The 144179-nt window shown below is 38.3% G+C and overlaps 1 protein-coding gene and 1 long non-coding RNA gene across 3 annotated transcripts; one reads left to right on the top strand and one right to left on the bottom strand.

Annotated features, from left to right (window-relative positions):
- Positions 1–30912: 30912 nt before the first annotated feature.
- On the bottom strand, positions 30913–59294 carry LOC107308961 (uncharacterized). Of its 2 annotated transcripts, none has more exons than XR_004307037.2 (3): positions 59227–59294; positions 32225–32377; positions 30913–31111 (listed from the first exon to the last, which is right to left on the bottom strand). It is a non-coding gene; the product is annotated as an uncharacterized LOC107308961 (long non-coding RNA). The 2 variants fall into 2 exon arrangements; XR_014939709.1 differs by having other exon boundaries at positions 32225–32371; positions 59227–59258.
- Positions 59295–75947: 16653 nt separating this feature from the next.
- Positions 75948–101507, top strand: TES (testin LIM domain protein). Its single transcript, XM_015853719.2, has 7 exons — positions 75948–76148; positions 88014–88099; positions 95886–96138; positions 97295–97630; positions 98970–99185; positions 99732–99890; positions 100021–101507. Exons 1-7 carry the CDS (start codon positions 76122–76124, stop codon positions 100210–100212), a joined length of 1269 nt encoding a protein of 422 aa, XP_015709205.1. The 5' UTR covers positions 75948–76121; the 3' UTR covers positions 100213–101507.
- The last annotated feature ends 42672 nt before the right edge of the window (positions 101508–144179 follow it).

Raw genomic sequence — 144179 nt, 5'->3', positions numbered from 1 at the left:
CTGCTCAAAATTCAAGGCACAAGTCAAAAGCACTGATTTGTTACGCTGCTTTAACAACCTACAGAAAAAAATAATACCAACAGAAAATCAACCTCAAAACAAGTCTGCTTTGAATGAATACAGAATATAGCAGTCATTCCTTATTTCATGACAGTGTTACACAAACTCAGTCTAATTTGAATGTTACATTAATATGTAAGCAACACAGTACTGCTTCCTGTGGATTCTTGTTATATTTCCCTTGAAGCTGTGTTTCCAAGATCCCCCATTCTGGATTGTTTCTCACAGACTCCATCCAGCATCTTCCAAGGGGTGTTCCCATGTGCTGCCTGGCAAGGGAGATGGCGGTACATGGGCTTCCAAGCTCCAGCCCTACAAGCCCACTTAGGCCTGCTTCTCTCACTCACTTCTCTGCACACTTGGTGGACTCATTAAGGGCTTTCTCTAAAGTACAATTCATGCTTTTTTCCCCTGCCCACCTGCAGATTTTCATAACACCTCAAGGTACTTCTTTTGAAATTGGCCTGCATGTTTAAGAGATATTGAGATGGCAGGAAAAGAAAGCTTGATGATGAGCAAACTGATGGCAACTGCTGTCATAAAATACCACATTTCTTTGCAAAGCTGTGCTAAAAAATGATCAAATATTGCTGCCCTGGAAAAAAATGGTGGATGCCACTTTAACATGCAACCTCCTGGAACACTCCTTAACTATGAATATTATTCAATATATTCTCATTTATTTAATAAAACACAATCTGAAGAAGCAGCACTGACATTTTCCCTGTGAGTGGCAGAAAAACTTGAGTTCCATAGTATTTTTCCTTGAAAAACAAAATGAAAATTTTAGAGAAAACTACGAGTTGAAGAAAAATACAATGCTCCAACTAATTTCAGAGGAGTTAAGAAGTCACTATGATGTCCTTTGACTCCCAGAAAAGATAAGAGGTACAAGGCCATATATTTTCAATTGTATGAAGATGAGCAACTACAGAATAACACTTTTTAAGCAAATCATTGCATTTGCAAGAAATGTTTCTCACAATTTGCAGCATTATTGTATAATAACTCTCTAATGTTAAAATTAACTGAAAAGAATATAAATTCAGTCATCTATATATGTAGAAAACAGCAGTCAGGAAGGTTAGAGGAGGTTTTAGGAGTGTGTGTACTGGAGATGCAGTAAAACCCTGTTGTTATGATTAATGAAGAAAAAAAAAAAAAACAAAAATCAAATATGATTGGAAAATCAAATCAAGGCTAAATTGGATTCTCAAGATCATTTTTTAACCATTACATTTCTGAAATATTAGGAACTATTCAAGCATGTAGTCAATGGCTTGTGTGATGTAAATGCTGAATATCATCTAATAATAGGAATTTTAGTGTCTTACTTAATGAAACACATTACATAAAAGACTTATATTTGTTTTAGTCTTGAGGAGTACTATTAAGAATTCACCTGGGAACATTCTCTTTTCTGCAAGCAGATATTTCTGAAAGAACTTACATGCATGATGAACTTGAGGGCTGTAAAGAAAGTCAATGAACAGAATGGCTGCATACAGCCAACAGTGGTAGCAGGGAAACTGCATAACTGGCTAAGAATATGCTTATATTCAGAGGAACTTAAAACTGTAAAAGAAATCCACTTTCATCTTCCAACTGTGAAAAAAAGAACTGCAGAAAGCAATAATTGGAATTCTAGGTTAACTACAATAATGTTGTTGACGTCAGAAAGATTTAGGTAGTACCACTGAATGAAAAATATAGATTTTTCTGTTTGCTGCATAATTTGGGAGTCATTAATTATCTGAGGTAATGGAGACTGTACTTTTAAGTCATCTAAACACTTATCTCAGCTTTAGTGTCTGAGGGCCTGATCTAGGATTTCAGTTCTAAAATTTTATCTTCTGCAACAATGGATAATGGGTCAAATATAGCCACTTGCTTACCATTTCTTAAGTGAAAGTGCAAATGTAGTAAAATATTATAATAAATACAGTACTGCAATGATCATAATAGCAACCATGTGTTACTTGTTTGTCTGCCTACCATGCACTATGTGTGGGGGAATCTTTACATCTCTAATGAAATTGTTGATGACCCATTAGGAACAGACGGAGATTAGACTCTTTGATCACAGACCTGAAGTAGCTCTAACTGACTGCTCATATGCATATTTATAGCGTCTTATACAGTGGGCCACTCCTTACAGATTTGATTCTACAAATTTATGCATACATATGTTATACATATGTTATTTTACTGCAGAAACACATACTACAGACAAAATGACTGGCAAGAGCTTATCCTTTCTAACAGAGATTTTCTTATTGTTATTTTTTTTCATTTTTGAGAATAAAGTCCGGTTAAGACTCATTTCTTCCATGTCTATAATTCATGGAGGAATGTTTTAGTGTTGCTTGAGTTAGGTTGGCTTTTTTGTTGTTGTTTTGGTTTTTTTTTTCTAACCAGTATTTATGATGCCAGATAGTTTTCTATCTGTAGATGATCATCACATTTTTAGAGAGACAAGAGATCTTAGAGTCATAGAATCAGCAAGGTTGGAAAAAACCCACAGGATCACCCAGTCCAACCATCCACCGATCACCAATAGTTCTCACTAAACCATGTCCCTCAACACAACATTCAAACATTCCTCGAACACCTCCTGGGCCGGTGACTCCACCACCTCCCTGGGCAGCCATTTCCACTGCCTGATCACTCATTCAGAGAAACAGCATTTCCTAACATCCAGCCTGAACCTCCTCTGGCACAGCTTGAAGCCATTCCCTCTAGTCCTATCACCAGTTACACAAGAGAAGAGTCCAACTCCCAGCTCAATACAACCTCCCTTCAGGTAGTTATAGAGCAATATATAGAATAGTCCATTAACTGCAGCGCAGCAGTGAAGGAATCACCTGTGAAATGTATCAGCACTTTTTTTGGTAGAAAGAGTGCTTAAACTAGCCCTGTACACATGGAGACCTGAGTTGGTATGAAGATTAGAAAAAGGCGTACAGAAAAGATTTGCGTGTGTGCTTTTTTTTCCTATTATGGTCAATTTTATTCACAAAGACATGAGGTTTTAAAGAACTGGTTTCACTTGAAGTTTTACTATCTATCATCCAAAATAAGAACTCACATAGCATGTTGGGTTGCTTTTTAATAATGATTTAAATACAAATCAGCATAGTATGTTGATCATTCAGAATCTCTGGGAAGTATCACTGGATGGGATGCTTTCAAAATGTTTTCAGAGTTATTTTTCTTTTCAAACATAGAATTATTCTTGTAGCTCTAAAACTGCTTCTTTGTTGGCCCAAACTAAACTGCAGCAAAGTCGAAGTGTTTTTGGTGGTCTTTGGGATTGTTTACATGTCTGTTTGTGCATGTCAGTCCTTATGCAGCCTGAGGAAAATTACATTTGTTTTATTGTTAAACTACCACAAAAAGCATTTTTACATTGAGAATACTGCAGATAATTAACATGCAGCATCTGACATGAAATACTTTCCTTTAGAAATGGAAAGTCATCACATATGTGTTCAAGAAATGTTTGGGTGTTGTGTTGAGGGATATGATTTAACTGGGAAGTATTGGTGATGGTTGGACTGGATGATCTTCTAGGTCTTTTCCAACCTTGATAATTCTGTGATTCTGTGATTTATCTGTTCATTGTGCCCTAATTTTAAAAGAGGTCAACATCAGAGAAGCAGAAAGCTGAAGGATGAGCTTACCACCATGCAAATCACTAACTTGCTCATACTACTATCCTGAAGCAAGATTTTTAGAATCCTACAATAATCTGTGGAGCAGTATTTGTTGTAGTGTGTGCTGAGCCTTCTGTGAAAGAATGAAGTATTACTGATTTGAAAAGTAGAAGAATCTCGGTGCTTCACTGGGTGTAAAAGAAGTGGACTGATTCTTTGGAGGGAGACCATCCAGGCTGCAAGAAGGCTCAGTGTTTACCTGCTACACAAAGACTTCAAAGAGCTAGGTTCAATTTCCTCCATGAACATGAGTCCCTGGGTAATTTTGAGTGTACATATGCAAGTGACATTCAGCTTTCAGGGAAACTTATTTAGCCTAGGTTAATAAAAACTCTTTCTTCTGGACAATGGTCAGAGAAAAGACCTCCAGAAACTGATTCACTTTTTGACACTTATGAGATGTTTTACAGAGGCAGGAAATATATTGTCTTTCTACTGGAAGCGGTTATCCGTTGTCTTTCTCCATTCCCCCGAGGGTGATTTGGGCAACTAACTTTAATTAGATATAAATTATTTACAGGATACACTCAGATATTAGTGGAGGCTCTGAGAATCAGAATCTGTTTCTTTGTCTCAAATTTTCACCTGTAAAATATAAAACATTCTTCACTGTGAGATGGTGAGAGGTGAAACTTTAAAATGTATGCGATGTTATCAGAATGCCTGTGGGTGCCAGACAATTACTTAAGATAACTAGCTATGAAAGGATGCTGGAGGCAATGAGTCAAAACCCCAAAAGGTATGAGTTGAATGTTTGTATTCTAATATTGTTGGCTTTTGCTAACTAAAGAAAAAAGTTTAAAGTTTGATTTTGAATGAATTGGATCATACTTCAAGTGCTCTGTGTGAAATGTCTTGAAACTATTAATCTTATCATTTAAATCACAGAATCTACAATTTCAGTAATTTGAATGGCGTTGTTTATTTACAATCAGGCCCACATTTTACTTGTTTGTTTGTTTTTGAATGGGGGGGAGGGCAGAGTTGAGGCTAAACTATCTCTAAGTCCATTGGAAATTGTTGTCGTTAAGCTCAATTTTTTCATTCTTTATGTATATAAGATCTATGTTGCCTAAAGACATAACACTACCTATTTGAAATTATTCACATCTTTTGGACTGTAACTGCAATCTACCTCTTTCAACTTCTTATTTCAAGGGGGAAAAAAAAAGGACACTGTTCAATTTTTTGCAGTTCAGACATGAGCAAAATGGGAAATTTGTTCTTTAGAAACATTGTCATAATATGTAAAGCACTAATGAAACATATAATCTTATATATATTGTGTGGTTCCAATTTAATTTTAATTTCAGATTCTTTTCTAAAAAAAAAAAAAAAAGAGAGAGAGAGAGAGAGAGAGAGCGTAATGAACAAAATCATCAAATACACAAGAAAATAAATGATTTGCTCTAGTAAGCCTTTAAGATCTGTTCAGGACATCAGTTCTGAATGGATCAGTGTTTTGTTCTTTGCAAGGCTTTCCAATGCAACAAAGTTTGCAGTAAGATGTCATAAAATATTAATGGAAAATTAGCATATAAATGATAATTTCATTTAAAAAAGGACATCGATTATCTGTACTTTGGTCCAAAATCACACTGCAAAGAGCAAGCATTTAGTCAAATATCTCACTCTGTAGTGAGCTTTGCTGCCATTGATACTTATGTCTTTTGGACAAATTATTTACTTGGACTATCTGCAGTGTGCATGTGATTTTCAGCAGAGAAAAATAAGCAATAATTATCACATTTATCCCATCTAATATGAAGTGGATGATGAAGGTACAATACTTCCAGCTGTGTCTTTTTTGCTCCAGTGTTTTTAGTTTTTCTTCTCTGCCTAATTTTTCATCTCTCCTTTTTGCTCCCTTTCTATGTTTTGATCTCACGCTTGTTTACTGTGAATTCCAACATTGCTTCTTATCATTTTTCTTTCTCTTAGGCACTGTGTCTTTTACCTGTCTTAATAATATTTCAGGAAGATGTATCTCTGAGAATATAGTCACTGCTACCATGCTGCTGGTTCCTCTGCAGTGTTTTCTGTCCAGTTTGATTTCAAATCATTGATTACAGAAAACCAAAAAATATAATAGCAAATATACACAGTGGGTATGATAAAAGCAAGAGCCAATATTAAAAAAAAAAAAACAACAAACAACAAAAACAAAACAAACAAAACAAAACAAAACAAAAAACAGACACAATAATTAAATTTACTTACAGAAGACCTTAGTTAACTAATTTTCTAAATATTCCTTTAATCAAGGCGAAAATTATTTTCAAAGCTTCCAAGCCAATGGTCATTTTTCTTTAAATTTCTATAATCTCTGAAAAAAATATATATATAATTTGTGTCTTTGAACAGCTTTTAGTCAAACAAATGATCTTTTTTAGGGACCTGAAATCAAAGGGGTGGTCTTTCTTCTGGGTGGTCTTTGTCCTTATTTTCAGTCATAAGCAATTAGTCCATCATTGTATGCATATCTTATCAGAAGTTCTGCTTTAGAATCACAGTCATTTAGGAAATACTCAAATCCAAAATGTCACCCAAAACTGGCACAATTTTCAGTTATCTGCTAAGGTCTAAATAGAAGATATGAAACAAAATAGCTCCTGGGTTAGGATCTTGTATGCTGTATTTGCCTCAAGCAAATTTCTACAGTGCAGCTATTTAACCTACAGGCAAAATTTCATAATGGGAATACTGAGAGACCTGTAGCTGTAACCAGTACTTCTGGGCACTGGTACAATATTTCATTTACACTTCTTACAAAGCAATTTTTGTTAATCTTGCTGCATGAATGAAAAATCTCATCCCATAGTCTCCAATTCACTACCCTCATGAACTCATAAAAAGGTCTTTTAACCACTGCTGTGATTTTCAAGTGGAAATAATAAAATGGCAAGAGTTAAATATTAATATTCAGTTCTTGCATTGTGCCTTTCTTTGATACCAATTACAACTTGAACTTCACCTAACTAAAAAAAATAAAAAAATAAAAATGCAGACTTCACTCAATTAGCAGTAATAGGATTAAAACATAGCTTTGGAACTGAAGATTTAAATAGGAAAAAAAAAAACAAAACCGCACAACAAAAAAAAATCCCTTGGCAAATGTACACTACATGTACCAAATTAATCTCAAAATAAATATGCAGACCAGGATGAAATAAGTAGATGTGGAATGCTGGAGGTGTGGGGGGTTATTGCAGAAGGTTGTGGGTTTTTTGTATTTTGTTGTGTTTTTTTTTTGTTGTGGTTTTTTTGTGGTTTTTTTTCCTTCTTGAGCACTTCTGCCAGTTGCGTTGCTTTGAAAATGTTCATGGCTGGAGAATAACAGCATCTTTTTCTTCCTTTTGGTTTTATTAATACTATAAAAACTGCCATAATTCACAATAGATATTCTCTTTTGAAGAGCACCAGAGTGATTTCTGTCTGTTATACTTTAGTCCATTGCTAATTTGGTATGATTCTCAGCCCTCTGAAATTTAAGCAGTCCCACAGATCCATATTATTGAGTTAAAGTAGCTGTCTCCTGAGAAGGGATAAATATGACCATTTACAGGTGGAAAGTGCCATGGAGACCAAAGCTGTGTTTCAAGACTACAGTTTTGAACAGCAGACTGAATTTGTGGAAGAGAATTCTTGTATTCATTTATCTATGATGAGTATGATGAGTTGTTAGCTGATCATCTTGTATCTGCATTTTATAGTCAGTTAATTATTTTCACTGCATTTGGGTATCTGCCTCTATAGTTTGCAATGCATTTCCCCAAACTAAAGAGGTTTTCAGAGATCCAGAACCAGCTGTGAGCTGTCAATCAGGACAGAAAGATATACACATAAATATGCTTTTTATTTCCTCCTAACTAATGAAGATATGGAGCTAAATAGCCGACACCATTTTTTTTATGGACAATGACTATGTTCTTCATTTCTGGAAAAATGCACCTCAGGAAATAATAGAGTACAACTAAGTGATCTTCTTCAAAATAATGCAGACACTAGAAGATTTGTAAATGGCCATTGATGACAGCATATTTCTAAAATGCAAAATTAATATTATGACTGATAAAAACTCCTCAGAAGTAAAACTATGGTACTTCCAATGGTAAAACTTATCATCCAGGAGGATTATTGTTCTTTTTTATGTACGTTCACCATTGAAAAACATCATACAGGTAGATAATAATAACACTGCATATATGGAAAGACTGTTTAATCGAGGTCACAACATCCCAGAGATCAAGTGTTTAGAAGTACCAGGGCTGGCAATAACAAGAAGCAGAACTGAGAGAACTATTTCTCTCGAAGAAATAACTCATATTACAGGATATGCATGTCAGCACTTCAGAGTACAAAGAAAATGGTCCGTTCAGCCCCAGACCTTCAAAATTAACCAAAAGTGCGCAATCTCTTGAATCTGTTCATGTTCAGCCTCTGCTGTTTTGCTGGACTGCAGGTCAGAGACATCTTTATGTCTTCATAATATTTCAATCTTATTTCAGTTTGATTTCAAATACCTGTAGGGATTATCTGGACTTTAAACTCATCTTTATCTTTGCTTCTCACTCCAACAAAAGAAAGTAATTTAAGATTAATTGATCCACAAATTGTCAGAATCATATCTGTAGTGGGTATTTTTAATGTCCTGCTTCTGGAACAGCATTCTTTATCCAAAAAATGCTGGCCTCCAATGTTCAAAGATCTTTGCTCAGGAAATAATATACAAAAGTTAGTTCGGTGTTAATATCTGTATGGACTTACTCCTGTCTGGCACTACTCTGAAAGGACACAGGAGATTTAGTTAGACAGAATCATCTCTCATGATACTGAGGTTTTAGGGAGGACTGGAAGTAGTTTTGAATGCAGGCACATAGTAAATGGTAACTGAGATAGCAAAGCTCTTCCTCTTTGTGTCTGAATCACAACATAGCCCAGAGGTCCTCAGCATATCCAAAATAATCACAATTTTCTTCCTAGAGTTTCCTTTAAAATTCCCCATTATAAAGCAAAAGAAAAAACAAATTTCAATTTTCAATCTCAGATTTGTCCAGATGCAGAATTTTCAGACACAGAAAAAAAGTCAGGCTGTAAGATTTCATCTGGATGAATCTGAAATGAACCAATCCCACTTTAGTGGGGAGAGGAGGAGGATGGAGCACACAACACTGAGACTCCAGCCCTTTAGAGATGGTTGTCATTCTTTATGAAGATTAAGGGACTTGTAGCCCCACATTCCTATATTAATCCAAAAGCCTGCCATTGTACAAACTGCCAGTTTACAGGCTTCCAGACGTTGCACTTCTGATCTGAGTCTTGACCTAAACAGACACTAATTTCCATGATGGAGCTTTTCTGGTTCTACTGTGGTAACTTTATATGGCATATAAGTCAAGTTTGATTACAAAGACCTTCAGAAACCTTTAGACGGGAAAAAGAACAATATATGAATGCAACTGAAGAGCCCTCTTCTCTTACAAATTGATGAGTCTGCTTGTATACTGAAAGAGTATAACCATATGTGTATTTTTCAAAATAAGGCTCCTATAGTAAGAGATAAGAGTTTAACTGTTGGACAGCTTGCACATCTGATTTGCTTAAGGAGATCTACACAAACTGCAGAACTGAGCTAAGGGTCACAGAATAATGCATGAGAACACAAGGGTTTTTATTTTTAATATATTAATGCAGTTGAAAAGAAAATAAATACTCCTGATTTTTCTAAGGGAACCATAAACACTACAGGGATTTTGCCCCTCGCATCGAGTAATTTCCATATTTTTTATAAAAGTCTGGATTGGTTTGAAGTCATAAAAAGAAGACCAACCACTGTTAAAGTGATTACTTTTTCCTCTGCTATGCCTGGGTCCAGTCTATGCCATCAGATTCCCACTTTTATGAGTAACATAAAATTCAGACACAATTTCCAGTTAAAAATGAAACTATTTCTGCTGTGTCTTCGTAACAACCAATCTCTTTTCTTTTTTTCTTTAACTCAGTGGCAATTCTGATATCCAAAGTGGCAACTAATTGCCCTGACAATTAAATGGTATTGCCACAGCACAGCCTTTATGCATTTGTCCTAATAAATGTCAGAGGAAGCTCAACTGCTCAGTTCAGCAGATGCTAATTTAGACTGAATACCACCAGCTATTCAGGGAGAGAATTTTTGCTTTAAATAAGATTAATCTCTCAAATGAAGTGTGGTTTCCTTCTCTTTACAACAAAGACCGGTGGTTATTCATTAAATCTGAATTACAGGTTTAACAAACACTTGCATAAGAATCATTAATGTCATCTGTTATATAATTATTTGTGTAGTGAATAATATTTAATATCTCAACAGTTAAGAGTCTTCAAAATTTGGTTACTATATTCCTTGTCGTAGAGACTAGCATTACTGTTCCAAAGCACATTTTTCCCTGGTGACCAAAGCAGAACTTGACTACTTCTTGCTTGGCTGCCATTTCTCAGTTCAAGACTAGTAGAACTGTCAAGTAAAAATTCATATTGGAGACCTAACTACCACTGTGGTTTCTGCCTTTCCACTGAAGTCAACAGCAAGCATGGATTCCTGTTAACCTTAGGCCAACATTTTATAAAATGCTGGTCCACTTTGTAAGCCATAGAAGCTAACTCATTTTCTGTTTTGCAAGTGACAAGAAATAACATCTCCTCTCGTTAACTCTAGAAAAACTGGCACACCCCCAGTGTAAATTCAACAGCATTTGCACTATGACTTTTGACTACAGAATTGCAAAACTTTTTTTAACTCCAGTTGCAGACTGTTAATCCCTAAAATTTATGTGGTTGGGGAATGGCGGTGCTCACTAACCCCAGAAGTAATGGAAAATCTTGTATTTATGTCAGCAAATAGCTTACCCTCTACATGAACACCACTATTTGCAAAGTGCCTATTATGAATCGTCACAGAACCTTATCAATTGGAAACCTTCTTAATAGAGAATAGTAGTTGGCACAGGGCAAAGCTGTGCCAAGAATTCTTTGAAGAGTTGCTGAGTGGATGATTGCTATGCCTGGAAATGTCCTGGACATATGAGCATTGTGGCTCAAAGCTCTGCACCAAAAATATGTGGGAAGGAATCAAGAGATCCTGTGATTAAAGTATAACTATTTTGCTTCTCAGACCTGTCTTTGACAGTCCTTGGCCTCTTTCATACAAACAATCACAATACTCTATAGATGGAACCATCCTAACAGCAGACAGTTTCTAGTCCTTAGAGAATTGTAACCTGCGATTCTAATTTTGAGCCAAAGTGATCCGGTATTAACGCTTCCTTCAGCTGATGAAGGTGATGGACCCGCTGAACTTACTGTCTCAGTAGCAGAGACATCAGTGATTTCCATGTTACGAGAATTATCACACAGAAGTAGGTCAACAGCTGTGTTCAGATGTGAAGAGGTGTGTGCAAGAATAGACACAGCGAAAATAAAAAGGTCTAAAAAAATGACAAAAATGATGAGGTACATGGGAGGAAGAATGGTGACTGTGTACTTTCACACTGTAAGGTTAAAAAGATGAAGTCTGTGAAGTTTGAAAAGGAAAAGAAAAGAGATATTATAAAAGTCTACAAAATAATGAGTGAGCCTGAGAATTCTACACAGATCTATTTATTTCCCACTTACCCCTACCTTTTGCTCTCTGTTCTACTCCTTCTCTTTCCAGATCTTCCAAAATGTGTTTTGCTCTCCTTCCCATTTCCATTTCCCTCTTATCAATATCAACATCAATATCAAATAAGCAATAAGTAACAAAAGGACTGAATATCAATACTAAATGTATTGTATTAAAAAAATAGTAAAACTATAGTTCACAAAACGAAAAAGTAACAAATTTCAAATGACTACTGTGAATAAATCTATGTGGATTCATTGAAAATACAGACAGCTGTGATGCTAAATACTTCCAGCAAGTAGTTCAGGAAGACTTAAAAATCATAACATCCTCAATTACATTACTTGCAGTAATTTGACATAAAATTATATTTTAACTCTCAAACATTGGTTCCTAAGATAATTTTAAAGTGGAATCAAGAAATTCAAAACTTTTGTCCTTTCTCTGAAGCAGAAAAGTTGGAGGTGGAATTAATTTGACATTTTTTTGCATATGAGAAAATAAAGATGCATGTATCCAAGTTAATTACCTATATATATTTCTGTTAACAAGGGTTAACAAAAAAGTACTTTGATGGTGCAATCCATTTACTTGAAAGCCTAAGATAAATAGATAAATCGGGTCTTAAAAGATCTGCTTACACTACTGCCAACAAAAAGTTACAAAAAGGCATCTAGTTCAGATGTGCAAGTGGTCACTTCTAGCTTTAGTATACTTATGTTCCTGTGCGCAGCCAATATTTCATTTAAACATGAGTTGTGGCCTATAGCAAAGATCTAGCATGATATTTCAAAGCCTAGAAAGACAGATGAGATATATATCTCCATCTGAAAATGATGTTCTTGGATGTACAGCTTATCTTCATGCTTTCAAATGTTCTTCTGATGCAAGAGTAGTAAACTGCTGCCATTCTCTTCTCTCTTTCAGACAGTCTACTAAAATTTATCAAATCATTTAGCTATTCACTAAAAGCAAATAACAACACCAAAAAAATCAGCTTTAGGAAGTGTTTGAATTGTTATGTAAAATCTGAGCAGTCAATGCAACCAACCAAGAACTTCAGAAGAGGAGCAGGAAATATGTCAGTGAAACAGATACTGGGTAAATGAGACTCTCTACACAGCATATTTAATGTAAGCAGCACAAGTTTTTTAAGCATAACAGATGACTGAGATTTTTAGAACACTGTAAAAAAGCCAGAAAATATTTTCACTCCTATAAATATGTGAACCAGACTTGTTGTGTTTCTAAATACAAAATGTTACCTACAAAAACTGTCTAAGAGTATTAAGATTAAGCCCCAGCAGCTTCAAAAGAACTATTTAAGACAGAAATTTAATCATTTATGGGTCAGCTTGAGAGAAGCTTACCTCCCAGCCTTCTCAGTGTCCTAGGCCACTGAAATGGTATTATTTTTTCTAGTAATTCATAAGTGGTAGGGTGGGTATTTCAAACTTCTTTGACACAGCATCTTGTAATGATCTGATCAACATCTAATGCAGGGAAAACAGCAACCCTGGTCCTATTTGATTTATTAATATAAATTGATACACTTTTTTCTAAATTTAATTAATTACTTAATAACTCGTTTAGCTGCAGTGCTGCGCTGGCAACTCATTTCCAGCTGATCAAGCTCACTCTCAGGTCCTTGACAAAGTTAGAGGTTTTCAGGACCAAGTCCTGCTCCTTTATATGGACTGACAAAGCTTTTCATGCGTTTTCTGGTGATGCAGTTGTTTGAACTATTATTATAATATGCACTATTTAGCTGTGCTTACAGTCTGAAAAGACACTTGTTACTCTACCTCAGAAATGTATATATGCATTTCCAGTCCTCCAGCAATGAAGTTACCTACAGGTGTAAACATATTTAGGTAGTTCTCAGTGAAAACTTCATTATTTTGCTATTCCAAAGGGCTACATCCAAACCAGAAATGTTTCTCAGTTTCCAAATTCTTTTTCACATCTACTGGTTATTTAGTTTATTAATCCAGTTATTGCATGGTAAGTTAATTTTAGAAACTAGTTAAACACTTTGAAGAACCCTGACTATATATTAACACCTCACACCAGTTAATATTGTGTTTTGGGTGTAAATACCTTAACAGTGACTGCTGGTTTTAACTATGGTAATTATTCTAGTATAATATTGCTTTCTTTTACTTAAAAGAAGTCAATGGTCCTTACAAAGGACATGCGTAATCTTCCTCCCACAAAGTATATCTCTGACGACAAAGAGGCAGGCCACTGAGAAGGGAGAGGCTGGAGAGGGATATATGCCTGTTAAAATTTACATATCTTTAACTTCCACTCAAAAATATCTGTTGATAAGTATGGGAGGGGTCAATTTAAGTGATCATCTGAAATACCAAAAAATTTGTTTACTTTGATTGATTGCTTGAAGAAAGGACATTACATTTTCCGCCAAAACTAATAGTTGATAAAAGCCATTCCTAAAGAAAATACATTTTCCCTAAAAAAGATGTTGCTGGTCAGTATCTAAGGGGAACTTTACTATGATAAAGGAGCAATGTTCAGAAAAGGGCATCAGAGTGTAATCATGGAGAGTAACAACTGTGCCCTTGCTCAGAGCTTGAAAATCAGAAATCATCATTTTTTGGGTTACAAATTGGCATCCAGCATTACTCTGGATTTTCTTCCAAAATCGTCAGTACTGATGTTTGCTAGGCCAAGGTTGCTTAGTTTATATTGCTTACAAGAACTGCAGGAGAAAATAAGACATCATTTCCATGATTCTGTGATCTCTTTTACTACTCCTGGTACTTCTTTAAGTTGACCCACCCTCCTGCAAAGTATAGATGCTTCTCCTTCATCAAGTGAGAGATTAATCTGGATCCAGGTTTTGTGTCACATATCACAACCACAAAATGAATAAGCTTCTGAATTCTCTTACACACTATTGTTCTAAAATACCAAGCTAACTTTTATTGCTACCTTTCTGAACCCTTGGTCTCAGTGTACTCAATGGCACCTCTTCACTCAATATGAATTCCTCATTAGTGTTGGCTCTGAGGTGTGTAAAACAGCATTAATATTTTTTTATCATTTTACTGCCATGCCAGCATGCTACACTTATCAACACCAGAACTTCTGTACATGCAAAGAAAATGTGTGACTTTCAGAAAGGCAAAATGGTCTTCCCTTACATGTTGTTAACACTGGGTTCCCACCTTGAGCTTTTTAACCTCTCAGAGGTCTATAATTCCTCTGTTCTTCCCAACAAATCTTTCTTCACCTTTCAGACAGCCAAAAGAAGATAGATTGGCTTTGCACTAAAGCCTCTGGTGGAAAATTTACTCAATTGTGACTCTTGACACAGAAAAATAATAGTCAGTCCTTAATTACATGTTGGCTGCTCACAAATGGATGAGAAGAAACTATGTCTAGAAGTCACCCTGTCTGGAGGAATATAACTTAAAGACTGCTACTTAATTATGAATGAGGTATCATTTCATGTCTAAATCCTGAAACCTGTCTTTTTTTTATTCTTGGTCTTCCTCAGGATGCTTTGGAGATATTGCACACACTGGTGTGAAAAGGAATATTTCTGGCTTCCTCTATTTTTACATATTTCTGGTATTTCTCACCAGCAATAGATGAAATTCTACATCTTTTTATTATTACTTCTTTCCACTTTTCCACTCCTCTTGTTTTTTGTTGGGTTTTTTTTGTTGTTGTTGTTTTGTTTTGTTTTGTTTTTTCCCTATTTCTCCTTAATCTTTCCTGTTTCTCCCTCTCCTGATTCTTTCAGTTTCCCTCTTCATATTTTCTCTTTCCTGTTCTCCCTTGCTTCCCTTTCCCCACATTTCCCCCCTTTCTTTTTCTTCACCTTTTCCCATATCTCTCTTCCTTTTGATTTCCAGCCAGCAAAATGCAGTTCCAATGGGCTCTTCAGCACCTTTTGATCACTGCTAACCTCTGCAAGGTTGTATGGTCCTCTTGCTGCTGTTCAGCATTCCTCAGTTTAGAAAATGAAAACCAAGCTGGTATTAGCCTTTATCAACAGCTGCCACCATGTGGTATCTGAAATACCACATTTACTTCCCATTTGAATATGTTTTTCAATGTTACAAACACCTACCAGGCACAGACCTACCAGGAGGTAGCATCTCCTCTCTCCTGGCATCACATGTAGCTGCCTGCCTCCTCACAGGATGAAGGAGCAAGAATTCAGCCCCAGCTCTGTTCCCTGGTTGCTCCCTGGAAATGCAGTGTGACATGGAAGGATATCTCCAGGGCCATTCTATTGTCCAAAAGGAGGATGGAATATGTTGTCAGCCCTAGATCATTAGAGAGTCAGTCCCAAGATTAACAATTCAAGGAACAAGTTTTTAGGCAGAATAGGTACGAGACCTCGTTGATAGTCTAGCATCTGCTTGTCCTATATATTTTTTAGAAAATATTAACCCCAACAGCTTTATCCTTCTCCTCCCTTCTGAATTTCATGTAGATGGTCTTCAAAAAAGAGCTAATTATGTTACAATTAAGAATAACTTCCTGCAGATAAAACAGCATTCAGAAACAGTCTGTAAATGTCTTCTGTTAATATATGTACCTCTGAGATTGCTGGAGCTTTGTCTGATGAAAAGTGTTCTCCCACTGGCAAAAATCCATTGAACCCAGGGTTTTGCGAAACTGGCATGTGGCACTGTGGATAACGTGCACGGGTTTCTTGAGAGTACTTCTCTGTCCACTCTTGATCCCGTAGCTTTCCTCTGAGCTGAAACTGCAGTCCAGTCAGTGCCTGCAGCATTGCTTTAATTCTTTCCTTTCCACAATTAGCAAAGCCGAAAAAATCACTGTAAAACATACACGCAAAATAGAAGAAGCAATTTAATTTCTTGCACAGTGTAAGTTTACTATTGCAAGAGAAAAAAATCCTTAAATATAAAATCAAATGAATGTTATGGTTATAGGGCATCTATAAGGACACGATCCCTAACACACTACTAAAAAAAAAAAAAAAAAAAAAAAAGATGAGAAGAAACCGTTGGCATTCAGTTAACAATCATGTTTGGAGGTTTGTGACTGACTTTGTTATTCCAAGGGAAGCCAGATACCAGTCTCTTGGGATTAGGTACAAAGGCAAGAAAAAAGTGGACATGTATGAATCTCAAAAGTGACTGCTGGGTTAATAAAACAGCCTGTTTTCTGTTCACCCACTCTTCCTCTCAGTGTGCAAGTACATTAAAATATGTCAAAAGGAAAGCCATTTGCTGGGGAAAAATAATTCAACTAAAAGTCAAAATTTCCAGCTGGTGTATTGCCTTGGTGTGTTCAAGTGTGCTAACAAAGTGACCCACACATCTCACTGGATGAAAGTTGGTATCCTCATTAAAGTAGAAACAAACACTTGAAAATAGGAAAACTGCCAGTCAAAAAAAAAAAAAAAAAAAAGAAAGAAATAAAAAAAGAATGAAAAAGAAAAAAAAAAAAAAAAGGATCACAGCTGATACAAGAAGCCTTCATTTTTCCACATTTTTTTCCTACTCATTCTATAGCAAATATATTTAAGTACTATCTTGAAAAGTAATGACGGTAAAACTTATTCTATATGCAGTATCCACTCCTATTTGCTGGAGGAATTGCATTGCTAACAACCATTCACATTATCATTCAGTGTTTAGAAAAAGAAATATTTCCACAGTCCAGTATCTAAACAGTCACATATAACGCAAGGATTGGTTCCTGCAAAGGGTAATCCTTTCAAAAGTGGGTAGCTCTGGGGAAGAAAACTTCATATCAGATTTACTCATGCTGGAGAAGGTTTGTAGGATCAGCATCAAACCCTTTAAAATAGTAGTACATTTACACTTGTGTGTACTGTTGCCTTCAGGAATCACATTAAGATTTGAGCCATATCACTAATTCACTGCAATGTGGCCATCTTTGCAATATGAACATGAGAAATCGACTAATTCATTTGTGCTGACTGAGGAATAAAGAACATAAACTTCTGAGATATTCTAACTGCTACTGTCACTTCTTTGCCTCGAAGAGTAAATGGTTAGGCCTCTTACACACTGCTCAGCCCTGCAGAGAAGAACTGTGGCCCCTATCTCAGGGAATACATGGACCTGTTGGAGTGGACTCCATAGAAAGGTCATGAAGGTGTTCAGGGGGCTGAAGCATCTCTCCCAAGAAGAAAGATTCAAGGAGTTGGGCTTATTCAGTCTGGGAAAGAGAAGACTTCAGGGAGAGCGCATTACAGATATCCTATACTTAAATGGTGCCTACTGAAAAGATGGAATGGAACACTTTATTGGGGAGTACAGAGGCAGGACAGGGAGGGAGTAATGATTTTATACTAAAAATGGGTATATTTAGACTAAAAATTAGGAAGTCTTTTTTTATTATGATGATGGTAGTGAGGCACTGGAACAGGTTTCCCAGGGAATTTATGGATGCTTTATCCCTGGAAGTGTCCAAGTGAAGATGACTCAGAGCTCTGTAAGCCTGAATGAATAAATTGCTTTGCAGGAAGGTTTCATAGTCAGCTTCATACTAAAGCTCAGCAAAAGCCCAAGTCTTCCCATTTTCAAGGAAGGTCACCTTGATCTTGCATCTGAGTACAAGACTACTCAACTATGTGATTAGCCAGTTGTGCTCCCGAACTGCAGCAAGAACAGTTTCTCCTCCAGTCCTCACTGGCCTTCTCTATGTGCTTAGTCCAAAATGCTCTGGTGTGAATACCTGGAAATTTCTGAAGTATGAAAACCAAGAAGTTGGCTGTGATCAGTTCTTTCTGGTAACTGTAGTCTTTTCTCGGCTGTTTAGTTGTCACACTTGCATACTAAGAACTTAACCTTGCATTCCTTTTGCAAGCAAAACTCCCCATTGACTGGTATGTCTTTGTTTTTAAAAAAAATTACTGGATATGCAGAGCAGTAGTTCTGAACAAAGGAATTCAGCCATTTTTCTCTTAGTTTTTCTCTTCAGAAATGCCCTAAGGCAGTCATCTATTTCAGTCAATGGAAGGCTGAAAACGTTCAATAAAAATAATAAAATTTAAAAAGTATTTTTTAGCAATAGAAACATAAAAGACACTTAAACCCACTGATATTATTTTTGTCTACATTGAGGTCCATATTTCTTCACAAACCATTGACCTTATTTTTAACTCTTTGTTTGCCATCTGTTTGCCTGAAGCAAATTTTGCCAATTAAGGAATCTGACTTTATAAAGAATACATACTTATGATCACTTCATTATACCAGAAAAGACGTGCAGTATTTCAAGTTTATTTCCATTTATAAAAGCCCCATTTCATTCAGCATTTCTTTCAATTAAGAAAGTAAAAGTCAAATTAAGCAGAAATTACTATTTTAAAACAGAAATCCAACTTGACTTATAACACTTGTGCACTTGTTTAAACAAATAGCTCAATAAAATTAATTTTACTTAACCTCTGCAATCATTTAAAACACGGTTTTCGTCTTCCTATTCTTCCTTCAGAACTGAACACAAAGTAGAGGAAAAGAAGCCATGTAAACTCTATTTTATATTTTCATTTCAGTTCATAGTGAAAGCTGGGTTGAAATTAAAGGTATGTATACTTATCAGTAATAAAATCTCACAAGAATTCTGCATTAAGGTTGTATTTAAACGAAAGCTAAAAATCTATTGAATTTGAAATATCCAGTAAATATAAACAAAGAATCTTAACTCTGTTCTGTAGCAATGCAAAGGAAAAAAATAAAAAAAATTAAAAAAATAAAGTATACTTTGATGGCAGTTCAATCTCTGCTGCTCAAGAAAAGATTAAATTGATTTTTAAAAATTCAATACCATTTATGTAACACGAAGTCTGGCATATTTATTTATTTTTTTATTTCTACTTTAAGTAAAATATAAGATACAGAAATCTTGCAAAAAAGTTTTACATTTTGCAAAAGGGCACGAGGAAATAAGTAGAATGAGTTAGAATACTAAATGATGAAGATAATGAACAAGTAGGCTTAGTTGAGAATTGGAAGGTTGATTCACTAAAACTGAATTTCAGCAGTGTGTAAAAGGTATATTGGTGCAATAAAAGACAAAAATGAGAACTGGTCAGAGAACAGCACTAAGCTATAAAGGGGACACCCGTGAGATTTAGTTACATATCCAGATGCATCACATTATGACTCAGGCAAATGCCCTGCTGTAGAACATTAACATCTGAATTTCATGCCTAGAATAATCTAATGAGCATTATGCACAGTTTTGAGCAACCTATATCAGAGAGAAGAATAAACTTGAAGTTAAACAGCAAATATCATTATGGAATTAAGGAGCTGAGTTATGAAGAAAACTAGGAAGAATTGCAAGACAAGTATCGGGCTTTTATATGATGTATGTGAGAAACAATAACACCATAGAATAAACAGTTATTAAAAGAAAAATATAAAAATGTTTTCCTTGTCGGTAGGGTGATATTAAGAATATTAAGTAGGAAACCACATAAATTCTGCATAGGCAGTATGAAGCAAAAGGGATATAATGTCCCAGAGAATGTGGTATAATCCCCATCGTTTCTTTCGTTTAAACTGAGAGTTGGCAAAACATTAGTGAAGTTATTGTACAGTAGGTCATGAATTTCTATTGGCAGGGGATGGACAAAATGACCTAGCAGGTCTTTTCCCTCTCAAACTTCTTTGATTCTAAAAGGCACTAAGTCAGATGCTTCCATCGTTTGTCTACAAGATCCACAGAGCTCAGAGCTACCACAGGGAGACCTCTAAGGGGGAGAGTGAATGTAGACATGGCTAATAAAATATCAGAAGCCCATAACAGTTAAGAAATTCTTTCTCTTTTATCAATATAAATATATACGTATCTTCTTTTCAGTGTTCAGTGTGAATGTCTGCACAGAAAACTAAATTTTAAAACATTGAAAGGCAAAGTAAGCATAGAGGTCACTTCTGCAGAGGGATCAGTACAGCAGCAGCAAAAGAAAATGTGCAGTCCCCGGCCATCAACTCCTTGAAAATGCACATCTCAGAGGCATGGCAATGAAGGACTTCATGAACAAACTTTTATTTTCTTGATTGCTGTTCGCATATATACAATTTTTCAGAGAAAAATATCCTACCAAAAGCCTCATTACTGTCTATCCATCTTTCCCTAATTATTGACAGGATTAGAATATTGACATAATTGAGAAATAACTTAGACAGGAATAAAACTACTTCATTTGAAGTTATTCAGGAAAATTCAATACCCTGAAGAAAATTAAGAAACTGTTTTTTGTTGTTTTTCTGAACACAGGAGGCTGTGAAACAGTATATTAACTATGGGTAGTAAAGGTCCGTAATGTCTGGGTCTGCTGTGATCATAGAGTCTGACCATCAAGGCCTAGATATTGCCAAGGACTTCCTTACCTCTTCTCCATATCAACATCGTGTTAAAACACACTGTCAGCCTAACAGAGTGTGAAACTGAGTGTTACAGCCTGTTGTACCTTTCAGGCTATGTGTCAGGCTAACCTTGTGTAAAGGTCACCATCCTAAAGCAGGAGTACAAAAAGATATAGAGGAAGTTCCCTTACCAAATGTGGCTTAAGTGGACTACTGTGAAGAACAAGAGAGCTCCTCACCACTATCTCAGACTGATGAACCACTATCACAGGCTGACGAACAGGTAACAAAAAAGTTGGGAAAAAACAGCAGAATCCCAGAGGCATCAAAATAACATCCAGAGGTTCAGAAATAGTCTATAAAAAAACTTGAAAGAAGAAAGTAACAAAATTTTCTGGTTACTGAGAGTAATATAACTGAATAGTCTCCTGACACCGACTGAACAGTTAAAAAATGACAGATTAAATTCAATGTCAGCAAAAATTATGTGAAGTACTTATGGGAACACATTTCTGACTTTATACATTATTTGGCAGAGAATATTATGAAACTAGCTGCTACTACTTAAAAAGGAGGTTTGAAACTAAAAGGCAGTTTGCTAACATTGTACATATAATGTTCATTAGCAATAAAACTTGCAGACTAAATATTAGAAACAAACATTGAATGTAAGGCAATGTCATGGATTAAATTCACAGTGTATCCATATCTCAAAAAAAAACCAAACTATATCACTATGTGAAAACAACACAGTAAAAACATGAAAGGTGCTAAAAAGAACAAAGATCATTAAAGATACACCATGAGGATCAAGTAAACAGACAAAATTCTCTATCTTGCAGAAAAAGAACCTCAGGAAAGGCATGACAAAATTATGTGTAAAACATGCATGGAGTGAATCAGGTCTTCACCTTCCTACTTTTGATTAGTCAAGAGAAGGAGAACTATCATGTCCTTGAGGAAATGACCACAGGACAATCTCAGAACAAACATGGGGAAAAAATCAATAATGTCTAAACTTGGGTCTTTTTGTCAGAGGATTAAGGGGTGAGGAAAAATATACATAGGTTTGAAAAGTCACTGGGATAACTAATGGAAAAGCATTGAGGGCTGTAATTGCAATGTTGTATGTCTGCCTCAGGAACTGGCTGAGTCACAGATTGCTTGAAGCTGGGATTGCTTCCTGAAGAAGTAAGATTGCTTTCTTAAGAGATTCTTTGACTCATTTCTAGCCTTCTGTCAGCTGTTGGAGTACAGAGTACTGAGACAGAGGGATGCTTGGTGTGATACACTATAGCAGACTAATACATTTTATGATAAAACAGAAAAGACCTGGGGAAATGAGATTGTTTCTAGGACAGTGTTCATCATTAATATCATTTACAATCAAGAAACTCTTTAAAACTTCACAAGAACTATAGTAGTCTTATCAAAGATAGACAGATAGACAGATGATAGACAGATGATAAATATATAGATTTGTCCTAATAGCTACTGAAAATCCTTTAGGTACTTAGTTGCCAGATATTTCATCAAGCTTTAACATGACCACTAAGACAAGAAAATAATTTGCTTTCTCTTCTATAGTGAACTTTTGTGTTGTACTTGTAGATCCTTAGCAAGCAACACAGCTTCTACATTCTCTGTGTCATAAAGAAAACACAAACCAGTGGAAAACTGGTCTTGACATAGTTTTCAAAGAAAAGAAAAAAAACTGTTGTACAGAAGTCACTGAAGCAGAGGGAGGTTAAAAATAAAAGTTCTTCTTGACTTGTGTCATAAATGGTTATCACGTTTTAGCCACAAACAAGAACACAGGTACTCATTCCAAAGTATTGGCTAGTATGCAAACAATTTTAGATAATGATGATATATGCAAAATTTGGAGCACAGATAGTAGAAGGGGAAAAAAATCCACCCTCATTATTCCATATCAAAATATATTTTTCTATCAGCAAAGCAACTTAGAGCACATCGATGTTCATTTTTTTCTCTGCATTTTCTGTTTTTCTGTTCCTCTTTAGATGTAAGATTTTTTAATGCACTTGGTATACACATTTACCCTTATTCCTACTTTATTTAACTTCACTCTGCCCCTAGGAGGGAGGAATACTGATGTTTCCTTCTTCACCTATTGATAGGCAGAGAAAGCAAAGCTTTGGGGATGAATGGAGTGGCTAAAGTCTAACATAGAGTCAATGGAAACACCGGGAGCTCTGTTTTGGTATGCAAATCTTAGATGAATTTTCATGAATATTCCCAGGTAAAACAAGGAGGATCACTTTAATTTTCTCATAATAAAAGTAGTAAATACCTCAGTTCTGTCTTTCATCTCAAAGATAGTGACTTTTCTGGAAAGAAAAGAAGAAATAGGAAACAGAACAGAAAATCCCAAGAACTTATCTTAAGGAATATTTAGCAGGATGGCATCTACCAGGGGTATCAGAAACTCTATCTGTGACTGATATAATTAAAGGAGTGCCATCTCTGGTGCCAGTCATTCTGGTCAGTGTTCAGAACCTCTCTGGAATTTTACTTCCTTAGAGTGTTTGTCCCCAGTCCTGTATTTTTTCTACATTTTTAAATCAAAGGCCATCTAATCTCTAATCTGATGTTGTAAAATTGTGCTAAATCTGCAACATTCTTTTGTGTGTGTGTGTGTTTTTTTCCTCACATTTTCTTCTTTATTTTATCTGCATACATGGGAATATATGTGTAATTTTTACTGGAGATTTTTGTAATTATTTCATGAATTACTTGTTGATATCTCACAAAACAGCAACACAGCTGAGGAATGCTCAGCCTTAGAGCTGGAAATGAAGATGCATGACCAAATAGCATATTAAATTGCTCAATATTACTGTCAATTTTGTTAATGAAATTACTAGAGAATCTGAGTATGATCTATAAAAATCTCTTTAAATATGTTGTTGTTGTAAGTTGTTATGCTAGATATTGACATTGAATGTGTGGTTTGATTTTACAAGGTTTTTTTTAGCTTGGGAGGGATCTGTTTGTACACTGAGGTTTAGGTTCCTAACCCAAGGAGTCAAAACCAGAAGATCTAATTCAGTGGTCACTCTCCTGGGTGAAAGCTGCCAGTGGGCACAATGAACCCACTCCACTGTGCAGTTCAGCCTTCAGGAGATGAGGAGCTTACCAAACAGGGTAGTCAAGCATTGCTTGTATTCTGCATACATCTTCCTGATCAGAAATAGCAGCATTATTAGAAACACCGATTCTGGATCCCTCTGGCAGCTTCCCAGTCTGAGCCGAACGCACACCTGCCCAGCCCTCTCACAGACACTCAATGGACACCACAGCACTGAAAGCACAGTGATGCATTAGCACAGAAGTATCTGATGAAACATGGGCACTGTCATCCAGAAGTTGGTGTGAGTGCCTCAGTACCACAGGGACTGGCTACTTCTTGACCTTCACCTGTCCTCCTCCAGTCCTGGCTGTCTCCTCAGTATGGGCCCTAGTGTTCTCTGCAGTGCAACACAGCATTCTCCATGTTCTGTGTTCAAGTGACAGTCTTTTGGATGAATGAAGATTTAAACTGGGATTTCCTGGGCCTTCTAATAAGAATTGCATCTCACTCAGAATACAGTTCCAGATCAGGTAAGTTTGACAGCTTCTCTTTAATAAAAGCATTCTTAAATCTCTTATGAATCTACTGAGTTCAATAATTATATAACAAATCATGTTATTTCATGAAAAAATAAAATAAAAACAGGCAAAAAAAAAAAAAAAAGCCATAACTTGGGTTTAATTTTCTTAATAGATTTGGTCAATATGAGGAAGAAGGTAAATGGGTAAATAGGATTGCTAAATGCTGCCAATTACATGAACTGTTATGCCCTGGTATCCCAAACTTATCTATCCCAAACTTTAATTCTGATAAACTGAGTGATCTTTGCATGCGAGACAATAATAGGTCATCCTGCTCTGGACCATTGGGTAGGCTGGTGGCAGCCCACCACAACTATGAAGAACAAAGCAGAATCCTGTTGTTCTCGCATTTTTGCTGAAAAACCTATAATAAGGCATGCAGCAGAACAGCTACTAGAAGCACAGTTATTACATATTAAACAAGATGAAGAGCATAAAAATTCCTCCAGCAGACAGCCTGAGCTACACAGTGTGAATACCTGCTGGCCAGTTTTAAGTTCCTGACATTTTCCAACTTTTCAATAGCTGACTTTACTGCTTCTGAGTTCCCCTCTATTTCCCTGTCTCTGTACCAAGGGGAGCCCTGGAAATGAAGCTGGAGCATCTCTTTGATCTTGTTTTTGTGACCTCCAGAAGGCAAAAGATCAGCTGCAAAAAAATTGTTCCTTAGCCTCTGCAACTATATGAAGGAGCAACACTCAAAGGGAAACAGGGTTTTTGTTGTTACAGTTTAACAAATCTCTAAACTTCAAGAGGTAATGTGCAATCTAAAACTATTGGAACTACTGATCTGGAGTTGTTTGTTATTATTGTTATTATTATTCATGTAAGAGCTTTCTGATCTGATAGCCTGCTGGGCAAATGTAGAGTACAACCTCCACATTATGGCAGGACAACTGATTTTCAGGTAGAGACCTACAAGAAGTTTTAACAGTGACTTAATGTACTTGTTCCATAATCTTGCCCTCAGAACTATAGTGCTATTTCTAAGGAAATTTCACTTGCTCACAGAAATTAGCTTGGGACCACGTCCAAGAATGAGAGCATTTCAACACAGTCATTAGTTCAGAAACAATTGCTCAGTTAAAAATCTTAGACAGCCTCTGCAATAGCTGTTGCTTTCAGGTTCACTGGAGCACAGAGATATTTTTTGAAAAGTTTTAGAGCAACTCCATTTCCACCTATATGTTTCAGAATAATTTGTATACTAATATTACAACTTCAGGCACTGGGCATAGAATCAACTTTTGAGGGTGTGTTAGTCCAACAAATGTACTTATTTGTGATGTTATTTACCTTAGATCTCTTTTTCCCTCGTGGTAAGAGCTGGTATAATGAAGAAGATACATGGATGATCTCAGTGCTGTTATATTATGCAGTGAATGCTGAATGCTGCTACATACTTCTGAGGGGCTCACTTCTCAGGACACTTAATCTCTCATAATTCTGCTCTGATCTATGACACTGTAAAAATGATGTATGCAATTTTGCAGCTTCCTTACTAAAAAGTTACGGCACCTTCAAAAAGTGTCAAACTTTAACCTGGACAAAATTATAAATACCATTTTGTGAACACCACAGATCACTTCAGAGGGAAAAAAAAAAAAAAATTGATGTTTTTACCTTTCTCTAGTTACACAAGCTTCATTTTGGCCTTCTCAGCTCTGAGGAGTCATTGCATGTGAATAGAGATGCATTTCCCTAGACAGCTGAAAAGACTTGGGGATTGTGGCTGCTATACATAGTTTCCCATTACTCATATTCAAAGCTCAGACAGTGAACAAGGGTTTACATGCAGGGCACACATGCCAGTTTTAGAATAAGATATGTGTCTGCAAATTCAAGAAAAAGAAAAGCAGAAAAATACCAGAAGCTTTTATTGATTGGACAAGTTTCCTGTAGTAAATTGGAAAGGTATATAAACAAATGCCACCTTCTCACACTGGATGATGCTGATGTGATCTGTGCATGGCCACAATTAGCACTTCCCTTGCACCTGACCAGCAATCAGACATGGATTGAGACTCAAGGGTATGGAGAAGAGGATCAAGTTTTCTGCCTCTGAATAGCTATAACTCGTTGTGATTACAAAGACCAGGATTTTAAACCTTAATGATGAGAGTTTAAGAAATGTTGCCACTAATGCATGATTACTATGTTTAAGCTACCAACTTGAGTATGAAATCGTCAGCATCAAGCTAATAATATCAGTCATGAGAATCTGGTACATTCTTTACATGCTTGCTATTTCACTTCTGTCTGGTTCTCTCTCTTCTCTCCTTTTATTCTTCCAGAGTAATATTATTTCCATGCTGGACTAGCAAGGGTAATAGGCTGATACTTTCTACTTGCATAGTTTCCTTCCTGTTCTTCTGGGATACAGTTTATTTTCCCATAACTGCCACAAAATGGAAGCTTGGCCTCCTAAATTACTGGAACTTACGACAGAGTAGAAGGCCATTTACCTTCATGAACCATGGCCCTTTCAAGCTCTGTGCTGCCCTTGCCTCATTGCACTTTGGCTGTCTATTAGGTTGCTTCTATTAGATTTCTGAAAGATTTTTCTCCTCTTTCACCTTTCAGTCTTTGAGCATGAACCAGCAGGGCTGCATGGAAGGGATGCTCAGAGCGCCCTGAGGACAAGAAGAATTACTCTGCAGAGAGGAGTGAATGCCACCCATCTGCTCTCTGCTGAGGGGAGAGAAGGTCAGTGATCCTACCTGGATGCTCTAGAAACCTTGGACCTAATTAAATGATTGGTTACACAGACTGTTGTATCATAAATAAATATTGAGGTGTCAAGAGAAGAATTTCCAGTGGCTGAGGTCTTATGATTTACTCTGTTAATCACGACTATTTTTCACAAAATTCTGTAATTTAGGATCTACTACATTTCACCCATCCCCCAGAATATATCAGTAGTGGATTCTTTATAGAAATGCATCTTAGAAATGATTTCTACCATTTCTATGCAAAGCGCTTCATAAGACTGTTGTACATACAACTACCCAAAGTAAGGTTTATGGATAAATTACTTAAATATATTGTTTGTGGAAATTGCAGACATTATTACCAGTGCTTATACAAAACAAGTGGTTCTAAAGCAGCACTGATTGGGATAGGAAGTGAGAAACCCCACTGACAAAATTTGTTGCAATAGAAGAATTGAACCAATTCATCTGGATCTTATTTTGGGTACAGCACTTCACATTACTTCTGCTAAAACTACCATGCAATCTGTGGGGTTTACAATGAAACAATCTTATCTTTCATCCAAAAAATAACTCAGCAGCGGGAAAGTTTCCCAGTTCCCTATGGTACCACTCATATTTTCTTAACATGAAGATGAACTTAACATTTGCTACATGACACCTGGATTGCCCTGAATCCATCACATTCATAAATACCTTTTCTAAGTCCTGATAAGATCCTAATGCACAAATGACCTAGCAACACATTTTATTTTACACAGTGTTTGGTAATGTACATAGATGTACACATCTGTTTGTTAACCACTCTTCAGTAGTAAACTGGAAATGTTTGCTTTCACTGAATTAAAAGTTTATTGAGCAATACAATCTGAGGGGCATACATCTCCCAGCACTATTTTGCTACCAACAGATATTTGCTTTAGTGCCAGAAGATACACAAAGAAGCACTTTTAAACAGAACACTTAGGCAAGCACATCTCACATCACTCGCCAAATGAAAGTGTATCAGATTCTGAAGACAGAAAAAATAGGCTTGATAAAGTTTCAGTTAAGAAGATAAAATATTTGCATGAAAATTGATGGAGAATGCTGACAGCAATATAAATATTCAACAAATAAAAAAACATGCTAGTTATACTCACATAAAATGGCATGTATATAATCTCATCAATATTCTGTTTACATATCATTCTTTCAGGACATCTTTTTCCATTTACTGACAAATACCATCTGATGTTGATTACAAAAGAAAATAAATGATAAAAATAATAATAATACTTTTGGATGTTGTTATGGTCCTCTTTATTTTCCTCATCCAAAAGAGATTTTGATGGAATACTGCTATCCAACTCTGATTACAGTAAACACAGATATATATTTTTTTCTTAAATTATATCCATTTACTTTATGATTTAATGGTATTTGTTTGTTTCAAAAATTACATTTTTATGTACCAAGGACACTTTCTTGTTTTCTGTATGTCAGCACAGATCTCTTGTAGTCAGTGAAGTTATTTGCTGAAATTAATGACATTTAATTCAGAAGTACGTAGTAGCATCTTCTTTTACAATTCTTATGTAAAAGTTTCCCAAGAGCTGCCCACATTTGCTACCAAAGAACCTTACAACACTTCAGCATTAAATGGAGATTCATTGATACTCTAATTAGAAAAGCGTACTTACTAGTAAATCTGCTCCAGGATTTCTACATCACAGCTTATCCACTGAATCAAAGATTCCTTTCTCCTATCGTGTTGATTCACAAAAATTACACTTATCATTACTGTCTGTAAATGCAATTTGGGATAATTGAAAGCAAAATTTGGAATTTCAGAATCTCCTTTTCCTTCCTCTCTCTTTTTTGACATTTACTTTTCAATGCTTTGCTTACAGTCCTGTAACAAATACTGCTACCATGCTGGCTAAAAACTCTATGCATAACAGCTAATTGGCTATCTAAGACATCTTCTTTCAGTGAGCAGTGGTCACTGAATAGAATACAGTGGTATTCTTGGAAAGGGAAAAAAAAAATAGGGAAGAATAATGGGCACTGGAATGACAATACAAGAAGAGAAGAAATCTCAGATTAGCCCAAACTCCCAGGCCCTAATCACTGACAGAAAATCTGGTAAATCAAGGAAAAAGACATCAATCCATTCAAACAGGATTAAAGGTTTAAACTGAAAACTAACAAACTTATTAGCCTTTGTGGGAAAAATTTACATTGGGATTTTTTTAGATGTGAAACAGGCAATAGAAATATCTCCAAATGCCATTTTTGTACCTCATATGAGAGAAGGAAATTATAAAAAAAGAATATAAAATCAACGTAAATGCTTTACATGTAAAGTGAGAGAGTGTTCCAAGGCACCATGATGTGGCAATTATTAATATTTATAACTAGAAGATTAATGGCATAAGAATTTGAATTACTAAGATATTTTTCAATGAGAGCTTGGATTTGTTAGTAAATATATGTCTGATTCTTTTGTAGAGCTGCAATATTCAGATAACAATTACATACTTCAGATGGTGGACAGATACCAGTGCTTATTTATGCCTGAAAAAAAAAAGCTGAGTGAAACCACAGTGACAGAGATTTCCTTTCTCATTACAGAAGAGAGTTACCAAATTCATTTTCTCCCTTTATTTAAGGAAAAGAAAGAGACAGGTAGCATACAGAATGGTTTATATTATCCTTTCTTTTCTTAACATAGTGATTATAATTTAAAAGAATATGAAATGAAATTATTATAATAGAATTTCTATGTCAGGAGAAGTAGTCTATCTGTACCATTTTTGTATCATTGCTGCTGATGCTTTTCCAAATGATATTTTATTATAATTCTTCTAGAAAGAAAAAGGGTGTTTTTTCACATTGTTTTTTCTATATTAACTATTAGATAACTAATTCAAATTTGAGCCAAATTATTAACTATAGCACTTGATTCATGAACATCATCTGACATGTTCTTTCTTAACTTTGGAAACCTTTAAAAAATAAGTCTGAAAAATTAAGATTTTGGTAACTATAGCTTTCACAGAAGCCACTGTTTTTCAGCTGCTGCCAATTGTTATTTACTGGCATTTTTACAGTTATTAACAATCCTGAACCTATTCTGATTTTGAGGTTTCTGTTAATGATGTCCTGAACTTAGAATAATTATTTGATTTACCGGTGCCTTCTCTTTGCTAATTGTCTCTGTAAATATCCTCAAGGAACCTTTTTTCAAACAATTACATGTACTATACATCTTATTCATTATATTTACAGTGGAATTCTTCAGTCCTTGTCAGCACATATGGTATATCACAAATTTAAATGATAGCATTCTATACGCTATTGGCCTAGAGATATTTGACCTGGAATGCCATTAATTAACTTATGCATTTTAAAATCACGTTTGAAATGCTGCAAAACTAAGATTATAGTGAATTTAATTTCAAAGTCATTTTGAATGTCCTTTCAAACTGTATGTGGTAATCCTTGATTTTTGCACTGATGCTAAATGTTAATGAACAGAGCCACAGTGTACCATTTCACCTACAGCAATGAAAACATTAAAATCTCTTTAGAAGACTGAATAAAACTTTATTTTATAAATATAATCCTTGTTGAAGCTCTACCATTTCACTGTACTTTTGAAATAAGGGCACATGGAAAATATGGAAGAGTTCCTTTGAGATAGCTAACTAAAGCTACAAAATGAGCACGGTACAGTATTTCCAAGGAACACGGTTCAAAAGTTGTACGATTACTACTAAGGTTGTTTTATTCTTTACCACATTTGGAACAGGAAGTCTGTGTTGTTCTTGAAGAATTCTGAAAAGCAATGTCACAGTCTGATGACCTCTTCTCCTCATTAAAACGTTCCCAAAGACAGCTCTCTGCATGATGTTTTGTAGCTTCAGCAGCCATGAACTAATTTGTACCTCTTATTTTGATCATGCACTGGTGAAAGAACCAAACAATATTTTTCTTTAAACACAGAGAGGTCTTTCAACGGCTCAGCATGCACTTCTACCCTCTTTTTAATCTTGGAGCACCTATTTATTTGCTCTTTTCACCACTAAATCTTCTTTGCTCCTTTCTGCCCCCCTGCAAAGCTGCTAGTTAAAATCTTCAGTGTTTTTTCTTCATAGGCTTAAACCATTAGAAAGGTATTACCATAAAAAGGGAGACAAGGACTTAGAGACCTGGTGCACCAGAATTTGCATTTCTAATTTTTAATCCAATTAAACTAAAATAATATTTATTTAGCTACAACCTTTCTATAATGGTATAAATTCACTAAAGCTAATGGAAAATTTTCTTCCTGGAGGAAATTAGCGATAGGTGTTCATTGCAATAACTGATTGGTTCTGCATACTGAATATCTCCAGATTTTGCTTATAGGTAATTAGTATTCAGCTAGTTGGTGTGTTTATTTTGCATAACTTCTTGTGTGTGTGTGTGTGAAATTCATTATGCAAGTCATATTTTTTTGCTCTACATAGTGGACTCAGTGTATGCAAATTGTTAGAAGGTACTGCAAGGGCATTATCTTTTAATTCATAAGGCACACACCTGGTAAAAAATGCTGCATAGATTGGCATATTTGCATTACAATCAAGTGTGTTTTTATAAAAAATTATAAAGTTGCTACCAGTATTTTTATTTGAATCAATGCATTTTGTATGTTCTGCTGTTTGTATACAAAGTATAATTTTTTATATCTAAACCTGCCTAAAGACACAGAGAACCCAGTACTGCTCCCATTGGTTTTGGTCCAAGTAATGAAGTTAGCATTTTTACCCTCTCTCAGTCATGTTTAGTGATGATAGAGGGCAGAAAGGGACCCCTTAAAGTATTAAATTGTGTTTTTTAAGAAGAGAAAAGCTCAGTGCTTTAATTCGTGAGCCCGGGAATAGCTGCAAGATGGGAAATTCCTCACCCAGTAAAATCCTGCACCTTCCATGTGGCCTATGTCTGGCATGGTCTGTCCTACACTTAAGCAAACCTCCTTCATTCTGGGGAATGTAAATGTCAACTGGATAACTTCTGGGCACCTAAAAATGCACCCACCTTTTTTGAAGGAATTCTGTTATAAATCCCATTTCTAGTTCTCTCATCCCAGTTAAATGCTTCCTGAAGTCTGAAGTTCAATCTCTCCTGAGTGCTCAGAATCTGGCAATGATGGAAAAGACTGCAGTGCCACAGAAACATCATGTCCTATATCTGTAGAACCCAAAGATATCTATAAATCTGCAGAAGCAGGTTGGAAAAATGAGGCTAAGTATTTCACTCATTTGTTTAGTATAATACTGTGTATTTTCCAAAGTCACACCATGCAAACACTGCAAAAAGCTACCCAGGGAAGTGGTGGAGTCCCCTTCTTTAGTGATATTTAAGAAACATGTGGATGTAGCACTAAGGAACATGATTCAGTGATGAGATTCTGCAGATCGTGTTGACAGTTGAATTTGATGATCTTCAGGTTCTTTTCCGATCTAAACATATCTTTGATTATATGGAGGAAATGTAGCCATGGCCAGTCAAATAATCCTAGTTGCTACTGCATATTCTACAAAACAAGGAAATTCCTGGACCTAGGATATGGTTTTCCAGCCTATAAGATTCTTTTTGTATCTTTATTTTGATTTCCTAATCTGCAAATTGCCAATCAGTTGTCAGCCAGCTTTGCATTATCCTTAGCGTAAATCTTTCACATACAGATAACTTTAAATTCATAAGAAAACTTTCAACCTCATGTTCTAAGAGAAACAAACATGTAAATACCAGGTTTATTCTTTATACTCCAAATAAACAGGTTGAATAATGTTCTTAATACTGTAAACTGTTTTAAAATATCTTCTACGTATATATTAATAGTGAAAGGTCACCAATTCCTTTCTTGCTAATAAGCTTTGTTCTGTAGATCTACATCAAAAGCAACCCTTTATTCTATTTTTATTCAGTCTGGTTAATGTTTTTCTGCTGCATTCCTCAGAAGATAATTTTGTATTCTAATATGACTTCTTCTACCTTTAGAACAAAGTTTTGAACAAGTTTTGTTGAAAGGTACAATTTATGTGCTTGATTTTGACTGGTTATACATTTTTTTGAGAAAAAGAAAGGTCATTGGGTTGGACCTTATGGCACTTTCCATCATTTGACTCTTAAAATAAAAACTGAAATAAATAATATAGCTAAAATTAAAGTGAATTTCAGTCAGAAAAAAGGGCAGTTTTGTGAACACATACCCCACAGAGAGGAAAATAATCTGCATGTCTTTAGACTAGCCACCCCATCACACTGACAACTCCTGTTACAGCATTTCTTCTGGAGCAAAGGGAATGTGAAGAAATGAACATACTGACATACTGAGATGACATTGCTAGGCCACACTTAATCATCTTTCCCACAAGAAATCAAATGTCACTACCACCTTCAAGAAGTGCAGACAGGAAGATCCAGGGTGGGCATGTCCAACCCATGATCCTTGGGCTGCATGCAGCTTGTCATGAAGCCCAGCCCCTGCCCCACACCATCACCGCAGTGGTGCTTCCCACCTAGCGACCAGGCCTGGCCCCAACTGCACACCCATCACTCAGCTACAGCTAACATCTGAGTGCAGTCAGCGTTGTGTCAGCTGAAACCAGAGCATGGGGAGAGTGCAATGCAGTGTTAAGTTATGGCAAATAATCTTATGCACTTATTACAATGGCTAAAGACAGTCCTGTGAAGAGAAAAAAATATACAGTCATGTTTACTGCATTGATAAAGGAATTTGAAAATGGGTCTCAAGGGTGCTGAAAATATCATCAACTTTTTTGTTATAATTTCAACTCCATTTTCAGTCAACACAACTATATTGTCTGCACATTTTCAAAACGAATGTATAAATTTGTGATCAGATATTAAACTCAAAAATTTGATCATGTCTCTTTACTAGGCTTTTGTATGACCTATTTTACCACATAGAAATATCCCTTGAATATCTCTCATTTCACAATCATACATTGATTTTTGGCAATACACACATTTTTGAGCAAACATTTTCAAGGATAAAGCACAGGAAGAGTAAAATTTCATCAAAAATCTCTGATGAACATTTTGAGAGCTCACTGAAAATTGCAGTCACTTCCATCAAACCAATCTGATGGTAAAACTTCACAATATTTTTATGCTTTTGCTACTCTCTTCTTTTTGATGTTTTAATAAATATACATATTAAAAAGGAAGTTTCATTGCCTATATACATTAAATATATATATACCTACTGGATTCAAAGGCTGGCATAGTTTCAGCAGAAATATAAGTGACACAAATTCCAGCTGGAGATCAGTTGTTAGTGGTGTCCACTAGGGTGAAAATTGACTCCAATTTAACTGAATGTCTTCATTAATGACCTAAATGAGGGGAAGAGTGTACCCTCAGCATGTTTGCAGAAGATACAAAGCTGATAGAAGTGACTGACACAACAGATGATTGTGTTGCCTTTCAGAAGAAGCTTAGCATCCTGGAGAAATAGGCCAACAAGTATCTCAAGGTGAATAAAGGGAAATGCACCTAGAGAGAAAAAAATTGCGTATGCTAGCACAAAATGGGGAACAAACTGATTGAGAAGGAGTTTGGGGAAGGCCATGGAGGTCTTGATGGACGATAGTGAGTGAACAATAAGCCTTTACATCAAAGAAGCCCCTCCTGAGCTGCACCGGGAAAAGCATCACATCAAGCAGCAAGCAGAGGATGTGATCCTTCTCTGTTCAGTTCTGGGTAGGCCACAGCTGTCTGTTGGGTCCAGATCTGGACACTTCAGTGCAAGAGGGACATGAATGTACTGGAGTCCAGCTAAGGAATGCTGGAGAGCTTGGAGCAAGTGAGCTACACAGAGAGGCTTGGAGAGCTGGACTGTTCAGCTTGGAGAAAAGAAATCTCAGGGGTATCTTCTCCATGTATACCTGCAAGGCGAGTAAAGAAGATGAAGCCAAACCACTCCCTCTGGTATCCAAAGATAGGTCAAGAGTCAGTGACAGCAAACTGAAACGGGGAATATTCCAGTTAAACATTAAAAAAAAATTACTGCTCAAGTACTGTAAAAATCACCTGCAAATGTTGTGAAATCTCCACTCAGAAACTCATTTTCCAACTTTATTAGTCCTCTTACTTGCTTAAAGTTTTATTTAGTTGAAAAATCATAGATAAGTGTATGAAAAAGATGAGGGAGTTTCTAAAGTCATCTGATTCTCTAGAACTGAAATAGTTGTTGAATTTGAGTCAGAAACAGTCCCAGCTTTCCATGACTGCTGTGCAATGGTTATTTTTCCATGCTGCTTCCTCTAACTGGGGTAGAGGAATACATTTATGAAAGACACGCCCTGGGGAAAAAGATGCCACAACACATAATAAATATAGGTGCTTCCTCTGAGCTTCCAGAAGAGCTGAAGATGCAAAGAAGACAACTGCAAATAAAACAAAGTGCAATATTATTATAGGGACCTGACAGAATTACCTCATATTTAGAATGTAGCAGAGGTGAGACTTTTTAGTTAGTTTTTTTAGTTGAGCTTTTCTGCAACTATTAGAAGCTTCCCAAAGGTGTATCCCCTACTCATGACATTGGCAGACATTCATTATATAGAGAAATGTGCTAGAAAATAATGTTGAGATGTAGAAATTCCAGTAGGCTTTCAGGACGTGTTGGGGACAACTTTTTTTAAGAAGATGGAAGATACTGAGAAGCTTATAGCTGTTTTAGAACTGGTTCTGACTAATAGGGAGGATCTGGTTGAGAAGCTGAAGGTAGAAGGTAATTTCGGTTAAAGTGATTACAAAACCATAGAGTTCACATATCTAAAGAAAGGGAGGAATGAGAGCAGCAGAATAAGGACAATAGAGTTCAAAAAAGCAGACTTCATCAAACTCAGGGAACTGGAAGGTAGGGTCTCTTGGGAAGATATTCTAAGGAAAAAAGGACTGCAAGAGAGTTTGCAGTTACTGAAAGGGACTATATTAAAGATACAATGGCAGACTGTCATGATGCAAAGAAAATACATGGAATGTAGTAAGAGACCAATATGGCTCCATCAAAAAGCTCTTTCAGGGCTCGGAAAAGATGAAAAAGCAGAAAAAATATATAAATTTAAGTGCAAAACCAGGAACAAGGATCTACAGGCATAGATGTAAGTGTTGCCAAAGGAATAAAATGCAGAATAGATCAAAGTGAAAATGAGTTTCAAGTTACAAGAAGTACCAAGTGCAACAAGAGAAATATTATAGAAATTGGAAGATGACAAGGATAAAATATGACTGTTACTTAGCAAGGAAGAAAAGAGAACAGCAGGCAATAAAGACTGAAAAGTCAGTATCACCTCTGTTTCAGCATTCACAAATTGTGATATTTGGTCAGATATTTGATGTATGCTACACTTAGCTCCTGATACCACTTGAAATGTCATTTTCACTAGTAAAATCACAAACACTGAGTAGGTATAGGTAAACATCATGAGTTTAGTTTGCAACCACACAAAAAAAAGAAATGTCTCACAACCAAAAATTACCAAAAATTATTTGTTCAATTGTCAGAGGATATCAAGGAACAGACTGTGGAGGTCCAGTAGTGGCTGCATTTAGTATGCCCCTCAGTGCCTTGGATGACTGACAGGATGGTATATTTGCAACATTTGCAGAGAAGTTCAAACTGGAACAAGTTGCAAATGCTCAATTCAATAGTGGTTAAATTTTAAATAATGTTAATGAATGTAAGGCATAGCTTGAAAGCAATGCGACATAATTCAACAAATACTAAGAAACGTGCTCAAAAAGGAACCTCTAAAAGCATGAATAAATCAGGATAATAAGTAACTATTGAACAGTACTGAAGAAAATGCTCTGGACTTTCAGCAAATCAGACACCAAATTTAAGTTAAGAATGTGGCAGGATTAAAAAAAGGGCATTCTGGAGGTGTGTGGAGGGCCATCATCTACAAGACACAAGAGCTGTTCAGCATAGTGGAGATATAACCTACCGTGCCTTGTATGCTATTGAGCACTACCATGTATTACAAAGATAACTGCTGCTTTGGTAGATAACTCAGTGGATAACAAGAATGTAAGAGATTTAGAAAATATGGCCTGCAAGGAAATGTTAAAAGATTATTCCGTCTTAAAAAAATAATAAATAAATAAATAAATAAATAAATAGTCATTTTTGAGGAAATTTAGGGATATTGTTGCCATACATGAAAGAGTTTTATAGGTATTATAACACCCGCTATTCTTCATACCCTTTGCAGACTTGACAAAAGGATTAAGGTTTGCTACCAGTAAGAACTTTATAAGGTATGTATTTCAGTAGATTGCTTCAAAAACTTCACTGGGGAGTTTTAGGAATAAATTTGACAAACAGAATAGCAGGGATGGAAAATCCACGTGTAATCTTAGCAAATCTTACAGTTTTTTTCAGCTTAGTTTTACCTAAATAACTAAAAGATTTTCACTCCTGATCCCTCCTCAGAAGAAGCTTTTACTTTCTTCTCAGCCTTATAACATTTAGTATGCATAATGGAAGAGCTCTGAGGAAAATTCCATAAGAAAACAATTTATCACAGTCCCATAGGTTCCAATACCTGTAAATTTTAATCATATATTGAGTTTCTTTATTCATGGATATTCTCGTGGCAGAACTCAGTACCTGAACACACATTTTCCTCATGAATCTCTGGAAACAGAAGTCAGGACTGGTGTGAATTTAAAATGTTCAATACAATCTGTGAGAAAGAGGATTATCATGGTGTACATCTGGAGACTCCCCTTTAGGGAACTAAGGCAGCAAATTTAACCCTATTTAACCACTGACATTTTCCTTTTAATGGTAATTGTTGACTTTGCTATTCAGAAGAACTATGCTGCAAACTCTACGCTAAAACAAAAAAGGCCATGGCACCATCTCCTTTATACAAAAATTCCTTGACACACTGAGAAAAACACAGTGATCCTGAGTAGAACAGGTAAAACAATATCTCTGTGGATGAGCTGTTTCCTGGTTCTCTCAAGCTTCAGACCCAAAGTAACCCAGCTCTTTCTTAAGGCTGTAGTTATACAAGCTGCGCTTCTCTGCTACTTTAAAGACTCGGCCTCATCACCCTCTTTAAAACTCAGCTACTGTTGGCCCAAAAATATAATTGTCTTTTGCCAACAGAAATGTGAATTAAGATGTATCAGTGGTGCTCCACTCCCTTACAGGTCTCCAGCATTGCTTCACTTAGCCACAGTCTAGCACTGTATCTTAGCATATACCCTCCCATCCTTTCTACTACAAAGCATGCTCAGGACAATGTGGATCTCTATAACTTTGGCAGCTCATCCAAATACTCTTCCATCAGGAGTGATCTGGAGTATTACATGACTGCATCATTATATTTTATTTTTTTTATATTTATGTAATTACATGTCTGCATGGATTTGCTTGTAAGTAAGCTGGGAATGTAAGTAAAGTGAGATGGATGGGAAGAATTGTTCTGTCTCTAATCATTATGGCAAGTCAGTAATTTTTTAATGTATTATTTTTTAAACATAATCATAGAATTACCCAGGTTGGAAAAGACCTTGAAGATCATCAGGTCCAACCACAGACTAACCATAATGCCCTAACTCTAACAACTCTGCTAAATCATATCCCTGAGCACCACATCCAAATGGCTCTTAAACACATCAGGGATGGTGACTCAACCACCTCTCTGGGGAGCCTATTCCAGTACTTAACTACCCTTTCTGTAAAGAAGTGTTTTCTAACAATAGGAACTAACTAATATTGATGACTGAGTAGCTATTAAATCATCTGTCATACTGTATAAAGATCTGTAATGACATTTATCAAGCAATAGTAATAAGTGATCCCCTTAAAGCAAAGTCTAAAATAAATATAATTTTCTATGGGTCAAACTAACATTCCATATTGTGAGCTCCTGATCCAGGTTGCTTCCTTATTCAAAGTTGTCACCTGGGTTGGCAGGGCCAGAAGGACTAACATGCAACTGCAAGCATGCCAACACAACACCAAAGCAAACTGGAAACAGAGGAGTGAATACTGAACTTCCTAATTCCTCCTTTACCAATGCTGACAGAGGTTATTTTGTGTTATTACAAAACGATCTGTCTCCTCCTTCACCTCATGGCAGCCCCCTGGGCAGTTTGGTTGTGGTAACAGCTTCTAGGCAGTTCCTAAAACCTGCAGACTCCATCAGCTGAACTAGTCTTATTTAAGCTTCTGGTGAGTTCAGATTATTCATAACAAGGATTCAGAATTCAAGCTGGTGATCAATACTGTGGTGAGAGCAGTCAAAGTAACTGCTTTGCTATCTGATACAACAGTGCGGTTCCAAAACCAAGATACTTTATAACATCATATAAAAGCAATTCCAAATCTGTGGTTAATAAAAGGTAAATTTGAGCTACCTATACATATCCCTTTTAACATCCTCCCCCCAAAGGTCATTGGAATTATTAAACTGGCTGGCAAGTATGATTTGGTAAGTATTAGCCTTGCATTATTGCAGAAATTGTTTTTGAAGTGAATATAAATAATGTATTTGACAAATAAATACAGCTATGTGTGGAGTATGTATGGAAACGTAAAATAAACTGCCACATCCTAAATTAAATGAAACGAATGTATCATTTCAAGGCAAGTACAAATGAAGAGTGTCTCATCTATGAAAATAAAATGGTATTATCTTCTCCTGAAACACGTGCTTTGGGGTTTAAATAGATGAAACTCTTGCTAAATTCTGAATCCTGATTTCGGTTTTGCCTTAAAAAAAACAGGCAATATTCCTTCTGTGCATATTATTTTACTTTTTGTCCACTAGATGTCCTCAGCACGTCACGCTACACTCTGCTTTCACGGTATCTTTAATCTGTTAGGAGAGATCCTTCGTTTGAAGTGTGTGTTATTAAGATATCATGATTAATGACTTTCACTCCAGAGTTCATTTTATCTGGAAGATTAGCAAGACACAGGTCCTCAAGAAGAGCACAATAATTTAATTCTCTACTTCAGATACAGCAGCTTTCCAATTTAGGAAGCAATTAAGACTCATGTATGCTTTCTTCTCTGAAAATATTTAAGCAATTAAAGCCCTAAAACAAACGAAAATCCTTGCAGTAAAAATTGTTATATATCAAAAGGGAATCCTTAGCAGTTTAGGTTTTGTTTTCGCTTTTTTCCCCCTATTATTCTATACTTTCAAAGGAGGTGTAGTAGTTGCACAGACCCATTCACAGTTGGCTGGGCTGACAGCAGGAGCCTTGCTTAATTTGAGCTTTAATGGAACTTTAGAACTCAGATGAGAGTAAAATCTGGAATGATCACAAATATCATTTTAAGCCTTTCCCTCCTCCTCAGAAGGGCCTCTGTGACAAAGCACAGGAGGATGGAAACAAAGCTGTTGTATTAAACTATTAAAGCAGGTAAGCTGAGCTAGGACTAATCTTGGAAAACTTTGACTTTTCTGAAAATGCAGAAAGCTGTGCTGAGCTGTGTGCAAACCTAAAGGTTTGGAGCTTGAGAGCTTTAGGTTCTTAGCTTTTTAGCATGCATCCAGCTGTAAGTCCTGTCACAGTAGAAGCTGTTTTCGGAGATGCAAAAAGGATTTCTAAAAGGCAGTAGTGGGTCTCCAAGTAGCAGCGCACTTCTGACTCTCAGGGCAATGGGTAAAAGAACAGTGCTGTGTAGATGAGCAGTTCCTATCCCAGTGAGAAAAACAAAGCAAGTACTCTCAGTGACCTTTATCTCTGTAGCTATCATACATCCTTGGAATAATGGTACACACTGACTGGTGTTCTATAGCCTCCAGTGGTTTCGCAGCAAGTCAACAGAGTTACCAAGAATTACTGTGACAACAAAAAGTGCGATTCAGCCAATATTTGTGAAGAAGAGATGTAAGAATCAGTGAAACAAAGCCTGATGCTCTTGTTGCCATTTTCTACTTGGTTATTTCAGTTTCCAAAAGTCAAGTAAAACATTACTTGCTTAGACATGAGTGCAACACTCAAGAATTTTACATTGGAAAAATAGCAGTCTTAAGAGTGAACTAGCTAAGACATCTACAGAGAGCCTTTTTCAGTTTCATTATGACAGAAATCTTGGAAGTTTTGCGGAAGACAAATGAAGTGTCTAATTTTCCTCTTGTTCCTCTCAAAATAATTTCCTCCATAGCCAATTTGAGCAGAAAGCAAGCAAGCAATCAAAGGTGATGTAGAAAAAGGACTGTCAAATACCTTCAAAACTTACTGCTGTTTGCTTTCTCTTCTTTAACATTTGAGCCATGAAGGGATTCCCCTCTGTCAGGGAAAATCTTCATCAACCCCATTGTAGCAGCTTTCTGGTACCTATATGTATCAGCAGGAGCTGAGCACGAGCCCTATGAGAAATTCTCAATTGCTGTCATTTGTAGCAGATTTCACCCAGGGTTTGTTACTGCTCCCTCAGGCATCTGCCTGAATTTTCTTAGCCTCAAAACATTTCCACACCTTTCCACTTACAGACCCAGTCCCTTTGCCAGAAGTTGAGCAGGGGCCATCATGCAGAGACAAGGCCAGCTCTGGGGGCAAGTTTTCAGTGCTTTAGAGGCTGCTGCATGTGTTTGGTTCAGAGAAACCACTGTGATCATACAGGGCTGCCATTCTGTGGTCAGGCCAGGCTGAGACTGGAAGGCTTAAGCTGAGCCACCTCCTTTGCCCCCTCTCTCAATGGTAATGATGATCCAAGGATTAAATTCCCATGTCCCCACGAGCCCTTCCCCCAGGGACAACCCAGGATGCCTGTGCCTCCTGCCAAAGGATGAGTGGCCTAATGGGTGGCAGTTAACCCAGAAAGAAGTGGCCATACTGAGGAGCAGGTAGGGCCTCATAGGGGCTGTAGCCCCACCATGCTCCTGCTCAGAGTGGGCCAGGCTCTGGTCTCTTTTTGGATCAGTGATGGGGGCTTGGGGAAGCCACTGAGAAGATGAGAGCAGCATGACCTCTCAGGGTTTGTGAGAACAGTTATTTCTGTCTCTGCTCACCCCATCCTACCATGCAAGGCAGTTTTCCCCATGCACAGCAGTGTGCTGCCTCAGTCTTTTGCTTAGTCAGTTAATTCAAAGAACATCTTAAAGCTTCTTGAAAATGTCTTGAAAATAAGTAGCCATCCTTTCTAAGCATAGATCAGGTGATCCCTGGTTTAGTCCTTCTATCATTCAGCTTGCTGGAGCAGTACACATCATCCCCTACTACATGAAACTGATTAGATGCATCACCTAGTGGAAGGCAATATGGATTCAAGAAAAGGGAAAGCTGAACTACTTCAGCGCTTCTTCACTTAGTCCTGAAGCATATTAAACAAAACAAACTTCAGTATGTGGGTAGGGAACTAGGCCAGAAGTCACACAGTGACAGCATAGTTGTACTGCTGGCTTCCTGTCTCACCTGCAAGTCCCTGAAGAGCTGTCTGTCTGTGTATTCCCCTCTGCAAAGCAGAGATAATTCTCAACTGCCACTCTAAGAGTGGGTCAGTTTCTAGTAGCCAGTATTTGTTATGTTTTATACACTCATTTTATCTTATAATAACTGACAAGCTTTCAGAATTAATTACCAAACAATTAAGGTTTCCCTGAGTAGTGTACAGAGCTTCATTTTTACCTTCTTAGTAGCTTCAAATTAATAAAAAAGATACTAATGCATTCAAAACTGAGAAATAAGGAAGTCTGTGATTGACTGGGCAGAATTTTTCCACAGTTGGCATGAAGTATCTGAATCAATACGGTGCAAAATTTCTCTCACTTTTCTATGGCAGAAATAATGTTCAGAGTGCTCAGAATGTAACTTACTCAGAAGAAGCATTTGACAATGTAAAAGAACATTTCCTCCTCAAAGTTCACGTGGTAGGTTGACTAAAGCTCTCTGGGGGTTCCCCTTCCGCAGACTTCAAGCAGGGGAAATATCACCAGATATATCAGATCATCTGTTTTCTTCTATTCTATTCTGTCTGCAGACTGTCTAAGGTCCCCCAAGGTTCTTTTGGAGTGAAACTCCCCTTTGATACCCCAGAGTAGTGGTTGACAAGGTAAAAACCTCTGTTTTTACTTTTGCCTTATGGTGCACTCACAAATATTTCCCTCCAGATTTGTTCTGTTCCTATTAGCTAAGCATTTTATGACTTAATTCCTCAAGTGTCCTTACACCATAAAGCAAGAAAAGTTCATTGACTACATGTCTCAGTTTCAGCAGGGATGGAATTATTCTCTGGTATGATGCTATGTTAGTGGTTCCAAGAGAAAAACACCTCTGATAATACACCAGTGTCTATAGTTGCTGCTCAGCAGTGCTGTACAGAGTCAAGGCCATTTGCAGCGAAGGGTCCCAGAAGCTGGGAGTGAACAGAATTGAGACAGCTGACTTAAAATAGCCAAAGGGATATCCATACCATATGACAATATGCAGAAGAGCTTTTTAAGGAGACAGGAGTCCATCTCACTCTTTTCCACTGCTCAGGGGGCTGGCTGAGCATTGGTTGGAGGCTGGTGAGCAATTGCTTGTGCACTGTTTGTTATATATAGTCATATATATGTACATATATATTGTCATAATTTTTATCCTTTTCCTTTTCTCTTAGTAAATAGTTTTATCTCAACCAATAAGTTCTACTGTTTTTTTCTCCATTTCTCTCCCTCTTCCCACTGACAAGGGAAGAGTGAGCGAATGATATTGTGGTGCTTAGCTACCTGCCAGATTAAAACACAACACTGTATAAGCTCAGTCATTATACTCTTCTACAGATTTGATTTATCCTTCTCATCTTTTTTCCAGACTTCATTCATCTTGCTGAAAGTTCATGTGTGGTCTAAGCTCGCCATCTAGGCTCCTTAATGGAGAAACAGAAAAATTATTCATTTAATCCCTATTTTAAAACATCAGGGGATAAAATTACTCATGTTGAAAGGAGTTTTTCTACTCTTTCGCTTCTCTCTCTCTCTCTCTTAAAGAAGTATAGAAAACAACTTTATACCAAATAGTAGTGTGAGGAAAATCAGAGAGGATGAATTTCAGTCCCACTTACCAAACTCTTCCTCCCAAACAGCTGTTCTATTCCTCCACTCTCTAGCATTTTTGGACATTACAGAGGCTCCATGAGGAGCCTCAAGAAAGAGGAATTCTTGTCATGATATATAAAGCTTGACAGGCAGTGGATCCACAGAGCCAAAAAAATGGACTGGAAATATTACACCAACCTTTCTCCTGGAAAAGGTTAGTGTTGCTCACTTCTGCAAACTGCAGCATGTTTTGAAATAGGGGATATATTACTCCTAAGAACCTCTACCATCTCACAACTTCTCTGCACACACAAAAATTGAAGAAGACACTAAACTGCACTCTCAAAAAGAACATCCAAATTGCTATAATTCAAGATGCCACTTACATAACCCTGATATCTAACCCTGTAATGAGTTTATAGTTAACTACACATAGACATACAGGCATACCTCCAGGGTACTGCATCAGTAACTATCGGCATGAGCTCTTCTTTGTGTGTAGAAATGACATGTAGTTACACACAGGGCCTAAGAAGACATAGCTTTTTCTTGCAGGAGACTCAAAGAATATCTTACCAAATCCAGTCACTGGGGGGGAGCAATTGGTCTTTCTTTACAATTTCCCATCCTTAAAAGGCATATATAATTGAGATAAAAATGGAAAAGCAACTAAGATAGAGAGTTTTTTGATAGTTTCAGCTATTAACATGAACTATGTTTATAAAGTCTTCCAACTTCCCAAATAATTAGAGTTTCTAGTACTGTCAAGAAACTTTACTGCTCTCATGATTCAAAATAATATACTTTTCTGATATTTTATGCATTATGACACAAAGTTCATATAGGATTCAGTGATGTTCCCTCTGAATAATAATAAGAATTTAATGTACAGAACAAGAGGACATTGCACAGCTCCTTGAGATCTCCTTCTGTGGCTCTAATAAGATTTACCGAATATTGCTCTGCAGCATTATGTTCTTTGCTATTGTATTCCTTAGTGATTACTTTCTCTGGAATTTTTGATTGCAGGCAAGTGGGAAAAAAAGAAACTGCTCTTTGATACCAATTTCAAACTGTTCTGAGATCGACCTTATGCATAGAATGATATCTCAGTACAGTCATTACATTATTAAAAGCAAACAGAAAGGAACTGATTTGTGAGGCGTTGTCAAGGTCCATCTAATGTGCTTAGGAATCACTGACTGCAATGAAAGTGATAGAAATTCGAAGAAGCATCTAACAGTAACTTCTTGCATTAAGAGATGGTCACAGTGTGCTCCAAGAGCTGTGAACCTAGATCCTGGGGACCTCCTCAGTCTGCTGAGACTGAAATCTACAACCCACAACTTCCCAAACCACAAGTTCTTCATTCCATATGCTATAACCAGGCTAAAATTTAGCCAGTCCTTAGAACAGAGGGCAAGTTTGACCTCATAGCCCATGGATGAATCACCATGAGACACTGGGATCAAGGTCTTAGGATTCTGCTCCAGGGTGTACTTACACATCATGGATTAAAACATCAGTGGACAAAATGTACAAATGATTTTGGCAGCAGGGACTAGAGGCCACTGAAGCATCCAGGAGAAAAAAGCATCCCTCTGAAGCCTGGTCCTAACCACAGCCTTCCAGCCTTTTCAAATGTGTTTAGCTCTTGCACTAAAGAACTTCACTAGCCTCCACAGTGCCGGAATGATTTCATAGAGTATTTTTTTAATCCCTTTTTCAAGTAAATGAACACAAAGACCTAAAGATAGGTTTTAAATTACTGTCTCTACCACACACAGTTGTGGAGGATGTGAAATCTCCTGGGAGTTTGATCTGTGTTAATTAAATCAGAAAAAAAAAAAAAATCTCCATAAGGTCTAAAGCATGCTTAATGAATTAGCATGGAGGCCCTGTTGAGCAAAAGCCTTTTAAACTCCCGTGAAACAAATCAACTCACATTTTATTATTATCCACTTAACAAATTTAATCTGTCACTTTATATCATGTGAAACCACAGCTTTTCATAAATGCTAATTAAAACCATTAAAAATGGAAATCTTCTAAGAGGCTTATGCAAAGTGTGAATATTGATGCAAAAAGATAGGTCTATTTGTCCTTATGAATGAAAGATAGTACTTCTGGTATAGCAAGCCGTACTTGAGAAAAATAATCTTCTGGGAGTAAGCATGGGTGTCTAAATAAATTTAAGACATAGAGGTGCTTCAGTAAGCACCTCTTAAAGGAAACTGCCATTGTCATGGGGTAACATCAATTTTAAGGAATGTCATTCTACTTGAACCACAAAAGAAATAATAATAATAAAACAAATTGAAATGAAAAATTAGTGCCTTCTGACTTGAATCCTTGGCATCCATACATATTGAAGCCAGTTTAGGGATCATTTTGACCTGACAAGTTATTAGTGTACAGGAATACAAAACAGCAGAACTGAATCTGGTAGAGCTCACGGAACACCAAATTGAGTAACACTGCCAGCAAGGCTTAGAATTCACATTAAGTACATCCTTTCCTTAGCAATTACTTTTACTCTGCCAATTTTTTTTGCCAACAACACATTGAGGAGCCCAAGCCCCAGTAGCCCAAGCCAAATACGGTAGTAATTACTACCAGATTTTCTTTAGTAGATTCTAAGCAGGATGACACTTTATTAGGAATAAGAAAAACTAAAAAATAAAAAAAAATTTAAAAAAAAAACAATCATAGTTTAAAAAACTACTTGAAGATTTAAAGAAGCGTTTAAATCCTTTTTTACTTTGCTCTTTCTTTGGTCTTTTACTGTTTGTCCTGTATGCATTGAGTCCTTTTTTATTTCTTTCCTAAAGATATCTTCAGATCAATTCATTTTCCAACACTTCAGCATACATCAAAAACAACACTGAAGCCTCCTCCTACAAAAGAACTGAAAAATACATCTGGAAGGGCCATCAGGAAATCCTTTCATTGATTCCCCAGATATACTCTGTGATAAACTATACCCATATAATTCCTTATGGCTGTTCATACAGTAACATTGATGGAAATTCCTTCACAGACAACAAGACTCTTCTCAGAAGCAGCATGTACAGATTCTGACATAAAAGCTGATACTGTTATCTGTTTAGTGTTATCTGCCACACCAGAAATCACTTCTATTTATGTTTATATTTATTTCATATTTATATTTAATTTCTATCTAGAAGTAAATATGCATAAGTATTTAACTATACATCTTTTATAAAATGTATTCATGAACTCTCTGTTTCTGTTTATAACATAAGATACTTTTGCATATTTAATTTCATTAGACAAATATATCTCATTATTAGAAATAGTATGTGCTTTTTAAGTGCTGCCTACTGAGTTTTTAATATGACTGCTTTATTATACTTTCAACCATTCCAGTTTTCAAGATGTGCAGACTTCCAAACAATGCTATTCAGCTCCAAACAACGTTTGCTGTCTAACAAGAACTTACAATATCACATGCCAACAATATTAAAGTAATTAGCTACGTTTACAAAAAGGGGCTAGCACCTGTTACTGGTAAATGCAATGGTATTTCATTCAATTGAGGAAATTCAAGACAGATCTGAGTCATTCTCACTCACATGATGTTCAAGTGCCTACACGCAAAAAAAAATAACATACACAACTTTTTACTCCTGAGACTTCATATCTCAAATGTCTTAGATTAATGATCTCACTTTGGTTTCAGTTTAGTTAACATAATACTCTGAAAATGAAATTTTGCAAAGATGGGATCATATCCTCAGATCTGTTTCAAGAGACATTAAGTTGGCTCAGCCATTCCAGCAAGGGATTTTTCCTAGGATTGCTACAGGTAAATATCTGCAATTGCAAAAAATGGCTCTTAATGAATCAGCCAACATTAAGGCAGGGAGGAGAAATGACAAAAAGTCACCTTTGTCGTGTCTCTCCGATTCCGTGTTAGAAAATCTTAAGACAATTGAGGAGACAGAAAAAAATCATGGCAGTAAACCAGATTTATTTAAAAGGGGAGAAAAATGAGTTGTTTCTGATAGGTCAGTAGCTGAATCCTCTCTTATTTTCAGCAGAAAAATAAGAAAAGAAAAACATTTTTTTGCCTTCCAGATTTATATATATATATATAAAAAACAATGTAACTGTGGTTAGAAGGAAAAACTGGTCAGATAAAAACATAGATGTTGACCTTAAGCACTCATGATAGAACAAAACTGTCATGGATTATTTAAATTACTATCAAGAGCTCAGATGGGGATATCTGATCACCAAAAGTCGTTTTAATTGGGTTACAGCATCCACAGCACTGAAAAAAAAGCAGCATTGATTTTTACATTTCAACATCAGTCAACGTTGGAAGGGATCTCAAGAGATCATCAGGCCCAATGTCTCATCTGACAGGGAGCCTAGGTAGGATTATCCAGCACATTGTCCAATCACATCTTGAAAACCACTTTTGGTAAGGAGGCACATGCGGTGTGTTCAGAACTTAGTGAATAGACTGAGAATTTAGATAACTATTCAACAATACATGTAAAAGTATAAAGAATAAAAAGACCATCATGTATTGTTAAAAAAGAGTATGACATGCAAGTGACAGCCTGAGGACTTTATCCACATTTATATCTTGGCAAACATTGGAAAGTGAAACCAAAATAAAATGGTAAGATTAAAATCTACTACATGTAAGATAAACTTGTTTTGTGTAAATGCTCATAGTTTATCACATAACTATTTTTACATGTCCATCAGGCAGCAGCTTTGCATTTAATAAATACTTTTTTCTGTATATATCAGTGCCAGATATTGTGTCTTTCACTTTTTTATCCTGTGCTTTTATTTTCTTATCATCAAGCAGCCTTAGTCACTAAGAACTTGACATCCTATTTTTTAACATGTGCTCAGATAAATAGAGAAAACTGAGAAACTTTCTGAGTTGGACAACAGAAGTTAGATGGAAAGGGTCACAAAGATCCTATGAGTCATTTGGATGTGACACAGAGATAATCTTATGGAAAAAGCTGCTGAGAAAAACTGTGGTCAAGGTACAAGAAATTAGTCTAGAGCAAGGGGGGTGAAAGGATATCATTTTAGAATTTAAATATATGAAACTAAGAGCATCTTTTAGATGTGGCAAATATATATATATATATTTTTATTTTTTATTTTTATTTTTTTTAACTGGCTTTTTAGCATCCATTTTTACCATAACATCTCCTCCTAACAAAAGGACAGGTAAGTATACACTCCTCCTTCACTCTTAGGCCATGAAGAGAAATTTCCTAATCACTGAGAGCAAGCCAAAAGAGAAAAAGAGGATTTGTGATACTTCTCACCCAAATCTACTTTCAGTAGGGAGCTAAGCATCCAGCATTGCATACGTATGTAGATATGTATGTGTATATTGTGCGCACAGGCACGTGCATTTTCTACATGTGGTTATGCTCCAGGCACTGTAGTCTGCATTACAGATGGGGCAACAATGAACAAGGAGTATACTTAGTGTACACACGTGCAGAACGAGCACATATAGTACAATCTCAGTGCACGCTGCCAAAGCCATGTCTATCTCCTTCATGGGAAGGCCAAGAAGCCTTTGGATACATCATAGACTTATCGTTTACATGCACCAACTCCTAGACTCACTAGTGAAGAAGGAACTGGAAGAAAAGCAATATGTTGAAAGAATATAGATCCCCCTTTTCTTATAACTAAAAATACGTAGTGACATTTGAAAGGAGGAAGTATGTTCCAAATATAGATGTGGGAGATTTCAGTATTGTCATTCTATGTTGCTAAAATTTTGATAGAACAACTGAACAATTGTTCCATATATACAAAACTATTACCAGCAACTGAGCACTTACAGGATGCTGCAGAATTTTTAGACTCTCAGGGCATGATTTTGATGCCTTTATTCATGCTTAATAGAGCTTTACTTCATGAGTAGCCCTTATGTCAGTGGTAGTGCTCAAGTGATGTGCACAAACATATTCTAATATTAGGCATTTTATTTTTTATAGTTTTATTTCTCTTTCATAATGTAAGTAAATATAAATACATCCTTAAATTATTGGAGTTTATTTTAGAATAATTTTTCTTTCAAGGATAAATGGACCAAAATAAGCACTGATATATATATAAGCATAGTAAAATAATAAAATTGTTACTTCAAATCTCACATCTCTCGTGAGAAGATAATGACTGCAGATGAATTGGGAAGCCAAGACCTTTCTACTAATTCTAATTATGAACAGGAAAAAAAAAAACTTGTTAACTGCATTGGAAAACATAATGAAAATGAAAGAAAAAAAAATAAATTAATGAGAGTAACTCGAGTATTTTGTGATAAATTATTTAAAAAATCAACTATTGTGTGAAACTCAGTTCTATAAACACCGTAACACACACACAGGCTTCTTGCCTCCTTCAGATTCATAGAATCTGAATGCCAGTAAAATGTCCAGGTTGCTTTTTTTCCCCCTTTTTTTAAACCCAAAGAATGAATGGAAAAACCAGGATGTGATTACCTCCTCGGTGTCAGAAATTTTAGAGAGCACACTGACATATTTTTTTCTCTCTCTTTCACCTAACTCCGATTTCCTTGGCTTGAGAATATTCTGACTGCCTGTCAAAGAGCTTTTGTGCTGCCTTGCACACAGGACAGCTATTCTAATTAGAAACTAAACTTCCGGACTTGTCACTGTGCCATTCCACAATTCTGACCAAAGCAAGCAATGATGTAGCAACTTTATGTCCAACGCCATTATACCTACATCTTGCAACTGAGAGACGAAAAGTAAGTGTTCTAGAGCCCATACGCATGTGAAACTATTTAGTTTACAACAGTTTCTACATTGTTTTATAAATCCCACACCAGATTTTAAAAGCGAAAACAAAACAACAAAAGTAACAAGTTTGCAATTAAGGCCAATAAACTTCTTTTGCCTCCACACACTGAGTTTTACATGGCTGGAAATCTTTCCAGCAGAAAAGCTCAGCTGCCACAACCTGGCTGTGCAATGAAACACCCTCTCCTGCAGCTCTTCCCTGTGTCCTCTCGCAGCACCTCCAGAACTGCACAGCTGGAGCACAGATGAGAAGCTGACTCACACTGGAGCATCAGCCAGCACTAACAACTGATGGGTGCTGCACTTGCACACACTGCTCCAACAGTGATTTTTGGCAGCATGCATCAAATAATATGACTCAGCCAAAAAGACAGACTTCTCTCTCAGCATCTCAGCTCTGTCCTTGTGAACTACAACAATACTACAATAAGGGTGGTGTTATTTAACACATAACAGTGAATTTCAAGGCATTTTCATAAAACAGGTAACACCCTGATCACTAATGTCACACTCCCCCTTAACATTCATGTTTTCTCATCTCGTTAACCTTTTGAACTACAATACAAAGCATTTCATGGCAACGAAAGCTATTTTCCTGTTCGTCCAACAAAATGACCCCCAGCCAGTTCAGACCATCTTGGGGCACTGCTGTAGTATAAAGGCATAAATATCTTAGTTCTCACAGCTAGCTGCAGTGAACTTAGGTTTCTCTCTCTCTCTTTTCTTTTTTTTTTCTTTTCTTTTTCCTAATGAGTAACAGATTTTAATCAGGAGTATCTGCTTTCTATTTCCTTAAGAAATATTCTGAAAAACGTTACCTTCAGTAATGCTGCAGGCACATGATTTGCTGTGTATTTTCTGTATTGGCTTTTCAGACACAGAGCATGTTCTCCTTCAGTTCTGTATAGTATTGTGTCCCTCTTCAGACAAGGTCATGCTATATAAACCAATGTCACTTCCTCTTTTTCACAGAAAACCTATTTCCCATTTATTAAACAGAAATCTTAAGCTGTTACCAATGTAAAAGCATAAATATTTTGGCTACGGTCACTCTCTCAGAGAAATTTCAGGATATTGCTTAAAAATAAAACAATAGGTGTTTCTACAATGCTGTTCTTCTATCACAGTCTTAGGGAGGAGGCCCTGAAAAGTAGCAGTGTTCAATATTGAGTATGATAAAAATTAAAATACACATTCAGACTAAGGAATACCAATAGTACTCAACACCAAACATTGAATGAAAAAGGGTAAAACTCACTGATGAACCTTTTCCTTGTAAAGACAACTACATTCAGGCAAAAAATAAAAATAAGAATAAAAATAATTGCTGTATATAAATATTTTAACATTGTCTTAAATTATGTGCATAATTCAACTCTTTATCCATTCAAAGTGTTCCAGTAAATCTGTGTACAGTTTGTGTTATATTTTACAGACCAAAATATTTTCTAGTACAATTGTGAGTATACTTAACAGGTGTTGTGATGTCTGAAATGAGACAGTAACATGTGGCATTTCACTGCTAACCACCCCAATACAAATAATATTCCCTGCTCTGAGAACAATTCTGAGTCCAATTTTATTTTAATTTCAGTTGTTGCTTAATTGTATATTTAAATTATTTTTTGTCTGACTTTGATGTTATTCTCATGGATTCACCTTTAGGGAAACTTTAAGAAACTTTGTGTGCCAAATCTCATTTCTTCATTAATATTACATTTACAATACATGAAAATTGCATTTCTGAGTGGAAAAAGTACTGTTCACTTCACAGAGATTTCTAAACCGTTTTTCTGAGCTCAAAGCAAAGTTATGATGCATACGTTTGTTTTTTGTGGGCATGTTCAATTTTTCTATACAAAATGTTATTCCAGACAGAATTTTCAGGGCTTTTATGCCTTTGTTTAGAATTTTAAGATGCCCTTTAACTAATTCAAGATGTTAGATGAATATTTTGGAAGTTCATGCAAGTATCAGGTACAGTTTGATCAGTGCTAATTAGTATCTGTGAGATACATCTGGCACATGAGAAAATTTCTGGATACACTATGCAAGAGTCTGCCGTGAGCAGGGAATTCAGCACTCTCTATGATTTTAGAGTCACTACTGCATGCTCACAAGAAGTATCTGCCCAGGAAACCCTCTGCTTAAGTGCTCCTATTGTTCTCTTAAACAAAGATCAACATTTATGTTTTGACATTTCTCACACTTACTGACATCTTGTAAATCCGAAGGCTGTAAGTACATAAGCACAGTGGTTAGCAGATTTGGTTTCTGAATGTTTTACAATAACAAGTTTGCCTACTAGTTTGCCTGAGTTTTGCCAACAATGTACAATAGGTCTGTATGCACACTGATGGTTTACAAAGTTTTGGCACTCTGGAGGAAAGAATCAGAATCATAGAATCACCAAGGTTGGAAAAGACCTAAAAGATCATCCAGTCCAACCGTTCACCTATTGCTAATAGCTCTTACTAAACAAAAAAAAAAAAGAGCAGCCCTTCTGCTGGCCATCCAGGCCCAGTCTGGTTATCCCAAATGTATCTGTGACCACTTGGGTTCCCTTCACCTCAGCTGAGGCCACGTTCCCATCTTAACATTAGACATAACAAAATCTGTCTGAAGGTGTGTTACCAACCCCCATTATGCCACTTTAGCTATTTTCCACCCACACTACCCTTCTCTGCACTCCTACAGTTTCATTATATTGCTTCACCTGAAATTCCCGGGTTAGATGCCCTGCTCCCCACCCACACACAAATGCTGTTCAGTCTGCCCTTCTGCTTGCAGAATCTTGTGAAGAACCTTTAAAGGAAAACATTCAGAATAAAAGTCTCCCTTTCCCATACTTCATGTTTGACTCCAAAGTCCTCGTGCCATGTGAGCTATCAAGGGAAGCTGAAAAGTAGTAATAGCAAACAGTGGAAATGCAGGTCACTGTTAATAATGCTGAATTTTCTTCTTCTTAGTAATTTCTGTAATTTCTTTGTTCTTTGTGTCCAATCCTTCATTCAACAACAAAAGAAAAATCTCCTGAGCCTATAGAGATGAACCCTTCAGCCTGTAACATTCCATACTCTGGTGTTATGGGTGCTTGCAGAGCATCCTCTAAGATCCAGAGGCTCTGACCCCTCTTCTTATACTCCAGAATAATTTGATTGAATCAACAGTCAAAATGAAGTAGAAAGAAGAAACATTACTGGCATTTTAGTTACTATCTATTTCATTATAGGAAGTATTTCTATGCTTCCCTACTCTGCTTAACTGGTTACTTCCTCTTTATTCAATATGACTAATTTATAAACCGATAAAAACCTAGTTCTTGTTAGAAACTCCCAGTAGGTGCTGTTGCAGCAAATGCTGGAGTTTAACTGCTGAGTCACTGTGTCATCTGATAGTACCAAAAACAACTTCTAAATTTACAAGTTTATGTCAAAATTAAAACAAGATCACAAGATGATAGTAAAATTCCTTGTTCTGGGTTCCCATTGTCAGATAAGGATCATAAAATCTTAGGATTAAGGAAAGCTGCTGCAGTTCTTTATAATGGAGCAGCATGTTCAGCCCAATGGAGAGCATGAGATTTCTACCCAGCACTCAGCAGGAATGCATATCACTATCCCCCATGAAGAGTTCTTATTCTAGTCCTATACTAGCCCTAACCTTACAAAGAAGAAGCCTTCTATTCTTCATATTCCTCAACTGACAAATCTTCTATGTAAAGAATTATCAAAGGTTATGCAATATTTTATAACACTGCTTTTATTAGAGCTCTGTGGAGAGAAACATTAATTTATTTAAAAATCTAAAGCAAATGCATAACAGTGACAGAAAATAGGAAGACGGAAACAAATAAAATAAAGTGAGATAAAATAAATAGAATATATTTGCCAAAGTAAGGAGATAACCAAGGTACTTATGGCCTCTATCTCCCACAAAATAGCTGTAAGAACATAGAAACTCAGTACTGATGCTTCCGGATGGGTACTGCCAAAGCTGCATCCTCAGGAAGATGTATGGAATGTAACCTAGCATAGGCTTTCACCCAGTTCACCTACTGATTCTCTAGTCAGGGAATAAAAAGATGCAGAAATATAACCTGCAACACTTAGGCATTGGCAGTAGTACATAGCAATCCCCAGTGGCTAAATGCCTGCCTTATGCAGATTCATTGTCACATTTTTGCAGCAATGAAATTAGTCCAATGCCCATTATAAGTAGATCAGTCTCATAAATGCTTCCTATTAAAATGTATGGCTATGTATACTTCCTCCTATACAAGATCTCCGTTGGATGCATGCTATCCAAACACACAAGTTATATAAACCTAGAAAAGAAGGAACCATGCTCTATGGGAAGAATTACTCACTGTTTATTGAGGCAATTCTATCTTTGGTCTTATATAAATAAGGATTTTTTTCATGAAAAAGTATAAATTACGCCACAATCAAAAAGTTATTTTTTTCTTTGTGGTAAATAGCTACAGCTCACTCTATAACAGGAAGCATAATTACTCCTTAAAGGTCAAAAGGAAAGACTGTTGGAATTAGTTATTCTGAGACATGCTGTGTTATTCTGGCTTGTAATTGTATTCATCAGGCTTATCATATGACAAGCCTACTTTCAAATTCCCAAAGAATTCATGAAATTCATGCAATTGAACTATAGTTGCATCCCTCCCCAATGCAAATAGCAGGATCCAGCCTGGACTTCTGGATTCAAAGAGCATTTTAGGAATTGGAAGAGATTTCAGAACAAACCACTGCTGCAGTTCACATTAGTCCAGGAGAGCACAACCAGCTTCCATTTCTAAATCCCAGTCAGCCACTAGAGGGAACACTCGCATACTGGAATTATTAACGTGGGAAAATCAAATGTTTGCATGTTCTTGTTTGCTTAAACCGTTTTTAGAATTATTTTGTCAAAATTCTCACCCACACAGTGTTTATGAGATGTGTACTACTCAGCCACTGCAGGAGAGAAAGTAGAATACTAAAGTTTAAGTGAAAGTTACACGTTGGGAATTACTGGTTGTCTGAAGCTCAGTATTTGAAACCCCATTCCTCTATTTTCTTTCAGATCTGCAAAAAAAGTCTGTGTCACAGATCTGTTTGAAAATAAATCTGAGAACTTTTCAACAAAAATAATCTAACATTAACTGCTGACTCACTGAAGAATCCCCTTTTGCAGAAATGAAAAAGGTATTTGATTTCAGTAAGTTCCCAATTTCAACTTCCATGAATCTCCAGGCAGAGGAAAAGTGTGAATTACAATAAAGGAGAAGCAGTTCTGCACTCCTTTCCATCTTTCTTATGCTAAAGGTGAGAGATACATCCAAGAAGCTATCAGACAATACAGTTAGTCTGTTCTTCAGAAGCTGTTTCAGTTTGCATGAACAATTGTGCATGCTGACAGAAGCAGGGTTTCTTTCCCTTATGAGGTGAATGTACTACATAAAGGCATATGTACCATTTTTAAACCTCTTGCTCTGAAAACTAACCAAAGTATCTGGTTTTATTCTAAGGCAAAATGGAACTTTTTAATGCAAGAAATTACCATATAATGTAAAATCTTTGCCCCATTCACATCCACTGTTCCTCACAGATGTCTCAAACAACACCATGTAATTATTTTTAATCTTCTCAGAAGTATGCCTATAGAAATACAAGAATTAGGCAACTGTAGACATTCTGCCTGTAGCTGATCTTTCTCTCCTTTAACTTAAGAAGTGCAGTGTTTTAAGTCTCAGGTTGTCTGGCTTACAGTTCCAGCTGGACAGCTCACTGACTGAGATGCTAAAAGGTAAGGAAATCTACTGCTATTTGAGGATTTGCTTCTAAGTTGCAAAAAGTTTTACACAGCAAGATCAGTATCTTCCATAGACATGGAACAAATCCCTTCAGAGATTAATAGCATGCAGAGTGTTAAATGTCTGTTATGCTGTTAAATGTTGTTGATGGAGTTTTATGAATACTAATTTAAGGTCTTAAAAAAATTTCCATGAAATAATTAATAAATAATATGGTAATCAAAAAATACAGATAAGATGCAATTAAGAAAATATAGCTATGTGTTCTGAGGAATTAATATTTAACAAGAGTTTTTACATGTAAAGGACCAAATGAGGCAGTTAAATAATGGGGAAAAAAAAAAAAAAAAAAGAGAGAGACAAGGTATTTTTGAAAATTAAAATGCAATAAAAATAAAAACAGAAATAGGGATGGGTGAGGATCCACAGGATCATCTGTATATCAAGGAAAATACTATTTTACGATTAGTTTCAAGAACCATTCATAGTAAGAGTTTGTAGGAGAAAAATACTTCACAAACCCATGAGGTGGCAGCAAATTCCTTCTTAGCAGGAGCTGAGAATTGATGCTAACCAATTTTTCTTTTGCACAAAGTTGTTTTCTCAGAACCTTCAGTAGCTTCCCTCCATTGTCCAATTGACTCAAAAAGTTTTTATGTACTGACAGCATATAAATTTGTCTAGATAATAAATATTATTCCTTATATCAGATGCTTTAATAAAGGCCAAATGTCATTTACACAGATCCTCAGGAAGAAAAAAGTATATCTCATGCACTGAAAGGACAAAACGTATCACACTATGAGCTGACTGGTAACTTCTTTTCATTACCAATCAGCTGATCTGGCTTTTGAATGAGCAAAACAAACAACATGGCTTATTCAGATGTGCAGTGTGATAAAATCCCCTTCTAGTAATGCTGCTGGGCTTCTAGATCAGTAACATTAATACTAAGTTTCAATAGAATGAACATACTAGCAAAAAGCATGAAAAAATGTTATTTTTCATAGTCACATTGATTGCTAAGAAATTGCTCCATCTGTGCACTAGAGACATTCACAATCAGAAAAGAAGAAGCTATAATGTACATAAAACATAACCAGTGGTTCTACAATGTTGGTACCGCAATATATTATCTGTGGTGATGACAAGTCTGTAATAGTTCGATCTACAAGTCCTGTCATTTTAAACGTGCCTGATGCTGGAAACAAGTTACTGCAGACTTGGGTTTCCCCAGATATATGTAATCTTTCTGCACCAAAAACATGTCCAGGCAAAGTAAGAGGTACTGTACATCCATCAAAGACGTCAAGGCACTCTGATCAGGCAGAAATCCCAGATAAGGCTAATCTGCAAGTGCATCTCTGGAACATGTACATTTAACCCAGCATTTTGCAAAAGGTTTGATTCACTGAATCTATATTTCACAGATTTCTACAAATGCAGAACATACCATGCCTGTTGAATCTATGGAAAAGCTAGATTGTGGGACCCATTGTACAAAATGTCACATTAATAAAAACAAACAAATAAAAAAGTTACAGTTAAGCACACATAGTGATCATTTTAATTGAATTCATAGCATAGACACATGTCTAAGTACATTACTGGAGTATGTATATAGCTGCTCTTGCTTACTCTCTCAGCTAATTTCATAAAATCATAGAATCATAGAACATCTTAGGTTGAAAGGGATCTTAAAGATGATGTATTTTCAATCCTCTGACATGCCCAGGGCCCCTGCCCAACCTGGTCAGGAATGTCTCCAGGGATGGGGCATTTGCAACCTGTTCTAGCACCTCACTACCCTCTGAGTATTAAATTACTTCCTAACATTTAACCTAAATCTCTTTTAGTTTAAAGCCATTCCCCCTTGTCCTGTCACTGTTGGACTGTGTAAAAAGTTGGCCCTCTCTTGCTTGTAAGCTCCTTTCAAGTACTGGAAGGCTGCAGTGGTCTCGCAGAGCCTTCTCCAAGATAAGCAAGCCCAACTCCCTCTATCTTTTTCACAGGAGAGGTGCTCCAGACCTTTGATCATCTCTCCTCTCCACTCACCCTAACAGTTTCACATCTGTCCTGTACTGTGGGCCCCCTGCTTGGACGTACTATTACAGATGCAGCCTCAAGAGGGCAGTCCACTTTTGATGCAGATCAGGACATTGTTGGCTTCCCGGACAGCAAGCACCCTCTGCTGGCTCATGTCCAGCTTTTCATCCATCAAGACCCTCAAGTCCTTCTTTGCAAGGCTGCTCTCCATGAGTTTTTTCTCCCAGTCTGTACTCATATCTGGGATTGCTTCGACCCAAATACAGCACCTTGCATTTGACCTTGTTAAACCTCATTTGATTCTCATGCACTTACTTTCTGAGTTTGCCCAGGTCCCTCTGGATGGCATCCCTCTTCTCTACTGTGTCAACTACATCACTCAGCTTGGTGACATCAACAGAGGGTACACCCAGTCCCGCTGACTGTGTAATAAAGATGTGGAAGGTCAGCAGTTCCAAGGTAGACCCCTTAGTGACACTTCTTGTGACCAGCCTCCACCTGGACACAGAGTCGTTGACAACCCTCAGTTTTCAAACACAGATGCACAGATGCCTTTTATTGTCTTTATCTCAGCCCAAAATTTTACAAATCAAGCTATGCCATAACTTTTCAGCTTGTGAAATATAGCAAGAAGGATGATGTACATTTTGGAATTCTTGGCCCATCATCAAACTGAGGAAATGAGCAACTTGAAAAAATGTGCAATGGGAAGGCAGCCTCCTTTGGATTCTGAACTGGATCTAAACTACACCACACTGTCTTATGCTCTGAGGAAGTAACAGCTACAAACATAACAAATGTCACATTTTCCTTGACTGTGAAGGAGGGAGTGGGGTTGAATGTGTTGCTTCCTAACTTCCTTGCAGGTGTTTCCTTTAGGCCTCTCCTAGTTTAGTTATTACACAGCCCAGAAGGCACCTTTTTCCCTATTCCTGCTTCCACAGACAATCAGCAAGTGTTGTGTTTTGTAAGCTGAGACTAAAGATGTCAGTGGGAACTATATTGATATAGAAATACCCCATCAAGACATTCACCTGACCTTCAAATTTTACATTCATTTATCTGCATTTCATGTAGTGCTATAAACCATCTGTTTTTACCCTCTCCTGATTCCATAAAATCATATAATACTTTTCCATGATAAATTTACCAGTATTAACGACTATACATTACTTTAAATCAAGAGAAGGGAGAAAAAAAAAAAGTAAGTCTAACATCTGCTCATTAAATGAATATGATATCTCATATGATCTAAAGTTGTCTGAAAATTGAGCTGTTTTTGTCAAGAAGATTTATCAGCAGAGCTTTCACTTGGAAGAACTGTGACCTTTAGTTCATACTGTACTTTCTTTTTGGACTTCATTCAAGAGCTAAACTAACTTTACCTCTTGGGGCAAGGCAAAATGAGTAGTAAAATGTCTTCTCTGTGTAACAAAGAGTCATTCTTCAGGCAGTTGGGATACATGCCTGCTCTAACACAGGCATATTTTGGGAACGTTTAATGAAACCATAAATAATACAGTGGTCTAATTCTGAAATGTTTTATATAACCAGCACACAAATATTTATGCACTGAATAAAATCTAGGCACGGGAAGACATCTTCATTCAGCATTTACTTAAGATATTCGAATCAATGGCAGAAATAAATGTTCTGATGTCATGCAGTTACTAAGATAAACAGGCCTTGAAAGCAGCCTAATGAGCCCATTGGGATTCTGCAGGCTTAGGCCTGATGGTACAGGGCACCACCTCCTGAGGTCACTGCCACAGAGGACAGATCATGTCCAGAGACACGGTGACTCCATCTGGTTCATAGCTTTGGGAGCGCGTACCTCTGTGAGAGGCTGAGCATACAGTTCCCTACAAGCTTGGCACAACTCTCAAGATTGCCATCTTCGGCAATGGAAATCATAGGCCACTCATATTGCTATTTATTATAGCAGCAGTTTACTCATACCTCTCTCTTTTGTCCCTCTAAGCTTTAATCGTTTCAAAGTTTGTTAACACAAGATAAGCCCCTAAGAAAATTAAGCTTATTAAGCAAGATGCTTCTTGGGAATTTTGTTTCTACATAATTTTAACTGAAACGGTTGGTGCCCTTTTACAGCAGAGGTGGCAAAATGCTCTAAGTGGGAAGACAAGGCGTGGGGTTAGGTGCAAACACCAAGCTCAAACTGAAGAGAGAGGGGAAGCTCAAAGCTGTAGTGCTTGCCTGAAAATGTGTCTGTGGCTTTCAAAAGGAAGGAAAAGTGAGAGATGAGGGAAGTTGCAAATTGCTGCTTTTTGTTGCTTAATTTGAGAAGCTGGGAAGATTTGGAGACCAAGGATCAGTTGAAAATGGCTAACTGATGCTCATTATGTTATTTATTTGGTTTTCTGCTTCAAATGATAGTAATAAAACTTTGTGAAAGTCAAATGCTAGTTCAATCCCTTGCTATCATAAAACATGCTAGGCTAAAGGGTTAAGCAGGACAAAGAAGGGAAAGAGGCAAAGAAAGCAAAATAATCAGTGCAAGATGGAACCTCCTCTGTGTTACACCCCATTTAAAAAATACTAGTGAGCTGGTACTCAGAATGTTTGGGGATACTACGAGTAATTTGATTGAACTATTTCATTGGGTTTCTACCCTCAATGAGCTTTTCATGCTTTCTTCTGCACCTCTGTGAATAATCTTGCTTATCATGGGAAGCTATTCAGATAAAGTTAAATGCCTAAAAATATCTGAGACCAAACTAAGCAACATTTCTTGGAACCTGATTTCATAGTTACTCCCAATTAAAATGTTCATCTATGCAGCCCGCCTGCCACCTTTGTTTGGCTCTCATGTATGATCAGGTCTTCCAAGTTCAGCTATTCTGCAATTCTATGAAAAGGAGTTGAACTACACTGGCCTCAAGGCTGCAAATGTTCACCAGAGCTAGAGGTGGTTGCCAAGGGTGTGATTAACTAGATATCAAAGATAAAAGGAAATTCAAAGGACATCTCCAAAGGATGAATCATGTCATCCCAAGTCTGGCATCTAAGGGAGCCAAATGAATCATCCATTTCTTTCCATAGACTATAAAGGGACTATAGACTGATTAGCTCTGACTCACGCATTTAACTCCTACATATCTAAATACCAACGAAGAAAAGCTATTCCTTAATAATGAAAGAGAATAGTATCTGTCCTCAGAGGGAGTACAAGAAGTTGTAAGCTCCTCTACAGTCTGGTTTTATATCTTTGTGATAATTACGATTGCATAGATTTCTATTGATCAGTGATCTATGGTAAAAGGGGGTACTACCAGCATTCCACATGTATGTACTCTTAACAGCTATTTTCTTCCCAGTAGCTGGGTTTTAATTTTTTATTTGCTTATTCCAGTTTGGCATTTTTCTGGTTTTTATTATTCCTGAATTCAGGGTGTTGCTTCTTGAAGCTTCTAAGGGTATCTGTGGATAACAGCATCTGGTTGACTGAAGCTTATTTAGTCTTTTTTTTTGATAAAAATTGCTCTCAACTAATTCTCGTTAGTTTCCTACTGATTAGGAATAATTTGCTGTTCATCCACTGAATCCATGATTCAGGGGAAACTGGAAGTTTATGACTTCTGGAACCAGCAGAATGGGTCCTCCTCTGACTTCCATTCTGAGTTTCCAGTAACGAGCATGGGAGCACAAACTCCACTGCGGAAACTCTGGAGGGTGAAATGTGCATTTGCAGCAAGATGAAATGGTGGACAGTAATGGTTGCAGATTCCCATGAAGTTGCTGTCATGAGAGTTTTACACCATCTTTGTGGACCTGATTCATCACCTTTTGGAGAGTTTGATGGGGATCGTGGTGCCCTCAGACTATCATTTCTCAGCAATCATCCATTCAAATCCTAAGGGAAACATGGAGCAAAGCAAAAGTGATTGCAGATGTCAAGAGACAAAGGTGAAGGATGTGGGAACCCAGGGAATATTTTCCTCAGTCCAACAGGTATATAGGAAAGGCCTAGTGAGAGTGAACATCCTCTGAGTTACCAGCTGGCTTCAGGGCTGCTGTCACAAATAGTACTTTTATTTTTATGATTATTACAATAATATGATTATTATTTTTATATTGTAAATTTTATATTGTAAATTCCTTTTTGTCTGGTAGGGGATGTAGTCAGGAAGAAACGGATCACAGCCAAAATTTATTAGAGTGCCTTTCATTAATTAAACTGCTTGGTGATTATTCATACAGTGCATTTCCCTCACACAGTTCACTCACATACACCTACACAATTACCATTTAGAGCAACAGTCAAGAGGCCAACCTCAGCTGCTTACTCAGAAGCAGAGGATTAATGCATCAGTGGTTTCTATGTGGGTGTTGAGAATAGTCTCTCCAACGGTCCTTTGTTTCATCTACTTAATAATCCTGCAGTATTTATCTGTCTAGAGCTGACACCACTTCTTGGGTGTGGTCTGAATTGCATAATCCACTGTACGGATCCACTGATCTGTATACTTACTGATAAGTATTGGTTCAGGACATTCTTCATGCTCAGTGTTTATAAGTTCTTGTGAATCAAGATCATTGTTGTGATCAACGGTCTGTGGAGTTCCTGGAAGACCTTCACGTACTACTTCTTGTCTATTCGGACTGCTGTCTTCTGGTTATTTCCAAAGATGTCTGTAGACATCTTTACAATCTCATACAGAAATGGTGCTTTCTGACAACACTGGATCTTGGGAATAAGGACTGCTAGCAGGAGTTGGGGTCCATTAGGAAAAGGTGGCCAGCGTGGCAACGCAACTCAATAAGGAAATGATAAGAGCGCTCACTGAAGTGAGGAAAGGTTAGTGTTTTTTAGCACACAGGACAGGATTTTAGGAACAAGAAAGCCCACAGGAAGAATTGCAGATGTCAAAAGAGTTCCCACTTGTACACAGTGTCACAGAGCTTGGAAGCCATCACAGTGACGTCCAATCTGCTTCTCCACATGCAGATGCAGAACTCAGCACCACTGGAACAACTGATAAATGCTGGGACAACTTGAATGGTGGGACCACACGGATGCATGCTCTGACAAAAGGCTGGCAGAGGAGAAGGAGGTGAGAGTGATGAGGACAGGGGTGAGATGCTCTTTACATGAAGGAGCAGTTGGAATGTGTAGAGCTCTTCTCTGGAGCAAGTGGCAGACTGTGTGAAGGCCTGTGGGTCAGGGTTAGAAGAGAGACCACGGAGCAGGGCACCATAGTGAGAGTTTGTTACATATCATTCAACCTAAGTGAGAAACAAATCATTTTATAAGCAACTTGAGGGAATCTCTAGATCCCAAAATCTACCACTTAATGAGGAAATTTTATTCCATGACATTTATTGAAGAAGCAATACAGAGACAAGACAACCTAAGAGTTATCCAGATAGTGTCAGGGACAACCTCTTACAGATGTTAAGTGGATCAGTGATACACAAAGACAAGCCTCCAAGTACAGGAAAAGTCTGTTATGATATTCAGAAAAATGAGTGGATGTATCAAGAGATCAGTTTGACTAAACAGAGGATACACAACTAAGCTTGTCTTCTTTGCTTCAGTCTTCATCACAAGATCTCTCCAGTCTTTCTGCTCAGAGGGAGAAAAGACCTACCAGCAGAGAAGGCAACTGAGACAAGAAATGTTGAACCATATAAATCTGTGTGATCAGATGGTATGCATTTGATTGCCTGCCAATATCTCTGTGAGGTTTCTCCACACCATAACTGAAAGGTTGTAGAAATCAGAGGAGGTTTTGATGAGTAGATTAGATTAAGATAAATGTAACATTCCTTATAAAATCTTGTTGATCTCCAGAGCAATCTGGTCAGCCACAATTTAGTCCCTGGGAAAATAATGGAACATGGTTTTTTGGAAGCAATTTCTGGGCAAAAGAAGGCAAAGAATGACACTGGGAACAGTCAACAGGTTTATACCAAAAGTACACAGTGGTTAACAAATCCAGCGCCAAATGCCTTCTGTGATGAAATTATTACATCTGTGTATGTGCTGGGGACAGTGGATTACTTTTCCTACAAAAATAGTGATACCAAATTTGTGATAGCAACCATGATAGCATTTCATCTTTAGCTTCATATGAATTTCAGGATAAAATGTAGATTCATGCTATACCATACTAAAATGGACATTACAGTTTAAATCTTAATTATACCTGAAGGCAAATTCAAAATCACTGGCATTTTGTAGTGATAAACCAAATACATAAAAATCCACACAGCAACTACAGCATTCTCAGACTTCACAATAAGAATACTTTTAGCATAATTATAGTAATTAAGACCCTGCTATTAATAACACATTTCAGATTAACAAGCCACTTATGTAGTACAATATAAAGAGGCTTCTAATTACAGTGACAACACTGTGATTTTTGAAAACTGTTAAATAATGCGTGATAAGTGACTGCCAACTTGCATTAAGATGTTTTAGGAATCCTGCTTAGACTTGATGTTTGATAATCCTGTTTTGAAGACAGGATTTGAATTGCAAATTGAATTCAAAGGCAAATGCAGCAATCTTCTGCCAGGAAGACCAGAATCTTTATTTGTAGGGCTGAGCAAACCTTTAAAAGCACAGCAGTACTTGACAAACAAAGTCTGCAATTTGTCACAATTTGATGTTGCTGGCCATCTGATTCCAGGATGCTGACAACAATAATACTCATTAATAATCTGAGAGGATTAAAATCTCAAGTGGTAGGCACCCACTCAACAGGAAAGATAAACTAGTTCAGAAGAAATAAACATATATTTGTTATTTGACTTATCTAACACCATGAACTTGTGAAATATTGGAACTGAGTTTCTATTAGAACCATGCATGTATTACAGATACTCACAAAGTTACCACTTTATTACATATAAAGCTCACGTATTCTTGATTTTTTTCCAAATGTTTTGTGGGCTAAAGTAAGTTATTTTTCTCATTTTACATGAGTAGTGAAATAAAGAGACAGCAGATTTTTGAAAAGGGAAGTTGGTAGGATTTAAGGAACATTAGCTGAAGCTTTTCTACTGAAAACTGTATCTCCAATATGTTGTTTGGAGTCATATAAACATTTCAATTTATTAAGCCCAAGATGAATGATTGCTGAGGTACATGGTATTGGAAAGATTCAAATTGAGCTGCCAAATTGTGACAAGTTTTTGTGAACAAAATATTTAACTATTATATGTCCAAATTCACCTTTACTAAACATGAAAAAAACAATTCAGACTTACCTTCTGAAAACGAAACAAAACAAAACATCTATATATGTATATATATATATAAATTGCAAAGATTAGAAGCATCAAGCTTACAGTTTGATGCACTACAAAAATACAGTTTTATTTCAACTGATTGCAGTAGTGAAATTGGGCTGAAGTTGAAAAATTTTAGAGGAAACAGTTACAAAACCAGTGAAGAAGGCTATATTTTCTTTCAAAAGGTTATCATTTTGTGCATAATAAAAGTGCAGAAGATTACAAAAATGGCCTAGTTTGTATGTTTTGAATGTGGTCACACAAGCATATAAATAAATAAATAAATAAATAAACTTACCAGAGCTGTTCTGTGCAGTATGGAGTATTTTAACTACAACCTTGGTGAGACAGAACTATTCTCTATAGGTTAAAGGATTTTTGCATGAGTCAGTATAAAAAGACAAAGTACTTGACAAGGTTCTCTCATACTTCTACATTTAAATGCACTAACCACAAAAGTATCTAAGAGGAGATCAGCTTATCCACTTTACTTTCTTGCTCCACATAGATATCAACTTCTATACAAAACGTCTCCAAAGTGAACCTCTACCTATTGATAAACTTTCTAGTTAAATAGGGAGTAGACTTTTTTAATTCTAACAAATGTTAGCAAAATATTCTCTGCAACTCATGTTTTAGGAAATTGTCTGTCATTAACAACAACTTTTCATCCCATATTGCTCCACCTTCACAAGACAATCAAACAAAAAATAAACAACAATTGAACAAATAAAAAAATATAACCTGGGTAGGATGTGGGGAGGGGAAAATCTTAAGTGTGGTAAAGTTAATGTTTGACAAAGATATAAGAAACTGAAAATAGACTCTGTACCAGGAAGTGCTGGATAGTCGGTATTATATTTTGTCGTTGATGGAAAAATGAGTAAAGAATGAAAGGAAAAAGCATTTAGAAATAGATGCGTGCATGGGCACACTGCTGACTTCTTTCACTGTGTTACTTTTTGTATATACTCCCTTAGTAACAGATAAATACAAGATGCTATCAAGTCATATTAAAATACCTTTTGAGAAAGGAAGGCAAAACATGGGAGAGAAAGGTAAACTAAGACTTCATTCACTCCATATAAGGGAGTAGGAGGAAGATGTAAACCATATAACAGAGCAGCAAGGGGTAAGAGAAAACAGACAGGAAAAAAATGAAAATATATTAAAGTTCTAATCTGATGAACAATATTGTTTGCGCTGTTTCTTATTATTGATGTCTTGTGGATTCTTTGCTTTTTACCAGTAAAGGAATACAGCTGATGCACATTCAAACAGATGTCAGAAATTCTGCTGCAGTTTTTCATGCTTGAAGCACACAGAAAAGAAGAAATAAAGCATATGGGCAATGAAGAATTGAAAACAGATTTATTTCTTACTCTATGGTAATTACAGCAGCCAGTTCCTCAGTGATACAATATGGATGAAGCAAATTCTATAGTGTCTGCTGAACAGCCACCAGCCACTCATTCTTCTGTCTGCCCCATTGTCAGTATTCAGAAGGGGACTATAAACAGGAGGGGAATCAACTTTTTAATCAGGTAGATAGTGACAGGACAAGGGGGAATGGTTTTAAGCTCAAGGAGGGAAAATTTAGAGTAGATGTTGGGAGAAATTACAGAGAGAGTGATGAAGTGCAGGCACAGGCTACCTAGAGAGGCTGTGGATGCCCCATCCCTGGAGGAGGTGGTCAAGGCCATGTTGGATGGGACCCTGGGCAGCCTAGTCTAGTACCAGATCTGGAGGTTGATAGTCCTGCCTGTGCAGAGGAGTTGGAGCTTGATGACCCTTCGGGGTCCTTTCTAACCCAAGCCATTCTATGATTCTATGATTTTGTGATTCTTTGATTCTGTGATTCTATTATTCTGTGATTCTATTATTCTATTATTCTATGTCAGACTCCTCATTTCATTTGGATCTTTTTTTTGTCATAAAGCTGCCTCCTGCTGTATTTAACAGTGCTACCGCTTCTTTTTCTGAAATGACTTCTCATTAAGTTATTCCATGAGATTTCTGATCATAGCCACAGCATCCTGCCCCTCTCCTTGTACCCTTCCGGTATCTGATTTTCACACCCAATTCAGCTCACTAAGCTGATGGTAAACTTATTAATCAAAAATTGAATATATTTTTCCTGCTTTACTGAGTTGAATTGGCTACCTGAGACATCAGTAAAGAACCAGAAGTGACACAAGGAAGGTCATGAGACTGCACAAAGGGTAGAGTGAATGGAAGAGAGAGGAAATCAAACTGCTGCTTTAATGAGAACTGGTTGTCAGATAGGATTATTGTTCCTCTAACTGGTCCTCAGCTACTGAATTATCTTTGTAAGCATAGGAGAGAAAATTGCTCCCCAAAACATTTGTTGTTTGTATGTAAACTGATGCACCACCTGAAGTATCTAGGGCCATAAAGCCGAACACATGGCCAGACTACTTCTAGAATAAAACCTAAGAAGGACTAAACATGGCAAGCACATTTAAGCAGCAGCAGTTAGTGATTGTACTCATGTCTTTCTACTCTCTTTGTCACAGGAAAACAATCCAAGTCTCCTGTAAACCTTTAAAATTACTTCTCATTCACTGAAAATGAAAAATTTGCTGAAAATGAAAATTTGCTTTAATTCTTGACTTGTTCTTGAGACAAACTTTTTTTTGAGTACCATTCTTGCAGACCAGACCTCTTCAGTATCGTTCTTCATCTGTCTGAGAACCAGAACATTTCCGCACCAAAGTCTTCCGAATCAAACATCAGAATACAAGGGCCGAAGTGAATTGCATGCGACAGACTCCACAGCCGTTGCAGATAAAAATGACATGTTTTCAATTGAAATGAAAGCACAACTATGAGGCAGTGCTCTCTACTGATGAATTATAAATGTTAACTGGCATTCTCATCAACTAGATTACAGCCTAAACTTGTACTTAAACAGAGGTAGCAAGTGCTAGACATAGCAAATACATTATCGTACACCAGAAGGTGCTTGAGAGAATGTTCCAGAACAAGCAAAAACAGAGAAGCAACAAGCCAAAGGAGAGAGTTTACTTTCTGTATAGATCACTGTATTAACTTTACATTTTCTACCTGTATGATAAGCATCTCACTAGAAGCTATACATATATCTTAATGAGACAAATTTGTCAACAAGCTGCAAGTTATAGTTTAAGATCTCAAATGGGTAAGATCTCAAACAAGTACCTCTTTTCTTAATCTATAAGTAGTTTTGATCAGTGACTGAAAAAGCAAGAGTTTCTGATCTATCTAAGTGACAGCTTGGAGGTACATGACCCTAATAGCTGCCCCCATCTACTTGAGTGAAAAATTTCTGCTGATGAGACAAGCCTGAAGGTTTTTGTATAGCTACAAAAGGAGCCGAGTGTGCAGGAAAGCTGGTGTGCAGTGTCTGTTCTCTGAGACGAGCTTTCTTTTCTGAGATGTGGTTGGCAAGTATCATAAGAATATGTAATTATGAATAGATACATAAAGAATTCAATTACCTATTAATGTTCCTTGGCATTTTTAGCCATAAAAGCATGATGTCATATACCATAAGTACTTGCTTTCAATAGCATTAGAGATCATCCCTGCAAGCTTATGTTGAAGCTATTAAATATACATTACAGCAAAAGAGTCACAATGTTTCTATCCATCTGGTAGTTATGTTATCCCTTTTTCTACATGATATACAGTCTTTATGTAAATTATTACTAATGGAAAATCTGAGAACATGCAGAATGCTTACTGGGGTTCTACCACGTGGGAAGGGAGCCAAACAAGTACTCACACTGTCATTTTGTTAGAAGAAGAGCACAGAGAAGGTGTGCAGGAAATTATTTCCCCTTTTTCTCTCTCTCTTTTTTTTTTTTTTTTTTTTTTTTGAGAGAGAGAGAGAGAGAGAGAGAGAAGGAAAGAAAGAGAGAGAGAAACATTTCTTCTTGCATTGCACCAAAAAGAAACCAAGAATGTTCAAAGTGAGAAATGTGACAGAAACATCCTTTGCCCTTTACTGAACTAACTATCCCTGTAGTCAAAGCATTCACCATGGTTACATTCTTTTAGAGTGAGCCAAGAAGAGCAGGATCAGATATTGGTCTTCTGTAATTCATTTAAATACCTTAATCGTAAATAAGATGGAAATCTTTTTCCTGTGTGTCTCATTGTGACCAGAAATTGCACTCCTGCAGAAAGATTTGATTTCAAATAACTTGCCTGCTCTTGCAGGGATTTTTTTTAGCAGAAAGTTTCTGCCTAATGCTAATTTTCAACTTTTTCTATTGAATATCATGAGATCTTTGACAATTTTTAACAAAAACAATGTAACTGACTTAGAGTCAATGTAACTGTCAGACAAACATCAAAAATTTTGGCTCTCTCTTTAGATGGAAAACACAGGTGTCTAGATAGCTGATCTAAATCAAAGTAAAATGCTGATGATGCTGAGCAGGATTAGACTCAGTGCTGAGCCCTGGAGCACTCTGCTAGTTATTGGTTTCCAACTAAACTTAATTCCACTTATCACCGTTCTCTGGGCCTATTTTGCAACAAGTACCGGTCCATTATAATCTCAGTCAGAAAGGCACTCTGATTTTGTAAAGTATGATTTAAAATAACATTTATTATGTCAAACGCTATAAGAAGAGAATAGCATAGGCAATCTTACATTCTTTTAGATTCTGTGGGCCCCAGGCAATGTAGCATTGAAGGCCACACTGTATGTGCAGGACAGCACAACAAAGAGGGGGTCTGGGCATGCTTAGGTTAAACTGTTAATCATACATCCATGTGTGATGAAAGATCTGCCAAAGAATACTACAGTGTTCAAAGAGCACTACAGTGTTCAAACAGTTTAACCATGTAACCAGGACCCCCTGCCCCATTCAGTTGTGGGTCCATATTTTCCCTAGTCCTCCTTTTGCTACTTTTGTACTAAGTTCTTCTCATTATTTTTGACATCTCTTGTCAGGTTCAACTCCAGGCAGAATTTGGCTTTTGTAAATACATCTTTGCATACTCAGGGAATGTCTCCATATTCCTCCCAGATTATCTGACTCTGTTTCCAACTTTTGTACACTCCCCTCTAACGTTTGAGTTTTGTCAGTACCTCCCTTTTCCATGAATTAAATATTTATAGAAGCTTTATGTACAATAATCATATCAAAGAACAAGAAGCATAACTCTGGCCTTACTTAGTATTTTTCTGACACCACATTTATACTGTATTTATAATATAGTATGCAATAGATTTTGAGCAAGGAAGGTGTTGTGATTTTTTTGGTTTAACTAAGTTTACTTACAGGTTTATTAATGCAACTTCTTCAGGTTGGCATGTTTGTAACTACTGCTTTCTTTTACTAAGAGTAAAGAGCAGAAGTAGGTTAAAGACTTAGCTCCATTCTCTACTAATTAATTCCTGATTTTTATACTGTAGATGACTGAGAAGTCTAAAAGTTATGCACTATAATGCCTAGCTTCCATACTAGGGTACATAAAGTATATAGAATTCATGGAGCCATTCCATAATCCAAAACAGATTCAAAGCTATAAAGCACAGTGAGCAAGAAAGGAGCCACAGTCAGCAAGTAGCTGCCTGTGAACTTATCTGAATTGCCTATACCTTCTAGAAAACATCTGCCTGTAGCAAAACAGTCTGTAACCTCTTCATTTAAACTCAGTTATTTCAAAGAATAAACTACAGCTTATTCTTTCCTTTTAGAAGAAGTATTACTTTTATTTTCCCTCCTTCCTTTCCCTTCCTGCCTTTGATATTGTCCATGAGGTGGAAGACCCAGGTTCAAATTCCTCTTCTTATTAAAGAAAGCTTTGATTTCCCCAGTAAGTGCCATGATCATGAAGCTATAGCATACTGACTCCATTTTGCATTGCCACTGTTTCAAGAATCACAGGGACAGGCAGGGAAAACAAGAGCATGACAGTAGCCTGTCTTGAGGGTTCTGTGGATATTAAGTTCTCTTCTCTCATAGAACTAGCTCTATAGGTTTTCTCAGTTTGTTTAGCGTAGATCTTACAACTGCAAACCCACTAACTTAAACACAGTACTTTTCACTAATTCAATGAATCTCTTCCTCTGTGTGATGGAACTACTTCCTCATCTATATCTGTGTTACCACACTTTGCCCAACCATGTAGCCAAAGTCTGTTAGTTAGGCCACAATCCCAACAGATGGAATCAGCAGTTTGAATCAGGTTGAGAACTTACAACTTTGTATTACTACTCAGAGACAAGTTCACTACCCACTAGGGCATTAAAGAGAAAGCAGGACAGAGCCTTTCCTCACTATTTTCTTAAGGAAAATAGCTGTCACTGTATTTTTGAGACTCTTTCTTTCATGCACTTTCTAAAAGATTAACCCTATCTAACAAATTAAATATAATGAGCTTTAGTCTCCAGACCTTGAACAGACCAAGTATAACAGGTATCAAGTAATACAGTCAGTAATAATGATCAAAGAATCTCAAATCTAGGTAGGCAAATGTAAAACAATTAATGTGAAATGGAGAACTAAGTATATGCTTAGCTGGGAAGTAGATAGTAAGGGAACAGTAAGCTATGAAACTTTTGACTTAGACACTCAAGTTCCATTCTAGTTTTTGTGGGTTTTTTTTTTTGCTTTTGTTTTTGTTTTTTTATTGGATCTACCCCAAGACATTCCACATAACAATCCCTTGTTTTATACAGATGGTTACAAAAAAGCAAATGTTCTCCCTTTCTCAGGCTGAAATGTTTTTTGAGAACTATATTAGTGTATTAAATCACTGTGAAGCAAGACAGACTCCCATATTTATATTACACTTAAGATTATAGTTACAAAAAATATTAAAAATACACAGTGTCATTAATAATAAAGTATGACATACTGAGTAAACAGCGCAGCCAGAATTTAGCTGGAAGCTGCTCTGATATATTTGCTTCATGGTTTAAACAAAAGAACTGTTTATTAAATAACAGCTTTCCTAGAAACAAACATTCAGCATTGCTAAGATTTTATGATATCATCCTTCCTCTCATTCAAAGACAGACTTATACATTATCTGTGTAGTTCACCTACCTAATGTTTCTCTAAACATAGACAGTTATTCAAAACGCATTCATCTTTATGGTGTCTGCAACCAAAATTATAAAACCAGGAAGACAATCAGACAGATTGTCCACTCTTCTTACTTTGTGTTCTCCAAAGCGTATATGGTAGAATTATTATGACCCCTGTCTCACTTCAATGCTGTGTGTCCCGCAACCTCAGAATCCTTTGGGGAAAAAGCCATACAGGATCTTATTCACAGAACAGGAAGTTAGCTCTGCCAGATCAATTAAAGTGGTAGAAAATATAGGGAAGAGTTTGAATGTCATAATGTATTCGTTATTGATCCAGCTCTCAGAGGAAGTGTGTGCTGACTGTACTCCGCTGGTCTGCAAAAGAGAAGTCTTACATTACTGTCTGTATTTTTCATTATATATATGAATTTGTAGGCTTCGTATATAAATTCTTAGAAAGAAGGGTTGTAGCAAGTTTACTAGACTGTGGCACTAAATTACACAATTGAATAATGCACAAGTCTTAACCATAAAATAAGTTATTGTAAACTCAGAAGAGTCATAGCTTAGTGGGAAAAAGAAAATGAAGATGAAAAAAATGATATAATTAAGCTATAATTATGCTATTATTCCCAGGGAGATAAAAACAACAAAAAATACAATTAATTTATATAAAAAAATTATTTTAATTTTTTAGCTTCCCACAGTGAAAATATGGTTCTGCTTTTATTCCCTTATGAAAAGTAATATAATGAAGATTATGTGATTTTCATTCCTCTGCTTAGCACAAAGGTCTTTAGAATGTCTTTGTAATTATTGGCATCTTTCACCCTTACATGAGATCATTCATGACTGCATTCACTGCACAGACATGACCTCTTGTTCAGTCCTTTGATCTTTGTCTGAAGAAGTTATGAGTATGGATGGCATTCAAAAAATATTGGTTGCAGGCTTACCAGTATTTCAGGCACTTTAACTTGCATTTCGCCTATCAATAGAGTAGTAAGGAACCACAAATACACACACCATGCACATTCAAAAGCAAAGCAAGAAATGAAAAACAAAATTTCAGAGAAAATCCACACAACAGCTTTTTTCTAGCTCTTCTGAGCAGAAACACACTGAGCACAAAAATATCGCCCATGTCCTCTATTTTTTTTAGTGTTACAGTGTAGATTAACTGAATCAGTAAGGTTGGAAAAGACCACTAAGATCATCTAGTTCAACCATCAGCCCATCACCATCATGTCCGATAAATCACGTTCCTCGGTGCCACCTCTCCGTGTTTGTTGAACACATCCAGGGACTGTGACTCCATCACCTCTCTGGGCAGCCTGTTCCAATGCAGCACCACTCTTTCAGAGAATATTTTCCTAGTATCCAACCTGAATCTCCCCTGGTGCAACCTGAGGCCATTACCTCTCATGCTATTACTGTCACCAGGGAAGAAGAGACCAGTCTCCTATAAGGTAGATGTGGAGAGCAATGAGGTCACCCCTAAGCCTCCTCTGTGGCAGATTGGACAATCTCAGCTCCCTCAGCCACTTCTCTTAATTCCAATGCTTCAGACCCTTCACAGCTTCATTGTCTTTTTTTGGGCATGCCCCAGGACCTCAGTGTCTTCCTTGTAGTGAAGGGCCCAATACTGAACACAGTATTTGAGGCATGGCCTCACCAGAGCTGAGTGTAGGGGGGCAATCACCTCCTTGGTCCGGCTGGCTGCAATATTTCAGATACAACCTTGAGATATCCTCTCAATTTTTTAGTGAATTTCCTGGTCAAAGTTTGTTTCATGGGTTCTGTGGTAGAAATACATGCACCATGATACCTGTTCCAGCAGAAAAATCAAACAGAATTTTCCTTTTACCTGTAAACAGACAGCAAAGAGATACAGACTCATTTTCCCTTTGTTGCAGTCACCTCTCCACAAGTAATGAAATGACAAAAAAAAGATAAATAAAGTACTGAAAATGTACGATGTAAGGCATGAAAACAACTGGTATGCGTGTAGAGAGAAGATGAGTGACAACCTACTAAATTATTCACTTAAGACTATGAATGTTTGCTATTTGTTTCCAAAGATCTAAAGGCATTTATGTATGGAAGTAACCAATCTTGCAAACGTTTAATCACTCTGATATTTTATACTGTATATACATGATACATAAAGTACATTTTACATTATCGGCTGCCTTCCATGACTGATCACACATATGGGAATTTGAAGGCTGGGGTCAAAGTCCAAGTTTTATATCACAGTATTCATCCGCAGCCAACAGAAGAAAAGTAATGTTGCTCAGTGCCGTGACTAAACAATAGACACTCCTCTAAAGCAGCACGATGAGATAACACGCCATGAGATCAGTCCCAGCAGTGCCAAGATCCCTCCAGCCGCTCCAGGTGGAAGTCAATCCACTTGGAAGATATCGCCATTGATATCACCATTGCAGCGGTGAGAGGGCACCCAAGCGGATCCACACAGCTGTGGGAGCAGGCGAGGCCCCTCGCTTTCTTTCTCCTTCTCCCATCAGTGATGGAGATTCCCAGGTCTATTCAGTTCTCCCCCTCCACAGAAGCACGGCCGCACCACCAAACACCCTCCATACAACCCAGGAGCCGTGACCGGCGGGGTGGGGATTGGCTGAGGGCGCGGGGACGGGAGGGGGGGCGGGCGGAGATTGGCTGCCACCCCGCCTTTGTTCGGCTGCAGCCGCTGCCGCAGGGCAGCGGAAGTTTGAGCGCCGCGGCGGAGTGCGAAGGGCGGCGCCGGTTACCGGTGCTGGCGCTTTGGTCTCGGTGTAACGCCCGCGGCTCCGCTCAGCCGCCTTGATACCGGCCGGGGGCTGTTCCCTGCCTCGAGCTGCGCCCAGAGCCCTGTGTGCGGTGATACGGCGGCATGGACTTGGAAAGCAAAGTGAAAAAGGTGAGGGGCTCTGCCTGCTCGGTTACCTGCGCAGCGCCTGGAGCGGCTCTGTCTGAAGGGAGAGGGGAAGGGGAGAAGTGGAGACTGCCCGCAGCCCCTGTCCTGTGGGCGCTACCGCTTCCACTTTGGGTCTGGTGTATCCCCGCACACCGATGGCCGTCCCTGTGTAAGCTATTGGAGTGTTCATCCGAACGCTACGAGCTGAATCTGAGCACTGGAGTCGTGCTGCCCATCAGCTCTTGTAAGGTCTTCCCTTCCTGGTGGAGGAAGGTAGGTGGGCAAACAGCGAATGGTAAGTTGTGGAAACTGGTAAGTAACCTGGTTGTATGGATCCTTTTCTGAAGCTGAGCTCCTGTGGGACACGGCCCTGATCCTCACTTGTGCTTTTGTGAATTACATGCTATGCTTGCACAGCAGCTCCGTTTGTAAGAACTTTATCAAGTAGTCTCAGAACTGGTACTGTGGAAGTTGAAGCCTTGTATGAGAACGCTTTAGAAATCCATGGGTTGCAGATGTGGGTGATTTTGTGTTTCTGTGTTGTTATATTAAAGTGTAGCACCTTGTTTTAAAGTGTGCTTGTGCACATGCATATATGCACGTATACATGTATACAAACTCAATAAACTTTTCCAGATTACAAACTAGGAACTGGCCCAGATGCCAGAGTAGCTGTACAGAATGCAAGGCTAGTGGTCCCCTCAGGACTGAATGCTACTGAAGCAGGTTTGCCTTAAGTCACAGCTTTCTCTGAGTGATGGCGTGACTGAGCTTGTTCACTGGAAGTTGTTGAAACTCCATTAACACTAATGCAGGAAATAGAGCGTTCCTTCTCAGAACTTCCCTGTCTGAAAGGAGAATAAGTATGTGCTATGAGGTGTTGATGAGATTCTACTGATGATGGAGTTTTGGAGGAGTTTGTAGCAGCTGAAATATGCTTTGAATTGTAATGTAATTATTGGACAACTACACATGCTGTAAGTTTGTCACTTCTCTTAATTTTCTTCAGTCGTGTTTCAATCTTTTTCATCCCTGAAGATTTTTCAGAATTCAATCAAACAGTTGTGGTAGCTGCTGCTACAACAGAAACCAAGGAAGCTGTTTGTAGGATTTAATTTGTCTTTTCTGTTAAGCTCTATATCATAGAGCATCTTTTAGCAGTATTAATAAGAGCTTCACGTTTCTTGAATTTCTTCTATATGTGTGCTCAGAAAACCACTTTTATTTCCCTCCTTACCCATGTTCACCTCTCCTTATCATGTTCTTTCCCTCTTATGGTTTAGTTGAGATTCCTTTTCCAGGAGAACACTGATCGGTTACGATTCAGAGCCAGGATGAATGAGGAAGTTTAGTTATCATAATGGTATGTCCTAAAATAAATTAAATTCTTTCTTTTTTGACCCCTGTTATTTACTTAATCAGAGCTTCCTCAGATTTTGTACACTGGAAGGAATGTATGAATAATAGTTCACTTCAACTATGCAGTGTCTTTAACCCAGGTCTTTTAATTCTATTTGAAACTTGTTTCCCCAAATTTTACTTTTCTCTTGATTATTATTATTATTATTATTTGCTAATTTTCTTCCTCTTTTGGGAGGTGAGAGAATATTCTGGGAAGCTTTCAGTCAAGTTTATGGAGGCCAGTAAAGCGCTTTGAGAGAAATCTGTCTTCAGGTGTAGATGGCCCCATCAGACTTCTTTGGCCACTTGCAGTAGGTTGCAGTCCTCACTTTCTGTTTTCCTGCCCTGCACCTTGGGCAGAAATGCCAACTTTAACAAAATCAGTGTGCTGAATTCTTATTTTGTATCAACTTTTACCATTCATTGGACTCAAAATAAGCACTAACTACTGAACTACTGGGCCTGCCTGGTGGATAGGAAGTATCAAGATTGAAACAAGGAAGCAGGAGTTGCCACATTGTTACCACTTAGGTTCCTATTCTATTACTCTGAGCTTGAAAATCTGAGTTTAGAAATTGACCAGTCCGTAACCTCCAGATTGCGTAGTACAGAGGGAAACAAATTCGGTATGGAGTTTCAGACCATCAACTCATTGCGTAAAACAACTTCTTTGCCTTCCTACAGCTGTTAACTTAAAACTGGGTAATATAATGAAACTCATTTTCTTCCTGAAAATGATAAGTTTCCAAAGTGGCACTCTTAAGATTTCCCTGTCTCACAGTATCACAGTCTTGTGTGGGTTGGAAGGGACCTTAGAGATCATGTCTCAAGAGCTTTACAGTCTGTTCTTCAGTTGTGAGCATAGATGCTGGCTCTTTGGACAACTGTGAGTAGCTTTCAAGGGGTTGTTAGTGTACTTAAGAGAAACGCAGGTAGATATACGAATAGTGTGTTTATATCTGGGAGTCTAGGGTTGTACTAAAAAAACACGCTTCTAAAATGGAACAAGAAAGTTTGTTTTCAGTGCTCACATCAGGTTTTTGTGGGTTTTGTTTGTTTTTTTATCCCTCAAAACTTAATTCTAGCATAGTTCATCTCACAGGAGTTGCTTCCCCCCTAGTAGAAGGCCACTAGGGCTGAGGCAACCTACCTGTCTTACTACAGGAAGAACTGCTGCCTCATCCATTGCATTTTCAGACCCGCTGTTTCAGACTTGTAGCAGCGAATAGATCATATTTCTGCTGTTTTGTGGGAGTGAAAGAGCAGCCCTGTGTACTGTACATCTCTTATGTGTTTTCTAAGATGAATCTAAGGAGACAATTGCTTGAGCTCGAACCCTCATTGTTTTTTAACAATGCAAACAGTAGGTCCAGTTCCTTACTGTTATACTCTTCCTTTCCTCCTTAAAGGCTAACTGTACCTTTTTTCTCTCCTTTCTTAGAAGGAGGTGGATTTACTGTTGCATTTGAGGATTATGAAGGTAGCATTTTATATACATTGTTTGCACAATGGAGTTGAAGCCTTAGAAATGTGACTCTAATTTGAAAAGTACTTGTGGAACAAGCAGATCACTAAATTCTTCCAAATACAATATGCCTTGTGTTCTTGAACTTTACTTTGGGAGGAATAGGAAAAATGAAGATTTAATGCTTTCTTAGGGACTCTGTTAGAACAAACAGTGGTCTTCATCCCTGTCTTTCACCTCAGTGACCTTCTTAAAATGAATCAGTAGGCAGCAGACATGCTTTGTACTGTCCTGCTGGCAGCATGGTCTTCTGTTGTATTAGGGAGAATAAGTGGCTAGCATTGAGACTGTTCTGTATAAGCTTTCACAGAATAATACTTGCTTTGTAAAAGGAACACTGTGCTGGGAAGAGGGCAAAGGAGTCTGGGGTAAGAGGTCTCAAGTGTGGAGTGTCTGCATGATTTTCAATGTGCATGAGGCTTGGTTTGTTCTGTTACAGTGGGAAGAAAACAATTCTGTAGACATCATTAACAACTGTACTGCTCTCTGATAAGTGAATGGTGAATAAAGTATTCCAAGGAGCAAAGTCAACTTTCTCATCGTTTAGCATGATTTAGTAATGTTTGTTGGGCTATGCTTCCTGCTTACATCACTTGTTACTGTTTGTTTTGGTGTTACTGCTGTGGAAACTCATGATAGGAGAGGTGGTGGTTTGTGTTTGTTTTTCTTATGTATGGTAAAATCAAGGAAATGCAAAGTTCACACACATCAGTTTCATTTGGCTGCAAGAAGTACAAAAACAAGTATGAAGATGTGAGAAGACATGGTTAAGTTCCTCTAACAAATAAAGTGCTTTTTATTGCATCTTTGGTGTTATTTTGTGTGTTTTGTATTTGTTCTGGGGATTTCTAGGTTTTTTCTTTACTTCAAACTTAATGTTTGAAGGTAAAGAGAGGGTGGAGAGGAGTTAGAATATTGTACAGATATGATTTGTAGCCTGGAATGCCTTTCACATTTATTTCTTGTCCTTTGTGCATATCAGGTTTGCAAAGAAAGCAGTGCTAAATTAAACTTTTTTTTTTTTTTTTCTTCTGTGGTGAAAGTATTCCCTGAGTCTTTGACCATAAAATATGATGACATGCCTGGATAGTAAGCCAAGGAACTCCTTGCATGTAGAAGTGCATAACTTCTGTGATTAGGTCAATGGCATAACTGTAAACAGAGTATTAATCAGCAAGTTGTTTTTTATTATGACCTTCTGCCATTAAAGGCACAAAGAGCATTTTCTGCATGTGTTCTCAAGGAAAAAAAACAATGAACATTTTCTTTCCTCTATGTAAAATGGTAACAATGGCAACTAAGTCACCATCAGGAGTGTAACTTTCTTGGTAGAAGTAGCTAAAAAATGCATTGCATTCCTTTCACATGAGTGAATAAGTTCTGCAAATCGATGATTTCATCCTAGCAAATGCAAAGCTTCCAAGTGTTGTGGGGTAGATGTGAAATATACGTTGTAAATTGTAATGCATACAGCAAGATGTATTTGCGTAGTTATGTGTGGTTATATGTATGATTTGTGTATATCTTCTGCTGTCATGAAGAGTTAATGAGAGTCTTCTGCGTTTTGGAGACACACGGGAAGAACAGGGCTGTGAAGACAGAAAGCTTGTGTGCTTGTTGTTTTGGGTCTTAGATGTGGTCAAGAGAGTTAGATTGTATGTGATGCACCCATTCAACATCATGATAAATTTAACTGTGCTTCAGGCACTGTTCTGTGTGTATCTCTGGTCTGTTATTGTCTTCCTCTTTCTTTGTGCTTTGCTTTTAGTCTGAGGCTATCTAGCTGCTGCTTCTGAATGCATTGGCTTGGGCCAAGGGGAGAGAGAAGAGAGGAGGAAAAACAATAAAACCAATTTTCCTGTAAGACTAAAGTTCCTCTTAAGTATGTAGATTTGCAGGTCTAAAAAACAAATGTTAAAAGCTTTAGAGAAGTTGTCTGGCCTGTGGCCTGTAAGTTGTGTGTGTTTTCAAATGACAAGCCCTTGCTTGGTCACAAGGACTCTTCTGGAAGACGAGTTTCCAGGAATCCTTGAGGCTTTAGCACACTTAATGCTGCCCATGATAGAAGCCATGATCTTTCTGTAAACTAGTCCTGGTTGTATCTCCATTGCACTTGTCCACGTGCATGATAACTGCAAAACTGTCCACCTACCATAAAGTTCTCTGTGGGCAGCTTGAGAGTACTCAGTGTTTCTTGTTATGTGTGTTGTCATAAGCCACTCAACTGTAAGACTGGAAGTAAGAGGCAGTGTTTACTTGTGTTCCTGTGTTGGATTAGCTTTTCCTGGTGCCCCATACACATAAGTCCAGGCCTTCCAGCAAGAGCAACAGAGAACAGTATTTCTTAGTTTGCCTTAGCAGCATTGGGTGGTGGATGGTACTGTGCTGTACTGTAAACCCTGTGGTTGGTACCCTGTTGTACTGTAGGGTTGTTAGAGACAGTACTGCAGTTTATGTCAACCACACTGAAACTTTGTTAGCATCATACAGAACTTTGTGGGGGGAAAAAACCCTCTTGTTTTGCTGAGGTCTTTAATAGCTGTTAATCTTTTGACAGCAGACCATAGTAGCACCTTAAATATTTATATTCTGAGTTGTTTGATATTTAGTAAAGACATCACAATAAAATAAATTCCTAGTACTTGTGTGCTGTCATAGTCTGCTGCAGTTCCTTGATTTATCCTTAGATTTGTCCTGCTCAGATTATCTTTCAAATATCTTTCTTGGATGCAGGCCCTTCTTGGCATCCTTCTTCCTTACAAGAGCTTCTGCATCTTAATCTTAGTAAACTTTTCCCTAGTTCTAAATTCATGCTTAAAGAAAAGATAGAAAAGATTTGCCATCAGTTAAAATTAGGTATGTTAAATAACAAATATAGAATGCTCTACGCAGTATTTCTCTTCACTGGAGATCTTTTTTGCTGATCTGATACAGCGTTCATAGAAGCCTTATGAGGGAGCCTGGATATAAATGTTAAATGTTTGTGGTTTTTTTCCTCACCATTCTGGAATTACAAGAAATAAAACTTCAAAAATGGAAGAATTTTAATCTTTTTCAAATTCCTTTGAACAATTTATTTCATCTATTTCAAATTCCGTTTTGTTTCCCAACACCAGTCACCTGTGTGTATAGAATTCGGTAACACAAGATCAGGTCTCAGCAATAAAGCATCCACAGCGCATACAATTCTTTTCTTGATGCTGTTTTGTTCTTTCTCCCTCCCACCCCCATGCTTGGCTTTGACCTTGACTTTTTCTGGAAGTTTCTATACTACATTAAAATCTGTTAAAGACATCATCTGTTATGCTGTACTTTTTTTTTCTGTTGTTTTGTTTTGTTCCCCATTAATATCCAAATAAGTTAATAGCCCAGTAATCTTCAGACCGGAGGAGCCCTGGTATGTTATAGTAAACTCAAGAATGGCTTTAGCAGAAGTTGTTTCTGTTCTTGGAATGCTGAGGGACGCAGAAGAAAGATCTATAAAAGAACAGTGAAAATTCCTTAACCCTGTGCAGGGTTCCACTCAAGTACTGCAGTAACGCTGATGGCTTTCTCACTAGTAACAACTTTTCAAACTGAGACAGGTATCCAGCAGGGGAATTACTTCTATTCAGCAGAGGCTGGTTGTGGGTATTGTGCCACACTATCTCTGGCAAGCCGAAAGATGAATCAGATCATCTGCCAGGTGATGCAGGAGTCCCCTCACGGGTAGAGGAAGAGTGAGGAAGCAAGCCCCTGGTTTGCTCTGGTCTTTTGGTGAAACTCACAGGATGTACAGAAAAACCCTGTGGGAGAAATGTCAAGTTGAACTTCTCCATTTTATTTATTTATTTATTACAGCTTCCTCTCTTTTAACTTCTTATCACTGAGCATCAGTGGTTCCTCTCTAAGCAGGCAAGAAGTGCTGTGCAACTAGTATTATTTGAAGGCTGTCTTTGTCGCATGTTGACTACTAAATAACAATTACAAAAATAAAGATTGCCAGTTTCTTGGTACCATTTGTACCTAACTAATTAGTGAGAGGAAATAAAGAAGAGAAAATTGGACTCTAGTCATTGCGCGGTGATAATATGAGACAGTAGGCAGAAGCTGCACAGTGTGAAATTCCAATCAGACAGATTCATTCCTGTCTGTGGCCCAGCACTGTAGTAGGTTGTTGAATGTGGAAAATGGACGAGATCTCTGCCAAATCTGATTTAGCTGCACCTGTTCTTTCTGGGTGGTTGGACGATCTCCGGAGAGCCCTTTCAACTTTAAATCATCTGTCACCAGTAAAAGGAAGTATATGCAAGCTTTGAACATTACTGCAGTGAGATTTCATTCTAACTCACCCAAGATTTCTTAGGGCTCTTTTTTCCCTGTGATTATCAACAGTAATTTTGAGTTTTATAGCATTACGTTCTTCTATCTTCCAGATCATGATTCTCCATTCATCACTACTATTTTATTTTTTTACCAGAACTGTGGCACAGTTCATTCAACATAAGAACAAATTTATTATACAAACTTATCAGTATTTTACCACGTAGGAGAAACCATAGCTGGTGAAATGTATTTTGATTTGCATCAGCCCATAGGCTTAAATGGGCCAACTACCACTTCACGATCTGTTTGTGTCTATGATTATTCTGTAGCATCCCATATCAGGAGATGCTGTTGGCATATTCTCTTTGAAATCTGTTACATATACATATATATATATATGAATACAAATTATGAAATTATTTTAAAAAGAAGCCATACTTAGGCATTTCCCAAAGGGTTTAACTTAATACGATTTGGAAACAGGATCTCTTGGACTTTAATTCTTGGTCCTTTTCAATGAAGTTGATCATAAACACTTGTTCTAATCCAGACTTGTACTAATTTATAGTAACTGCAGTGTTTCTTTTACTCATCCAGGCAAGCTATGAGGCATTCAGATTGGATCGTTTAGATTTTTAAGACAGCAATAAGCTTCTACAAGTGGCTCTTCTAAAGTTAGCCAACTTTTCATACTGGATTCCAGCACGATCTGAAGGAGAGTGAACTCCAATAATTCTCACTTTGCTGCAATCATTTAAAATTCTTTACCCTTGAGAACTATGTAATCATGATCTCAGTCATATTAATATCATTTTCCATACTCAGGCTATTTAAATCCATACTGGCTGTGTTAGTCGTACCAGATGGTTTTAGATAGCTTTTGCTGTAAAATGAAAATTAATGGCAGTAGGCACACACAGAAATCTCTTTCTGGCAGAATTTCAGTTGACCTATCTGGGTCACTTCTCCCATGATTCCATTTATGGGGAAAATTGATTCCATCCTGTACTCAGATGCACATTCCCCCTCTAGCATGTGCCCAGCTCACAGTATTTCTGGGTCCTCCATCTCAGCACTAGTTGCATCCATACGAAGGCCTGGGGAATAAACATGGGCACACTGGGTTTTAAGTACTCAGAATTTCCTGAATTGCAGTAGAATCAGCCACTGGAAAGCAACACTCACTTCTGGGACTGATGCTTCCTTACCACTGAAGCAGATCCTGTTATGGCACTGTATTTGGCATACATTGTTAGGCACAGCCAAACTCAAAATGCTGTGTCTGCAAATGCTATTTCATATCCTTAGTATTTTGAGCATGTAGTTTCTCACTCAAAACAAAGGCAGAGTCTGAGAGTGAATGTGGAATAGCATCTGATTCAGTACTGAGTGTGCCTGTTATTTTCAAGCTAAACTTCTATAAGATGACCCGGCAACACAAATGAGATCATGCTTCTCTTTTACAGCAAACTGAAGAATGTCTATCAGAACAAGTCTGTCTTGTTGACTAATTCAGTTCATTCGCCTTAAGTTGCATAAACATACCCTTGATGTGCTTTATTTTACTGGGGATGGAATATAAAATCTTCTGTCACTGAAGAAATCAGTGTTGAGAGTGATGACAGTGCAAGTATGCTGGCTGGTTGCTGTCAGCTCAGTTGGGATAAGGAGTGTATTTTGGGTGGAGCACTTAAGGAGAAGAATCTTGTGGTGCTTGACAAAATATCTCTACTTGTTTTTCACCTGAAAGACCCTTAAATGTTAGGAGGGTTGGGAATAGTGTGTTTGCTTTTGAAAGCCATTCTTTCTCTTGCTTGTATTTGTGAGTGTGTTTTGGGAATTCTTGATGTTTTAAGGCCATTTCTAGGTATAGCTCTTCATACACTAGTGACCCTAGATTTCTGTGCCTTATAACATGGCAATAAAGTAACCATGACTCCTATTCTGCCCTCTCTCTTTAAAAAAAGTAAAAAATTTAAGGAGATGGGAGCTTGAGCGTAAGAATGTACTGCTGGTTTGGAGTAGCAACTGAGGAGAATGGGTTAATGTTTTCTTTGAGGTTTTGAGAGGCGATTGCAATTGCACATCAAATTAAGCACTCCTCAGAGATGGTTTAAAAAAAAAAAAAATAAAAATCCTATCCTGAAAATAAAACAGCAACAATTATATTGCTTTAGTTTCCTTATTAGAGAATGTCTAAGCCAACATTTTGTTCTTTACATATCCAGTATAGACCAAAACATATATACAGGTGATGGGAAAAATAACTATTATTTCATCTTTAAAGTTATTGTAGGCCCATAGAATGGCTTGGATTAGAAGGGGATTTAAAGATCGATTAGTTCCAACTTCTCTGCCATGGGTAGAGTTGTCAGCTACTAAATCAAGGCTGCCTACAGCCCCATCCAGCCTGACCTTGAGCACATCCACGGATGGCGCATCCACAACCTCTCTGGGCAGCTGTGCCAGGGCCTCACCACCCTTTGAGTAAGTAATTCCTGCCTGAGGTTTCCCCACAGCCTTTTCTTCTTTTTTCTTGTCTCCAACTGAAGTACAGCACCTTGCACTTGGACCTTTTGAACCTCACTAGGTTCCTGTGTTCACTTTTCTCAAGCTATGTTTGTTTTAGGTGTCTACTGATCTTGCTTCAGGTTAGCTCATCTTCTGTGTGAACTTCTTGAGCCAATAGGTGTATAGATAAAAGCATGATCATCGAAGGCTTGTTTTTATTTCCTTTCACGTGAAAGGAATATATAATTTCACATCTCTCTACTCATCCTCACACTTGTAAGCAGTAGCTGGATAGCTGCTAAAGTGCAACTTCTTCCCAAATAATAATCTGCAGGAAGGCATGTAATTTTCTTAGGGTTATCTGCCTTTGAAGGCAGTGATCTTTCAAATATAAAATGATTGAAACTGTAGCTGTGGCATTTTTTCATGTGCTGTCCTGAGTAAGTGGTTTGCAAGTAATATGTTCCTTCACTTTGGGCAGAAGCAAGTTGAAAGATGAACTGCTTATATCCTTGAAGATCAAACCACAATTTCATTATGAAAAAGCTTGCATTGACACATTTAATTAATGCTTGCATTGTATTACTGCTGGCAGAACTAAGATCAGTACTAGAACTTACCACCCTCTATCTTGTTTCTCAGGGGGACCTTATTGCTCTCTATAACTTCCTGAAGGAGGGTTGTAGTGAGCTGGGGTTCGGCCTCTTCTCTCGTGTCATTAGTGATAGAACTAGAGGGAATGGTTTCAAGCTGTGGCAGGGGAGATTCAGGCTGGACGTTAGGAAGTATTACTTCTCAAAAAGGGTGGTGAGGCACTGGAATGGACCCAGGGAGGTGGTGGAGTCACCAACCCTGGGGGTGTTCAAGGAGCAATTGGATATCGTGTTGAGGGGCATGGTTTAGTGGGAGCTATTGGTAATAGGTGAATGGTTGGACTGGATGATCTTTTAGGTCTTTTCCAACCTTGGTGATTCTATGATGTCGTTTTTTTTTTCTTTCATGGTAGGTTATGCCAGACTGGAATTGAGCTGTCTGTGTCGTGATTACTGTCCCTCACAAAGAGTATACTCACAGACTGCTAGGTGTGTTCTTCATGCCTGGGAGTATGGGCATGGGTTTACCCTCTATATGGGCAGCAGCCTGCACACTCAGCTGTGACCACAGTTGATTTAAGGGTGGTGATTCCCAAAGGTTTAGAGAACTGGAATGAGGCATCTGAAACTTATTTCAGACTTATTATTGCATAAGTTATGGTAATTGATGTCTATTTTTCACCTCAAACTTCCAGCTGCTGCTCACTATCCACTTAAATGTGCCAACACATCGACATATTGTGTGAATATTTGGCTTCTGTTATGCACTGGTTTTTGTATTCTCTCAAATTAGTTGTGTTATAAATTGGTTGTGTGTCCTTTTAATTACTTCACAGTGAAACACTGTGTATCATTTATGGTCGTTGTTCTTACTAACTGCTGTTTGTCTTTCTCCTTGGAAAGTAAGCTGGTATTAGTTCAGCTGAAACACAATTATAAAAGGTATGTTCTGGTCTCCATCACTGTCAGAGTAGTTTCAAAAATATTATGCTAATCACTTAAATGTTTTCTTTATTTCTATCTGATGCTCAGGCTATTGATATCAAAGCAGATTCTGTTTATTTCATGATCTTCTGTATTTTGTCAAGTCATACACTAAGAGATCACCTTGTCCTGACAGCTGGATTAAATACCTTTTAGCTTGGACTTGAGGTTTTGCAGCTTTCACACTGTGGTTTCACAGCTACGGGCAGAGCTGTAACGTCTGCTTCTCCCTTTGAAGTCTGCAGTATGAGCTTTTTGGCGGAGTCATGTTATACACACAAAAACAAACTAAATAAAAACCAACTGGGTTTAGTTTAAGGCTTTCTGCTTGCTAGATCAATCCTACAAACAGGTTTGTGCAGACAGCATCACTTCTCTAAATACAAAAATGGGGTAGCTGGAACCTAAAACACTGTCCTGATGTTAGCTTAGTCAAATGCTTAATTTTCTGTTTTAGTTGTGGTTTGTATGTTATAAAGGAAGCAGTGAGATCATTCATGCAGCTAATTCTTGGAGTTGACAAGAGTTTTCTTCTTGATCTTTAAACAGATGGGCTTGGGCCACGAACAGGGATTTGGTGCCCCCTGCTTAAAATGCAAGGATAAGTGTGAAGGATTTGAGCTCCATTTTTGGAGGTAAGTGACTCAACGCACCTTGACACTTAGATGTAAATGTGCAAGTACTGAGCTTTTTCTTCTCTTTTTCCATTAAACTGTTAGATGCTTTAAAGATCTTGTGTTTGTGTTTAGGACTAGAGTTTCTCGGCAGCACTGCAACAACTAAGTAATTGTGTATGAGTATACATTTTATCTGCACTAAAGTCCATGGTACTGCTTCTATTGAGGCATTCACTTTAGTTTAATAAATGATTGGTTTAATAAATGGTTAAAGTAGATTTGAAAACATCCCTATTTCTACTGTAAGAGTGCTTCATCTCAGTAATAAAATGCTTTCTCAATTTCTAATTAAATACATTAGCTTTGATCTGAGATTTTAGGTGGAATTTTCTCTCTTGTAAAGAGACTGAAACTTTGTGTACATCTGTAAAGAGGGAGCTGTGTTATATTTCAACAAAGTTAAATATTTCTTTGCTTTGAACCATACACCACTTCTAAATCAGTGAGGATTGACGATAGTTGCAGCAAATGGACCTTTGAGAGGTCAGTGCTGTTACTTTGACAGAAGTGTCCCATTCCCTTCTTTGCGTTACTGAAACCTTAACAAATAGCTCTGACTCACTCTGTTCACAGTTCATACTGGCTGAACTTTAAGGACTAGCTTAGAGATTCTGATATTAAAAATAAAAATAAATAATAAAAAACCTCTTGAAGGGATAAGCCTGTGAGGGGTAAATATAAATGATGGATAGTAGCGCTTTCACAGGCAACATAACTAAAGCAGTTGCCTTTCCCCAGTGCTATTTTGCTACAGTCATAACTGTGTCTGTGATAGGATTTCATGATGTATTTTAATTCTGATCTTTATACAACTCAGCTAGAGTGGTATCAGGTGCAGATAAGGCCTAAGAGATATTGCATCCATCTCAGAGTACTTGAGTGCAGCTGTGACATGGTTTAGAAAATAACCAGACATCCCACGACAGAAACTTAGTGTATGTTGATGAGGTTATAACTCAGTTATATATCTGCAATATGTAACTGTGTTAGCAACTTACAAATAACAACCTGAAACAAGGAATAGTAATATGCTGGTAAGTAAATCTGGTGTGGTTTTAGCTTCATGATCCTTGAGGTCCCTTCCAACCCAGGTCATTCTGTGATTCTGTGGTAAGAAACAATTTATGGGAAGACTCTGGGAAGGTTCATGTAGAGGTAACAGAATAGTGATAGAAATGTGCGTAGGTGATTCAGTGAAACTGAACACAGGTCTTGCAGGAGTAAATATATTGTTTCTTTACTTACAGGAAAATTATGTTTCGTATTACTCCAGAGAGAGACCTTTGTTTAGGGTCAGTTTGGTAATGAAATTATATGTTGGGAGGAAAAAAAAGAATATGAGACCAAATAATTTCTTCTGTTTGTCCTCTCTCATTCCTAGTTCCCACTGCTTAGGCCTATTTCCTAACATGTTCTTAAAAAACAAAAACAAACAAAAAACCTAAGGATAAAAAGAAATGTCTGAAGCAATACATAAATAAGCATATTTGCCAAGTTGGAATGTAGCTGCTTGTGGGTGTGTATTTAAAGATTTTTTCGTGTGCTTTTCTTTAATAGTCCTTTTACTGAGCTGCTCCTGTGGTTGTGGCTCATCTTGGTAGGTTCTAAATAAACGGCTCGTCAGGACTCTCTTAAAGAGAGCCTGTAGATGGCAGTGCATTAAAGATCAAGTAAGACAATGTGAAAAGTCTGTTTAGTTTGGATTGAAGTTGTAATTTGAGAGTTGAGAAGATGTAGGATAGTCCAAGCAACAAGGTGGCCAAGAAAAAAATACTTCTAGGTGTCAGAGAAATGTAACACATTAAGAGATGAAATGTTGGCAATTAAGGTAATTCTAGAGCAGGTTGAAATACAGCTTTTTTCTCCACTTAATCTGCTTCTGGACACAGATAGGATGTGAATATGAAGTCTGAAATTAGTTATATAAGAAGTTCTTAAAGGAAAAATTCAGTAGTACATTTTTCATGGTATAGATATCTCAGGAGTTCATCACTGGAACAGAAAGAGGGATGGATAGATTTAGAATGTGTGTTCATGTCTGAGTACTTACTGTCTTACTTTTGTTCCCCTGGCTGCATCCTGACTCCCCTGTCCCCCCAGTTTTATACTTTTGCTTGATGCTATATGGCATGGAATATATTCCTTTGAACTCTTTGTATCTGCTGTCCTGGATCTATTCCTTCCTAGCTCCGCGTGCACCCCCAGCCCCATTACTAGCAGGGCAGCATGAGAAACTGAAAAGTCATTGATTGGCTTTGTGCATAGACAGTTCAGCAACAGATAAAGCATCAGTGTGTTATTCACATTATTCTCACCATAAATCCAGATGACACAATACTAGCCACTATGAAGAAAATTGACTTCATCCCAGACAAACCAGGATGACATAGCCATGTTAGTCTTAATAGGAAATTCTATATTAAATTGATACATGCTAGTAGAAATGAATAGAATGTTATCTTTATAATATCAGTTTTCAAAGTTGGTTCAAATTTTGTTGTCAATTTTATCTTTTATGCATCTTCAAAAGATGGGTGTTCAGATTGGAAAGAATTGCTTTGTTGGGTTGACCCCAGCCTTCAGTCAAGCACCCACAGAGCTGCTTCTTTGCTGTTTCTTTCACATTGGAGTTGGGGAGAGAACAGGAAAAACTGAAGTGAGAATACTTGGGGGTCAGTATGAAGATAGGTTCAATAGGTGCAGGAAAAGTGGTGGGGAAGCAACTGATGCAATGCAGTCACTCACAACTTCCCATGATCCCTAGACAGTGTGTGAGTAATGACTACTTTGCAAGCCAGAAGCCTGCCTTCTTTATTTGCCACACCTATTGTTTTTGCTAAGTATGATTCTGTATGGTATGGAATATCCCTCTAGCCAAACGGAGTCAACTGTCCTCTCCTACATTAATTGCAATGGAGAGGCAGCGTGAAATAATGTGCAAGCATTGCTCAGCATAGTGAGTGCTATCAACAGAATTTTTAATTGTGAATCCAAAACACAGCACCACACTCTAACCCAAGTTATCTCCAGACACAATGCAGCAGCTCTGCTTCACGTAGGCTTTACGTTGCTTTGGTGTCAGGGTGACTCTGCCCTCTGGTGGATGGAGCTAGAGTGAAAACTGTACCATTAAGAACTAGGTGCAATTTCTCTGCTGCTGCACAGGGGAGCATCAGTGCTGCCTTTGGCAGGTCAGACTGGAGAGTGCACCAAAAAATATCCAAACATACCAATCTAGTAGCAGTGTTTTATACAGAGCTTTTACACCATCTTTCTCTGTACTGTTAGCGTTTGGCAAATATATCTTCTGAGCTGGCAACTTGAAGTCTTTAAGCACTTTGTGCTAAGGTTCTTGGCACAACAGGTAGGCTGACTTTGCAAATGCAGACCTGTTAATTTGGGCTAATTTCTGTTAATTTTGTACATAAGCAAGTATAAACAAAGCTCTTTGTAAAACTTGTTCCCAAATGTAGAAACTCTTAAAGCCTCAGTGTTGTGACCTGCCTACAAGTCACTACAATGGAAGTTGCAGTTTGCAATGGTTAAAAAAGGAAAAGAAATTACCTGCTTTATCTGTGTGCTAATAACTTTAGCTTTTAAAATTGTCTTCAGAATTATGTTTTCATCCAGATTCAGCATAAACAAGGAGCAGGGTCTTCTAAATTCAGATGTAGTAATTCTGTCAGACTGCAAAGCTTCCTCCACAAAACTAAGATGCCAAACTAGCTGTTATTATTATTAATGGTAATAATATAATAATAATAATAATAATAATAATAATAGTAATAGTAATAAAAACCCTGCTACTAATTTTATATATATATAAATATATATAATATATATATATATTGGGGGAAAATATATTGGGGGAAATGTATTTCCCACTAGAGAGAGATGTGGAACAGGAATCAGATGTTATAAGTGAGAAGGAAGGTCATGCACTGGGAAGCGATAATTGCCAAAATGTTAAAGCTGCTGGAGGTAAGAAACTTAAGCTTGGGATTGACTATTATGAGCACCTGGTTTCTTGGCACAGATACAACCCCTGGAAGTCAGAAGGAACATGTTTTAACATCCTCTGATACTAAGGCTGTCAGGTGAGAACTGAGGCACATTACTAACTGCATTTACAATTACTGCAGCTGTATTAATAGCAGGAAAACAGAAGGAGGAATCAAAAGAGTTGAGTTGGGTTTATTTGTTTTTGTATGGAGAACAAAGCCTCAGGACTTGCCAGGTCCTTGTTGAGAGTTTCTCTGGTCTTGCAAATGCTTCTTTCTGAAGCTTCAAAGCCAGCATAGAAATGGTCATGATCTGAATTATTATTCTTCTCTGGACACATAAAAACTAAAATAACAGGTGGATGAGTGATGCTTCGTTCTGTAGAAGGAGCCTTGTAGGTAATAGAAAGCTATGACATGGGAGTTCATGAGCTTAGGAGACAAGGAGAGAACATGGAATCTGTTTTCCTTTCTACCCACGCAATACCTGGAAGCAAGACATAGTCCACTAAGTCTGCATTGTACAATGATATCACTTTTAATTCCACAGCTCTTAAGCTTCCTTCTTACATGCCATGTTTTGGAAAGGGAAAGCTTCCAAAGCTGCTAGGATTGGACTGGGGAACATTTATGTCCTTTGCTGAAGTCCTGTTTGTGTCCACAGCTTCCAGGAACCTCTAATATCTCATTTAATTAAGATTCTGCTGAATGCCCTCAAGTTAAATAAAAATATATATTTTCCTATGCTTACACCCATTGACGGAATAAATGAAGAGAATGGTCTCACTGTCTGTCTTCTAGGTAGAGCCATGAGAAATAAATGTCTGTATAAAGAAGCAGCTGGCTGTTCCAGTGTGTGAGATTCTTTCTTTAATATCAGAATTAAAAAAAATATGTGTCAGTTATCAAACAGACTTGTGAAGTGTAATGAAGTGTTAGAGGTAATGTGATATAGTCTCTTAAGAAAGATCGTTCTTTCATAGTCAAAGGGAACAGCAGGGAACGTGGCAGATGATCAAGACTCTGATATGGCATCTTAGAGGGAGAAAGTATGACTGAATTGTAAGCAGTACTTTGTGCTAAGGCTTGTGTATGTAAAAGATATCCAGTTGACATTTAGGGCTAAGAATTAATCAAGAAAAGGGATTATAAATCAGAATAGGAAACCTTTTTTGGCTTTTAGCAGGGTGCAGATGTCTCCATGTGGCAGGGATTCAGTGGAGCCTTGGGGAGCAGGGGAGATGGCAGCAGCCTCGGGGATTTTCCTGTAGCTTACTACAATAGGCTGACATCAGTTATGAGTAAGGATTATCTTCATGGATTATTTGCTCCTGCATTTGGAAACTTATCCACAAGTTGTAATCCAGAACAATCACATTTACAAACAGCTTCTTGCAAACCGCACATAGAACAAAGAGTCTTTCACTGCTTCCTTGAAAGAGTAAGGAGATAACATTAGGATGAAATGTTCACAGTCAGTTTCTTGTTATAAGCAAGCATGAAGAGGAGCAAGTTCAGCAAGCATAAAGATAATGCTTTTTCTTCTCCACTCAAGTTTAAGCCATGGTAATTTAATGCCAGTTTTCACAGTGGGACCCAGGAAGGACCTGAAGGTAAATTATGTATTTTCTTTTTTTTTTTTTTTTTTTTTTTTTATGGATTTGTGCATCTGTTTATCAAGATTACAGAAAATCTCTCAAGAATACTGCAACTTGTGAGACATACTAGTCCTTCAATGTGGGACTGAAGATAAAAGCAACTAAGTCAAAGTGTTCTCCTATCTGAGAACAGAAACAGGATCTCAGAATTCTAATAGAAAGTAAATATGCCATCTGAGCAAAACCCTTGTTGTTTTTCCAGCACCTGTGAAAAAGATGCAAGGGAAAGAATTCTGCCAGAACTTGTTGGAAGTGGCTCTGATCTCTGCAGACTGTCAGAGCAGCTGTAGATGAAGGCTGTGTGGAGCAGGGAAAACTAGACAAACTGCCATACTGTACTGATCACACAGCCAGTACAACCATATCAGTTGTTCTCAGTGAGTTCTGTTTTGCAGTCAGAACAGTTCTGGACGGCAAGACTGCGCTATGCTTGCTGAGCGTGTAGTTTACCTGGAGATGTCTGTTCAGCCACCTGTGCTATGTTAGAGCACATACTATCAAGAAACAAGACTGCAGCACGCTGTTTATTGCTAAAGGCTTACGTGGAAAAAATGAAGAAAATGTCTGGTAAACTGTTGTTCAAGTTGCATGTGCACTGTGGGGCACAGAACTATGTTCATCACTGATGTAATAATGAGCTAAGCCTTCGAAAATAGGATCTTCTGTAGCAGATAGCAAAACTGACCATTTCTGTTTAGAGTGGGATTTGTAACTCAGGAAACTACGGCTGCTGTTTTATCAGATGACCTGGACTGCATCCATCACACACTGAAATGATCATAGAGTATACTTATAATATACTGTATAATTTTGGGGATGGCTGTGCATCAGTTCACCTGACCTTACAGGCATGTCTTCCTCTTCCTTCCTTTTCCACTACCTACTGGGTTTGCTGTAGTCATGGCTCATTCCAGCTGTGCACTCATTACATGCCTTACAATAAAGTACTTACCTTGTCTTCATGGCTTCAGACAGCAAGTTGCCAAACACTGTGAGACTTACATGGTTTCTGGTAAGCAGAGTTGAGAAGTGTTTTATAAATAGCAGTTATGTTATTCAGTACATGAAGAGTAAATAATTGGGTAAAATGTTGTTCGTTTATGTCCCTTTTCAAGAGACATCCAGAAGGTTGATCTGTTCTTTTCATATATAAGGAGAGCCATTAGTTAACATCCAGCTTCACTAATTTCCTTATACCGTGGCTGAATGGAGGCTCCGGGAAAGGCACTAATAAATAGTGAACCAGAACAGCTAATCCAAGGTTCTGCTTATTAAAAGTGAATTGTTTAGTTACGCTTAATGTAATAAATTGCTTTCTAATATGCCTTCATCAAAGGAGTTCAAATATATTTTATTGTACATGAAAGAATACTTCCATCTATCTGAGTAAGTGAAACCATCTACCTTTTAAGGCTGTTATCTGTGAAAATTCTCTGTACAGCATGTACCAGACTACCTCTGACTTTGTTCACAGATGTCAGAAATACTTTCTCCTTATAAGCAAGTCACTCTTCTTTCACCTTCTCTTTTAAGTGCTAATCTTGCACCACATTCTGTTCCGTGTGTGTTTATTTTCCTTACAAAGAAACACTTGTTTCCAGTTGTTAGTAACCCTGTGGTTACCACATCATCATGCAAATGGAGAAATAATAGCATGTGTAATTTTGAATATACAAAGAGAACCTGGAAAAAATTAAGGGTACAAATAAATAATTGCTGGGAATCATATTGATATGCTTGAGGCATGGGTCATGTGTGGCTACTCACAACAAACCTGATAGGTAAGTGATCACGGATATGTATATGTGCGGTGGTGTAACTGAAGGAATGACACATCAGCCGACTACATTAATGCATTTTAGTACAGCATTATGCATCGATCATGATCTCAGTGAATAAATAATAGAATAAAGAATCCAAAAGATATCCAGAGATATTTGACAAATTGCAGGAAAACTTGTATCTAACCTAATCAAAGCACCAAAAACAGGGTTTTGGGGTTCTGCCGATATAGTTACGTGCCACTGATGGGAGGTGGAGGTTGCAGCTGAGACTATAATTCTTTGCTATTCCCATGAATTTCAGAAAAATATGCCGCAACTGCAAATGTGGCCAGGAAGAGCACGATGTCCTCACAAGCAATGAAGAAGACAGGAAAGTGGGGAAACTCTTTGAAGATACGAAATATACAACTCTTATTGCAAAGCTGAAAAATGACGGCATTCCCATGTATAAACGTAACGTAATGATACTGACTAATCCGGTGCAAGCCAAGAAAAACATATCCATCAACACTGTGACCTATGAGTGGGCTCCTCCTGTTCAGAATCAGACACTTGTAAGTCAGATCCCCTTTTTCCTTCATGTTCAAGGCGAAAGCTGATGAGATATAAAGCACAGTTTAGTAGAACAACAAATCTACCTCTTGTTCTGAATGTACTTAAACTTTTCTTCCTCCTCAAAACTAAAATTATGGTGGATGTTTTTAGTGAGCGTTGCATGTGCAGTCTTGCAGAAATTGATGTGTTTCTGTGGAACTTCTTGAGAACTGAGAAAATAAGATTGAATTTTTGTTTAATAGTAGATTACTTCTAACTCATTGCATCTCTGGAGCACAATTTCTCTATCTACCTTCAGCAGTTAACTTGGAAAATGTGCAGTGTGTGCGCTTAGAATCACTTACGCACAAATGCACACAATACAATTTATTATCACAGTTTAAAGTTAAGGGGAACACCCAGACTTGCTTATGTCTTTTACTGTATATGGTAAGAGCAAGTTCAGTGTTGACATCTCAGAAGAGCTCTCGTTCATTATGTTTGCAGCTCAAGTAGATGGGATAGTAGATAGCCTTCTGAGAATTTCTACTTTGCTTTTCAAGCTTTTACTGTTAATTTACTGTACTGCAGTGTTGTGTAATCATTGCTGGAATTGTGTTATCTCTGACTTGCCTCTCTAAATAACCTCTTCCAGTGAATGAATCAAACCTTGTGCAGCTAAACTGACCATTACTTAATATTCTGTTAGCAATTTTATTTTTACACTTGCCCTTGCTTTATTAAAACAAGAGCTTATTTTTTTTGTTCCTAGAACTAGTTCTGCAATGGGCTGTGTGCCTCAGGAAAGGTGTTCCAGCTTGTACTTCTTAGAGCTGTACTGGTGACCCATAGTTTTAAAGAGTTTTGAAGAGGCAAGGTGCTATGCAAAACAATTGTTGTTTACTCTGAAAAGTCATAACTCTGTGTAATCTACATGTCATAAATAGCTTGAAAGTGAGCCTGTTTCTTACTCTGGGAAGAAGCCAATTAGTGTTTCTGCTGTATTTTTTTCTCTGTCGACTGTGCTTCAGGACATTAATGTTTATGAGAAGAACCTTGTTTTTGACAAGTTTGTCTGTCGCTAGCAACAGTAGAGATGATTTTAATCACTTGTTTGCTTAAAAGGATAGGTCTATAATAGAAATGGCATCTGATATCTAATTCTGCCTGATTTAGGCTAGACAGTATATGCAGATGCTACCAAAGGAGAAACAGCCTGTTGCTGGCTCAGAAGGCGCTCAGTACAGGAAGAAGCAGTTGGCTAAGCAGCTGCCTGCTCACGATCAGGATCCTTCAAAATGCCATGAGCTATCCCCCAATGAAGTGAAACAGATGGAACAATTTGTGAAGAAGTACAAAAATGAAGCACTTGGTGTAGGAGATGTGAAGCTCCCCGGTGAGCTGGAATCTAAAGCTACTGACAAGAATAACGTTAACAGTGGGGACAGAAGTACCTCAGCTGCTGTAGGAGCAATGGAGGACAAGTCAGCAGACCAGAAGGCATCTCAGTATGTAAGTATAAGAAAGAAAAGATAAAGCAAGAAGGGAGTCTTCTATTTGAGCATTCTCTTTGGTCATTTTAACTCATAGAACTTGTTTGTTCATTTGAAATAGTTAATGACTGGGGAGGGGATGAAAGAGGAGAAATTGGAAAGCATTGTTAATGTCTACTCAGAACTCCTGGACAGTATTTAGCACACTGGTGCAAATAGCTTCCAAGATGACTTACGTTCATATCAAAAAAAAAGTTAGCTTGGAGATATTCTATATGAGGATGGCTTCTGCCGAATAACGAAGAGGATGTATAATCTCACAGACTGACTGCTACACCTTTTCCTTCTTGAAGACTTTAGCTAAATTTTATTGTGGTCAGCTATTTTCTCTTTCCTAGAGAAGAATCAAAAATTGCTTGATTATAAAATTGTATTTAAAATTAGGTAAAACTAAGAAGTAATAAAGTAACACTTCTTCCTCCTGTCTCCAACAGGCTAAGCCATGTAACTGCTGGTTTGAGTAGATTTTTTTTATAACCAGATCTTTTTCCCCTTTGATGTCTGATTTCCACCTTGTAACAGCTCAACAGAAATGGTTGTTCCTATTTGTTCCTGGCCATCAGTTCTGAGTGTTCATTCTCTAGATTTTCTAGTATGTAATAATTCAGACTGAGTCTGAAAGTGTGTATTCCTATAGCTGCAGGGTAGAAATTCAGTTTCTTTGAAGGAGCAGGTTTTTTAAATCTGATTTCAAAAAATACAATCAATCTCCACTACTAATGTAAGTCTACCTATAATAATTTTCTTCATGAGTTTTCTCTTGTTAAAAATCTATCTTGCCACAATTAAAAGATGAGAACTGGATATTTAGCAGAATAGTAAGTTTTACATTTAATAAATAAAGACTTTGCTTTCTCTCTTAGCTGTCTAGGATGGGGATTTTGCAAGTGACAGGTGACTTTTCCCTCACAATCTGTGAATACAGAGCCATATTTTTGTTCAGAGTCTAGTTGGTTTGAAGGAGGCTCCTTGTTCCTAAATACGTGATGCTCGTAGAACGTAACATGAGTTTTGGCTGTTGGATTTTTCCAAGTGTTGGATGGTAGTTTCAAGGATGTGAATACTGCAAAATACAGTAATCCATTTAAGTAGCACTAATGTTGTCAGTATAGTATCATCTTGAATTGCTTGGTGTGAGAATTGCTGTTCTGTGATATGTCACATTATCTGATACTTGATGAAAGTTAATACTGTAGTTTCATACAGGCAGGTGGGTTTAAATAGATGTTTATGTAATATGTAGCTGCTATAAACATTTCACTTCAAAGAATTACTTCATCTGTAAAATCTCTTTCCAGTCCTGCTATCGCTGCAAGCTGAACATGAAAGAAGGTGACCCAGCTGTCTATGCAGAACGTGCAGGATATGACAAACTGTGGCACCCAGCTTGTTTTGTCTGTTGTACCTGTAGCGAACTTCTTGTAGACATGATCTATTTCTGGAAGAATGGCAACCTGTACTGTGGAAGACATTATTGTGATAGTGAAAAACCCCGCTGTGCTGGATGCGATGAGGTAGGAAATATCCCAGATCTTTGTTTTACTGCAATGGTTTGTCATGCCAAAAAGTTAATATCATCGTAGTGAAATATTTCAATGCAGAGATATGACATCTGTTCATTAGTTTTAACTGATCATAGTTGCAAAGAACTGAGTTGTATGTGGACGCTTCACATTCAAGAGGTTCCATAGTTTGTTTTGGTTTTGGTGGGGGTTTGTGCAGTCCACAGGAAAGCAGGATATGTAGGATGAGTGTAAATTCTTGTGTAGGAAAGTCTTGAGTTATGCAGATGTTTCCTTAGGAAGGGCACTAGGGGGAGCGCCTCCCTAAATTACATCTGTAGCAAGGGAGAGAACAGCCTGCCTGATGTCTTTGGCATCTTACTGTTTCTTAATGGCAACTTTGGAAAACAGTGATACAAGTGAATACTCCCATTATTGTTGAAGTCATTTGGAGCTGTGGGATACCAGCAGTTCCTTACAAATGACAAAATATCATGGGCACAGCTTTAATAAAGGAAGTACTATTCAAATAATAATGTTTTTATGTTTCCTTCATAGTTAATATTCAGCAATGAATATACTCAAGCAGAAGGTCAAAACTGGCATCTGAAACACTTCTGCTGTTTTGACTGCGACTGTGTTTTAGCTGGAGAAATCTATGTCATGGTGAATGACAAGCCAGTCTGCAGACCATGCTACGTGAAGAAGCATGCTGCGGTAAGATCCTCACTGACACACTGGTGTTGTGAAGGAAGGGAACTTGAAGAGCATGGAACTCTTACCTTTCTCCCAGGTGGGAGAGTATCTGAAGAGCGTAAACTGATTGTTTGTCTTTTTTTCCTAATAGATTTGCCAAGGTTGTCACAATGCTATAGATCCAGAGGTTCAGCGTGTGACCTACAACAACTTCAATTGGCATGCTACACAGGAGTGTTTCTTGTGTTCCTGTTGTAGCAAGTGTTTAATTGGCCAGAAGTTTATGCCAGTGGAAGGGATGGTCTTTTGCTCAGTGGAATGTAAGAAGAAGATGATGTCTTAAGGGGTAACATGCACAAAACTAAGCATTGCTCTGTTCCAAAGGCTTTTTTTCTACTGTAAAATATGTAGAATGTGGCATTTAAGGTTATGGAAAGTACTAACTATCATTTTCCCAAAGATTTTTTTCTTTCAATGACTAATTCATGTTCTGTAATCTTGACTCCTTAGCTGTAATGTTTTATTCTTTGGGATTTTGTTCCTGTGTCTTGTGTCGAATGTCTTCATATCCCAGAACTGTAGGAAAAAGTATGTTATGAACTCTATACACTTTAAGGGAACTCTTCACTATGAAGGATCTTTTCACTGTGTCCTTTATAATGGAAGAAGAAAATGTGAATGTGCTCCATTTTTTTTTCTTATACAATCATGTATCTTTTCCACTTTCAATTTGACAAGTTGTTTATGTCTCAGTTTCCCTGCTATCATCAAGCACTTTAGACAAGATGATCAGCTTTACTTCCACATACAGTTTTGTTCACCAGACCTCAGGTGGGCAGGGAGAATGAAGTTGTTTTATTTGGGTTTTTTTTTAAAGCTGCATGTAGTTTTTTTTGCTTCTGGTTGACACATGGATTGCTGAAAAATAGGAACTACTCTCACATCTAGTTTGTAAAGAACCTGCACCACTGAAAAACTGCGTTATCTCCTTTATCTTCTTACTACTTTTTGAAGTTACTTTTCAAGGGTTTCTTTTGCTTCTGCATTTTGTGAGAGCTTGGTTTGGCTTTGTGGTTGCTTTTCTTTGTTATTGGAGGGGAGGGATGATGGTGAAATAAATCTAAGGGGACATCCTACCCAAATTAAAAATCCACTCAACTTGTGGATCCGGCTTCAGCTTCTCATGAATGTTCTTTTTGCATATTGTGCCTTCTGTCAGAGGAGCACAGCACATGGGGTACCGTATGCATTCCCCAGTAGGTCATACTGCAAAAGGTTTGTATTTAGACTTTTGGATTGTATGTTCTTAACCAAAGCAGAAAGCAGTCTCAACTAGAAGGCTTCCAGTTTTTGAATTAAAAGTTCACCCTTATCTATTACCTTTGCTTATCTAATAAGCCAAATAAATTGATTCCTGTGGCGTTTGTCTTCTTTTCCTCCCCTTAACGATTATAGGTCTACAGTGAGACTTGTTAGCTATCTCTGTGCTGAAGAGGGAATGGATCATCTTTAGCCTAAAAAAATAAAATAAAATAAAAAATTAAAAACAAATCCTATGCAAGTTTTATGTTCAGCTTTAAGTTTTATGATGCTGGTATTCTAACACTTACAAATAAACATTGGTATTTTTCACTTGAATTGTCCTCTGATTCTGTTCTTGCTGAATTCCCTTTTTGGAGGGAGACAAAGAGGAAGAGAAATATCCCTAAACATCTGTTTAACTTTGGCATTATTTCTAGCATAACATAAGGCCTGTGATATTGTCAGGTGCTTCTTGTCATATGCAATATTATTGAGGCACACACTGGTGAAAAAAAGATGGGTCTTGTTCATACAAATACATAATTTAATAGTTTGTGAAGAAGAAAATTCACACCACTAAGTTTTGTTCACATTCACTTATTCACATGAGGGTATTACTGAAAGCTTTGGTTCAGTTATATTTCAAGTCATAGGAAAAATACTGAATTCAGAGCTGAGCTGTGACCACAGCTGGGTGCAGTGACACTGAGGTGCTTTGTGATACTTCCTGTGTAATAAACAAGACAGTAGCATGAGATTTGTACTTTGTCTGTTGTCTAAATGGAGATGCAAACTTTAGATCCATGCTCTGGAAGCATGTATGGCCCTTCTCAGCTACGGCCCTCCTCAGGGATCCTCTGGATGAACGAAAAAGAATGTCTTTCAGCTCCCACCAATGGGTCTGTATTCTTACCAAGTTTGCAGTTTTAGACCAAGGGAAATCAGGATGCCTTAGAAAAATAAAGTTTCTATGTTTTGTTTTGTTGAGGTTTTTGGTTTTTTTTTCCATTTTACTGTTCCTTTATCTATATCTGGACACACTGTGAGGTTGCCATCCCTGAGGGGATAATAAGGTATCATTAAATGATTAACAGTGTTTGGCTTTTACTTGTCTTGGGTGCTTCTGTCCTCACCCACTTGCTAACATCTATTCTAAAAGCTGCAGCTGGCCTTTATGAATAACTTCTTGTAAAAAGATGTTGGGCAATTTCCTTTTCCCTCCCTGACCACCTTCTGCAACAGCTCTTATTTCTACTTAACATGATTGGTAAGACTATCATTACTGCAAGCACTTCTCACTTTGAGGCCTGTTCTGTGCAATGTTGTTTATGAAAATTTTATTGCTGTGTAACCTTCACTGAAGAGGATGAGCAGCCATTACCTCAGCACTTACTCACTCCCCCAGGACAGAATTGTTGAGGAAACTGTTGTTGAACCAAACATTTGAACAGTAACATCTTTTGGGACTGGCTTTTTCCATGCCTCTCCTGAAGCATGCTGGCCTGCTGCCCTTAAATAGCCTTTTCTAAGAAGCTTAATCCCATACCTTCTCCCTCCTAGCTCTTTTCTCTGGAACCTGATTCACCTTGGTGTTTCTGCTATGGGGTAGCCAAAGTTTAACCTGTGACCATGAGCAATGGGAAATAAATAATCATAGAATCATAGAACCACACGGTTGGAAAGGATCTATAAGATCATCTAGTTCAACCATCCTCCCTTTACTATACCTACAGGAAACCCCTAAACCATATCTCCTAGCTCCCTATCCAGGCGCTTCTTGAACACTGCCAAGGATGGCGAATCTACCACCTCCCTGGGCAGGCTATTCCAGTGCCTGACCACTCTCTGAGAAAAAAAGTTTCTTCATATGTCCAGCCTAAACCTCTTCTGATACAACTTGTGGCCATTTCCTCGGGTCCTGTTTGTTGCCTGGCAGAAGAGGCCAAGCTACTCCTCATCACAACCTCCTCATCACAACCTCCCCTCAGGAGGTTAATCATGTTAAAGGAAGCTCAAGTGTAATGTACAGATGATAGAGGTGAGACTAAGATATCACTGTGTGAACGCACAGTAGATCACAGGATGATGAGGAACACTAAATAGTTCTTCTAAGGAAGAAGGAAGGAACTTGTGTTCCTCTGGATAACACTTCTACTAGAAGCTGAAAGCTTCTATTGAAAATAAGCATGGAAGGTTCATTCATCCATTTCCATAGTAATAGTGGCAGTTGTCTATCTTTTTTTCTCATCTGACTCTGTCATGGAGGAATCTATTTATCCTTGTAAGCTAAGAATAGAAACCTGAAGTTTTTGCATACTCTAAGAATAGAAGTACGTACTTTGCAGATAAAAAAAATGTTTAACTCCAAATATCAAAGTTGAAGTTTTACCCTTAAAAGTAGATCTCTAGCTGGTAAGAAAGCCTTATAATGCTCATTGTACTAATACTTTTTTCAGGAGCAGTTAACTGTATGCAAGAGACAGCCTGAAGGGGCTGCTTTATTTGCCATACCACTGTCAGGGTATCATCCCAGAATGAATGCACTAATTTATGAATGCAGCCTTTTTCCTGAAGAAGTTAATGTGTGCATTAACACTACTGTGGTTATAGTGGTTTCTTATGTCACTTTTCAATGGTTAATAAAGGGTTTGTAGTAGGAATAAAGCTCATTAATATTGATATAAAGCAGGATCTATGGACAGCAGTTTTAGAGCCATAACTGATCTTTATAGCAAAGATACGGTTCTGTGGGGTTGTTAAAGAATATGAATGACGTATTGGGAAGGTTCTCTTCAGTGTGTCTTATTCAAACTGCTGAGTGCCCTAAGAGGCAGAGTTCTTTATCTCAGTTGATTGGCAACCACTTGGAATGTTTCTTACTGGCTCAAGCCAAGCAGTAGAGGGCATCAAGGAGACCATTCCATCACTGACCTTACCAAATTCACCTGTACAGTCTCTCCAGCAATGGAATGGCGGTCTGAGCATATCTAACTCCTGATGCTCTTTATGAGATACAGATGTGGATGAAGAGCTTTTAGCAAATTTAAGTTTTATGTATGTAATAAAACTTGCTTATGGGTTTCTGAATGTTAGTGCTTTAATTGAAGTCTTTACAGTCCAAATGAAGAAAGTGTTAGTACAAAAAACAACAAGGTTTTCCTTGTTTATGGCTCACAGCTATAAAAATGTTAATTATATGAAGTCCAGGTAAACCATTTTTTACTGTGCAATGAGGAAAAGTCAGTGCTGAGTCTGTTTTGTATCAGATGGTATCTTGAAGTGCACCCTAGAATACAGATGCTGTTAGTTTTCATAGAATTATGGAATAGCTTAGGTCAGAAGGAACCTTAATTACTACTTAGTTCCAACATCCCTGCCAAGGACAATAGATCAGGCTGCCCAGAGCCCCATCCATCCTGCTCATGGGCACATCCAGGGATGGAACATCCACAGCTTCTCTGGACAGCCTGTGCCAGTGCCTCACCACCCTCACAGTAACATGTTTTTTGTTCGTATCTAAACCTTCCCTCACTTAGCTTAAAACTGATCCCCCTTGTCCTATAACTATCTGCATATATAAAAAATCAGTTTATCTCCTGTTTATAAGCTTATTTTAAGTATTGAAAGGCTGCAATTAAGTCTCTCTAGAGCATTTCCCAGGCTGAACAAGCCCAGCTGTTTCATTCTTTGTAAGAGAGATTGTTCAGCCTTTTGATGATCTCTGTGGACCAACAGGAAATTTGCTAACCTTAACATCTCTTCATGTGGTACGACAGCAGAGTGCGCTATTTTATCCCTGAATTGACAGGAACTCAATCCAGCTGCTGCTGTAAGACATGCATCCTGCATGCCCACATTATTTTGATCATAGTTTTCTGGGTGAAACTGGATGGGTATGTTCACTTTCCCTGGTAGTGCTGGGTGAGTGAATCAGTTGCCAACAGAAATGGGAAATGTGGATTCTAGATTGTCCCCAAGCTTTTTAACTCCAAATTTAGCCTCATGTTTTTGAGGGGATTGTCCCCACTATTGAACTGTGGTGACGTCTCAGTGCAGCCCTCTTCATTACACCTGTTGGAGCTTGGAATTAAGCATATCCTAATCTGCTTCTTCTACAAATGAAACTAAGGCTGGTTTTGAATGTTAGCTGAAATCCTTTACCACTACTAAAATTGTACCACTGTGTCATTAGCAGTCAGCAGCAAGATCAGGCACAGTGGGGTTCAGTGGTTTCCTTCAGATCAATCCTGCAAATAGCTGCTTGCTAACGGAATCAGCTTGGAGACTCCACACTTACAGAGGCTGGAACCAATCAGCCAGTTTCACATACTGCATCTCCTACCGTACTGCTCCAAAGGGCTAAGGCCAAAAATGCCTATAGCCCAACGTCTTCTGAGTCGGTCTTTACACACTCAATTCCATTTACTAATTCAGTGTAAAGCTTAAAATGAAGAAGTGGGGATCATCAGCAATCCAGGCAAAACAAAGAGAAAAAAAAATAGTCACAGTTCTGAAAATAATATGTTTGTGTTCAGTGTCTTTTCCCAGTTATCAAAATGACCAATGAAAGAGCTTTAAGGAAGCTCAGTCCAAAATCATGTGAGCTAAAAGGAGGCTCAGACTGCAGACTTCCACCTTCTGTTCCCTGTCCCTCATAAGACATGAGGTGGGTGGCTTTTACTTTGCACCCCTGCAGGCACTGAAAGCAGTACCTGCTGTGCTGTGCCACCACCAGAGCACAGTGCTGGGGCTGCTTGTTGCTGTGAGCAACCACAACAAAAAGCAACAGATCAGAGTTTCCCTCACTTCCTCTTCCCGACACGTGACAAAAAATCAACCCAAATAAGAAGAGGTATTTGCAACAGACTAAGCCCAGCATTGTTCAGATTTGGCTTCTGGCCTAGCATTGTTGTGTTCAGTTTACGCGGTGCTCCCTAGTCAAGCATCTTGTATTTATTAACCTTTGTTTCTTAAAAAAGCACTATCTCATCGAAATATTGGAAGTGTTCACTGGTTGCATTAGACCAGCTGTTTATGAGCATCAGTCCCTGGTCTTAGTGCTAGTGGTATGAGGAAAGCTGGCTGCAGCCCCATGGCATTCTGCAGTCACCCAGCAGGTGCCGACTGTGCTGCGCTGAGCTGGGGGGAAATGAAGCAGAGCCCTGGGAGGTGCTGAGCTGGAAAAAAAAAGAGAGATTCTGAGTGTTTTAAGAAAGCAATCAGCTGAAGGAGGGGGAAAGAGGGCCCTGCCACCAAGAGAGCAGGTGGGAGTGGAAAACAGCACGACTGCAAGTTTGGATAGGAGGAGGATGCACAGGGGGAGTATTTTGGGACAACCATGATTAGAGCTGGGAAAGGAAAGAAACAGTGTGAAAAGCAGCAGTGGGAGTTATACTGAATTATGCAGGTACTCTGGATTAATTCTGATGTGATAGAAAGGCATAAAACTACAGAATGTGAAGCAAGGAAGGTCGGTAATGCTGTTTAAATGCCTTGGGTGGAAATCAGAGACTGTGCATTGATGAAACAGCTTGCAGTACTGGAGGTGTGAGGTGAGCAAGAGAGGGCATCAAGAGGACAGGTGGTGAGGAAAGGTCAGACCACTGTGCTGCTAATGCTGACAGCATATCTGAAATCAAATAGGTTACAACTATATATTGATCAACGGATGTGCCCTGTTAAAATTTTAAAGAAAAAGGAAGGCAAAATGTCTGTAATGTGACCATGGGCTCATGTTCCATGCTGAAGTTTGAAGTTTGCTGGTTAATTTTATGGTACTTCCCAGGAAGTGGCTCTGAGGAACCTGCTTGGCAGCAGAGCACAGGGCTGGCAACAGGAAGCATTTGAAAACCTCAGAGTGGATTTTCACACAAGTGGACATCAATGTCTTCTTCAATTTCACAAAGGCTAAGGGCATCCAAACACTACCAAATGTTCGCCAAGTAGTAAAGATTTACTCCAGTAAGGTAATAGCAAAAGGGTTGTATGCCTATTAGATGTGAATTCATAAGATCTAAGCTGAAGAGACCTCTGGGAGCCATTAACCCAACTCCCTGAAATAAGCAGGACCAATCTCAGGGCTATCATAGAATCATAGAATGGCTTGGGTTGGAAGGACCACCTTGTCCCTGACATCCAATCTAAACCATCCCCCCTCTGGCTTAAAACCATTCCTCCTTGTCCTGTCACTCTTGAAATATTGAGCTGCTCAAGGCCTTGTTCTGTTACAGTCACTGACCCACCTATGCCAACAATGCCTGCAATCTAATTCTTTAATCTCATGATCTGTTCTGGGTGAAGCTATCCAGCATCACAGAAAAGGTGCCAATCAGGTGCACCTCTGGCTGAGGTAACTGCTCCTTTGTGTCATCATAACTAATCCCAAAGCTCGCAGCATGGAGTAGCATCTGGATCCTAGGACTCAGGAGAAGCGTTCCCAGGCGCCTGAACCAAAGTAACTAAGCTCCTGAGAGCTTTATGATTAATTAAAAATCTGTACCAATTAACAAACTGTATTATATTAACAGTTTATTCCTTATAGATTTCAGAGCATCTGGCTGGGAAGCCATAGTTACAAGCATATTTATGGTTTGAACCCATACCTGCATCTCATTAAACAGAAGAGAATCCATGTGGGGGAGAACTCCGGTCTGAGGTTTCCCTGCTGTTCATCACATCGGCTCTGACTAAAGAATTTCCCATGGTAGGAGAATTCATTATGTCTTATTTGTCCATGTGGATTTTCTCTGGTCTTTCAGAGGCTGAGGCTCAGCATTAGCAGACAAATCTCGTTCTGCAAGTTTCAGAAAACTTGTAGAAACTTAATAAGCATTTGAGCCCTCCCCCTGTGCCAAATTTTGCTGAGGTTATGGGAGGAAGACACTCCCCTGTCTCCCTGTCTCTCTCACGGACACACTTGCTCGCATGAAAGATGCGCCCACACACAGCTCTGTCTGTCTGAGGAGCCTTTCTGAAAGTCTCTTAGCAAGCATGGTTTGAACCCATTTCAATCTGATGCATGTAAGTTTTAGAATGGACCGAAAAAGCCACGCTATCCATATTTCAAATTCTGGACCTTAGAAATGAAATGTTCCAGCAGCTGAGACTCAAGTACTAAAACCCTTATGGAGTCCAAATGAATTGTGTTGCATAGGAATTGGACTCAATGAAACTCCTGGGGGTTAACTGTTGTCTCAGTTGGACACTGGTCTTTGTCAAAGAACACATGACAAAAAAAAGACATAGTTTGAAGGTTTCAGTTTAAACGAGCTGGGAGGCATTTTTTAACAAACAACTTTTAAAGTGTCTCCAGGACAGAAATCAGCATCAATCAGTGAGAATGAAATCAGCAAACAGTTCCTCTGTTCTTAGGAAGCATTTTAATGACCTTCCAGAATAGTAAGCCAGAACACCATGGGCAGAACACAAACAGCATCTCTCTCACTCCAGGAATTTGGTGCATGTTCTTCAATTAGGAAATTCTCTATATGAAATGCATTCGGGTGCTTTTAAGCTTTTGTTGAGTTGCATGTATTCCATCACTTCTTCTTTTTTTTCCTTATGTGTTGGATTGTTCTCCAAAACCTTTATAAATTTCCTACTTATGACAAACAAATGTGCTCCTGGCCCCATCTAACTCAGACATAATGCACAAGAGCACTAAGACAAGCTGGAATCCTTTTTATGTAATGCTTTCTTCCTCTCTAAAGGCATTTAGTTTAGGAGACTGCAGGCTGTGACTAGAAAGCAGAAACATTTGACGTCTCATTCCAGGCCTGTGCTGAATGCAATGGGACATTGCCTAAATTCCTTGGGCATGCTGTTCCTCAGCTAGCATCCCCCGTGGGATGGGCATAATAGCAACATCACAGTGGCATTTTGAGACTGGGTTCTTTCTAGCCAGGGAGGTTTATTGAACTATAAACTGTAGTAACTGCAGCCATTACTGTGCAAAAGCTCCTAGAGGTCTTTGCTGAAAACCTTTTTATTTTCTTCATTTTGACATTCCCATACAGAACTGCCAAGCAAACTCTGAAGTTTACATTTATGAAGGCTGTAATCATTCCATGAAGCTCAAGAAATCTGGCAGTGATCTGGAAAACTGAGGAGGTAATAAAAGGTTACCAGCAGGAATGCAGAGCTGCCTTGTATGGTAGTGGAGAGAAGAACCAGCGCATATTTTGATCTTACAGTGCAGCTCTTGTCTTTGGGGTGGGCCTTGATTGTGTAGCTCTGCCTGCATTGGGAACGCGTGGCAGTGTAAACATTCCTCTAATAACACAGAGGTTCTCTTAAACATTTGTAAATAGTTCAGCAATTTTGAGAAACGGGGTGGAGCCTGGAGATGGCTAAAGAAAGAAGCATTATTCTCATACTTGATGCACTCGCTGTCCCAGACCCAGGCCTGCTCTTAATGTAAACCTTTGCCACTTTGCCTCCAGCGCAATGGCACGATATGCGTCTGACCTGACGTGGATGGCACACGATGTTCCAGAGCTGCGCCGCATGCAAGTCTGCCCCAGCCCTGACACTCTGCCCTGTGGGTTTGTTTCCACTGAGAAAGGAAAGGCACAGTATACTGGCCGTGTCATGTTTTTGAGGAGATAGGTACTCTTACATTACTGATGTTACTTATGGCAGAAGAAGTGGAGGGGAAAAAGAACAAAACTGTAAAATCAAACTGTAAATTTTTGCTGGCTTTACTTAAGTCAGAAAAGTAATTTTGTGGTGTAAAATGCAAAGCCCACAGAAGATGGAAATTCTGAACATCAGGCATGTCTGCATTCTTTGGCTCATTAGTTAATTAGCTTCATTAGAATGAGTAAGGAACTTCTGGGGGAGGATAATGATATCATGCTTACTTTCACTGATAGTTATGGAAGTCTCCAGGGATGTGGCATCCACCACATCTCTGGGCAAGCTGATCCACTGCCTAACCACCCCGGCACTGTATAAGACTTTTTCCTTACATCTAACCTAAATCTTCCCTCTTTATACTTGAAGCCATTTCCCCTTATTCTATCACCACTGACCCTGCTAGAGAGTCTGTCCCCTTCTTTTCTGTAGCTCACCTTTAGATACTGAAATGCTGCTATCAGGTCACCTCGCAGCCTTCTATTCTCCAGGCTGAACAACCCCAGCTCTATTAGCCTGTCCTCAGAGAAGAGTTCCATCCCTTATATTATTTTTGTGGTCCTCCTCTGGACGCATGTACTGTACTCTCCTGTACTGATGACTCCATATCTGGACATGGTACCCCATATGAGGGCTCACCAGCACAAACTAGAGGGGCAGGATCACCTCCCTCATACTGCTGAAAGCCTAGAATACGGTTGGCTTTCTGAGCTTCAAGGGCACATTGCTAGCTCATGTCCATCTTTACATCCACTATTACCCCCAGGTCTTTTTCAGCAAAGCTGCACTCTATCCTTTCATCCCCCAGCATGTATTGTTAGTATATATTGCAAGATCTTGCACTTAGATTTGTTGAATCTCATGAGGTTCACCTGGGCCCGCTGCTCAAGCCTGTCTAGGTTCTTCTGGATGGCATCCCTCTGGTGTGTCAACCACACCTCATAGCTTGGTGTCATCCACAGACTTTGCTTAGGGTAAACTCAACCCCACTGTCAGTGTCACTGATGAAGATATTAAAGAGTACTGGTCCCAGCACTGATCGCAGTGGGGTACCACTCATCACTGATCTTCATCCAAACATGGAGCCACTGACCAGTGCTCTTTGGACTCAGTCTTGCATACAGTTCTTCGTCCACTGAATAGTCCACCCATCAAATCCATATCTTTACATTTTGCAGAGAAAGATGCTGTGGGGTTCTGTGTCAAAGGCCTTACTGAAACCCAGATAGATGACATTTATTTTTTTCTATGACAACACCATCACTGCTAATCATTCAGAGAACATTTACGAGGTGGGAGAACTCACTGGCACGGGAAAAGGTTTGACCCACAAGTTCTTCAACTTTCAAAGCAGTAAGAACATGTTCCCACTGACACAAGTCTGTGGGAATGGAATAGGATGTGTAATCTAAGCCTCCCATCTAAAAGGAACCTGTAATACGTGGTGTTACACAGGCCTTGGTCCCATCAACTGAGGTAACAGGAAGAGGGAGCTCTGAGGGAAGGGTCCCCTAGAGAGTTCTGTAACAGAACAGGAATTAGAAGCCTTTGAGGAATGTCATAGCCCTACCCCATTATCTACCACACATCCTTCACCTCACAGGGACATGGCTTCCAGCCATAAATGAAGCTACAGCCAATCTGAGTAATCCCATCCAGGAAACTGCCATCACAGGAACCTCCACTTCACATGAAGTGCACAAGAAAGACAGAGGTAAACTTCTTGTTGAAATGTCATCCTTTTACACCAAAGCAATGCCATCATCTCTGCTACTGTTAATACTGATCCCTATAAATAAATAAATGGATGAATGAATAAAAATTCAAAAGAGGCAACACAAAAATCATACCTGGCCAGCTGCAAACATGTATTGATGCAAATTGTCCATTTCAGAGCTGAGAGTGGACTAAAACCCTCATGCCACTGCAGGAGGCCATGCGGGCTGGTGTACCTTCACAGGGCCAGAGCTGTTTGCAGGGCTCATTAAGGAGAGTATACAGCAAGCAGTTCTTTGTTGGCATGTCCTTTATGACATTTTTGCTAATAATGCCAGAACTGAAGTGGTGGAAGGATTCTGCAGGTAACTGCAGTGGCTCTCTTTTGCCCTTCCACTAGAGCGATGCAGATGGCTGTATGGCGTATGTGCAGGTCTGAGCTCAGCTCTCTGCTTACTGGAGCAGGCTGTAAAGCTGTTGGATCTGCAAAACAGACGCAGGTTATCAGAAATACCAACATGTCACGTATCAGTAAAAGCTCTTCTAAACAAACAAACAGTGCTTCACACAAATAGATCAAGGTGCTAATTTCCCTTTCACTTTGGGCAAGAAAGTGGTAGAAGGGTAGGAACTGCTCCATCCCACAACAGATTTCTTTTTTGCTGGTGCACTTGTCCACCCTACTTGTCAGCACCTGCATATTTCACTTCCCACAGTGGATGGGAAAGTAAAGTGGTAGGACTCTGCCTTACGTGAGACTATTCTCGGAGTGGAGTTGTTTGCAGTGGAGCTTGTCAAACTGAGTCTTCCTGGACAAGCAGAACTGCCAAACACTTACTGCGGCAACTGGAGTCAGCAATGCAAACGTAAAGTTCTGTTCTATAAAAGCTGCATATAAGTCAGCTTGTAATGCTGGCTGAAATGTTTTCTTTCCTTTGTTTGGACTAGATTCATAATAAGTCAAATAGTTTAATGAAAGTCAGAACAGAGCTCCTTAAGCCAATCCTCTGCTTGGCCTAAAACAACATGAAAGTAGATGAGTGAAGTATTTTACTCTTTCAGGTCATTTTGGAAACAAAGCTGGGTGGCTAATGAGTCTAAACCTATTATTCTGGAAATTTGTCACAAATGCAACATGTTTGTTTTGGCAGAATGATAATGTGTTATGTTCCCCACATTCAAAGCCAATTCAAAGCCAAGGCGTAACATTGTTAAGTTGCGTCTATTTTATCTTTCTGATGTGTGCCCAAATAAAGCTTAGCATCTCAGACACAAAATTCAGTATCGTTTTTGCAGGTCATTTATATGAATAGCTGTGAAAAAGCATGTTTAGGACTGCATTAAAAAAAAAAAAACACACACATTTTGTGCTGCTTAGACACAAGACTTCAGTGAAAGCAGTTTATTGCCAGTTTACAGGGGGAATTTAATGGACTCAAAAAGGTGCTCTGTGTTCTTGCAGTATCATATTTTTTCCATGTGTACTTTATACCTTGCCAGGAAACAACCACGCATTAATACTGCAATTAAATAGCAAAATGGGTAATGCAGGAGATTATGGGCAGCTAGCATGGATGTTCCCAGTGGCCTTCTGAGCGTCTCTTCCCATGGACTGCAGAGGAAATTTGGACTTCTAAACTCATATGTCCTGAACTGCACCTAAGGTAAATGCCTGACAGGGGCTTGGTAGATCATTAAGAAAATGTAATAGCTGTATATGAAATCTGTTCCCACTTCTGTGTCTGCCCTTAACATTCCTGTCTTTGTAAGAAGGACCCTGATGAGAATCACTTTCAGGTGCTCATTGTTCAGCCAAATGTGAGCTCTTCTACACCTTCACCTCCCTCTGCTAAAGAGAGCAGCATGGATGGGTGACAAACAAATCTGTTCAGGTCTGGCCTTCATGTTTCAAAGCTGAAACAGCACATCAGAGCAATTATACCAATGGTTATTTCAAGTGCTAAACACCATTAAAGATTTGGTGTTTGATCCTGCAAACAGATGAGCACTCTGGCCCTGCTCCAGCAAAACACTTAGAAATATTTATGGCACTTTTCTTCCATTTATGTTTGCTATTAGAAGCTTTGCTGTATTGGGTAGAAATAATAGGCACTTGCAGGGTAAGGTTCGTGTTACCTATTCTAAGCCGTCTAAAAGGAAGCTGTTGGGCTGAAGCTGGTTATCAAAGCTCCACCTGGTGCTAACAAGGGGAGGTCAGCACCTATAAGGGTCATTCCAAGATGCTGTTTCAGGCTCTTATTTCTGAATGATTGGAGCATGTTCCTCACCTCACCCTCTCCTGGTGGCAGGCAGTCAAAGTAGTTCAGGTTAATGATCTGTTCATTTCTGCAGAATTTATACAGATTTCATGTTTATTGCACATCTTTCAAGAATTACCTTTTAAACGTTAAATCTTGCAAGCTCATAGCATTAACATAATTTTAATACAAATCTGAAATCTGCATATCTCTGCTATCACAGGCAAATAGAAAGAAAAAATAAAAGCTATCTGTCTCCTAATTTATTACACAAACACAGTGTACAAATGCAAGGGATCAAATCACTTGCCTACCAAAATTTAACAAAGAAGCTAATTCTTTTCTTCCTATCTATTACTGTATCTGTGGATTTCTGCCACACCCATAGTGATAAGAAAAAAGAAAGTAAATTTGTGTCTTGTTGTCTGATGGAAAGAATTCCAGCAGGGAGAGGTATCTGCGTGCTGGGAGTGGAACACTAGATTCCATTCTTACCTAGATGTGGAATCTCTGTCTAAAATGGATAATTTACTCAGCACTTCATTTCTCATGTATGAAAGTGTTTCCACAAGCTGTTGGTCATAGCTGAAGCTTGAGATTCTCAGAAAAGCAACCACCCACTATTGTGGAAAACTCCATATTTCACGCTTGCCAAAAAACCTCCTTGTGTGGTCTTTAGAACTTCCGAATGGTAAAAATCAGAAAGGAAAAAAAATGATAATATCTAATTTATTTTTCCACTGGAAGAACACTCAGTACTGGAAGGAAGACACAGAAAGCTGTGGGCAAATTAATCACAAGAAACTGATATGAGTGGGTAGAATGTAGACAGAAGATGTAAAATGTCACTTGGTTTATGGCTATGTTTTAATTTCATGTATCATAGTATAATAGTATCATAGTATCATAGTCTCGTGCGGGTTGGAAGGGATCTTAGAGATCATTGAGTCCAACCCCCCGGGATTCGAGCCTCCTGTGTAGCAGAGCAGCACTTCCACCACTTGCGCCACAGGGGGGATTCAAACCCAGGGCCTCCGGTGTTGCAACGCAGCATTCCTACCACTTGCGCCACCAGGACACACGTAGTATTAATAAACTAAATATACACATGTAGTATTAATAAACTAAAGCTTTTATCAAAATCTTGAAGCAACATCTTTTTTAATGTGGTAAAATACCAGATCAGGCAGTATAGCAGTAGGTTCTTTCACGAACAAGTGAGTAATTCTTAACTGCCCATCAGTTGAACTGCAGATAGGACAAGCAGTAATGGCCTAAAACTTGAACAAAGGAAGTTCTGTACTAACATGCAGACTTCTTTACAGTAAGGGTGATGGACCACTGGAACAGGTTGTCCAGAGAATTTGTATAGTCTCCTTCTATGGAGATGCACCCATCTGGCTGCCTACCTGTGCAACATATTGTAGGGATGTTGGACTTGATTATCCCTTAGAGTTCCTTCCAGTTTCATCAGTTCCATGATTCTGTGTCATTAAACATGGAGCTCAGCCAGTCTCATGGAGGATATTTTTTAATAAATTCATTTTCCTTTGCATTTGCAACAGAATAGTAGAGCTCATGGAGCAGTCACTACCAATAGTGGATAGCTCATGGCATCTTACCATCAAGAAGGCAAAAGAAATTGGAACTGGGAACCAGAAGAACTTCTGACTATTTCACCAATGAACTGGATTTGGAGTGGTGGAGAAAAGGTAAGACTTTCCCATCTGCTAGAATTCCCTTTGATTTTTGTTGTTTTTGTTTTCTAAAAAGTAATTATACTGCAGTGTAATTATGCCCTCCGTTTTGAGCAATAGTTTTATCAAACTCTGTGAATCCACAGGTTCATCTTCTGAAGGAATAAGTCACACAGGGTTAGTTACTTGCATGAGTAACACCTGCCTGATGCTCAAGGAAAGCCATCGGTTTGTATCTTCCGACATTTTTAATCATAGATTTCTTTCTGCTGAATCGGAACTGAAAACTGAAATGCCATTGACCTTTTCTTTCTTGTGTTTTTCCTAAACACAAATAAACTTTTAATCTGTAATAAAAGTAAGATAATTTTCCCAAATTTGGGATACATTTCCATGAGTCATTGAAATGCACACATATTTCTTCTAAATACATGATTATAATATGTTTTGTTTTACTTCCAAACTATTCACATCAGCTCCAGGTCTTCCTTCAGATCATACAGAAATGTGGTCGTGACAAATTTGTGCACATTTGTTTTCGTGGGATCTCCTCTGATCATTTAGATATTTGACTTGAGATTACAGGGAAACTTGGCATTTATGTATTTAAACCCTTCTGAACATTTTACTTCATTCTTTGAAATGAAGTAAACTAAACTGAACCTAAACTGAATTTTCTCATTAAGAAGAAGTGATAAAAACAAAGTATACACATTAAAAAACAAACAAACAAACAAAAAACAGTGTACTAATAATTAAAGGTGGCTATTTGCCCTGCACTATAGCTGCTTTGTAAAGACCCAGAGAAGTCACTGGATCTCCTTGTGAATGTAGGAGTCTGAGCAGGATATAGGGTTGGGCATAAGTATCTGTTTGCTTTCCTAAGGAATGGATTTTAAATATTCCTGGGAGGGCTTTCAGGCTCTGCTTAGATGAATGTGTTCCATCTTGAAGATGGATAATACTGATAACACACAGATGTTGTTTATTTGTAGAAACCCATTTCTTAGATTGTAGAACTATCAAGGGCATACTGAAGAGACAAGATTTTCCACTGTGGTGTAGCCCACCCTCGCTAAGGAGGCATTTGACCCATTCCATAACCTGCAGTCCCAACCAGTGAATTGCAGATGTCTCGTGTGGGTAAAAATGCACAGAACAGTATGTTTGTAGGACCAGTGGATTCAGGGAAGTTCTTTAGAAAATTCTTGGTAGCCACAAAAGCTGCATAACAGCTAAGTGATCTTCCAGCAGCTGGTGGATTAGACCTTAAGCTACTACAGATAAGTCACTCACAACATTACAGATTTGGCACAGCTGTTGTAGGTCACACAAAAAAACTTCAACAAAAAAACACTGAATCCAACAGCTACCAAAGCCAACGTCTAAGAGTGCATGAACCAGGAAAACAGAAGGTAGTTCGCTGGAATGCATTCCTATACTTGAATCGTTTTCAAAGAAAATTCGACTTATTGACCTGAGATAAATGCAAGTGTGGTGCTGAACTGGAGTTTTGTTTTGCTTGTATTTGGTAACATTCACTGCCTTCTTACTCACTGAGTCTTCCAGTTCCTCCATAACATTGTGTAAACTCTTGTATTTGTAGTGTCTTAGTCAAGCAGTGTTCAAGAGGAGATAATTTGTAAAGAAGAAGAGTTGCTACTCCTACCTCTCTAAACCTGAAGGCAAGAATATTGACTGTAGTCAATATAGTAGTCATTAGTGTCTGGTTTCAAACTCTGATGATTTTTCTGCATAGTTGAGTGAATTGGAATATTTTCTTATTAAGCAGTAATTGATGGTCCCAGCTATCACAAGAAAACAGGGAAAAAAAAGTGCTATATGAAGAACAACAAACATATTGAGAGTCACAATAAAATCAAGGCTACTACGAACTTCAATTGCTACATCTGCACTGTGCTCATCACAACAGGCAACCAATACCAAGTACAGTCTCAGGGACATTACGCTGCTGAGGAAAAGAAAGCAGAAGATGAAAGCACAGTTAAGTAGATCTTAAGTAATTTTCTCCTTGGCCTATTTATGTTCATGTTGTGTTGAGGGACATGGTTTAGTGGGAGCTATTGGTAACAGGTGAATGGTTGGACTGGATGATCACACGCTATGAAATTCAATAACATTTTCTTCAGGAGTATTTCAGCTGAAGCCACACTAAAATATGATCTCAGTGGTGTGAAGTTTTATTATCAGACTCTAAGTGAAGAATTTGGGAATGTGCTCTATGTACATTCCTTAATACATGAAAGCCAACCACAGCAGCAACAAAAGCTTTTAGAGCTGAGTATGAACTGGGATCTCCCTTTGGCTTCAGTAGAAATAGAACAGAACTTCTCTTAAATTGTATCTTGAGTTCAGATCCACAGTTATAATTTTATCATTTCATCTCTTCTGTATTAGGTAAAAATAGAGAGGTGAAAGAGATTTTTGGAGATCGCTCATTGTCTGCTAGTGAAACTATTTCTCACCAGTAGTCCTTTAACCTGGACACTTTTTTGCTGGAAAGTACTCTCAAACTGCTAAGAGTATCAAAATCTTTGCAGAAATTTCTCATGAGAATTTACCTTGCTTGGGAATCATCTGCTCCAAACTGATTAAGCTGTTATACGTTATTTATACCTAATGGAGATTTTTTGCCTATCTCAAAGCTGAAGCTTTCTCTTGTGCCAGAAAGCACTGGTTTAAAAGAAGCATGGGATACACTGCAATACAGCTTCTCATGTAAATAACTCAACATTCTAGAGTTTTTTCAATTTCTTCTCCTCAACTGACACCCTTATTAAAAGAACATATTCGTGATCTTTGCAATGCGGACATACAGAAATGCAATCAGGAGGACAAGAAACCCTTCCTTCATGGATGCAATGCTCAGAGCTCACATGCAACCACCACCAGTGATTACATGGAGACCCACATGCACTTAGCCTGTCCCAGACCTGCTTTATGTTTGTTAAATTCAGGGAACTTTAATGAAAACCTCTTAAAATAAGGATGAAAAAAGACCTCTTTTTTACTTTGCTGTTGATGAAGTTAAGTTTATCTGAGGATCCCTAAGCACCATGATTTCTCAATGCATTTGAAACCATTCTCTAGCTGAACATTGGAGGGGAAAAATATTTCGAAACAACCATCTTTGAAAGCTATGCAGCAAATGCAGCTGTAGCGATGAATAATACTTGTTGGCATCCACTGAACATATTGCAGATCATTTACAGGTCTCAGTGAAATGCCTACGGAGTGCCAGGAGCAAGGAGTGAATTACTGCTCTTCACACCGATGAAGCCATTTTCTTTAAACAAAATGCAAATTTAAGGTACTGCATGAACTTTCCAAACAGCATTTTCTCCTTATGTGGAGAAGTGCTAACTGGTTAATTTTTTCTGGACAGTTATTCTTAGCTTTTTATGACTTGCTTCAGCTCCGCTATCACTGAGCAATCTCTAGATGTATTTTGGGCATTCTGTCCCAATTGCTGTCCTTGAGCTGCTTTACCACAGTCCCTGCCTGCTGTCTGATTATTTTTCTCTGTGATTTGGATGCGACTCTCTGAAATCCAGCAGGATAAACTCCATCCAATCACCAGGCACGTTGCAAAACTCACTCATTAGTTTTTGTCCAGCAGGAGCTTAGCAGGATTAGTTGAGGAACTTTATGTATGTTATGTAGTTATCCAGGTATCTGCTAGAAGGGAGTACTTTGTCCTGATGAATTCTAAAGAGTATGAAATCTACTTTTCCTTATATTTAAATAGTTATTTCTAATAAAACAAAATAAGAGTTCCTCAGACTGACTGGGATAATGTTAAGCACAGCTATAGCCCAAGCAGCCAGCCAACCAGGGAATGACCCTTTATCATAATTTTGCATTGTTCTTTTAACTGCCTGATGCCAAAAAATAATAATAATAAAGAGAAATCCTTTGTTCCCTTTCACTGGCCTAGAAGGTCACAAAACAGACAGTTCCTTCTTGATTACAGTCTAAATAAATAAAAGCCTGATTCACAGAGGCAAAACAATCATCTGCCAACTGCCAAACCCTATAAAGGGTAAATCTGCTTTTACTCTGTGAGCCAGAGCGATGAGTCACCAAGGCTATGACTAATACCAGCAAGAATTAAATGTACCCACCAAAATACCCTCCCTTTGTACTACAGTGGGGTTACTCAATAGCAGACCCAGATCCAACAGGTGCTGTTGGGCAGTGGGACCCCCAGCTGCTGCTGGTCGGAGCCCTAGGGCTTCTCTGGGGCAGTTGCTGGTGTGCATTTACTGTATTTACAGGCAGAAATTCAGCGCGGAGAGTTGAGTAATTTGGTTCTTCAGCTGGGAAGCTAGCCACTGTTGAAATAAACGCTCTCCTCTCCTCCCCATCTCCATTAGCTGCTGCCTTCAGTACGTGCAGGAAATGGGGGTTCCTCCCAGAGTCCTGGAGAAGCATGGTTGGATGTTGACAGGGAGCTTTTGAAAAGGAAAACCTGCAGAGAAAGCCATGGGGACTGAGATAAAGATTAATGTCTGAGTACTGCTCCTTTTTATAGCTTTTCAATTTGGCTTAGCCCTGAAGTACTCTGACAATTGAACTCAGTGATCAAGACCCTCTCAATTGGAATGATTTGCTTTTCTATTCTAATTCTATTCTATTCTATTCTATTCTATTCTATTCTATTCTATTCTATTCTATTCCCGAGAAACCTACACACCAAGAGGCTCTTGAAAGCTGGGTGTCATTAAATGGTTTCTTAAAATCTTGAAAACGAGGTAATAAAAATACATTACTATAAAAAAATAAGAAAGCTGTTCATCCACTGCATTTTTTAAGTGAGTGAATTTACTCATTCTTTCAAGTCAATGAGTAAATTCTTGGTGCCATTAACTAGGTAGGACTTCACCAAATGTGCTCATTCCCCTACTGTCTATTTTTGTACCTCATCAAAACTATTTCATTCTCTAAGATTTCCGGTCTGAAGAGCAGGTCTTACCAAGAAACATCACAGCCCACTGGAAATTTTCTTCATTGTGGTAAGGAAGGTCTTTGCCATTTCTCAGCTAACTTTAATTCCCATAATTAACATTCCTGACCCTATATGCTCTTGGTCCCCAGCTAATATAAGGAAATTGCATGGAAGAAGAGTAATCTAAGTTGAGCATAAATTGAATGAGAAAATAATAACAGTGGCCTAAAGATAAAAGTAGTCAGTCCAGAGATAAACACCTACATCATCAGTCAGTACTTCATATTTGAGATCTTTTGTACCAAAACCCATCATGGAACTGAACTGTCAATTTTTGATTATTTTTTAAGTTATTATTATTTATTAAAAACAGAAAAGAAAATTTAAGCCCAGATTCAGTCAATTGTCCAGGCATCTAATTAGACATGCTTTCCCTGGTGTTGTCCAAGCCAGAAAAAGAAACAGAATGACTCTGTAGTCAAATAATCAGGATCAGGGAAGAATGTGAATACTTAAAGACCTTTATAGACCCTACATGGCTCTAAAAAGCAGAACAGCATCAACCAGTTTATAACAGAAATAGTTATAATTGCTATTTGAAACAAACTGGAGAAGGTATGTCACATTTGTCTGAACACTGGGCATCCCAGTTCAGCATGTCTGTCAGGAGGACAAAATATTTTGAGATGTTTTCAAAATAAATGAATGAAATGCTATCAATCTGTCATTTAATAGTTAAAAAGCACTCAAAAGCTAAAAGGAGGATATATATAAATCTGTAAAAATGGGAGAGAAAAGTCAGTGAACTGGGACTGAGTCTCTGAAACTCCTTACTTGACCTTGTGCAAGAAGCTAATTTTTCTGCACCTCAGTTTCCCAGTTACACTAAGTTGTTAATAATTCTCCACCTTGAAGAAGTGTTGTCATTATGAACCCATAATTACTTGAGAGGCTTACATGTACAGCGTTGAATGGAGCCATAAAAATAAGCAGGCAGATAAAAGTGATTCAGTGGCTGGAATAAAACTATGCTAGCATAATTCATTTCAAATTTCATCTTCTTGGCCAAATCCTGAAAACTGTCGTAGAAAATAAATCATGGGTTTATTGCTGAGGAGCTGAGCTAAAAAGAAATAGTTGAAATCTTCTGGTTGCCATTCTGTTGTTGTTCTTTCCTTCTTCATTTCAACATATTGGACACAATTTTTCCCTAACTCTGGATATTTTGTAAGTTTGTTTTTTATCTTCCACAAAACTAAATGTCTTGGCACATCTGTGGGCATGGGCAGCTTAAGAGAGCTTCTTAACATATCATATTAATGGAGCACAGAAGGTCTTCTGCAGGAGTGGGATGTGCCACTAATGCAATGAATAGCAATGGCTCTGGAAGGAATAGAGGGACCCAGGGTCTGGCAGAGGGATTTGCTTGCAGAGGAAAGATAATAGACACATTGAGGAATCTCACCTAAACTTGGAAAATAAGAAGCTCAGAAATATAAGTAGGAAAAAAACTTATGTACAGTCTTACAACTTCTTGTGAGTAGGACATTCATTTACGAAAGGAAGTGAGGAATAATGTAATGAATACAAGTAAATTGAATAGAGAGGAATTAAGTAAAGGCTTTGGAAATATGTAGCCTCTTGTTTCTTTTGCATATCATAAATCTCTAAAGAGGTGCACTGTAAGCATACACAACACACAGGGCTGGGGGACTTCAATTTGAGTGCATGAGCTACATGTGCACTACTAAAGGATTTCTCTGATTAAAGGTCCTCAGCCTCCATAAAAAAAGAAAAAAACCCTACAGAGAGAGCAAAGCCCACAGCAGTGACTAAAGGAAAAGAAACAGGGGATTGCAGTAGATCAAGGGAAGGTGAAGAGTTATTTGTGTTTGAGAGGCCCAAAAACAAGCAGCCTAATGGTTTCCAGTCCACAAACTTGAGAAGATTACCACAATAGATTAAAATAAATAAATAAATAAATAAACAAACAAAAAGAACAACAAACAAACAAAAAAAATGTGATTCTGTAAACAAAAATAATATTTGAAATACAGACTTGTTACTGAAGAACCATAAATTGCATCCCTCTGAATATGAGATGGAGGAAGGCCTCTGGAGCTTTTATTAACCAAAATGGCCAGAGAGAGTGTTTGCAGTAGCTCTCTCAATGAAATTGGTAGCAGTGTAAAACCTACAGCTAGCAATGAAATGACTGCTTGATGGTCCACATATCTCCAAGTCAAGAGAGGGTGAAAAGGTGAGGAGATTTTATGTTCTCAAGCTTTGCGCAGTGTTGGTGTAGAGACTTCGAGAACTGCCTTTGAGATGTGCTCTTTGAGAGAGGGCAAGGTGTTCAAAGGCAGTGACAGCACTGCTACTGCAGATACGACACCTAACTTTGTGAGCAAAGTGCTCTTAGTGCTGTGATTTTTTCCTACTAAGCTCTGCCTGTAGTATAGCCTGACTTAGGAGGATAAAGTGATCATATGGCCTTGAAGTGCTTTTTTTTCTGTCTTGCCTCTAAGCAGGGTGTCAAATGACAAACTGATTCTTTTGGGGCATTTTGGCAAATGAAAATAAAACAGAAAGGAGAAAAAAAAAAGCACACTGACAAATAGCAGGTTCCTGTCTTAAGAAAACTGAATGAAACCAAGGCAAAGACATCTTACTGAGTATAATGTAAATCATGAAATTGTGAAATTATAATGGAATTGAGAAAAAAAGGTGAAAAATATAGAGCTATGACATTTTAGCTGCAGACTTCAGCATCAAGGAAAAGCCTCATGACATTAAGGTGCTCTTAAATAATTACAAAGAAAACTCTATCAGAAAAGCGGGGTTTTAGGAACCTAAAGAGCAGCATAATACCAACCTGAAAAAGACCTCAAGCCCCTAATGGGTGCAACTTTTATATGTTACTTTTTTGTGTCATAGTAGTAGCAAGATGGGAGTTGAAGTATATTTGGATTAAGAACAGAGATGTAGACTTAGACAATTTCAGAGGGGTAAAAAATTACAAAGGATTCAAAGCCAAGCCAACCAAATACTGGTCTGCATCAAAATAAGTGTATCTAGCAGGGCGAAGGAGATGATGATTCTCCCCTGCTCTGCCCATATGAGGTCCCACCTGCAGTACTGCATTCAGCAATGGAGGTGCAAAATGATGTGAACCTGTTAGAGTGAGTCCAGAGAGGTGCCATGAAGATGCTCAGAACGCTGCAGCATCTCTCCTGTGAAGATAATCTGAAAGAGTTGGGGTTGTTCAGCCTTGAGAGGAGAAGGTTCCAAGGAGACTTGAGAGAAGCCGTCCAGTACCTAAAGTGTGTAAGAGAAGGAAAAGTGCAGTTAATTAAATCCAACTTTGATAATATGATGACAAATCAATTACTAATACAATAAAATTATGTTATTGCTTTTCCTACTGCTATTTATTGTTGGGCTGGTTACAGACACATGGTCTTTCTAGTTAATATTTTACTGTACCTTTAATCCCTAATATCATTTCCAACTATCTGCATCTGATTAGAGATTATAATAGCAAGAGAAAAAGTTCTGCTTTACCTATCCTCTGAAGCCTTTTCATGTCTCATGAGATCTATCAGATCCTGGGCCTATTTCCTCTTTTCATTCAGCTCACTTGGTGTGACTGAGTGCAAATGGAGAGAAAAAGCTTGGCAATTGGCTTCTGCAGGGCAGGCACTAACAGTGACTGCTGAAGAAGTATATGCTATATCTATACATTAGAAAAAGCCAGGATCAGAAAGGGAGACAAGCAGTGAGTGTTGCATGGAGGAAAAGCCAGGAAAGTCTTCTTTCAAATTGTTCTCTGTGATGTAAGAAATTTGGCCCTCCCTGTGCTTTACTGCTTTCAGGAAAACAAAGTTCTGTGCATATTTATTGTACCAGAAGACTATTATTGGGAAGCATTTGACTTTCCAAAGACAATAAACCTGCAAGATACCTAAACACTTGTGTTTAGGAAGCAATATAACTTCCTGACCTGAATTCTTCATATGCAGAGCACTTCTTAAACACATGAGAAGCTCGCCTAATTGTAATTTATGTTCTGTAAGGTAAAGATGTATCTTTTGGCTGTATTATATTCTTAAATTAAACAGTATCACGTCCATCTGGAAGGCTTATGTGCAGTCTGTAAATTCAGTGACGTAAATTCTCTGCCCCGTCTCCTGTACCCAAATCAGGGAAACAACCTAGAATTCCTAGGAATCATGTTTAAAAAAATGTTTCATTTGTCTAAGCCACTGGTGTGCTCCTAAATGCTCCCAAATAATAGAGGATGTGCACATGGAAAACTGCAAATTTATCTGCTTTTTGGCATGAGGGATAAAGACTTCTGTGTTTTAGCTGGAGAAGGAATGAATTTATTTGCATATTCTAACCAGGAAAAGATTAATATGAGCTATGATCTCTTTGCAGAGGAGCAAAACAAGCCACTGCAGATGGATTATGTATGAAATACAACAATCTTCACCCTGTTGTGAAGAGCATTCTGAGGAATGAGCCTTGTTTCACAGTAAGTTCCCCAGTTGATAAATGGCACCATCCGTCTTCTGCCATACTTTAAAGAACTTTGTTCTTTATGTGCCATATTTCAGTAACTTTTAAATGGGAATAAAATCACATGCAGAAAGTCTGAAGAATGCAGCCACATCCCCTTCTCTATACATTGTTTGACTGTTGATCAAAAGGAGGTGATATGGACAGCGGAATCACATATTCTTCCTAAAAAGGAAACCACATGGGGATCACAGCAATAGCTTTTCTCCTTTCCCTTCACTCCCAAGTTATTATTTGATTTTTGTGGAAGGAAACCTCGAGTCTTTCTTTGTACTTGCCTAATTCAGTTCTACTTCAGAGCAACAGAGTCAGACCTTGATGAATAAGCTTACAAAAGGAGTGTGCAACAGTCAAAAACTTCTATTCGATGACAAGAAATAAAACTGTCAAGCTGGGCTCAACTCCTTTGCCATTTGCTGTAAAACTCAGTCCCTTGTCTTTTTACTAATAACCTAATGGACAGCCTTCAGGAATCTTTCCCACATCTTGACTTGGTTTAGGACATTGAGTCAGCAGCCCAAACAAGAGGAATGCAACTTGCAGCAAGACACAAACACATTCTGTAATGCACTCTTAGCCAAGGCTGAATGGAAAGCATACAGAAAAGAAAAACTGTTCACCTAACTTCATCTTCTAACTTCACCTCACTTAAATATCCCTGTGGGAAAATCTCAACCTGTCAACCTCAACCACAGTTCACTAGAAAAGCTGTGAACATGATAAGTGAAGTATCACGCCAAAAGCATTCTCAGCTTAACAACACAGCAAGCAAGCACACTGCAAATGATGACAGTGAGATTACAAAAGCACACAGAATTCAGCCAGTAAATGTGCTCTGGTTGCAGCCACAAACATGCTGGACTCATTTGTCCTTTCCGTTGTGTTGGACTTTTCCTCATGTCTTTGAATGGGCTTTTTCCTGTGTGACATAGGCATGAGTAACAAGGAAACAATGATCGTTGTTTCTTAGACCAGAAGTTCGGAGGTGATTTTTGCAGATGTGAAGCAGTCACGATCAAAAGTGAACGATGAAATGAAATGCGTGACATGATGACAATTATAAGGATAGAATTCTCTTTTAGCAGCGGATTTTCCTTCTGTATCTGATACTCCTACTGGCTATTATACCAAGCACGCCACTGTCGCACAGCCTATTGTTAAATTTGAATAGTAGGTACAAATTCAAGCATTTTCAAGAACTTCCTGTTTTGTGTGATTTTTTTTGTCTTTCCAACTCTCATTTTCTCAACTGTTCAACACCCTCACTGAAAACAGTGAATGAATAGAGTTTATGTCCCACTGTGGGCCGCGTGTCTGTGCTGTGGGAAACCTTGCGTGTGAGTTTTTACTTCATTGATCTTGAATCTGTGATATTCTGCTGACAGAGCAAAAGCCTATTTGGCTGAAATGTGTTACTGAGAATTTATAGTCTGACTGACACTGACTAATGCTCCTTCTGTTTGTCAGAGTAAGGCTACTTCACCCTGGAAAATCTGTTTTGAAGAAAGGATCCTCAATATAGAGTCCTGCAGTGGTTTAAGTGATGATACTTGCTATGTGATGGCTCAAGCAACTTCTCTGAACATCACATCTTGCAAATGCGTGGTGCTTTCAGAACAAAAATTGTGCAGAATAGCCCTGACAAATAGATATCTTCTATAGGCCCAGCACAGTGTTTTCCAATCCAAGCTCTTGAAGTTGGGAGGAGAAGGTGCTGTTTAAACACAGATAAAACAAGAGTTTTATCTCTGAAAATCACTGTGTAGTCAGTAACTCTGTAGTCAAAACTGATTTTCACAGATCAAAATTACCCATTGGATGTAAATGTCATCCTGCATTATCACAGTTGTTCAGTTGATAAGCACCCCTTGTTAATCCTTGGTTGAATCAGTTTCTAATCTCCTCATCTGCAATTATGCTCATCTTGTGCCAGATAACATCCTTGTAAGGATCAACATTTATTGGCCTTTTTTTCTGCAATACTTACATGTTTCCATCAGATATATACTTGTACTGATGCATCTTACAACACAAAGCAGTGGGTGTGGCTTAAAGCTCACTGATGTTTCTCTGTGTTGTGATGTGGATAGTTTCTACTGATGGACACATGATATCCTAATAGCAACTAATCATACAAATAAATAGTGTTTGAAAAATATTTCATTCATTTTTAGTTGGCTTTTGGCAGAGTATCATAAGGTTGGTTGAGACCAGATTGTTCAACACCTGTACAGAGAGCAACAAGGACATGCACAACATTCAGTTAGAGTTCTTCAGTTGAATCACAGAAATGCTGTGAAAATCATAAGTTTTATAAAACTTTCATTCACCAGAATGATGACTGAAACCTTTTCAGATCTTGAATAAAGCTGTCCATGAAGGTAAAGACCACGCTTCTCTCTGGATATCCCCTTACATTCATACACTGACCAAATGCACTTATTTCTAAGGGTCTTACACTTTGATCACATCATGGAGCACAGCAGTCTGACTTAGGAGCTTGTTATCTCCCTTGTGCTTATTCAAGGGTGCAAGCAACTAATGCCTCATATATTTTAATGTTATGAACAGAGTTGCTTATTCGCTTCATATTTGCAATCCTTTGGATTGGCAATATGGCAAATATGTGTAAATACTTTTTTCTTAGCCTTGACATTTCATACTATTTTTTCTTTACTAGCAAAGTGTTGCTATATATTTGCTGGTATCTGGGAAGTCTTTGCTTCCAAAACTACATGATTTGTACAGAAAAATGAATTATATCAAAAGTGACATGCCAGCCTCCAGAGCAGCCCAACAACTTGACCCAGAGCTTGAAAATGCCAAGCAGCGTATAAAAACATAAACCACTGCTTGTTTTTTAAGACAGTTCAATGCTTTTTGCTGCATAACTCACATTTTTCTAACCCGAAGAACAGACAATAGAGTACACTGTGCTTTCTCATGGGGTCCTGCCTTGGGGAGATTGCTGCTTTTACACTGGGATCCTCAGTGTCATGCTGACTGCAGCAAGAACTAGTGCTCTTCAACCATGCTGAAACCTGATGGTATCACTCTCTACAAAAAGGTAGATTTAAGGAATGAGGAGTGAATGGTGGGTCTTTGCCCTTTTGTGTCCTGGCTGTTTATGGAAGAGCAAATAAACAAGCTGTGGGCAGACAAGCACACATCACAGGCTGGAGGGGTGGGAACTGGGATTGTTTAGTCTGGAGAAGAGGATCAGGAGAGATGTTGTTGCTCTCTACAGCGCCCTGAAAGAAGGTTGTAGTGATGTAGGTGTCAGCCTCTTCTCCTGGGTAACAGCAATAGGACGAGAGGTAATGGCCTTATGTTGCACCAGGGGAGGTTCAGGCTGGATATTAGGAAAAATTTCTTCTCTGAAAGAGGCTGCCCAGGAGGTGGTAGAGTCACTGTCCCTGGAGGCGTTCAAGAAACATGGAAAGGTGGCACTCAGGAGCGTGGTTTACAGGGAATGGTGGTGATGGGCTGATGGTTGACTAGATGATCTTAGAGGTCTTTTCCAACCTCAGTGATTCTATGAAATCATCACTGAGCTGGAAAACTACATCATGGGATATGTGGTCTGCCCAGAGAATGGTATGGCTGTGCCGATACGGCACCTTGCCACCCCTGTCAGGACAGACCCCAAACAGCCTGCACACTGCTAACCAGGGAGACAGGACAGGCTCACCCCACAGGTAACAGCTCTTGCAGAAACGAGATGCGGTAAACAGGGTGAGAATCTGTTACACTGCTCATGGCAGTGAGGCACTTCTATTCACTAAGCACTTCACTGGGCAGAGAGGTTTTCAGGGGCATCTGTGACTAACCAGCTAAGTAAGGACAGCCTCTTACTCACAGTGACTAATGGCATATTGGACCATAGAATTATCTTTGCAATGTCTCTGAGCTGTTTGTCCCAGCCCATGCTGCAGCCCAGCTCTGCACTCCTAATCCCTGCAGGGAAGTGCCTCCATGGGTGTTTAGGATGATTCCTCCCGCCAGCATCTCACACCCGCGGCCGAAGGGATCAGAGGGAGCTTTACAATTCCCTTCCCCCGGGATACGTGGGGACAGCCTGTGCAGGATGAATCAATGCCATACGTCAGGCACTGTTTGTATATGTTTCAGTGTATCCAGGCAAAGCCTTTCAACTTTCCATCCTAGAGTTCGAGCAGTACTTTCCTGAACATCAGCCAGGAAAATTTTGTAGATTTGGCAGCAAGACTGTGGGAAGCCTGGTTCAAGACCAGCCCTGGAGCAGAGGCTTTATATAAAGAGAGAGAATCCAAACACCTTCCTTTGTTTCTTTCTACAAACGAATACAAATGGAGCCCTGAGATTGCGATCAGGCCCTATTGTATAAGCACAGGCCTTTCCATTACTCCATTTCAGATTTTTGGCATGTAGAACTTCATTATTTTTCAGCTGGAAAACTAATTAAAATGATTTTTTTATTTTTTTTATCAGAGTGTTAATGCTTTGGTTCTCAACTACTCCACTGGCTTCCAGCCATCTAATTTCAGTCCCTAGGGCAAAGCCTGACAAATTAAGATAAAGCCATTACTTAATGTTCCCCCTCTGAGAGAAAACAAGAAGTATTTCCTGTTCTTATTAATGGCATAAAGCCAATTTCCAGGCAAAATCTTGGTGTGATGGGGTTCTGCCTGCAGCACTGCCTTCAGTGGCTTTTGATCCTCCCAGCTGCTCAGCTTCTGCCAGCCTGAAGTCCCTTCTCCTCTGCCCCTGGTCACTGAGATATTTTTGCTTTGAGAAGCAAAATATTTGCTGCTGTTTCCTACCTGGAAGGAGAAGCAATCCCCGGGAATCCCAGGCAGGTTAGTCACTGCTGAGGAATGGGCACTACCCAGTTTGAGTGCATTCAGAGCAGGCAAACCCAACTTTTTTTCCAGAATGCAGATAACAAAAGTTCATGCACTCCTCAAGCATGTTTTCTTAATGTAAACGATACCATTTCTCCATCCTCCCCAGCTGTAACAGGTAACAAACAACACTTACCATGGCAACACCATGAATTGCCCTATGTAAAGGTAATGCGAGGACTCTGGTGAGCAAGGCAGAGCTGTGAGATGCAGCTTGGGAATACAGCCAGAGAGATGTAAAGTGCTTAGAGGGGAAGCAGCAAGACAAACGTGAGTGATATGCAATGACAAGCCTGCAGTCACTAGGGACAGACACACAGCACTGCTGTGCTTTTTCCCATTGGGCACCCGTGATGCAAAGCATGCGCCCCTAGGCCAGCAGAGCTCCAGCCAGCTCTGCTTTATTCTTCAATGCTCTCTTTATAAAATTCTTGTGTCTAAACAAAGCTGATTCAATTGAAACCCTAGCAGAAGTTCCCCCAAATATTTTCCTAAGCCAACTTGTTTAGGGAAAGACTTGGCTAAACAAGGAGACTGTGTGCAGAGTGCTGCTGAACTTTACAATCTGAGATTTTTGCCATGTTTGGGGCTGAAAGCAGATATTGCAAAACACCTCTGGGTGTTAAGGGGCACAGAGTGGACACCCAGCCTGGGCTGTGCCAATACTGCAGGGAGGTAGAGATGGGATTGAGTCATCTTCAATTGCCAGCTGGGCAGTTCACTTCTGCTGATACCCTTTTAAAGATTTTTCTTTTTTCTCTTAGATTGTTTCTTTAAAAAGTAGACATAGGAATTGAATATATCCTTTTTTGCCTTCCTGATAAAATCCAGTGCTTCAGAAGGGAATCATTATTCCCTACTTCCATGCACTGCACATCCTCAGGTTTTCTAATTTCCACATAAAACAGTGGCAGGTCATCTTGTCCTGCCTCATATCACTGTGTTAAATTCCATATGGCTGAACAATACTGGGCATTTGTGTTTAAAGCAGCAGACAAAGTCAAGAAAATTGCAGAAGCGCATCCCAGTACCACTTGGGGTTACTCAATGGACCCAAATGTACAACTGAGCAATGCAGAGAACACATTTTCTGCTAAAGCATAGGTTGTTATCATTATGGAAATAGCCATCATGCTCAGTGTTGTGTGATCAGCATTACCTAAGCTGACGTGATTTGAACATTCCTTTTCGTTGCTCTTTCTGAGCATTTGAAAGTACTATCTTCCTGAAATGTTTTAGAGAAAGATGTGAACAGACAGTTTTGCCAATAGCTTAAGCAGATGCAGTTTCTGTACATTTTTAGGTCAATAGGAAATTTGGTCCCTTTTTCATTTCTCAGATGTAAGCTGTAATAACCCAGCTGTGGCTGTTGCCCCAGATAAGGTCAAGGGAAAGTAGATGTCCTGCCTAAGTTAAAAAATTCCTTATGGCATTTTTAAGAAGAAATTCTTCTGCCTGCTTAGTTTGAAGGAGGGACTTGCACTTAGAAGTGTGAGAGTTAGGATGTACTGTCACAGTAACTAAGAAAAAGCACATTAATTTGCTGAAAAATTCCCTTTCCTACAGTTAATAGAACATAATTGGAGCTAAATGTGTATGTTCTCTATTGCCTCTTACCCTCCCATATTTCTATATGTAGACATACTGTATGTGAACCGCCTTCAGGGGCTTAGATGTAAAAGCTGCATGCTTTCTGAGCCCCTCTTCCTTAAAAGCTTGGGATGTGAAGACAAAATAGAAGCAGTGACCTTAGTATGGAGAGCTGATAAGTGAAAGAGAATAATAAGGAAATAAGTGAAGGAGACTGTTGCTCTGTGGTGGGCAGCAACAGGGGAGGACATGGGAGAAGAAATGAGGAAGGAGGGAAACGAGCTGTGAGGAAGATGATTCAAGAGCCTATTGACCAAGGAAATTGTCTGGAGCGAGGAAAATAAACAAGATCTGATTTCTGTTCTTTAGAACACACTGTGTTGCACAGATTCTTGTATACATATGCTTTATATATATAAATAAAAAATCCTTTTTTTTCCTCTGCGCATTGTTACAGTTTCAATTAGAAAGGAACGTGTTCACTCCTGCCATGTCTCCCTGTTCCACATCTCCCAAAGAACGTGGATTGGCAGGAGGGTGCTCCCCTGGGAGTACTCAGCGCAGATATACTATTAGGTATTTTTCCATGCATAATTACTAGCTACACGGATCTGAGACAGATGCCAAGCTATTTTGAATTTGCACAGAGAGCCCCTGGGGAACTTCGGAGTAAAAATATTCTTCATTTGGCAGCATTTGGGCATCCACAGTGCAGGCAGCTGAGCAGGAGTACTTAAAATCCAACTGACACAACCACATTCCACACCAGAGCTTTCCTGTAACCTCTCCAAACTTCAAAGAGCTTCACCTTGCACTGCTAGATAATATTTCATCAACTTGGGTGTTTGTGTGATATTTCTAGGAAGCCATCATTTTAAGCCAAGTTGATTGAAGGCATGTATTACTAACACTGATGCTATTTTGCTTCTATTTACAGTTCCAAAAATGAAGTGGCAAGCCCTGTGGAACTACTAAAGAGGCAAAAACTCTTCTGCTATCAAAATGTCACCCATAGCCACTATTAGATATACTTTCCATGGGTTTTCTAATCTACACAGAAAGGATGGGCAATATTCCTGAGTACACCCAAAGTCACAGGGGAGCTGGCAAACAGAAGCAGCACCTCTGCAACCTTGGGAAATTTCATATCCCTGAAGGCCACAATCTTCAACAGAATCCAGCATTTTATCTTAGGCGTCCAAATTAATCTTTTAATCTGATTTGCCTCTGGACATCAAGCTTAAGAAAACGAAATAGGTTAAGTGTACATTTATACTACAGAGAGAATGATGGGAGCGCTTGCTGTTTCATCTGTTTTCATGGGCATAGCAAGAACTATGTAGCAACCTGGGATGCTGGAAAGTTGTTTAACCATGCTTACAGTGACACAGCCTTGTATTCTTTGAAGTGATTAACTATGTTTGCTTTTTGCATGGAAGATATAGACATAAGTTTTTGCCCAAAATGTCTATTTCCTTCTTGATAAAGAAAGGTGAACATGAACAGATGTTGTGTTAGAAGTGGAAAACCACACTGCAAATTGCACTACAGGTATAATAGTAAGACAAAATTAATTGGAGCTCAAAAGAGGTTGACTTACAGGAAAAGACATTCGAGAACAAGAAGTATGATTTATTGCTGAACTGTTTGTGGTCTACAGAAAAACATAGAAGAATGAAGAGATAAAGGCATAAAATATGACACTGTCAAGTTCACTTTCTGAATCCATTTAATTCCACCACTCATTTCCCACAGATCGGTTTTACATGGTAAGCCTCAAAATTATTTGATTGCACAAATGGATTTCAAATGATTTTCTGAATATGTGGTGATTTCTCTCAAGATGAGTCTTTCTCTACATAATGGGTTTTTATTTCTTTTTAGTTGTTTGTGTGGTGCTGAGCAATCAGCAGGTTCTGCTCTGGTGACCTCGCAGTACAATGCTTCCCTCCACCCTCAGTATAAATGCAGCAAGGGAAGAATGTGGGTTGAAGACCTTGATAGAAACTCCAGTTTGCTTTCTGAGCAGCACAAGGCCCATGTATTCAGGTGATTGTGTTCCCTGCATAAAACCGTACAATACCTACTTCATGTTCAGTGTACACAGTTATAACTTCTAGTCTTGAAAAGGTATAGAAGATCTGGAAAACACAGAGAAATGCTGCCTGTAGGACCTCAGCCATGATGGAACAGCTTCTGTAACAGGAACATGGACACTTAAATGGACAGCTGCACTTCAGTTCTAGAATTGAAAATATAGTGGATAAAATGGGTTTGATAAAAGTCCCTGGAGTCGTAAATGAGGGAAAGAGAGAACTGGGAAATGCCTCAAAGAGCTACAGAAATGCTGCCATGGCTACAGATCTACAGTGGTTTAGGAAGCAACCAGATAGACTACTTGAATAAAAGGCCACTAACAGATGTAATGTACAAATATAATACCTACTGCTGTGGAAGCCCATCAGTTGTAATTTATTGGAAATAGGAAAAGCACGCTGAGCAAGTACAGTCACTCATTGTCTTTGCACCCAGTGAAATCCAGTAATAGGTTAGTGGGTTAGACAAGTCTTTCACCAAGTCTGGTAGAGTGTGGCATACCATTTTAAATCCATTTTCTGGAATAGGCTGAATTCATTACATGCCTTCCGTAAAGCTTTTGAATAGCTGAGAGCATTCAACAACCAACATAATAAGGTATAATTTAGCCAGCAGGTCTTGGAAGGAAGCTGTTCCACAGTTGAGATGAGCTGTCTGACATGGCATTTGTTATATCACTCATGTTCTTCATGCTACTCCTGTAGCTACTCAAAACAGAGTAGCATGTCCTTCCCTGACACAGGTCAATTTGGAGTCCAGAAAGACTTATGTTAGAGACAGGCCTTTATTCTGCAATCTGAGCACTTTGGAAGAGAGAAGTTGGAAGAAAATGCTATTAGCAAGATTAATAATCATCTCGTAAAAATCCCTAATGTCAAAAGGCAGTAAGCAACCTGGGCTACTTCAGATAATTTTCTGCATCAGTCTTCAGTGATGTTCTGCTGTGCTGGAAAACTTGGTATACAGAAACATGCTGTGCTTCTGAAAGAACATTTAATTATTAATTCTATGGCTTAAAGATCTTTCTGGTAAAAGACTTCCAACAGTACATAAGGCATATTGCTACATAAAGTAAGATGAAAAGAAACGTGTGGGTATTAATATATTTAGAAACATGCTTTTTATACAAATATGAGTAATTTAAAACTTCAGACTGGGAGACCAACTGAGTAAAATGCACTTTGTAGCATCTTAGGGACAGAGCCCTAAATGCACCTCCAGTACACTCTGACTTCCCATGAAATTCACCATTCTGAACTCACCATAACAAAACTGAGACTGCAGACTGAACCAAACCAACATGTTCATTGGATAATAAAGCTCCAAGCCCACATAAGAAATCCGATCTGATGCATCTATGTACTAGTGCAACCAAAGGAACTCCATCTGGATATACAAATTCACAGAAGTATTTACCAAACAGGAACTCCTGCCCAACTAAATCATTACATCTTAACAATCCTTCATTATGAAAAACAATCCTAATTTTAGGCCTAAATTCAGTTCCAGTTAAAGGCATGCAGCCACCTCCCAGGAAATGTTTGCTTTCCCCTACATTTAATAAAATGGAGATATTTAAAACATTTCTTTGGTTATCTTTCAGCCCAGTGTTCGGAGCAACACCTTTCTTCTTGATAATTTTGACTTATCAGCCATCAGATGTAGACATACATAATACTCCTCCCAGCAACTATTTATGACAGCTTATTTTTCCTTGTCAGTTGGTGACAATTAGAAGGAACTCAGCAGTGTTTACTCATTTTCATTCAGGAGTGGCATTATCTTCCATTCAAGTGTATTTGGATGCTTTTAGCAGTTAACTCAGAATGAGAATACAATTGCGTGTACTTGAGGCCTCGAGGACCCTGGATGCTCTGGAGTCCTGAGCCAGGCAGGGTGGCTGAGCAGAGCCCATAGTACTATTACAGGTAATACTTCAGCAGGCTTGAAATATGCATTGTGCAACATGTCAGGGAAGCAATGTCATTTTAGTCACCCTACACTGAAACTATTTCTCCATCTAGTGGGTCTATCAGCACAGCCTCCAAATTTCATCCAGAAATGACCCTCATGGGTACTGGTATTGCTAGTAGCCTTAGGGCACACATCCTGCAACCACATTTCAGAGTCTGTCCCATCCTCATTCAACTGTTCTGTGTGTTTCAAGCACTCTTGAATATCTCTTTTCTATATAAGGGCATAAGAGAGCCTTATACACAATATTTTTCAAAATACACTATTTTTTCCTGCTCCTTTTGCTTTCAAAAGCAAGCCCAGCAGAAACAATACCCTTTTACTTTACTACCCAAAAGAGGAAGGGCAATGTGTTGGCTGTAGGAGCTGGGGCAGTCATCCAACGCAGGAACTGACAAAAGCTGGAAACATCTGGGCACTCTCCAGCTTCTAAACCTGCAGCTGCAGGATCCAAATACTTCAGTGGTGAATACCTCCTCCTGGAAAATCCCTGTTGCATAAATGGAAAATCAGTGAGTAGACACATGCAGACACACATACCAGCAGAGGAATGATAAGTACTCATATCTGTATTTGAAAGTATTCCCTCTTACTGTGTTGCTTTTTCCCCCAGATGGCACAGAGCGTCAGGGAGTCACAGCAATAATTTCCCTGAGAGAAAATCCTTTGACTGCTTCTACTGCGTGTCCCAATAGCACACATGCGGCTCTTATCATCCAATGCTGGGTGTTTCCTCAAGAATGATGTTTACCACACTGTTCGTAGCAGGCAGTAGTGCTTAAAAAAAGAGTTCTGGAAAAATCACTGTGTAAAGCAAGGAATGTTTTTCTGTGCATCCCCTACTATGTCCTGCTGTGGTTGCTGAACGTTTAAGCTAGATCTATCAAGTCTAAAAAAACATGGAATGCTGATGAGAAATCAACTCTTATAATTTGAATACTCTGGATAAGATTAATGATTGTAGAAAACCAAGACTCCAGTGGGGCCTTTAACCTTAACTGAAACACCAGGATGTAGCACAGGACAGCTGTTGTAACTGTATTTCCCAGGTTAAGCCTCGTGCTGCTTTCTGAATGGTCAATTCAGATATCTGTGTGGATGCAAACGGTGCTGTACGGTTATTGAATTAAGTAAAAGCACAGCCATCAAGAGTTTGCAGCCCTTTTTTAATAGTGAATCTTCTGTGAAAATTATAATTTCTTAGTTACATTCATGGATCACCCAGGCACTACAGTATCCCTCAAAGCTCATCTCTGTTTGCAAAGTGTAAACCCACAATATACTGGCACAAGACATTTTCCCTCTAAACCAACCCCAGGTTTGCTTGAAAACCTCCACCAAGGAAACCTCTCTCCCACTCTCTTCTCTGGGGCTGTCTGGGGAAAGCTCCAGCTGAATGTTTTCTGAAAAACTGAGGCACTTCAGAAGGAAAGGTAGGAGGTGCCATGAAGGGGAAATCCCACCAACAGCTGGGACTGCTGCCCCAAACATACCAACACTCTGCTCTCATCCTGCTGGACACACAGCACTGGGTGTCTTGGCATCAACCCTATTGCCACACAGCAGTGATCCAAGCAGCAAGACCTAATTACAAACAACTGGATGTTTCTAAAGGGTAACAAGCAAATTCAACATAAGAAAAAACACCTCGACTATGAATGTTTTCCAATCATGTGGAAAATGATTGCAATGTATAAAGCCCATGAATCATTTTGAGATCTTCATTCAGATAGATAAAATATTATTATTCCCTGTAAGTTATTACTATATTGCATTTGAAATGGCTTTATAATTTCCTGTCTATTGCAACCCTTAGGTCTCTGCTATATTGCTGCTTTCCAATTACTTTTTCTTATTTTTTACTTCAATATATATGTTTTGAATTCATTTTTCATCTGTATCAGCCCACAGTACTCCAGATTGAATCTTATTTTGTTATTTCATGTTCTCATTTCTACAGTTAGGAATTTATTGCTTTGTAAAGATGAAAACTAAAACTATATATATGTATATATATATAACATCACATAAGGATATTTCTGTCATGTTTATATTTATATCTGTCCCAAATATATATATGTTTGTATTTATAATATATCCCAAATTAACTGTCATGCAAATAGATAAAAAAATAAGACTGTATAATCATAAAATCTTATAAATCATACAAAGGCTTTACCTTTGAATTACTACCATGCCCATGACATTAATGGGTGGGTAAAATTCAGCTCTGTTAGTTCAACGGGTAGCTTTCTATGATAGAGCAACAACTTCTGTGGACAAAGGAACACAACTGATGTCTTCTGCCTGGACTTGTCAAGACCTTTGATATGGTCCTGCTTCATATCCTTTAAGTCAGAGAGATATGAACTTGAAGTCTGGAGAGTTTATTGGATAAATAGTTGGTTGGATGGCCATAGCCAGAGGATTGGCCAGTGGCTGTGTGTCAAGGTGGAGGCTGGTTGTAAGTGGTGTTCCCCAGGGGTCCATCTTGGAACTGACGTTCTTCAATATCTTCATCAATGACATAGACCATCAAATGTACCCACAACAAGTTTGCTGATGACACCATGCAGGTGCAGTTGACACAATAGAAGGAAGGGATGCCATCCACCTGGACAGGCTTGAAAAGAGAGCCCATGAGAACCTAATGAGTTTCAACAAGGACAAGTGCAAGCTGCTGCAATTAGGTTGGGGCAATCCCAGATACGTGTACAGTCTGGGAAAATTCATTGACAGCAGCCCTGCTGAAGACATGGGGGTCCTGATGAACAACAGCTGGACATGAGCAAGAAGTGTGGACTTGCAGTTCAGAAAGCCAACTGTATCAAGAGTTGCATCAAAAGAGGGTGGCCAGAAGAGTGAAGGAGGTGACCGTCCCCATCTACTTTGCCATTGCAAGGCCCCATTTGGAATACTGCATCCAGGGCTGGAGACTCCAGTACAAGAAAGATGTGGAGCTTTTGGAGGGGGTGCAGAGGAGGCCACAAAGATGACCCAAGGGTGAGGGCACCTCTCTTACAAAGAAAGGCTGCAAGAGCTGGATTTATTCATCTTGGAGAAGGCTCTGGCAGTACATCTCAACAGTAATTTAAATTGGTCTTCCATCTATCTCACAGTGCCTGAGGATACTCACAGATCACAGAATCACAGAATCACAGAATGACCCGGGTTGGAAGGGACCTCAAGGATCATGTAGTTCCAACCCCCCTGCCTGGCAGGGCCACCAAACATACACCTTTACTAGATCAGGTTACCCAGGGCCCCGTCCAACCTGGTCTTGAACACCTCCAAGGACGGGGCATCCACAACCTCCCTGGGCAGCCTGTTCCAGGACCTAGCCACTCTCCTAGTAAAGAACTTCCCCCTAACATCCAATCTAAATCTTCCTTCTTTTAACTTAAAACCATTTCCCCTAGTCCTGCTATTATCAGCCTTTTCGAAGAGTTTACTCCCCTCCTGGGCGTAAGTTCCCTTCAGGTATTGAAAGGCTGCAATGAGGTCAAGTAACTAATAACCGTAGAAAAACCTAATAGATGACTGAAGCCCCCAGAAATAAGATTTTTGCTCTTTTTTTTCCCTCCAGGATGTGTTTTCAGTTTTCAGTTTAAAAACAGGATAGAACTAAAACTTATAGTTTTTATAGAGCTTTCAGAATCTATTGGCATTCATTTTAGTGACTGATTTTTACGATTCTATAAAAACCAGAACCAGCATTTCTAAAATGGGTGCCAATTTCAGGCAAATCGGTAATTAGTATTTAAATACAGCAATTCAACTCTTTAGGAGTTATTAAACTGGCTTTCACACTCTCCTGTCTGTGCAGATGACCAGAACTGTACAGTGAATTGCTTTCACACCTGTTTCTCGGCCATTTTATTTAACTGGGTGTGGAATGGGTTTATTTGCCTTTCTTGGTTTTCTGTTTGCTTTGTTTTAGTCAATCCAGCAACCTGCTGTGCATTCCTCCTTTTTCAAAGCCACAGGTCTCCTAATGAAGTACGGTAATTTAATAGCATCAGAAAGAAAAAGATGTTCTAGAATCTCTGCCAGGATGTCTTCGGAATCACAGCAACCACTTAATAAGCTTCAGTTTTCTCTTACTAAACTAAAATAGGACTTGGCGCATGCTATTTGCCAGCTGTTGTACATTTACCAGCTTAACTACATTTTTAATGTTGATGAAGCCTTATGAAAGATACACTCTTATCCTTATTTGGATTAAACTTTACACCGTGCCATATCAGATCCTTTTTTGTTTGCATTTTTATTTGCTTCTTTCACTTATTTTTACTGGACCCAGATATCAGCAGTGTCCTTTATTCATCTAATTAATACAAATCATTACGTGCCTGGAAAAAGAAGATCTAGTTCTCTTATGGTGGGAGATATTTTAGAGTATTTACAAGTCAAAAATGCTGGCATCAAATCTCTCTTCATCCCGAAGGAACTGTAAATCATGTTCATAATTAATGATCATAACTCAGAGTATACAGCCTGCCACATACCACAGCTCCAGGATTTCCTAAGTTAACATTATTTGGCATTGCGTGGGAAACTTGCAGATTTATATAAGTTGCATTTTTAGCAATAAACAATTTAACAGCTCAGCTTTACATTAGGTTAAACCTTCACCCCTTTCCAATGAGCTCATACAAGGATTCTTTTTGCATTTTCTGCCTGAACTTCCTTAGTAAAGTGCTGCAGTAGAATGGGGACTTCAGAAGCCCTGAGACATAGTTCATGCCACTTATCACTTCCATTAGAAATGTATAAGACAGTAAAACCTTAGTGACCTGTAACTGGAAATATAGCGATTTTATGTCACAGTGCAATATCTGGTAAGAACATTGTGTGTTTTTTAGCAGTGATGTCCTACTGAGCACCTTGTTAGCAAGACTCAGCTCACCATCTTTTTCTCTTGTGGCTATTATAGAAAATTTAAACTTTTCATATTTATTCCATACTTTTATTACAGCTATCAGAGCTCACAGCAGGAAGAAAATCCATGTGCTGCTGTAGCACTATAGCACTGCAGTCTGGACAAAGACAGGTACCTGTTCATTCCCATTAAGTATTAACCTGACAAAATGAGGATATGAGTTATTCATCTGCTGGTTGTGAAAGATGAGCCTTGAACAAAACCCTAAGCTTGCAGGCCATAAGCTTTGTGGTGACAGCCACAAGGGAGATTCTCAGTCACTGGCCATTTGAGGTCATCACAGTATCACAAACGTCCTTTCACCAGAAATAACTTCTGATTCCCTCTCTCTGATCTTCACAGCAAATAAATGATAGTAACTTTTATAATAAGGAATCAGTTCTTATCTTCCCTCTCTACTGAACCTGTGCCTTTGGTAACCTTTGTGAGTAAGAGATTACACTGATCTGAAGTAAAAACTGCATCTCTAATATGTCAGACCCAAGCCTCACACCTGTGCAGAAGGATTTGCCCCCTGTACCATCAGTATAATAGAGTCTCTCCAGCCAAAGTATTTATTTCAAAGTATTACACAACTTTCCCAAGATGCCTCTTCACATACTACCCTCCACTTTGAGCTAACAAAGCCTAAAGGTTCAGCAAACAGAAGCTTGTTCTGTGTTTGACAAAATCCCATGTTAATCACGGAAGTCTAATAATTGCTGGAAACTCACCAGAAATACTCTGTCCTCCAGCTTGTTTGCTTCCCACTGAAAACCTCATTTCACCTACCTGCTTTCATGTCCCCGAATTCATGCCCTAATATTTTGACATGCCTCTGCTGTAGCACACCTGAAAATGTGCTGTTCTCTGCCTACATTGTCTGTGAACAAGAAGGCACACTGTGTACTCAGGGGACAGTTTAGATTCTTTGGCACTAACACTTGTGATACCTAGTACCATGGAGGCTGCTGACCACAGGGTCAAGTGTCAGGCTTATATAACTTTCACATCACTGATGAAGCAATAAGAAACATATTTTCTTCCATGGAAATTACTGTTAACATTTTCTCTTGTCTTAAGCTTGTCAGAATGATATTTTTTGAAAATAATTTCAAATTCTTGCATTATGAACCCAGACTTCTACTGCTTACAGGAGATGTGGGTGCAATACTCTGTAACATTGTGCTCAGTCATTCAGAGTAAGTCATAAACATGAATACTGGTAGATAATAATAACCTCAGGCTACTTTGTATTGGATTATGTGTAAGGTGAATGAAGGAATGTAAGGGATGTTTGTAAAAGTTTTGAATGTTGACTGTATTTCACTGTGTACTGAACTAAATGGAAGCTTTATAGAAAACAAAATGGCCAGAGATCTCCACAGATACAGACCACAATGAGAACATGAGCCAGCTGTTAGCTTTAGAAGTCCAAACTCCAATATATCACTCATTTTGTTTATGCTCTCTGGGAACTGGTGTGCAGAGGAAGATTAAAAGGGTTTTAGGGCTCTTGGAATGGAACATCCATTTGTGAGACACTGCCTTAACAGCAGCTGACACAGGCAAGCTGTGTGGGGAAAGGTATGAACAGATGCACCAATGTGCAGTGCACCTACTGTTTTTAAGATAAGATTTCATATGGAATGTTTTGGGTTTTTTCATAGCAGAGGAATTTTGGAGGATAGAGGGAATATCTTGAATAATTAATTTGCATATTGAGTGCTCTTGCATAACACCTGAGCTTTATTCTACTAAAACTAAATTGCAACTCTGCAATAAATTCTTTCTTTATAGAAAAAGTAGAAGAGTTTTGCAAGATACCTGATTCTGGCCTGTATCAGTTTATACCCAGGGAAGCTGGCATCCTCTGGGTAGGAGACCCTTTCAAAGGGACATGGAGGCTCTCAGACCATAAAGATGGGGCTGCTCTTTTATTTTAAGAAACATCAGCTGCCTTTTCAGTAAAAGTAGTCACGGAAACACCTCTCAATATAAAATGATACTTTCTTTGCAACAACTAAAGCAAATGCAATCCATATATAACTGAAAGCTGTACTTCAGTTATAGTTCATTTAAAAAAGAAATCCAAATAAAGGCTATGTCAGCCAGAAACACTGTGTATACATGTAACTGCAGAGGCTGTGCTGATTCAGAAACTCTGTCAAACACAAATGTACCAGCATTCATGTCTGCCCCAGCACAATCAGCCCCAACCCCATAAGCAGGACCTGCTCATTGTCTCAGCAGAGGGGATTTTCACACTCCCTTGTGCTCACACAGGACTCTCCTGGTACCACTAGAAAACACAACTTTAGCAGCCTAACAGCTGTTTCACCTAATTTGTTTGCTATTAATCCCAACAGATAGGAGTTAAGAAATCTGATGAGCAAGGAGTGGGTAGGAAGTTCCAATTGAAGTTTACCAATCATTTATTTTTATTATTGCCAAATCTTATCTTCCTGAAGTATTCTTCAGAGATTCAGAAAGTTAAAAGGCTTAGAAAGTTAGCAGGCTTCAGAGTCTGAAAATCTATAAAGGACAAATTTCTGAGTCAAAGCCTAGAAAAGCACTGACCTTTCAACACTGCTTATCCTTGGATCTGTTCTCTTCTCGCCTCTCTGTATGAGAGTCCCATGGGAGACACATTTGGAAATCCAGGACCAGGAGATAAGAGTCTGTAGAAGGCAGACTGAGGACAAGGAAGAAGACTAATGAAGTTTCATGTGAGAGATTCAAGTGCTTCTTTAAATTTGTTCTTCAAAACACAACTGTTATCTATATGCGAAAAATGTACAGCAGAAAATTTATGTTGTTGAAGACTTTCTGAGAACTAGGATTTAAGTGCCTCCTCCTTAAAATGTTCTAGTCTGAGATTCGAGCAGCCCTAAGGGCCTAATCAAATTCACTTCTGTAGAATTGTACTCTTCAGAGCCGTAGCAATTCAGATAGACCCCTTTTCAGAAAATGAGAGAACAGACTCAGGTGGTTTAATCATGGAATCAGAGAATCACAGGACATCTCAAGTTGGAATAGTAATAGTGATAGTGATGATAGTGATAGTGATAGTGATAGTGATAGTGATAGTGATAGTGATAGTGATAGTGATAGTGATAGTGATAGTAATAGTAATAGTAATAGTAATAGTAATAGTAATAGCAATAATAATAGTAATAGTCTTGTGCGTGTTGGAAGGAACCTTAGAGATCATCGAGTCCAACCCCCGGGATTCAAGCCTCTGTGCTGCAGAGTGACACTTCTACTACTTGCACCACAGGGGGGATTCGAACATCCCAAGCAAGTCCTGGTCAAGGGTTGGAAAATCCTTTGTCTGAGGGACACAGATGGACAAAGCCAGAGGAATGAGAGAGGGAGAGAAAAGCTTCAGATGAGCGGCCGGGAAGCAGTCTTCTGTGTGGGCTTATCTCGAGGAAGATGGCCATCTCACGGGGGCCATTACCTGGGGAGCCTGTTGTAGTTCTGTCTGTAGTGAAGAACCTTTTCCTAACACCCAACCTTAACTTCCACTGACGCAGCTTCATGCCATTCCCTCAGGCAGTCTATAAACTAACTAGTCATCAGACAGCTCATCCTTTATCAGCTGGTAAAAGGTCCCCTGAGAGAGCTCTGTGCTGTACTTGTCTCTCCTTCCTCTCTCCTTATTTAGCAATGGCAGAATTCAAAG

The sequence above is a fragment of the Coturnix japonica genome, chromosome 1, assembly GCF_054131305.1.
Source record: "Coturnix japonica strain WE chromosome 1, WE-NBRP24, whole genome shotgun sequence".
Taxonomy (NCBI): domain Eukaryota; kingdom Metazoa; phylum Chordata; class Aves; order Galliformes; family Phasianidae; genus Coturnix; species Coturnix japonica.
Note: the sequence above shows the minus strand (reverse complement) of the source record. Positions and strands in the feature narration are given on the sequence as shown.

Excerpts from the sequence above, each read along its gene's own strand:
- TES (XM_015853719.2), top strand. The coding sequence starts at position 76,122 with ATGGACTTGGAAAGCAAAGTGAAAAAG. Across the intron at positions 76,149-88,013 it reads TGGAAAGCAAAGTGAAAAAG|ATGGGCTTGGGCCACGAACA; the intron begins GTGAGGGGCTCT and ends ATCTTTAAACAG. Across the intron at positions 96,139-97,294 it reads CTGTTCAGAATCAGACACTT|GCTAGACAGTATATGCAGAT; the intron begins GTAAGTCAGATC and ends TGCCTGATTTAG.